Source organism: Mustela erminea, chromosome 20 (assembly GCF_009829155.1).
Source record: "Mustela erminea isolate mMusErm1 chromosome 20, mMusErm1.Pri, whole genome shotgun sequence".
Lineage (NCBI taxonomy): Eukaryota > Metazoa > Chordata > Mammalia > Carnivora > Mustelidae > Mustela > Mustela erminea.
In genome coordinates this window covers 32153985-32287813 of record NC_045633.1, presented here as the reverse complement: position 1 = coordinate 32287813, position 133829 = coordinate 32153985, and the positions used below count along the sequence as shown (strand labels likewise).

The 133829-nt window shown below is 55.9% G+C and overlaps 10 protein-coding genes and 1 long non-coding RNA gene across 22 annotated transcripts in view; 3 read left to right on the top strand and 8 right to left on the bottom strand.

Moving 5' to 3' along the window:
- Positions 1-10774, bottom strand: part of MUC17 (mucin 17, cell surface associated) — a gene marked incomplete at its 5' end in the record, with an annotated part of 17587 nt that extends 6813 nt beyond the window's left edge. The window contains 10 exons of the mRNA XM_032327375.1: positions 521-579; positions 958-1088; positions 1586-1774; positions 4537-4684; positions 5822-6911; positions 7062-7180; positions 7229-7642; positions 7877-8460; positions 9175-9516; positions 9547-10774. Of these exons, the coding sequence (XP_032183266.1) occupies positions 521-579; positions 958-1088; positions 1586-1774; positions 4537-4684; positions 5822-6911; positions 7062-7180; positions 7229-7642; positions 7877-8460; positions 9175-9516; positions 9547-10774 (4304 nt within the window). The remainder of the gene's footprint in view (positions 1-520; positions 580-957; positions 1089-1585; positions 1775-4536; positions 4685-5821; positions 6912-7061; positions 7181-7228; positions 7643-7876; positions 8461-9174; positions 9517-9546) is intronic.
- Positions 10775-16594: 5820 nt separating this feature from the next.
- LOC116580731 (mucin-22-like) lies at positions 16595-23478 on the bottom strand. Its single transcript, XM_032327373.1, has 13 exons — positions 23431-23478; positions 22500-22621; positions 22126-22381; positions 19951-20064; positions 19858-19864; positions 19398-19772; positions 18742-18748; positions 18064-18322; positions 17769-17821; positions 17509-17704; positions 17331-17383; positions 16837-17212; positions 16595-16654 (listed from the first exon to the last, which is right to left on the bottom strand). Exons 1-13 carry the CDS (start codon positions 23476-23478, stop codon positions 16595-16597), a joined length of 1926 nt encoding a protein of 641 aa, XP_032183264.1.
- A 5933-nt stretch (positions 23479-29411) lies between these two features.
- On the bottom strand, positions 29412-32016 carry LOC116580730 (mucin-22-like). Its single transcript, XM_032327372.1, has 6 exons — positions 31900-32016; positions 31767-31819; positions 30718-31648; positions 30059-30306; positions 29487-29866; positions 29412-29440 (listed from the first exon to the last, which is right to left on the bottom strand). Exons 1-6 carry the CDS (start codon positions 32014-32016, stop codon positions 29412-29414), a joined length of 1758 nt encoding a protein of 585 aa, XP_032183263.1.
- A 6982-nt stretch (positions 32017-38998) lies between these two features.
- LOC116580681 lies at positions 38999-42354 on the top strand. Its single transcript, XR_004281752.1, has 3 exons — positions 38999-39258; positions 39405-39506; positions 41238-42354. It is a non-coding gene; the product is annotated as an uncharacterized LOC116580681 (long non-coding RNA).
- Positions 42355-58998: 16644 nt separating this feature from the next.
- Positions 58999-63327, bottom strand: MUC3A (mucin 3A, cell surface associated; the record flags this gene model as incomplete). Its single annotated transcript, XM_032327371.1, is given in 8 exon segments — positions 58999-59571; positions 60112-60472; positions 60682-60838; positions 61204-61266; positions 61724-61869; positions 62473-62534; positions 62648-62759; positions 63086-63327. Coding segments are annotated over 8 exon segments (1239 nt in total), but the record flags the coding sequence as incomplete, so codon positions are not given.
- A 1453-nt stretch (positions 63328-64780) lies between these two features.
- On the bottom strand, positions 64781-67465 carry LOC116580728 (mucin-3A-like). Its single transcript, XM_032327370.1, has 3 exons — positions 66499-67465; positions 65265-65578; positions 64781-64995 (listed from the first exon to the last, which is right to left on the bottom strand). Exons 1-3 carry the CDS (start codon positions 66786-66788, stop codon positions 64781-64783), a joined length of 819 nt encoding a protein of 272 aa, XP_032183261.1. The 5' UTR covers positions 66789-67465.
- A 23436-nt stretch (positions 67466-90901) lies between these two features.
- On the top strand, positions 90902-96688 carry ACHE (acetylcholinesterase (Cartwright blood group)). 5 transcript variants are annotated; one of them, XM_032327228.1, is made up of 6 exons: positions 90902-91016; positions 92129-92357; positions 92657-93737; positions 94109-94593; positions 95294-95463; positions 95578-96339. In XM_032327228.1, exons 3-6 carry the CDS (start codon positions 92679-92681, stop codon positions 95703-95705), a joined length of 1842 nt encoding a protein of 613 aa, XP_032183119.1. In that variant the 5' UTR covers positions 90902-91016; positions 92129-92357; positions 92657-92678; the 3' UTR covers positions 95706-96339. The 5 variants fall into 5 exon arrangements, with proteins under 5 accessions (XP_032183119.1, XP_032183120.1, XP_032183117.1 ...); XM_032327229.1 differs by having other exon boundaries at positions 92654-93737; XM_032327226.1 differs by lacking the exon at positions 92129-92357.
- A 204-nt stretch (positions 96689-96892) lies between these two features.
- Positions 96893-97859, top strand: UFSP1 (UFM1 specific peptidase 1 (inactive)). Its single transcript, XM_032327235.1, has one exon. The coding sequence runs from the start codon at positions 97358-97360 to the stop codon at positions 97784-97786; it is 429 nt and encodes a 142-aa protein (XP_032183126.1). The 5' UTR covers positions 96893-97357; the 3' UTR covers positions 97787-97859.
- A 97-nt stretch (positions 97860-97956) lies between these two features.
- SRRT (serrate, RNA effector molecule) lies at positions 97957-110509 on the bottom strand. 5 transcript variants are annotated; one of them, XM_032327217.1, is made up of 20 exons: positions 110186-110509; positions 109767-109906; positions 105371-105499; positions 104974-105120; positions 104530-104718; positions 102521-102690; positions 102211-102395; positions 101927-102025; positions 101726-101843; positions 101374-101528; positions 100966-101027; positions 100775-100853; positions 100330-100518; positions 99831-100004; positions 99578-99731; positions 99108-99301; positions 98788-98944; positions 98494-98583; positions 98248-98374; positions 97957-98147 (listed from the first exon to the last, which is right to left on the bottom strand). In XM_032327217.1, the coding sequence occupies exons 2-20, from the start codon at positions 109886-109888 to the stop codon at positions 98072-98074; spliced, it is 2616 nt and encodes an 871-aa protein (XP_032183108.1). In that variant the 5' UTR covers positions 109889-109906; positions 110186-110509; the 3' UTR covers positions 97957-98071. The 5 variants fall into 5 exon arrangements, with proteins under 5 accessions (XP_032183108.1, XP_032183105.1, XP_032183107.1 ...); XM_032327214.1 differs by having other exon boundaries at positions 98494-98595; positions 101374-101531; positions 110186-110508; XM_032327216.1 differs by having other exon boundaries at positions 101374-101531; positions 110186-110508.
- Positions 110510-111358: 849 nt separating this feature from the next.
- TRIP6 (thyroid hormone receptor interactor 6) lies at positions 111359-115172 on the bottom strand. Its single transcript, XM_032327232.1, has 9 exons — positions 114718-115172; positions 114337-114464; positions 114129-114254; positions 113446-113823; positions 113041-113134; positions 112755-112924; positions 112094-112272; positions 111705-111825; positions 111359-111593 (listed from the first exon to the last, which is right to left on the bottom strand). The coding sequence occupies exons 1-9, from the start codon at positions 114824-114826 to the stop codon at positions 111462-111464; spliced, it is 1437 nt and encodes a 478-aa protein (XP_032183123.1). The 5' UTR covers positions 114827-115172; the 3' UTR covers positions 111359-111461.
- A 96-nt stretch (positions 115173-115268) lies between these two features.
- Positions 115269-124485, bottom strand: SLC12A9 (solute carrier family 12 member 9). 4 transcript variants are annotated; one of them, XM_032327211.1, is made up of 14 exons: positions 124342-124485; positions 123414-123614; positions 123048-123182; positions 122473-122604; positions 121803-122111; positions 121039-121146; positions 120801-120912; positions 120081-120238; positions 119867-119949; positions 119531-119655; positions 119201-119393; positions 118855-119029; positions 118497-118643; positions 115269-116569 (listed from the first exon to the last, which is right to left on the bottom strand). In XM_032327211.1, the coding sequence occupies exons 2-14, from the start codon at positions 123592-123594 to the stop codon at positions 115680-115682; spliced, it is 2748 nt and encodes a 915-aa protein (XP_032183102.1). In that variant the 5' UTR covers positions 123595-123614; positions 124342-124485; the 3' UTR covers positions 115269-115679. The 4 variants fall into 4 exon arrangements, with proteins under 4 accessions (XP_032183102.1, XP_032183103.1, XP_032183101.1 ...); XM_032327212.1 differs by having other exon boundaries at positions 124346-124485; XM_032327210.1 differs by lacking the exon at positions 124342-124485 and adding an exon at positions 124186-124335.
- Between the last annotated feature and the right edge of the window lie 9344 nt (positions 124486-133829).

Sequence of the window (133829 nt, the reverse complement as noted above, 5' to 3'; positions counted from 1 at the left end):
TGGGGTAGGTCTTAATCCAGTCTGAGTGGTGTCCTTGTAAGAAGAGGAAATTTGGGGTGGGGGGCGCCCGGCTGGATCAGTTGGAAAAGTGTGTGACTCTTGATCTCAGGTCATGAGTTCGAGCCCCATGCTGAGTGAAGAGATTGTCAAAAAAACAAAAACAACAACAACAAAAAAAACTTAAAAGAAAAAAGGAGAAGACGTGGAAATTCAATCACACAAAGACACACGAGGCACATGCTTGAATAGAAAAAAAGCTGTAAGGATCCAGCAAGAAGACGGTTGTCTACAGGCCAGAGAGAGACTCAGAAGAAACCCAACCCACCAAACACCTTGATCGTGAACTTCCAGCCTCCAGAACCATGAGAAATAAATTTCCAATGCTTGAGCCACCCAGTCTGGGGCATTTTGTTATGGGAGCCCTAGTCAGCTAACCTAGGGGCAGAGAACAGCCATCTTTGTGACTGTGACTGCTGCTTCCACTGCAAAGACTTTCTTCCCGGGAGCCCTGGATACTTACGTCAGCTTTGTGATGTTGACCCCTTGATACTCAGGGATTCCGGAATAAACTTTGTCCATCTGAAAGGCAAAGAGATCACCGTGTCAGCGCAGAGGTCCCAGCTTGGAGCCCGCCCGTCTTTCCCCAGGAGCTTGGGAAAGCAGACGGCGGGCGGACGTGCTGTGCCTCGCACTCCCTGTCCCACGGTGGCAGTGGCACACGGTGCCAGTGGGTCGGGCCCTCCTCAGGGACCAGCCTCGCCCCGAGGGCCCCCCACTGCCCTTTCATGGAACCTAGCGTTGTCTTCCCACGAGCTCTCGGCAAGCCCTGAGGAAAGGAGTGAGCTGAGAAACTCACAGACCTCTAACATGGGAATAGCCCTCACCGGCTTTCTTCACCTCCAGAGACGACTCCGGGAGAGCTGAGTGGCCCGCGGGGACCTGCATTCCCAGGCTCACCTCCTTTGTGAATATCGCACTGAAGTTCTGGAATTTTTCAGAATCCCGGTCTTCTAGATCTTTGGAGTACTCCATACTGGTCACTGTCACGGTCATTTCCATCTGGGCAGAGACAGTCTGCGGCGGAGAGTCTAAGGGGGTCGGACAGAAGCACCGCTTACTGAGGATGGAGCCCCCTCCTGCCCTTGAGCGCCCTCCCAAGGAGACCCACACCTCCAGCAATTCTGCCCTGGGCAGGGGAGTGGCCTGGGTCCAGCACCCACGACCCCCACTCAGGTCCCACCAGGGCGCCCCCGGAGGGTGGGGAGCACACAGCACTCCTCATGGCTTTGGGGTTGAGCCCAGGGGATCTCGGGTCCTACATTCTCCATGAGAATCCCACACACTTTTTGTTTTCTCCTCCATCACTCGCTCACTCGTCTCAAGTGTATTTTATGGTAAAATTCTGTATCAGGTTGTGTTTGGTTCCAAACCCATTCTTCTTGCTTTATTCATTTTTTTCACGTTTCAACTTTCTTACCATTGAGTAAAATGGTTGCCCCTGGAAGAGGCCATGTTCCTGGGCATGTAGAAGGACAGGAAGGGAGGCCCAGCGCCGGGGAGAGCGGGGCCCTGTGGTCTTACTCACTTATCTCAATGCTCGAGACCACCTCCTCGCACTTCGGCCCCTGGTAGAGGCTGGTGCACACACACTTGATTCCGTCCCAGGAGCCGCCATTATAGCACGTTGGGACCTTGGTCTGGCACTGGTCTCCTTGGAAGCCGCTGGGGCAAATACAGGCCTGCCCGTTCCATGTCCCTCCATTTAAGCAGGTCCCTGAAAGGGACAAGGCGCCGGTTACCCACACGTATTTGCACAACACTTCAGGCTCGCAACACATTCTCCCAAGCAACGCCTAGTCTGATACTCTCGTGAGACCCTGGGGTGGACGGCACAGTTAGTGCCATTCCCACTTTAGAGATGGGGCAAGTGAAGTGGAGAGAAGCTTAGACACCTGCCCGAGGGTCCGTGTGGAGACCAGACTTGACCTGGTCTTGGAGAATTTCTGTATGATTTCCTTTAGCCCCGGAAAGAAAGGGACAGGAAACCAAGTGTTGTCAGGAGTGAGGGACAACACAGTCAAGGCTGAGGAATAGAAAAGAAGAAACAGAAACTCGGAGTACCCAGAGGAGCTTGACCAGTCTGGATCCCAGCAAGCCTGAGAACGAGTACGTCGTCGTCTCTCCAACACCTGCTTCAGAAGAGCTCATACGGGAAACTGTTGGCCATCGTGACTATTCCTGATTCCTCTTTATTTTCTGGGATGTGGAGTTTGAGGGAGGAGGTGTAACCTCCCTCAACCTGCCTGGAAAAGTGACAGCTCTGCTCCCTTTGGCTTTTCCTTTTCTTTTTCTTTTTTTTTCTCTCTCTTTTAAAAAGATTTTATTTACTTATTTGCCAGAGAGAGAGCGAGCACAAGCAGGGGGCGGGACAGGCAGGGGGAGAAGCAGGTTCCCCGCTGAGCAAGGAGCCTGAGGCAGGACTCCATCTCAGGACTCAGGGATCATGACCTGAGCGAAGGCAGATGCTCAACTGGCTGAGCACCCCCACACATCCCTCCCTTTGGCTTTTCTTGAAAAGAGCTATACCTGCACTAACTAGTGTTCCAGGTGTGTTTGATCTAGGGAGCCACATGAGATAAGCACCTACTCTAGAAGACCAGCCCCACCTCGGCCTCCTGGTCTACTCCACTCCTCCCAGATACAGAGTGTGTGGGCCACACCCATGCCCCATGACCCGTCAGGTCACACAGCCTCTGGTGAACAGGCCTTTGATCCAAGACACTGAGGAAGAATGAAAGAGTCGAGTCAAGAGTGCCCTCCTGGTGACACGATAAAAATCCACGCATCCAAATCAGCCTCTCTCTCACTCTCTCTGCTGTGTGATACTGAAGATGTCCGGATCTTTTGTGCTCAGCGGCAAAAGCAACTACTGGGGTGTGTGACTTGTTGCCCAAGAGTCTACGGGGAAAGCCGACCTCCAGGGATTAAGAGGAAGACGGAGGGAGACTGTCCGCCCGCAGACAGGTGATCAGCACCAGCTGTGGACCTGGCGGTCACGCATTCACTACTGGACCCCCGTGGGACGTCCTAGGGATGCAAGGTCCAGACCTCCCCTCCGAGAACGCTCAGTACCTCCCCCTGACAACCAGAGAGTTCAACATGACGATGCCACACTGGAAAGACCAAAGAACGAAGCCACATAAAATAAAGGCCAGGAAAAGAATTCGCCAGAGGAAAAATGCCCAAAGTGCTGAGAAAATGCAGTAGCCAGATGCTGAAGAACTTCATCTTCCTTAATTCAAGACAGGATTGGAAAGTGCTCCAGACAGACACAGACCGTATCTCTCTGGGCATATCTGTGGTTCATCTAAACAAGTAAATGTCTTCAAGTGTTTTAACTAGTGTGTTTTTCTTAATGTATGGCAAAAATCCTCTCTCGCTCTGATAATAAATCTCACAAATACAAAAGAATATTCTATAATATATGTGGTATATTATATATTATATAATGAGAGTATGTTTTTTTAAAGATGTTATTTATTTATTTCACAAATAGAGATCACAAGTAGGCAGAGAGGCAGGCAGAGAGAGGAGGAAGCAGGCTCCCCGCTGAGCAGAGAGCCCGATGCGGGGCTCGATCCTAGGACCCTAGGATCATGACCCAAGCTGAAGGCAGAGGCTTTAACCCACTGAGCCACCCCATGACAGTATGTTTTAATGGTAGGTATGGACTGCGGCAGGTCTCATCCTACCCAGAGCAAAGAAGTTGAGTTGAAGCTATAGAGACAGAGATAGGGAGGCTTCAGGATATGAAAACACTCAAGGACACAGAGGAGATCTCAGAGCTGATAAAAGTGAAACTACGTGGCTTCTATAGTGCATGAACAGCAAATAAGAAAAAATAAGTGAATGACAGCAGAGAGATAGAGGTTAACAGCACAGGTGAGTACAACTGGCACACCCTCGTCCAAAAATAAAAACAAAACAAGACAAAAATAAAAGAAACTTAGGACTTTAGCATGAGCAAAATATATGAGAAAAACCCTTAAAAAGAAACAAAATTGAAATGAAGATAAAAATTCATGAGATATGGAATTTAAAACAGTGGGATAGAGTTTCCCAGAGTAAAAAAGAAAGAAATGGACTATGCACACACCTCACTGGGGACTGATGGGGTCCAGGTAAAGAGAGGTAAGCATGTTAAATGACAGAGAAAACCTAGCTCAAGAGACAAAGGGCACAACAGAGAAGACAGAGAAAGTGTGACAGCCCAGAAGACATCTGATCTCATGGTAAACAATTAATGGCAAAAGAAGAATATGAAGGGGAAAATTTGAGAACCCAAGCAGGAAACTGAAAAGAACGACAGCTGTAAGGGTAAAACAAGAGACTGTTTACGGGTAGTGGTTGCAGAAGATGTTGAAGTGTGGGTGCTTCTCATTGTACCAGTGGACGAGCTAGTGAATACAGTCGAGGTGACGGAGAATATAAGGCTGGAGGTGCTCCCATTAGAGGGAGTCGGAGTGGTGGGGGTACCTGCGGTGGTGGTGGTTCTTGTGGTGCTACTGGCAGTGGAAGTTGGATTGGTGGTGGTTCCTGATGTGGTGGTGGTTCCCGTGGTGCTACTGGCTGTCGGAGTCGGAGTGGTGGTGGTTCCTGTGGAGGTGGTGCTGGTGGTTTCTGTGGTGCTACTGGCAGTGGAAGTTGGAGTGGTGGTGGTTCCTGATGTGGTGGTGGTTCCCGTGGTGCTACTGGCAGTGGGAGTCGGAGTGGTGGTGGTTCCTGTGGCGGTGGTGGTTCCCGTGGTGCTACTGGCAGTGGGAGTCGGAGTGGTGGTGCTTCCTGTGGTGGAGGTGGCTCCCGTGGGGCTACTGGCAGTGGGAGTCGGAGTGGTGGTGGTTCCTGTGGTGGTGGTGGTTCCCGTGGTGCTACTGGCAGTGGGAGTCGGAGTGGTGGTGGTTCCTGTGGTGGTGGTGGTTCCCGTGCTGCTACTGGCAGTGGGAGTCGGAGTGGTGTTTGTTCCTGTGGTGGTGGTGGTTATCATGGTGCTACTAGCAGTGGTAGTCGGAGTAGTGTTGGTTCCTGATGTGGTGGTGGTTACCGTGGTGCTACTGGCAGTGGTAGTCGGAGTGGTGGTGGTTCCTGTGGTGGTGGTGGTTCCCGTGGTGCTACTGGTAGTGGGAGTCGGAGTGGTGGTGCTTCCGGTGGTGGTGGTGATTCCGGTGGTGCTACTGGCAGTGGGAGGCAGAGTGGTGGTGGTTCCTGTGGTGGTGGTGCTGGTGGTTTCTGTGGTGCTACTGGCAGTGGAAGTCGGAGTGGTGGTGGTTCCTGTGGTGGTGGTGGTTCCCGTGGTGCTACTGGCAGTGGGAGTCGGAGTGGTGGTGGTTCCTGTGGTGGTGGTGGTTCCCGTGCTGCTACTGGCTGTCAGAGTCGGAGTGGTGGTGGTTCCTGTGGTGGTGGTGCTGGTGGTTTCTGTGGTGCTACTGGCAGTGGGAGTCGGAGTGGTGGTTGTTCCTGATGTGGTGGTGGTTACCGTGGTGCTACCGGCAGTGGGAGTCGGAGTGGTGGTGGTTCCTGTGGTGGTGGTGGTTCCCGTGGTGCTACTGGCAGAGGGAGTCGGAGTGGTGGTGGTTCCTATGGCGGTGGTGGTTCCCGTGGTGCTAGTGGCAGTGGGAGTCGGAGTGGTGGTGCTTCTGGTGGTGGTGGTGGTTCCCGTGGTGCTACTGGCAGTGGGAGGCAGAGTGGTGGTCGTTCCTGTGGTGGTGGTGCTGGTGGTTTCTGTGGTGCTACTGGCAGTGGGAGTCGGAGTGGTGGTGGTTCCTGTGGTGGTGGGGCTGGTGGTTTCTGTGGTGCTACGGGCAGTGGGAGTCGGAGTGATGGTTGTTCCTGATGTGGTGGTGTTTACCGTGGTGCTACTGGCAGTGGTAGTCGGAGTGGTGGTGGTTCCTGTGGTGGTGGTGGTTCCTGTGGTGCTACTGGTAGTGAGAGTCGGAGTGGTGGTGCTTCCGGTGGTGGTGGTGGTTCCAGTGGTGCTACTGGCAGTGGGAGGCAGAGTGGTGGTGGTTCCTGTGGTGGTGGTGCTGGTGGTTTCTGTGGTGCTACTGGCAGTGGGAGTCGGAGTGGTGGTGGTTCCTGTGGTGGTGGTGGTTCCCGTAGTGCTAGTGGCAGTGGGAGTCGGAGTGGTGGTGCTTCCGGTGGTGCTGGTGGTTTCTGTGGTGCTACTGGCAGTGGGAGTTGAAGTGGTGGTGGTTCCTGTGGTGGTGGGGCTGGTGGTTTCAGTGGTGCTACTGGCAGTGGGAGTCGGAGTGATGGTTGTTCCTGATGTGGTGGTGTTTACCGTGGTGCTACTGGCAGTGGTAGTCGGAGTGGTGGTTGTTCCTGTGGTGGTGGTGGTTTCCGTGCTGCTACTGGCAGTGGGAGTCAGAGTGGTGGTGGTTCCTGTGGTGGTGGTGCTGGTGTTTTCTGCGGTGCTACTGGCCGTGGTGGTAGGAGTGGTGTTTGTTCCTGTGGTGGTGGTGGTTCCCGTGGTGCTACTGGCCGTGGGGGTCGGAGTGGTGGTGGTTCCTGTGGTGGTGGGGCTGGTGGTTTCTGTGGTGCTACTGGCAGTGGGAGTCGGAGTGATGGTTGTTCCTGATGTGGTGGTGTTTACCGTGGTGCTACTGGCAGTGGAAGTCGGAGTGGTGGTTGTTCCTGTGGTGGTGGTGGTTTCCGTGCTACTACTGGCAGTGGGAGTCAGAGTGGTGGTGGTTCCTGTGGTGGTGGTGCTGGTGGTTTCTGCGGTGCTACTGGCCGTGGTAGTAGGAGTGGTGGTGGTTCCTGTGGTGGTGGTGGTTCCCGTGGTGCTACTGGCAGTGGGGGTCGGAGTGGTGGTGGTTCCTGTGGTGGTGGTGGTTCCCGTGGTGCTACTGGCAGTGGGAATCGGAGTGGTGGTGGTTCCAGTTGTGATGGTTGTTCCCGTGGTGCTACTGGCAGTGGGAGATGGAGTGGTGGTGGTGCCTGTGGTGGTGGTGGTTCCTGTGGTGCTACTGGCAGTGGGAGTCGGAGTGATGGTTGTTCCTGATGTGGTGGTGGCTCCCGTGGTGCTGCTGGCAGTGGTAGTCGGAGTGGTGGTGATTCCAGTGGTCGTGGTGGTTCCCGTGGTGCTACTGGCAGTGGGAGTCAGAGTGGTGGTGATTTCTGATGTGGTGGTGGTTTCCGTGGTGCTACTGGCAGTGGGAGTCAGAGTGGTGGTGGTTCCTGTGGTCGTGGTGGTTCCCGTGGTGCTACTGGCAGTGGGAGTCAGAGTGGTGGTGCTTCCGGTGGAGGTGGTGGTTCCCGTGTTGCTACTGGCAGTGGGAGTCGGAGTCGTGGTGGTTCCTGTGGTGGTGGTGCTGGTGGTTCCCGTGGTGCTACTGGCAGTGGGAGTTGGAGTGGTGGTGCTTCCTGTGGTGGTGGTGGCTCCCGTGGTGCTGCTGGCAGTGGTAGTCGGAGTGGTGGTGATTCCAGTGGTCGTGGTGGTTCCCGTGGTGCTACTGGCAGCGGGAGTCAGAGTGGTGGTGCTTCCGGTGGAGGTGGTGGTTCCCGTGTTGCTACTGGCAGTGGGAGTCGGAGTGGTGGTGGTTCCTGTGGTCGTGGTGGTTCCCGTGGTGCTACTGGCTGTCGGAGTCGGAGTGGTGGTGGTTCCTGTGGTGGTGGTGGTTACCGTGGTGCTACTGGCAGTGGGAGTCGGAGTGGTGGTGGTTCCTGTGGTGGTGGTGGTTCCCGTGGTGCTACTGGCAGAGGGAGTCGGAGTGGTGGTGGTTCCAGTTGAGATGGTTGTTCCCGTGGTGCTACTGGCAGTGGGAGACGGAGTGCTGGTGGTTCCTGTGGTGGCGGTGGTTCCCGTGGTGCTACTGGCAGTGGGAGTCAGAGTGGTGGTGATTTCTGATGTGGTGGTGGTTTCCGTGGTGCTACTGGCAGTGGGAGTCGGAGTGGTGGTGGTTCCTGTGGTCGTGGTGGTTCCCGTGCTGCTACTGGCAGTGGGAGTCGGAGTGGTGGTGGTTCCTGTGGTGGTGGTGGTTCCCGTGGTGCTACTGGCAGAGGGAGTCGGAGTGGTGGTGTTTCCTGTGGTGGTCGTGGTTCCCGTGCTGCTACTGGCTGTCGGAGTCGGAGTCGTGGTGGTTCCTGTGGTGGTGGTGCTGGTGGTTTCTGTGGTGCTACTGGCCGTGGTAGTAGGAGTGGTGGTGCTTCCTGTGGTGATGGTGGCTCCCGTGGTGCTACTGGCATTGGGAGGCAGAGTGGTGGTGGTTCCTGTGGTGGTGGTGCTGGTGCTTTCTGTGGTTCTACTGGCAGTGGGAGTTGGAGTTGTGGTGGTTCCTGTGGTGGTGGGGCTGGTGGTGTCTGTGGTGCTACTGGCAGTGGGAGTCCGAGTGGTGGTTGTTCCTGTGGTGGTGGTGGTTCCCGTGGTGCTACTGGCAGAGGGAGTCGGAGTGATGGTGGTTCCTGTGGTGGTGGTGGTTCCCGTGGTGCTACTGGCAGTGGGAGTCGTAGTGGTGGTGGTTCCTGTGGTGGTGGTGCTGGTGGTTTCTGTGGTGCTACTGGCAGTGGGAGTCGGAGTGATGGTTGTTCCTGATGTGGTGGTGTTTACCGTGGTGCTACTGGCAGAGGGAGTCGGCGTGGTGGGGGTTCCTGTGGTGGTGGTGCTGGTGGTTTCTGTGGTGCTACCGGCAGTGGGAGTCGGAGTGGTGGTGGTGCCTGTGGTGGTGGCACTGATGGTTTCTGTGGTGCTACTGGCAGTGGGAGTCGGAGTGATGGTGGTTCCTGTGGTGGTGGTGGTTCCCGTGGTGCTACTGGCAGTGGGAGTCGGAGTGGTGGTGGTTCCTGTGGTGGTGGTGCTGATGGTTTCTGTGGTGCTACTGGCAGTGGGAGTCGGAGTGGTGGTGGTCTCTGATGTGGTGGTGGTTACCGTGGTGCTACTGGCAGTGGGAGTCAGAGTGGTGGTGCTTCCGGTGGAGGTGGTGGTTCCCGTGGTGCTACTGGCAGTGGGAGTCAGAGTGGTGGTGGTTCCTGTGGTCGTGGTGGTTCCCGTGGTGCTACTGGCAGTGGGAGTCGGAGTGGTGGTGGTCTCTGATGTGGTGGTGGTTACCGTGGTGCTACTGGCGGTGGTAGTCGGAGTGGTGGTGGTTCCTGTGGTGGTGGTGGTTCCCGTGCTGCGACTGGCTGTCGGAGTCAGAGTGTTGGTTGTTCCTGTGGTGGTGGTGGTTACCGTGGTGCTACTGGCAGTGGGAGTCGGAGTGGTGGTGGTTCCTGATGTGGTGTTGTTTACCGTGGTACTACTGGCAGTGGTAGTTGGAGTGGTGGTTGTTCCTGTGGTGGTGGTGGTTTCCGTGGTGCAACTGGCAGTGGTAGTTGGAGTGGTGGTTGTTCCTGTGGTGGTGGTGGTTTCCGTGGTGCAACTGGCAGTGGGAGTCAGAGTGGTGGTGGTTCCTGTGGTGGTGGTGCTGGTGGTTTCTGTGGTGCTACTGGCCGTGGTAGCAGGAGTGGTGGTGGTTCCTGTGGTGGTGGTGGTGGTGGTTCCCGTGGTGCTACTGGCAGTGGCATTCGGAGAGGTGGTGGTTCCTGTGGTGGTGGTGGTTGCCGTGGTGCTACTGGCAGTGGGAGTCGGAGTGGTGTTTGTTCCTGTGGTGGTGGTGGTTATCATGGTGCTACTAGCAGTGGTAGTCGGAGTAGTGTTGGTTCCTGATGTGGTGGTGGTTACCGTGGTGCTACTGGCAGTGGTAGTCGGAGTGGTGGTGGTTCCTGTGGTGGTGGTGGTTTCTGTTGTGCTACTGGCAGTAGGAGTCAGAGTGGTGGTGCTTCCAGTGGTGGTGATGGTTTCTGTGGTGCTATTGGCAGTGGGAGTCGGAGTAGCGGTGGTTCCTGATGTGTTGGTGGTTTTCGTGGTGCTACTGGCAGTGGGAGTCGGAGTGGTGGTGCTTCCGCTGGTGGTGGTGCTACTCGTGGTGCTACTGGCAGTGGGAGTCGGAGTGGTGGTGGTGCCTGTAGTTGTGGTGGTGGTGGTTTCTGTGGTGCTACTGGGTATGGGAGACGGAGTGGTGCTGGTTCCTGATGTGGTGGTTTTTACCGTGGTGCTACTGGCAGTGGTAGTCGGAGTGGTGGTTGTTCCTGTGGTGGTGGTGGTTTCCGTCGTGCTACTGGCAGTGGGAGTCAGAGTGGTGGTGGTTCCTGTGGTGATGGTGATGGTGGTTTCTGTGGTGCCACTGACCGTGGTAGTAGGAGTGGTGGTGGTGCCTGTGGTGGTGGTGGTGCCCATGGTGCTACTGGCAGTGGGTGTCGAAGTGGTGCTGGTTCCTGTGGTGGTGGTGGTTCCCGTGGTGCTACTGGCAGTGGGAGTCGGAGTGGCGGTGGTTCCTGATGTTGCGGTTTTTACCGTGGTGCTACTGGCCGTGGTAGTCGGAGTGGTGTTTGTTCCTGTGGTGGTGGTGGTTCCTGTGGTGCTACTGTCAGTGGGAGTCGGAGTGGTGGTGATTCCTGTGGTGGTGGTGCTGGTGGTGTCTGTGGTGCTACTGGCAGTGGGAGTCGGAGTGGTGGTGGTTCCTGCTGTGGTGGTGTTTACCGTGGTGCTACTGGCAGTGGTAGTCGGAACTGTGGTTGTTCCTGTGGTGGTGGTGGTTTCCGTGGTGCTACTAGCAGTGGGAGTCAGAGTGGTGGTGGTTCCTGTGGTGGTGGTGCTGGTGGTTTCTGTGGTACTACTGGCTGTGGAAGTAGGAGTGGTGGTGGTTCCTTTGGTGGTGGTGGTTCCCGTGGTGCTACTGGCAGTGGGAGTCGGAGTGGTGGTGGTTCCTGTGGTGGTGGTGGTTGCCGTGGTGCTCCTGGCGGTGAGGGTTGGGGTATTGGCGGTTCCGGTGGTGGTGGTGGTACCTGTGGTGCTAGTGGCAGTGGAGGTCACGGTTGTTGTTGCAGTTCCTGTGGTTCTACTGGTGATGGGTGTCGAGGTGGTGGTTGCGGTTTCCTTGGTGGTACTGGCGGTGGGTGTCGGGGTGGTGGCCGTTCCGGTGGTGGTGGCGATTTCCGTAGTGCTACTGGAGGTGGAGGTCGTGGTGGTGGCGTTTCCAGTGGCGGTGATTCCGGTGGTGCTACTGGCAGTGGTGGTCGGGGTGGTGTCGGTTCCCGTGGTCGTGGTGGTTCCCGTGGTGCTACTAGTGGTGGATGTAGTGGTGGTGGCGTTTCTGGTGGTGGCAGTTCCCGTGGTGCTACTGGCGGTGGAGGTCAGGGTTGTGGCGGTTTCGATGGTGGTGGCGGTTCCCGTGGTGCTTCTGGAGGTGGGGGTCGTGGTGGTGGCGTTTCCGGTTGCGGCGGTTCCCGTGGTGCGACTGGCGGTGGAGGTCAGTGTTGTGGCGGTTCCAGTGGTCATGGCAGTTCCTGTGGTGCTACTGGCAGTAGGGATCATGGCGGTAGTGGTGGTTCCGGTGGTGCTACTGGCCGTGGTGGTCGGGGTGGTGTCAGTTCCCGTGGTGCTACTGGTGGTGGGTGTAGTGGTGGTGGCGTTTCCAGTGGTGGTGGTTCCCGTAGTGCTACTGGAGGTAGGGGTCGTGGTGGTGGCGTTTCCGGTGGTGGCAGTTCCCGTGGTGCTACTGGCGGTGGAGGTCAGGGTTGTGGCGGTTTCGATGGTGGTGGCGGTTCCCGTGGTGCTTCTGGAGGTGGGGGTCGTGGTGGTGGCATTTCCGGTTGCGGCGGTTCCCGTGGTGCTACTGGCAGTGGAGGTCAGGGTTGTGGCGGTTCCAGTGGTCATGGCGGTTCCTGTGGTGCCACTGGCAGTAGGGCTCATGGCGGTGGTGGTTGTTCCGGTGGTGCTACTGGCCCTGGTGGTCGGAGTGGTGTCGGTTCCCGTGGTGCTACTGGTGGTGGATGTAGTGGTGGTGGCGTTTCCAGTGGTGGCGGTTCCCGTGGTGCTACTGGCGGTGGAGGTCCGGGTTGTGGCGGTTCCGATGGTGGTGGCGGTTCCCGTAGTGCTACTGGAGGTAGGGGTCGTGGTGGTGGCGTTTCCGGTGGTGGCAGTTCCCGTGGTCCTACTGGCGGTGGAGGTCAGTGTTGTGGCGGTTCCAGTGGTCATGGCGGTTCCTGTGGTGCCACTGGCAGTAGGGGTCATGGCGGTGGTGGTAGTTCCGGTGGTGCTACTGGCGGTGGTTGTCGGGGTGGTGGCGGTTCCCGTGGTGCTACTGGAGGTGGGGGTCGTGGTGGTGGCGTTTCCGGTGGTGGCGGTTCCCGTGGTGCTTCTGGCAGTGGAGGTCAGGGTTGTGGCGGTTTCGATGGTGCTGGCGGTTCCCGTGGTGCTTCTGGAGGTGGGGGTCGTGGTGGTGGCGTTTCCGGTGGTGGCAGTTCCCGTGGTGCTACTGGCGGTGGAGGTCAGGGTTGTGGCGGTTTCGATGGTGGTGGCGGTTCCCGTGGTGCTTCTGGAGGTGGGGGTCGTGGTGGTGGCGTTTCCGGTTGCTGCGGTTCCCGTGGTGCTACTGGCGGTGGAGGTCAGGGTTATGGCGGTTCCAGTGGTCATGGCGGTTCCTGTGGTGCTACTGGCAGTAGGGATCATGGCGGTGGTGGTGGTTCCGGTGGTGCTACTGGCCCTGGTGGTCGTGGTGGTGTCGGTTCCCGTGGTGCTACTGGTGGTGGGTGTAGTGGTGGTGGCGTTTCCGGTGGTGGCAGTTCCTGTGGTCCTACTGGCGGTGGAGGTCAGGGTTGTGGCGGTTTCGGTGGTGGTGGCGGTTCCCGTGGTGCTTCTGGAGGTGGGGGTCGTGGTGGTGGCGTTTCCGGTGGTGGCAGATCCCATGGTGCTACTGGCGGTGGAGGTCAGGGTTGTGGCTGTTTCGATGGTGGTGGCGGTTCCCGTGGTGCTTCTGGAGGTGGGGGTCGTGGTGGTGGCGTTTCCGGTTGCGGCGGTTCCCGTGGTGCTACTGGCGGTGGAGGTCCAGGTTGTGGCGGTTCCGATGGTGGTGGCGGTTCCCGTAGTGCTACTGGAGGTAGGGGTCGTGGTGGTGGCGTTTCCGGTGGTGGCAGTTCCTGTGGTCCTACTGGCGGTGGAGGTCAGGGTTGTGGCGGTTTCGATGGTGGTGGCGGTTCCCGTGGTGCTTCTGGAGGTGGGGGTCGTGGTGGTGGCATTTCCGGTGGTGGCAGTTCCCGTGGTGCTACTGGCGGTGGAGGTCAGTGTTGTGGCGGATCCAGTGGTCATGGCGGTTCCTGTGGTGCCACTGGCAGTAGGGGTCATGGCGGTGGTGGTGGTTCCGGTGGTGCTACTGGCGGTGGTGGTCGGGGTGGTGTCGGTTCCCGTGGTGGTACTGGTGGTGGGTGTAGCTGTGGTGGCGTTTCCGGTGGTGGCAGTTCCCGTGGTGCTACTGGCGGTGGAGGTCAGGGTTGTGGCAGTTCCCGTGGTCATGGCGGTTCCCGTGGTGCTACTGGTTCCTGTGGTGCCACTGGCAGTAGGGATCATGGCGGTGGTGGTGGTTCCGGTGGTGCTACTGGCGGTGGTTGTCGGGGTGGTGGCGGTTCCCGTGGTGCTACTGGAGGTGGGGGTCGTGGTGGTGGCGTTTCCGGTGGTGGCGGTTCCCGTGGTGCTTCTGGCAGTGGAGGTCAGGGTTGTGGCGGTTTCGATGGTGGTGGCGGTTCCCGTGGTGCTTCTGGAGGTGGGGGTCGTGATGGTGGCGTTTCCGGTGGTGGCAGTTCCCGTGGTGCTACTGGCGGTGGCGGTCAGGGTTGTGGCGGTTCCCGTGGTCATGGCGGTTCCCGTGGTACTACTGGTTCCTGTGGTGCACTGGCAGTAGGGATCATGGCGGTGGTGGTGGTTCCGGTGGTGCTACTGGCGGTGGTTGTCGGGGTGGTGGCGGTTCCCATGGTGCTACTGGAGGTGGGGGTCGTGGTGGTGGCGTTTCCGGTGGTGGCGGTTCCCGTGGTGCTTCTGGCAGTGGAGGTCAGGGTTGTGGCGGTTTCGATGGTGGTGGCGGTTCCCGTGGTGCTTCTGGAGGTGGGGGTCGTGGTGGTGGCGTTTCCGGTTGCTGCGGTTCCCGTGGTGCTACTGGCGGTGGAGGTCAGGGTTGTGGCGGTTCCAGTGGTCATGGCGGTTCCTGTGGTGCTACTGGCAGTAGGGATCATGGCGGTGGTGGTGTTTCCGGTGGTGCTACTGGCCCTGGTGGTCGTGGTGGTGTCGGTTCCCGTGGTGCTACTGGTGGTGGGTGTAGTGGTGGTGGCGTTTCCGGTGGTGGCGGTTCCTGTGGTCCTACTGGCGGTAAAGGTCACGGTTGTGGCGGTTTCGGTGGTGGTGGCGGTTCCCGTGGTGCTTCTGGAGGTGGGGGTCGTGATGGTGGCGTTTCCGGTGGTGGCAGTTCCCGTGGTGCTACTGGCGGTGGCGGTCAGGGTTGTGGCGGTTCCCGTGGTCATGGCGGTTCCCGTGGTACTACTGGTTCCTGTGGTGCCACTGGCAGTAGGGATCATGGCGGTGGTGGTGGTTCCGGTGGTGCTACTGGCGGTGGTTGTCGGGGTGGTGGCGGTTCCCATGGTGCTACTGGAGGTGGGGGTCGTGGTGGTGGCGTTTCCGGTGGTGGCGGTTCCCGTGGTGCTTCTGGCAGTGGAGGTCAGGGTTGTGGCGGTTTCGATGGTGGTGGCGGTTCCCGTGGTGCTTCTGGAGGTGGGGGTCGTGGTGGTGGCGTTTCCGGTTGCTGCGGTTCCCGTGGTGCTACTGGCGGTGGAGGTCAGGGTTGTGGCGGTTCCAGTGGTCATGGCGGTTCCTGTGGTGCTACTGGCAGTAGGGATCATGGCGGTGGTGGTGTTTCCGGTGGTGCTACTGGCCCTGGTGGTCGTGGTGGTGTCGGTTCCCGTGGTGCTACTGGTGGTGGGTGTAGTGGTGGTGGCGTTTCCGGTGGTGGCGGTTCCTGTGGTCCTACTGGCGGTAAAGGTCACGGTTGTGGCTGTTTCGATGGTGGTGGCGGTTCCCGTGGTGCTTCTGGAGGTGGGGGTCGTGGTGGTGGCGTTTCGGGTTGCGGCGGTTCCCGTGGTGCTACTGGCTGTGGAGGTCCGGGTTGTGGCGGTTCCGATGGTGGTGGCGGTTCCCGTAGTGCTACTGGAGGTAGGGGTCGTGGTGGTGGCGTTTCCGGTGGTGGCAGTTCCTGTGGTCCTACTGGCGGTGGAGGTCAGGGTTGTGGCGGTTTCGATGGTGGTGGCGGTTCCCTTGGTGCTTCTGGAGGTGGGGGTCGTGGTGGTGGCGTTTCCGGTTGCTGCGGTTCCCGTGGTGCTACTGGCGGTGGAGGTCAGTGTTGTGGCGGTTCCAGTGGTCAGGGCGGTTCCTGTGGTGCCACTGGCAGTAGGGATCATGGCGGTGGTGGTGGTTCCGGTGGTGTTACTGGCCGTGGTGGTCGGGGTGGTGTCGGTTCCCGTGGTGCTTCTGGAGGTGGGGGTTGTGGTGTTGGCATTTCCAGTGGTGGCGGTTCCCGTGGTGCTACTGGCGGTGGAGGTCCGGGTTGTGGCGGTTCCGATGGTGGTGGCGGTTCCCGTGGTGCTACTGGAGGTGGGCGTCGTGGTGGTGGCGTTTCCGGTGGTGGCAGTTCCTGTGGTCCTACTGGCGGTGGAGGTCAGGGTTGTGGCGGTTTCGGTGGTGGTGGCGGTTCCCGTGGTGCTTCTGGAGGTGGGGGTCGTGGTGGTGGCATTTCCGGTTGCTGCGGTTCTCGTGGTGCTACTGGCGGTGGAGGTCAGTGTTGTGGCGGTTCCAGTGGTCAGGGCGGTTCCTGTGGTGCCACTGGCAGTAGGGGTCATGGCGGTGGTGGTGGTTCCGGTGGTGCTACTGGCGGTGGTGGTCGGGGTGGTGTCGGTTCCCGTGGTGCTACTGGTGGTGGGTGTAGTGGTGGTGGCGTTTCCAGTGGTGGCGGTTCCCGTGGTGCTACTGGCGGTGGAGGTACGGGTTGTGGCGGTTCCGGTGGTGGTGGCGGTTCCCGTAGTGCTACTGGAGGTAGGGGTCGTGGTGGTGGCGTTTCCGGTGGTGGCAGTTCCTGTGGTCCTACTGGCGGTGGAGGTCAGGGTTGTGGCGGTTTCGGTGGTGGTGGCGGTTCCCGTGGTGCTTCTGGAGGAGGGGGTCGTGGTGGTGGCGTTTCCGGTGGTGGCAGTTCCCGTGGTGCTACTGGCGGTGGAGGTCAGGGTTGTGGCGGTTCCCGTGGTCATGGCGGTTCCCGTGGTGCTACTGGTTCCTGTGGTGCTACTGGCAGTAGGGATCATGGCGGTGGTGGTGGTTCCGGTGGTGCTACTGGCGGTGGTGGTCGGGGTGGTGTCGGTTCCCGTGGCGCTACTGGTGGTGGGTGTAGTGGTGGTGGCGTTTCCAGTGGTGGCGGTTCCCTTGGTGCTACTGGCGGTGGAGGTCAGGGTTGTGGCGGTTCCAGTGGTCATGGCGGTTTTTGTGGTGCCACTGGCAGTAGGGATCATGGCGGTGGTGGTGGTTCCGGTGGTGCTACTGGCCCTGGTGGTCGGGGCGGTGTCGGTTCCCGTGGTGCTACTGGTGGTGGATGTAGTGGTGGTGGCGTTTCCAGTGGTGGCGGTTCCCGTGGTGCTACTGGCGGTGGAGGTCAGGGTTGTGGCTGTTTCGATGGTGGTGGCGGTTCCCGTGGTGCTACTGGCGGTGGAGGTCCAGGTTGTGGCGGTTCCGATGGTGGTGGCGGTTCGCGTAGTGCTACTGGAGGTAGGGGTCGTGGTGGTGGCGTTTCCGGTGGTGGCAGTTCCCGTGGTGCTACTGGCGGTGGAGGTCAGGGTTGTGGCGGTTTCGATGGTGGTGGCAGTTCCCGTGGTCCTTCTGGAGGTGGGGGTCGTGGTGGTGGCGTTTCCGGTGGTGGCAGTTCCCGTGGTGCTACTGGCGGTGGAGGTCAGGGTTGTGGCGGTTCCAGTGGTCATGGCGGTTCCTGTGGTGCCACTGGCAGTAGGGCTCATGGCGGTGGTGGTGGTTCCGGTGGTGCTACTGGCGGTGGTGGTCGGGGTGGTGGCGGTTCCCATGGTGCTACTGGAGGTGGAGGTCGTGGTGGTGGCGTTTCCAGTGGTGGCAGTTCCTGTCGTGCTACTGGCAGTGGAGGTCAGGGTTGTGGCGGTTCTGGTGGTGGTCGCGGTTCCCGTGGTGCTTCTGGAGGTGGGGGTCGTGGTGGTGGCGTTTCCGGTGGTGGCAGTTCCCGTGGTGCTACTGGCGGTGGAGGTCAGGGTTGTGGCGGTTTCGATGGTGGTGGCGGTTTCCGTGGTACGTCTGGAGGTGGGGGTCATGGTGGTGGCGTTTCCGGTGGTGGCAGTTCCCGTGGTGCTACTGGCGGTGGAGGTCAGGATTGTGGCGGTTCCGATGGTGGTGGCGGTTCCCGTAGTGCTACTGGAGGTAGGGGTCGTGGTGGTGGCGTTTCCGGTGGTGGCAGTTCCTGTGGTCCTACTGGCGGTGGAGGTCAGGGTTGTGGCGGTTTCGATGGTGGTGGCGGTTCCCGTGGTGCTTCTGGAGGTGGGGGTCGTGGTGGTGGCATTTCCGGTGGTGGCAGTTCCCGTGGTGCTACTGGCGGTGGAGGTCAGGGTTGTGGCGGTTCCAGTGGTCATGGTGGTTCCTGTGGTGCTACTGGCAGTCGGGATCATGGCGGTGGTGGTGGTTCCGGTGGTGCTACTGGCCGTCGTGGTCGGGGTGGTGTCGGTTCCCGTGGTGCTACTGGTGGTTGGTGTAGTGGTGGTGGCGTTTCTGGTGGTGGCGGTTCCCTTGGTGCTACTGGTGGAGGAGGTCAGGGTTGTGGCGGTTCCGGTGGTGGTGGCTGTTCCCGTAGTGCTACTGGAGGTGGGGGTCGTGGTGGTGGCGTTTCCGGTGGTGGCAGTTCCTATGGTGCTACTGGCGATGGAGGTCAGCGTTGTGGCGGTTCCGGTGGTGGTGGCGGTTCCCGTGGTGCTTCTGGAGGTGGGGGTCGTGGTGGTGGCGTTTCCGGTGGTGGCAGTTCCCGTGGTGCTACTGGCGGTGTAGGTCAGGGTTGTGGCGGTTTCGATGGTGGTGGCAGTTCCCGTGGTCCTTCTGGAGGTGGGGGTCGTGGTGGTGGCGTTTCCGGTGGTGGCAGTTCCCGTGGTGCTACTGGCGGTGGAGGTCAGGGTTGTGGCGGTTCCAGTGGTCATGGCGGTTCCTGTGGTGCCACTGGCAGTAGGGCTCATGGCGGTGGTGGTGGTTCCGGTGGTGCTACTGGCGGTGGTGGTCGGGGTGGTGGCGGTTCCCATGGTGCTACTGGAGGTGGAGGTCGTGGTGGTGGCGTTTCCAGTGGTGGCAGTTCCTGTCGTGCTACTGGCAGTGGAGGTCAGGGTTGTGGCGGTTCTGGTGGTGGTCGCGGTTCCCGTGGTGCTTCTGGAGGTGGGGGTCGTGGTGGTGGCGTTTCCGGTGGTGGCAGTTCCCGTGGTGCTACTGGCAGTGGGAGTCGGAGTGGTGGTGCTTCCGGTGGTGGTGGTGATTCCGGTGGTGCTACTGGCAGTGGGAGGCAGAGTGGTGGTGGTTCCTGTGGTGGTGGTGCTGGTGGTTTCTGTGGTGCTACTGGCAGTGGAAGTCGGAGTGGTGGTGGTTCCTGTGGTGGTGGTGGTTCCCGTGGTGCTACTGGCAGTGGGAGTCGGAGTGGTGGTGGTTCCTGTGGTGGTGGTGGTTCCCGTGCTGCTACTGGCTGTCAGAGTCGGAGTGGTGGTGGTTCCTGTGGTGGTGGTGCTGGTGGTTTCTGTGGTGCTACTGGCAGTGGGAGTCGGAGTGGTGGTTGTTCCTGATGTGGTGGTGGTTACCGTGGTGCTACCGGCAGTGGGAGTCGGAGTGGTGGTGGTTCCTGTGGTGGTGGTGGTTCCCGTGGTGCTACTGGCAGAGGGAGTCGGAGTGGTGGTGGTTCCTATGGCGGTGGTGGTTCCCGTGGTGCTAGTGGCAGTGGGAGTCGGAGTGGTGGTGCTTCTGGTGGTGGTGGTGGTTCCCGTGGTGCTACTGGCAGTGGGAGGCAGAGTGGTGGTCGTTCCTGTGGTGGTGGTGCTGGTGGTTTCTGTGGTGCTACTGGCAGTGGGAGTCGGAGTGGTGGTGGTTCCTGTGGTGGTGGGGCTGGTGGTTTCTGTGGTGCTACGGGCAGTGGGAGTCGGAGTGATGGTTGTTCCTGATGTGGTGGTGTTTACCGTGGTGCTACTGGCAGTGGTAGTCGGAGTGGTGGTGGTTCCTGTGGTGGTGGTGGTTCCTGTGGTGCTACTGGTAGTGAGAGTCGGAGTGGTGGTGCTTCCGGTGGTGGTGGTGGTTCCAGTGGTGCTACTGGCAGTGGGAGGCAGAGTGGTGGTGGTTCCTGTGGTGGTGGTGCTGGTGGTTTCTGTGGTGCTACTGGCAGTGGGAGTCGGAGTGGTGGTGGTTCCTGTGGTGGTGGTGGTTCCCGTAGTGCTAGTGGCAGTGGGAGTCGGAGTGGTGGTGCTTCCGGTGGTGCTGGTGGTTTCTGTGGTGCTACTGGCAGTGGGAGTTGAAGTGGTGGTGGTTCCTGTGGTGGTGGGGCTGGTGGTTTCAGTGGTGCTACTGGCAGTGGGAGTCGGAGTGATGGTTGTTCCTGATGTGGTGGTGTTTACCGTGGTGCTACTGGCAGTGGTAGTCGGAGTGGTGGTTGTTCCTGTGGTGGTGGTGGTTTCCGTGCTGCTACTGGCAGTGGGAGTCAGAGTGGTGGTGGTTCCTGTGGTGGTGGTGCTGGTGTTTTCTGCGGTGCTACTGGCCGTGGTGGTAGGAGTGGTGTTTGTTCCTGTGGTGGTGGTGGTTCCCGTGGTGCTACTGGCCGTGGGGGTCGGAGTGGTGGTGGTTCCTGTGGTGGTGGGGCTGGTGGTTTCTGTGGTGCTACTGGCAGTGGGAGTCGGAGTGATGGTTGTTCCTGATGTGGTGGTGTTTACCGTGGTGCTACTGGCAGTGGAAGTCGGAGTGGTGGTTGTTCCTGTGGTGGTGGTGGTTTCCGTGCTACTACTGGCAGTGGGAGTCAGAGTGGTGGTGGTTCCTGTGGTGGTGGTGCTGGTGGTTTCTGCGGTGCTACTGGCCGTGGTAGTAGGAGTGGTGGTGGTTCCTGTGGTGGTGGTGGTTCCCGTGGTGCTACTGGCAGTGGGGGTCGGAGTGGTGGTGGTTCCTGTGGTGGTGGTGGTTCCCGTGGTGCTACTGGCAGTGGGAATCGGAGTGGTGGTGGTTCCAGTTGTGATGGTTGTTCCCGTGGTGCTACTGGCAGTGGGAGATGGAGTGGTGGTGGTGCCTGTGGTGGTGGTGGTTCCTGTGGTGCTACTGGCAGTGGGAGTCGGAGTGATGGTTGTTCCTGATGTGGTGGTGGCTCCCGTGGTGCTGCTGGCAGTGGTAGTCGGAGTGGTGGTGATTCCAGTGGTCGTGGTGGTTCCCGTGGTGCTACTGGCAGTGGGAGTCAGAGTGGTGGTGATTTCTGATGTGGTGGTGGTTTCCGTGGTGCTACTGGCAGTGGGAGTCAGAGTGGTGGTGGTTCCTGTGGTCGTGGTGGTTCCCGTGGTGCTACTGGCAGTGGGAGTCAGAGTGGTGGTGCTTCCGGTGGAGGTGGTGGTTCCCGTGTTGCTACTGGCAGTGGGAGTCGGAGTCGTGGTGGTTCCTGTGGTGGTGGTGCTGGTGGTTCCCGTGGTGCTACTGGCAGTGGGAGTTGGAGTGGTGGTGCTTCCTGTGGTGGTGGTGGCTCCCGTGGTGCTGCTGGCAGTGGTAGTCGGAGTGGTGGTGATTCCAGTGGTCGTGGTGGTTCCCGTGGTGCTACTGGCAGCGGGAGTCAGAGTGGTGGTGCTTCCGGTGGAGGTGGTGGTTCCCGTGTTGCTACTGGCAGTGGGAGTCGGAGTGGTGGTGGTTCCTGTGGTCGTGGTGGTTCCCGTGGTGCTACTGGCTGTCGGAGTCGGAGTGGTGGTGGTTCCTGTGGTGGTGGTGGTTACCGTGGTGCTACTGGCAGTGGGAGTCGGAGTGGTGGTGGTTCCTGTGGTGGTGGTGGTTCCCGTGGTGCTACTGGCAGAGGGAGTCGGAGTGGTGGTGGTTCCAGTTGAGATGGTTGTTCCCGTGGTGCTACTGGCAGTGGGAGACGGAGTGCTGGTGGTTCCTGTGGTGGCGGTGGTTCCCGTGGTGCTACTGGCAGTGGGAGTCAGAGTGGTGGTGATTTCTGATGTGGTGGTGGTTTCCGTGGTGCTACTGGCAGTGGGAGTCGGAGTGGTGGTGGTTCCTGTGGTCGTGGTGGTTCCCGTGCTGCTACTGGCAGTGGGAGTCGGAGTGGTGGTGGTTCCTGTGGTGGTGGTGGTTCCCGTGGTGCTACTGGCAGAGGGAGTCGGAGTGGTGGTGTTTCCTGTGGTGGTCGTGGTTCCCGTGCTGCTACTGGCTGTCGGAGTCGGAGTCGTGGTGGTTCCTGTGGTGGTGGTGCTGGTGGTTTCTGTGGTGCTACTGGCCGTGGTAGTAGGAGTGGTGGTGCTTCCTGTGGTGATGGTGGCTCCCGTGGTGCTACTGGCATTGGGAGGCAGAGTGGTGGTGGTTCCTGTGGTGGTGGTGCTGGTGCTTTCTGTGGTTCTACTGGCAGTGGGAGTTGGAGTTGTGGTGGTTCCTGTGGTGGTGGGGCTGGTGGTGTCTGTGGTGCTACTGGCAGTGGGAGTCCGAGTGGTGGTTGTTCCTGTGGTGGTGGTGGTTCCCGTGGTGCTACTGGCAGAGGGAGTCGGAGTGATGGTGGTTCCTGTGGTGGTGGTGGTTCCCGTGGTGCTACTGGCAGTGGGAGTCGTAGTGGTGGTGGTTCCTGTGGTGGTGGTGCTGGTGGTTTCTGTGGTGCTACTGGCAGTGGGAGTCGGAGTGATGGTTGTTCCTGATGTGGTGGTGTTTACCGTGGTGCTACTGGCAGAGGGAGTCGGCGTGGTGGGGGTTCCTGTGGTGGTGGTGCTGGTGGTTTCTGTGGTGCTACCGGCAGTGGGAGTCGGAGTGGTGGTGGTGCCTGTGGTGGTGGCACTGATGGTTTCTGTGGTGCTACTGGCAGTGGGAGTCGGAGTGATGGTGGTTCCTGTGGTGGTGGTGGTTCCCGTGGTGCTACTGGCAGTGGGAGTCGGAGTGGTGGTGGTTCCTGTGGTGGTGGTGCTGATGGTTTCTGTGGTGCTACTGGCAGTGGGAGTCGGAGTGGTGGTGGTCTCTGATGTGGTGGTGGTTACCGTGGTGCTACTGGCAGTGGGAGTCAGAGTGGTGGTGCTTCCGGTGGAGGTGGTGGTTCCCGTGGTGCTACTGGCAGTGGGAGTCAGAGTGGTGGTGGTTCCTGTGGTCGTGGTGGTTCCCGTGGTGCTACTGGCAGTGGGAGTCGGAGTGGTGGTGGTCTCTGATGTGGTGGTGGTTACCGTGGTGCTACTGGCGGTGGTAGTCGGAGTGGTGGTGGTTCCTGTGGTGGTGGTGGTTCCCGTGCTGCGACTGGCTGTCGGAGTCAGAGTGTTGGTTGTTCCTGTGGTGGTGGTGGTTACCGTGGTGCTACTGGCAGTGGGAGTCGGAGTGGTGGTGGTTCCTGATGTGGTGTTGTTTACCGTGGTACTACTGGCAGTGGTAGTTGGAGTGGTGGTTGTTCCTGTGGTGGTGGTGGTTTCCGTGGTGCAACTGGCAGTGGTAGTTGGAGTGGTGGTTGTTCCTGTGGTGGTGGTGGTTTCCGTGGTGCAACTGGCAGTGGGAGTCAGAGTGGTGGTGGTTCCTGTGGTGGTGGTGCTGGTGGTTTCTGTGGTGCTACTGGCCGTGGTAGCAGGAGTGGTGGTGGTTCCTGTGGTGGTGGTGGTGGTGGTTCCCGTGGTGCTACTGGCAGTGGCATTCGGAGAGGTGGTGGTTCCTGTGGTGGTGGTGGTTGCCGTGGTGCTACTGGCAGTGGGAGTCGGAGTGGTGTTTGTTCCTGTGGTGGTGGTGGTTATCATGGTGCTACTAGCAGTGGTAGTCGGAGTAGTGTTGGTTCCTGATGTGGTGGTGGTTACCGTGGTGCTACTGGCAGTGGTAGTCGGAGTGGTGGTGGTTCCTGTGGTGGTGGTGGTTTCTGTTGTGCTACTGGCAGTAGGAGTCAGAGTGGTGGTGCTTCCAGTGGTGGTGATGGTTTCTGTGGTGCTATTGGCAGTGGGAGTCGGAGTAGCGGTGGTTCCTGATGTGTTGGTGGTTTTCGTGGTGCTACTGGCAGTGGGAGTCGGAGTGGTGGTGCTTCCGCTGGTGGTGGTGCTACTCGTGGTGCTACTGGCAGTGGGAGTCGGAGTGGTGGTGGTGCCTGTAGTTGTGGTGGTGGTGGTTTCTGTGGTGCTACTGGGTATGGGAGACGGAGTGGTGCTGGTTCCTGATGTGGTGGTTTTTACCGTGGTGCTACTGGCAGTGGTAGTCGGAGTGGTGGTTGTTCCTGTGGTGGTGGTGGTTTCCGTCGTGCTACTGGCAGTGGGAGTCAGAGTGGTGGTGGTTCCTGTGGTGATGGTGATGGTGGTTTCTGTGGTGCCACTGACCGTGGTAGTAGGAGTGGTGGTGGTGCCTGTGGTGGTGGTGGTGCCCATGGTGCTACTGGCAGTGGGTGTCGAAGTGGTGCTGGTTCCTGTGGTGGTGGTGGTTCCCGTGGTGCTACTGGCAGTGGGAGTCGGAGTGGCGGTGGTTCCTGATGTTGCGGTTTTTACCGTGGTGCTACTGGCCGTGGTAGTCGGAGTGGTGTTTGTTCCTGTGGTGGTGGTGGTTCCTGTGGTGCTACTGTCAGTGGGAGTCGGAGTGGTGGTGATTCCTGTGGTGGTGGTGCTGGTGGTGTCTGTGGTGCTACTGGCAGTGGGAGTCGGAGTGGTGGTGGTTCCTGCTGTGGTGGTGTTTACCGTGGTGCTACTGGCAGTGGTAGTCGGAACTGTGGTTGTTCCTGTGGTGGTGGTGGTTTCCGTGGTGCTACTAGCAGTGGGAGTCAGAGTGGTGGTGGTTCCTGTGGTGGTGGTGCTGGTGGTTTCTGTGGTACTACTGGCTGTGGAAGTAGGAGTGGTGGTGGTTCCTTTGGTGGTGGTGGTTCCCGTGGTGCTACTGGCAGTGGGAGTCGGAGTGGTGGTGGTTCCTGTGGTGGTGGTGGTTGCCGTGGTGCTCCTGGCGGTGAGGGTTGGGGTATTGGCGGTTCCGGTGGTGGTGGTGGTACCTGTGGTGCTAGTGGCAGTGGAGGTCACGGTTGTTGTTGCAGTTCCTGTGGTTCTACTGGTGATGGGTGTCGAGGTGGTGGTTGCGGTTTCCTTGGTGGTACTGGCGGTGGGTGTCGGGGTGGTGGCCGTTCCGGTGGTGGTGGCGATTTCCGTAGTGCTACTGGAGGTGGAGGTCGTGGTGGTGGCGTTTCCAGTGGCGGTGATTCCGGTGGTGCTACTGGCAGTGGTGGTCGGGGTGGTGTCGGTTCCCGTGGTCGTGGTGGTTCCCGTGGTGCTACTAGTGGTGGATGTAGTGGTGGTGGCGTTTCTGGTGGTGGCAGTTCCCGTGGTGCTACTGGCGGTGGAGGTCAGGGTTGTGGCGGTTTCGATGGTGGTGGCGGTTCCCGTGGTGCTTCTGGAGGTGGGGGTCGTGGTGGTGGCGTTTCCGGTTGCGGCGGTTCCCGTGGTGCGACTGGCGGTGGAGGTCAGTGTTGTGGCGGTTCCAGTGGTCATGGCAGTTCCTGTGGTGCTACTGGCAGTAGGGATCATGGCGGTAGTGGTGGTTCCGGTGGTGCTACTGGCCGTGGTGGTCGGGGTGGTGTCAGTTCCCGTGGTGCTACTGGTGGTGGGTGTAGTGGTGGTGGCGTTTCCAGTGGTGGTGGTTCCCGTAGTGCTACTGGAGGTAGGGGTCGTGGTGGTGGCGTTTCCGGTGGTGGCAGTTCCCGTGGTGCTACTGGCGGTGGAGGTCAGGGTTGTGGCGGTTTCGATGGTGGTGGCGGTTCCCGTGGTGCTTCTGGAGGTGGGGGTCGTGGTGGTGGCATTTCCGGTTGCGGCGGTTCCCGTGGTGCTACTGGCAGTGGAGGTCAGGGTTGTGGCGGTTCCAGTGGTCATGGCGGTTCCTGTGGTGCCACTGGCAGTAGGGCTCATGGCGGTGGTGGTTGTTCCGGTGGTGCTACTGGCCCTGGTGGTCGGAGTGGTGTCGGTTCCCGTGGTGCTACTGGTGGTGGATGTAGTGGTGGTGGCGTTTCCAGTGGTGGCGGTTCCCGTGGTGCTACTGGCGGTGGAGGTCCGGGTTGTGGCGGTTCCGATGGTGGTGGCGGTTCCCGTAGTGCTACTGGAGGTAGGGGTCGTGGTGGTGGCGTTTCCGGTGGTGGCAGTTCCCGTGGTCCTACTGGCGGTGGAGGTCAGTGTTGTGGCGGTTCCAGTGGTCATGGCGGTTCCTGTGGTGCCACTGGCAGTAGGGGTCATGGCGGTGGTGGTAGTTCCGGTGGTGCTACTGGCGGTGGTTGTCGGGGTGGTGGCGGTTCCCGTGGTGCTACTGGAGGTGGGGGTCGTGGTGGTGGCGTTTCCGGTGGTGGCGGTTCCCGTGGTGCTTCTGGCAGTGGAGGTCAGGGTTGTGGCGGTTTCGATGGTGCTGGCGGTTCCCGTGGTGCTTCTGGAGGTGGGGGTCGTGGTGGTGGCGTTTCCGGTGGTGGCAGTTCCCGTGGTGCTACTGGCGGTGGAGGTCAGGGTTGTGGCGGTTTCGATGGTGGTGGCGGTTCCCGTGGTGCTTCTGGAGGTGGGGGTCGTGGTGGTGGCGTTTCCGGTTGCTGCGGTTCCCGTGGTGCTACTGGCGGTGGAGGTCAGGGTTATGGCGGTTCCAGTGGTCATGGCGGTTCCTGTGGTGCTACTGGCAGTAGGGATCATGGCGGTGGTGGTGGTTCCGGTGGTGCTACTGGCCCTGGTGGTCGTGGTGGTGTCGGTTCCCGTGGTGCTACTGGTGGTGGGTGTAGTGGTGGTGGCGTTTCCGGTGGTGGCAGTTCCTGTGGTCCTACTGGCGGTGGAGGTCAGGGTTGTGGCGGTTTCGGTGGTGGTGGCGGTTCCCGTGGTGCTTCTGGAGGTGGGGGTCGTGGTGGTGGCGTTTCCGGTGGTGGCAGATCCCATGGTGCTACTGGCGGTGGAGGTCAGGGTTGTGGCTGTTTCGATGGTGGTGGCGGTTCCCGTGGTGCTTCTGGAGGTGGGGGTCGTGGTGGTGGCGTTTCCGGTTGCGGCGGTTCCCGTGGTGCTACTGGCGGTGGAGGTCCAGGTTGTGGCGGTTCCGATGGTGGTGGCGGTTCCCGTAGTGCTACTGGAGGTAGGGGTCGTGGTGGTGGCGTTTCCGGTGGTGGCAGTTCCTGTGGTCCTACTGGCGGTGGAGGTCAGGGTTGTGGCGGTTTCGATGGTGGTGGCGGTTCCCGTGGTGCTTCTGGAGGTGGGGGTCGTGGTGGTGGCATTTCCGGTGGTGGCAGTTCCCGTGGTGCTACTGGCGGTGGAGGTCAGTGTTGTGGCGGATCCAGTGGTCATGGCGGTTCCTGTGGTGCCACTGGCAGTAGGGGTCATGGCGGTGGTGGTGGTTCCGGTGGTGCTACTGGCGGTGGTGGTCGGGGTGGTGTCGGTTCCCGTGGTGGTACTGGTGGTGGGTGTAGCTGTGGTGGCGTTTCCGGTGGTGGCAGTTCCCGTGGTGCTACTGGCGGTGGAGGTCAGGGTTGTGGCAGTTCCCGTGGTCATGGCGGTTCCCGTGGTGCTACTGGTTCCTGTGGTGCCACTGGCAGTAGGGATCATGGCGGTGGTGGTGGTTCCGGTGGTGCTACTGGCGGTGGTTGTCGGGGTGGTGGCGGTTCCCGTGGTGCTACTGGAGGTGGGGGTCGTGGTGGTGGCGTTTCCGGTGGTGGCGGTTCCCGTGGTGCTTCTGGCAGTGGAGGTCAGGGTTGTGGCGGTTTCGATGGTGGTGGCGGTTCCCGTGGTGCTTCTGGAGGTGGGGGTCGTGATGGTGGCGTTTCCGGTGGTGGCAGTTCCCGTGGTGCTACTGGCGGTGGCGGTCAGGGTTGTGGCGGTTCCCGTGGTCATGGCGGTTCCCGTGGTACTACTGGTTCCTGTGGTGCCACTGGCAGTAGGGATCATGGCGGTGGTGGTGGTTCCGGTGGTGCTACTGGCGGTGGTTGTCGGGGTGGTGGCGGTTCCCATGGTGCTACTGGAGGTGGGGGTCGTGGTGGTGGCGTTTCCGGTGGTGGCGGTTCCCGTGGTGCTTCTGGCAGTGGAGGTCAGGGTTGTGGCGGTTTCGATGGTGGTGGCGGTTCCCGTGGTGCTTCTGGAGGTGGGGGTCGTGGTGGTGGCGTTTCCGGTTGCTGCGGTTCCCGTGGTGCTACTGGCGGTGGAGGTCAGGGTTGTGGCGGTTCCAGTGGTCATGGCGGTTCCTGTGGTGCTACTGGCAGTAGGGATCATGGCGGTGGTGGTGTTTCCGGTGGTGCTACTGGCCCTGGTGGTCGTGGTGGTGTCGGTTCCCGTGGTGCTACTGGTGGTGGGTGTAGTGGTGGTGGCGTTTCCGGTGGTGGCGGTTCCTGTGGTCCTACTGGCGGTAAAGGTCACGGTTGTGGCGGTTTCGGTGGTGGTGGCGGTTCCCGTGGTGCTTCTGGAGGTGGGGGTCGTGATGGTGGCGTTTCCGGTGGTGGCAGTTCCCGTGGTGCTACTGGCGGTGGCGGTCAGGGTTGTGGCGGTTCCCGTGGTCATGGCGGTTCCCGTGGTACTACTGGTTCCTGTGGTGCCACTGGCAGTAGGGATCATGGCGGTGGTGGTGGTTCCGGTGGTGCTACTGGCGGTGGTTGTCGGGGTGGTGGCGGTTCCCATGGTGCTACTGGAGGTGGGGGTCGTGGTGGTGGCGTTTCCGGTGGTGGCGGTTCCCGTGGTGCTTCTGGCAGTGGAGGTCAGGGTTGTGGCGGTTTCGATGGTGGTGGCGGTTCCCGTGGTGCTTCTGGAGGTGGGGGTCGTGGTGGTGGCGTTTCCGGTTGCTGCGGTTCCCGTGGTGCTACTGGCGGTGGAGGTCAGGGTTGTGGCGGTTCCAGTGGTCATGGCGGTTCCTGTGGTGCTACTGGCAGTAGGGATCATGGCGGTGGTGGTGTTTCCGGTGGTGCTACTGGCCCTGGTGGTCGTGGTGGTGTCGGTTCCCGTGGTGCTACTGGTGGTGGGTGTAGTGGTGGTGGCGTTTCCGGTGGTGGCGGTTCCTGTGGTCCTACTGGCGGTAAAGGTCACGGTTGTGGCTGTTTCGATGGTGGTGGCGGTTCCCGTGGTGCTTCTGGAGGTGGGGGTCGTGGTGGTGGCGTTTCGGGTTGCGGCGGTTCCCGTGGTGCTACTGGCTGTGGAGGTCCGGGTTGTGGCGGTTCCGATGGTGGTGGCGGTTCCCGTAGTGCTACTGGAGGTAGGGGTCGTGGTGGTGGCGTTTCCGGTGGTGGCAGTTCCTGTGGTCCTACTGGCGGTGGAGGTCAGGGTTGTGGCGGTTTCGATGGTGGTGGCGGTTCCCTTGGTGCTTCTGGAGGTGGGGGTCGTGGTGGTGGCGTTTCCGGTTGCTGCGGTTCCCGTGGTGCTACTGGCGGTGGAGGTCAGTGTTGTGGCGGTTCCAGTGGTCAGGGCGGTTCCTGTGGTGCCACTGGCAGTAGGGATCATGGCGGTGGTGGTGGTTCCGGTGGTGTTACTGGCCGTGGTGGTCGGGGTGGTGTCGGTTCCCGTGGTGCTTCTGGAGGTGGGGGTTGTGGTGTTGGCATTTCCAGTGGTGGCGGTTCCCGTGGTGCTACTGGCGGTGGAGGTCCGGGTTGTGGCGGTTCCGATGGTGGTGGCGGTTCCCGTGGTGCTACTGGAGGTGGGCGTCGTGGTGGTGGCGTTTCCGGTGGTGGCAGTTCCTGTGGTCCTACTGGCGGTGGAGGTCAGGGTTGTGGCGGTTTCGGTGGTGGTGGCGGTTCCCGTGGTGCTTCTGGAGGTGGGGGTCGTGGTGGTGGCATTTCCGGTTGCTGCGGTTCTCGTGGTGCTACTGGCGGTGGAGGTCAGTGTTGTGGCGGTTCCAGTGGTCAGGGCGGTTCCTGTGGTGCCACTGGCAGTAGGGGTCATGGCGGTGGTGGTGGTTCCGGTGGTGCTACTGGCGGTGGTGGTCGGGGTGGTGTCGGTTCCCGTGGTGCTACTGGTGGTGGGTGTAGTGGTGGTGGCGTTTCCAGTGGTGGCGGTTCCCGTGGTGCTACTGGCGGTGGAGGTACGGGTTGTGGCGGTTCCGGTGGTGGTGGCGGTTCCCGTAGTGCTACTGGAGGTAGGGGTCGTGGTGGTGGCGTTTCCGGTGGTGGCAGTTCCTGTGGTCCTACTGGCGGTGGAGGTCAGGGTTGTGGCGGTTTCGGTGGTGGTGGCGGTTCCCGTGGTGCTTCTGGAGGAGGGGGTCGTGGTGGTGGCGTTTCCGGTGGTGGCAGTTCCCGTGGTGCTACTGGCGGTGGAGGTCAGGGTTGTGGCGGTTCCCGTGGTCATGGCGGTTCCCGTGGTGCTACTGGTTCCTGTGGTGCTACTGGCAGTAGGGATCATGGCGGTGGTGGTGGTTCCGGTGGTGCTACTGGCGGTGGTGGTCGGGGTGGTGTCGGTTCCCGTGGCGCTACTGGTGGTGGGTGTAGTGGTGGTGGCGTTTCCAGTGGTGGCGGTTCCCTTGGTGCTACTGGCGGTGGAGGTCAGGGTTGTGGCGGTTCCAGTGGTCATGGCGGTTTTTGTGGTGCCACTGGCAGTAGGGATCATGGCGGTGGTGGTGGTTCCGGTGGTGCTACTGGCCCTGGTGGTCGGGGCGGTGTCGGTTCCCGTGGTGCTACTGGTGGTGGATGTAGTGGTGGTGGCGTTTCCAGTGGTGGCGGTTCCCGTGGTGCTACTGGCGGTGGAGGTCAGGGTTGTGGCTGTTTCGATGGTGGTGGCGGTTCCCGTGGTGCTACTGGCGGTGGAGGTCCAGGTTGTGGCGGTTCCGATGGTGGTGGCGGTTCGCGTAGTGCTACTGGAGGTAGGGGTCGTGGTGGTGGCGTTTCCGGTGGTGGCAGTTCCCGTGGTGCTACTGGCGGTGGAGGTCAGGGTTGTGGCGGTTTCGATGGTGGTGGCAGTTCCCGTGGTCCTTCTGGAGGTGGGGGTCGTGGTGGTGGCGTTTCCGGTGGTGGCAGTTCCCGTGGTGCTACTGGCGGTGGAGGTCAGGGTTGTGGCGGTTCCAGTGGTCATGGCGGTTCCTGTGGTGCCACTGGCAGTAGGGCTCATGGCGGTGGTGGTGGTTCCGGTGGTGCTACTGGCGGTGGTGGTCGGGGTGGTGGCGGTTCCCATGGTGCTACTGGAGGTGGAGGTCGTGGTGGTGGCGTTTCCAGTGGTGGCAGTTCCTGTCGTGCTACTGGCAGTGGAGGTCAGGGTTGTGGCGGTTCTGGTGGTGGTCGCGGTTCCCGTGGTGCTTCTGGAGGTGGGGGTCGTGGTGGTGGCGTTTCCGGTGGTGGCAGTTCCCGTGGTGCTACTGGCGGTGGAGGTCAGGGTTGTGGCGGTTTCGATGGTGGTGGCGGTTTCCGTGGTACGTCTGGAGGTGGGGGTCATGGTGGTGGCGTTTCCGGTGGTGGCAGTTCCCGTGGTGCTACTGGCGGTGGAGGTCAGGATTGTGGCGGTTCCGATGGTGGTGGCGGTTCCCGTAGTGCTACTGGAGGTAGGGGTCGTGGTGGTGGCGTTTCCGGTGGTGGCAGTTCCTGTGGTCCTACTGGCGGTGGAGGTCAGGGTTGTGGCGGTTTCGATGGTGGTGGCGGTTCCCGTGGTGCTTCTGGAGGTGGGGGTCGTGGTGGTGGCATTTCCGGTGGTGGCAGTTCCCGTGGTGCTACTGGCGGTGGAGGTCAGGGTTGTGGCGGTTCCAGTGGTCATGGTGGTTCCTGTGGTGCTACTGGCAGTCGGGATCATGGCGGTGGTGGTGGTTCCGGTGGTGCTACTGGCCGTCGTGGTCGGGGTGGTGTCGGTTCCCGTGGTGCTACTGGTGGTTGGTGTAGTGGTGGTGGCGTTTCTGGTGGTGGCGGTTCCCTTGGTGCTACTGGTGGAGGAGGTCAGGGTTGTGGCGGTTCCGGTGGTGGTGGCTGTTCCCGTAGTGCTACTGGAGGTGGGGGTCGTGGTGGTGGCGTTTCCGGTGGTGGCAGTTCCTATGGTGCTACTGGCGATGGAGGTCAGCGTTGTGGCGGTTCCGGTGGTGGTGGCGGTTCCCGTGGTGCTTCTGGAGGTGGGGGTCGTGGTGGTGGCGTTTCCGGTGGTGGCAGTTCCCGTGGTGCTACTGGCGGTGTAGGTCAGGGTTGTGGCGGTTTCGATGGTGGTGGCAGTTCCCGTGGTCCTTCTGGAGGTGGGGGTCGTGGTGGTGGCGTTTCCGGTGGTGGCAGTTCCCGTGGTGCTACTGGCGGTGGAGGTCAGGGTTGTGGCGGTTCCAGTGGTCATGGCGGTTCCTGTGGTGCCACTGGCAGTAGGGCTCATGGCGGTGGTGGTGGTTCCGGTGGTGCTACTGGCGGTGGTGGTCGGGGTGGTGGCGGTTCCCATGGTGCTACTGGAGGTGGAGGTCGTGGTGGTGGCGTTTCCAGTGGTGGCAGTTCCTGTCGTGCTACTGGCAGTGGAGGTCAGGGTTGTGGCGGTTCTGGTGGTGGTCGCGGTTCCCGTGGTGCTTCTGGAGGTGGGGGTCGTGGTGGTGGCGTTTCCGGTGGTGGCAGTTCCCGTGGTGCTACTGGCGGTGGAGGTCAGGGTTGTGGCGGTTTCGATGGTGGTGGCGGTTTCCGTGGTACGTCTGGAGGTGGGGGTCATGGTGGTGGCGTTTCCGGTGGTGGCAGTTCCCGTGGTGCTACTGGCGGTGGAGGTCAGGATTGTGGCGGTTCCGATGGTGGTGGCGGTTCCCGTAGTGCTACTGGAGGTAGGGGTCGTGGTGGTGGCGTTTCCGGTGGTGGCAGTTCCTGTGGTCCTACTGGCGGTGGAGGTCAGGGTTGTGGCGGTTTCGATGGTGGTGGCGGTTCCCGTGGTGCTTCTGGAGGTGGGGGTCGTGGTGGTGGCATTTCCGGTGGTGGCAGTTCCCGTGGTGCTACTGGCGGTGGAGGTCAGGGTTGTGGCGGTTCCAGTGGTCATGGTGGTTCCTGTGGTGCTACTGGCAGTCGGGATCATGGCGGTGGTGGTGGTTCCGGTGGTGCTACTGGCCATCGTGGTCGGGGTGGTGTCGGTTCCCGTGGTGCTACTGGTGGTGGGTGTAGTGGTGGTGGCGTTTCTGGTGGTGGCGGTTCCCTTGGTGCTACTGGTGGAGGAGGTCAGGGTTGTGGCGGTTCCGGTGGTGGTGGCTGTTCCCGTAGTGCTACTGGAGGTGCGGGTTGTGGTGGTGGCGTTTCCGGTGGTGGCAGTTCCTATGGTGCTACTGGCGATGGAGGTCAGCGTTGTGGCGGTTTCGGTGGTGGTGGCGGTTCCCGTGGTGCTTCTGGAGGTGGGGTTTGTGGTGGTGGCGTTTCCAGTGGCGGTGGTTCCGGTGGTGCTACTGGCGGTGGTGGTCGGGGTGGTGTCGGTTCCCGAGGTCGTGGCGGTTCCCGCGGTGCTACTGGCGGTGGCGGTCAGGGTTGTGGCGGTTTCGGTGGTGGTGGTGGTTCCCGTGGTGCTACTGGTGGTGGGTGTAGTGGTGGGTGCGTTTCCAGTGGTGGCTGTTCCTGTGGTGCTACTGGCGGTGGAGGTCAGCGTTGTGGCGGTTTCAGTGGTGGTGGAGGTTCCTGTGGTGCTCGTGGCCTTCGCGGTTCCGGTGGTGGTGGCGGTTCCCGTGGTGCTACTGGAGGTGGGGGTCGTGGAGGTGGCGTTTCTGGTGGTGGCGGTTCCCGGGGTGCTCCTGGAGGTGGGATCATCATTCCCTTCAGCTTGTCTTTTTGTTTTAATCGTGTTTCCTCTGTCGTCTTTATAGGACCCATGGAATGAAAAGTCTAAGGTGTTGGTGGCCTCTGAGGCTTTTTCCATTCCTTTTGCATGAAGGTCCTCCCTCTCCGCCCTCCAGGGCTGCTGTGCCTCTCCTGTATCATTGATTTTTTCTATCTGCTTGCACTGAGGGTCCCGGGGGTTCTCCTGTGACTCACACCCTCCTCCATCCCATACAGCCTTGTGTCCTTGGAGACCTGAATGACAGAAAGGGTAATTAGTCTCCTTGTTCGATAACTTTCCTTCCCTTTTGAGATCCTTCCTTCTCTGAAACCTCTGTGACCCCCCCCACTCCAGCCCCGTCTCTTGTGGAATGCACCATCTTGCTTGTTTCAAGATCTTGAGGTCAGGCAAGACGTAGGGGTTGGGGGGATGGAATATTTTGAGACAAAGGGACATCATGTTGTAGAGCAGTAGGAAATGGAGTTTTTGCCCAATTCAGGAGTCAGATTTCAAGAAATTAAGTGTGTCCATGTGACTGAGCCCTTCCAATGGAATGTGAGCACAACTGAGCATACCACTTCCAGGCCAGCCCAGAAACTTCTCATCGTGGCCCTCATTACTCTTCTAGCTGGAGGCCAATCGGAAGGAGGCCCAAGAGAAGAGGAAGCCTCAGGAAGAAGGAACCTAGGTCCCTGAGTCACCACATGAAGGAATATTACTTGCCAACCACGAACATCTGCCTCATTTTATTAAATGAGCAAGAAAACAATCTTTTTTGGTTGTGCAGTTACACATTTGGGGCATATCTGTTATAGCAAATACAAAATATCCTAATAATATGAGAAAGAGCCTCATTTAAGCTCTAGGAACGGATATACTTGCTCTCATTATCTTTAAGAAATGTAAACGTTTTGTATTAAATAATGCTTCACCCTTGTGATTTAAGATATTTGTAATGTTCAAGAGAATTTGGCCTAAGGTGCCAACCCTGTAGTTTCAATTTGTAACATAATTGAGTGATTCATTTAGACTTGTCATTTTACATTAAAATCTCACTAAGACTATAAACAATACAAAAACATTTAAGAGAAGCTAATATCGGGACGCCTGGGTGGCTCAGTGGGTTAAGCCGCTGCCTTCGGCTCAGGTCATGATCTCAGGGTCCTGGGATTGAGTCCCGCATCGGGTTCTCTGCTCAGTGGGGAGCCTGCTTCCTCCTCTCTCTCTGCCTGCTGCTCTGACTGCTTGTGATCTCTCTCTGTCAAATAAATAAATAAAATCTTTAAAAAAAAAAAAGAAGCTAATATCTACTGTTGGGGTCAATTAACATGTTTAACATGTTAAAACATGTTAAACTCCTAGGGCCTGCCTGGGCCTACTTAGCCGTAGTGATTCCATGTTGCCTGTAGACATTTTGTTGTCTAATAAATGCCTCAACAGTTATTGGTATCAGTCCCAGGTAACTGTTGCTAAAACACACACCTAAAACAAGGCCATTTTGTTGTTTAATAAACGCCTCAACAGTTACTAGTATCGGTTCCAGGTAACCGTTACTAAAACACACAGGTAGGAGATATCCAATCAGACAAAGCCACATATGTAGATGTCTGCGATTGTGCCCTATAAAAACTAGCCTGTAAGACCAAGGGGCATCACTCTCTTCGGAGGTGGCCCTGGCCGGTCAGTCTGACTTCTAGTGCTTGGCATAGAATAAGGCTTTGCATAACTTTGTCTCAGTCTCGGTCCTTTGATAACGGACCCAACACTACCACACAGATAATTACAATGTATTAGACTTGAAAGTTTGGGGGGAGTTTTAAAAAAATCTATATTTAATGTACTACATTTGTGGAATTTCTTCAATACTTGGAAAGGTTTCCTTATTAATCGAACCATGAAAGACTTTCAATAGGAAAAGTGATGTATTCATTTTATAAGTGTAACTTGAAAGGTTGAAAAGTGATTTAATCGGCCAAGTATGTAAAATGATTACGCACCAATCAAAGGTCGTTCTCAAAGTGATACACTTCTGCTTCTGGCCAAGAAGGAGTGTCAGGGATTGGAGTTCACGCTCCTCCCTGAGAACACACCCAGCCCCCAGATCACCACATCACCATACAAGAGACGAAATGATGGCTGTCAGTACGAAGGATGTCAGGCAACAGAGGACAGCGGTTCCCGAGAGGCACACGAGGAAACCAACAGGGGGAGCCCTGTGATGGCCCAGGCTTGCTGACGGCAGAGGGCTTCCAGGCAGAGGGCCCGGAGGGACAACCAGCTGGAGCCCAGCCCATCTCCTGGGCTGAGGAGATGCACATCAGTGTCTTGAGAGACCAAAGCAGCTGGAGTTCACAGGACAGACTGACTGGGGAGGCAGACTTGCACAGAGGGGCCCCTGGATATCCGCCACGCGCAATACCGACCAGAGCGTGCTTAGGAAACAACTCCCCAAGATCCAGGAAGTGCCACTGGAAAAGATCAGAAGGAAGCTGACCAGGTTCTCATGTAGGGACACAGTGCTGTTCCCACCAGCCAAAGTGGAAAAACCTGTACTTCTCAGGGGATGGGACAGAGAACTCAGGAAGATCTTACTTCAGTCCCAGGAAATACAGCCCTACACACCATGTGTGTGCCTCTTGCTCTGTCCTCCCCACCCCAACGGCAAGCTGATTCCCATTTTGACCGGACATATTCAGGTGACATTTAGACATGCCAGACTCATTCAAAACAGAACAGCTGAGTTCTCTGCTAGATCCCTTGGAGCAAGCAGCCTTCTTCTATGGACTGTTGAAGCCCTTGAAGGGCACCGCTTCTCTCCCCCGCCCCATCACTTCCCACCTCTGCAGCATCACCCAGGCCTGCTGGTGTTCCCTGCAGAGCATATACCAGATGTGTCTACTTCCTTCCATGGCTCCTGAAGCCACTGGATCAGCGCTGCCGTGGACTCCCACCTGGCCTCCTGCCCCGTCTCAGCACTTCCCAGCCAGGCCTCCACGCTAAGGACTCCTACACGCTGACGCTAGAGGGTTCCTTTCATGACACACGTGTGGGGTTACTTCTGTGCTTTAACCCCCACTGTGGCCCCCTCCCCAGATCTGTATGGTGAAGTCCTAACCCCTAGGACCACAGAATGTTACATCTGGAATTAGGATTGTTGCCGATGTAATTACATAAGATGGGGTCACCCTGGAATAGAGTGGGCCCTCATCCAAAACGAGGGGTATCCTTCTAAGAAGGACCCGTGTCCACATTTTGAACACAGGGACATGCACACAGGGAGATCCCCGGTGAAGCATGAAAGCAGAAACGACGTGCTTGCGAGCCACGGAACCGCCAAGCTTGCCAGCAGCGACCAGATGCCAGAGGAGAGGCCTGGACAGATCCTTCCTTCCCCACCACCTTCAGAGGGAGCACGGTCCTGCTGACATCTTGGTTTTGGACTTCTGACCTCCAGACCCATAAGTCAGGATTTTCCCTGTTGTTTAAGCCACTCAGGTCGTGCTAATTTGCTGTGGTGGTCCAGGGAGCGAGACTCCTTCTGGTCACCTGTGGCTGCAGCTGTGGGTTCAAGGGGAGAGAAGTCCGTGGTGAAAACCCAGGAAGGCTTCTCGGAGGAGGCGGACCATGTTGATGGAGGGGAGGAGGAAGGTAGCCTCTAGACTCGCTCTGGAGGCTGACAGTGGGACAGGTGCTGAGGACGTGAGTGGACAAAACACTCAGGACAGGCAGTCGGGGAGAGGGCACGGGGAGAGGCCTGAGCACCCAGCACTGGACACATTTGTGCTGGCCGTGGGAGGGGAGAGGCACTTGCCACAGTTGGATGCAGGATGTTGTTTAGCTGATAAGCACTATATAACCAGAACGTGCTGGAAGGGGGGACCAGGTGGCCATGAGAGGGTGTGCCTGCCAGGAAGAGCCAGCTGAAGGCCACGAGGCTCTTCCTTGCGGTCCACACCCCACTCAGTCATCCCCAGCCCAGCAGCCTGAGAAGGGTTGCGGCACTGGGTCCCCGGAGAGGGCACACGGGAGAGTCAGGTGCTGCTCAAAGCTGACCAGAGCTTTACAGACCAGCTGATGCCAGATGCAGAATGGGGACCCCGGGATCCCAGAGAGCAGGAGCAGAGTCTGCAAGGCTCCATTTCACTGAGGGGGAGACTGAGGCTAGAGATGCAATGAACCACAGCTGTGCAGCCTGTGGGAGAGGCTGGGGGCAGGGAAGAGGAGGGAAAGAAGGCGGCAAAGAGAGGAAGAGGGAGGGGACAGGCGGGCCAGAAAGACGGAACTGAGCAGAAAGGGGCGGAGGAAGAGGGAGCTAGAAACATCTTCCCCAGCTAAGGCACATCACGGGGCCTCAAATGGCTTTGTTAGAGGGAAGTCACTAAGAATCTGGACAGCGTAGACAGTGCCTGGGAAGACGGTGTCACTCTTTTTTTTCTTTTTAATTCAATTAGCCAACATATAGCAGATCATTAGTTTTTGATGTAGTGTTCAAGGGTTCGTTAGTTACACAACCCCCAGTGCTCATGACGTCACGGGCCCTCCTTAACGCCCATCACCCAGGTACCCCCGTCCCCCTCCAGCAGCCCTCAGTGTGTTTCCCTAGCATCATCCCCTCCAGTTCCGTCACGTCAGTGTAAATGGTAGGTATTCATCCTTCTGAGGGTGTCGTTCCTGTAATTAATAAGGTGACAGCTCTGGGTGCTGTCACACTGGGAGTCTGTGCCAAGAGATGGCAGGGTTCAGGTCAGTGAACCAGCCCTTTAGACCGAGCCAAGCACTGCCCCACCCTGCCCCGGAATGTCACCCTCCTCATTTGGCCCATCAGCCCTCAGGCTGGTCCCCAGAGAAGGCCCTGCTCCTGTGGGGGCGGTGGAGGGGGGTCCAAAGAGGCCTCAGGCTCCGGGACTGCACTGCCAGGTACCTTCTCTGCTCCCACCTCTTTCTTCCGAAAAGAGCTGCCCAAATTCTGGGGCCGGGGGACCAGGAGCCCCCACTGCTCCCGGTGTAGGGAGCTCACGCAGGACAAGAGCCCAGGCTACGGCAGTCTGAATGCCATCTATCGGCCCAGAATCAGCCTCCCCGCTTTTGCCTCCAAGTCCCCTTCTCACCCCACCCGGACCATCCCAGGAGGACATCTCAAGGGAGGGAGAGCCTGAGGCCGGCAGTTTGGTTCCTGCCTTTTCCCCTTCCTCTTTCTCTGGGGGCAGGCGAGTGGCAGAGGGAACCTGTACAGGGTCTTCTCAGGACCCCCCATCAACCTCTGCCAACCTGAGCCCCGTCCCCATGGCCATGGAACCCGTACGGCATCCAACCCGTATCCTTTAGGGGAAGACCCTGAGGCCAGAGGTGAATGGAGCTGTCCCGTGGTGCACAGCTGTCTCAATGCAGGGTTGGAATCTGGGGCTCCCGAAACCCCATCTTGTACCCATCTGGCTACAGCAGTGGCCCCCTGCCTGGTTCTGGGAGGCCTGACATCCCTGGGACATCCTCAGGATGGGGTGACGCAGAAAAGGCTAGGATGTGAGAGCGGAGACTTCAGGCATTTGTCCTCATCATGACAACAAAACCTGGACATTTGGTGGGTTGGAGGGGCAAATCCACAGGGTTAGGACAGATCCCAACGTCGGCCAAGCATCTGCCATATGCCAGGGTCCCCGGCAAGTCTGAGCTCTTATCCTCTTCTTAGAGAGGAAGGAGGCTCCGAGAGACTAACTTGGAGGCACCCCAAAGTCTCAACTCTTCTCCCAAACGTAGTTGGGGAGAAAGGAGAGGGCAATGGGCATGAGGCTGAGCTCCAGGCAGAGGGTGCCCCCACCTGTGCCCCCCAGGAAGAAGCCCTCCTTTGGGCCTAGGCAGATCCAGGAGAGGAGGGGAGGCCGGGGTTCACTCACCATGGCCGGTAGCAGCTTGGTATGACAGGACGTGGAGGACGAGAAGCAGCAGGCAGAGCGTTAAGGCTGCCGGTCTTGACATCGGAGCTCGGAGGGCAGCGCCCTTGCGATCCACCCTTGGGAGAATGGGCAAAATGACTGTCAGCCAAGGAACCCCAGTAATAAATGAGCCCCAGAGCCCTTTGATCCCTGAGACACTGGCAGACTGGGGCCAGCCCACCTGAGTCAGTGTATGAGTTTCTCCCATGACGAGTGGGGGGGGGGGGGGGCATGGATTTTATTTCAGGCCAAAGGGCAGAGGGCGGGGAGCCCTTCCCTCTCCGGGCAGCACACGAGCCTATCAGCCGTCAGATTTTTCATCCTAACAGAGGGGCAGGCGCAGGGGCCGGAAGACCTGTGGAGGGAGACTGGGGCAGAAGAAGATGCCGGGCCTGAACCACAGAGGAGAAGGGCGCCCGTTGTTCAACTCCCAGTAAGGACACTCCTCCCTTCTCAAGCTCTCTTTACTGGCCCTGTGTGTACCCCACCAGGATGCAAATCATGGCCACACCTGGGCCAGTGCCCAGCTCTGGGATGGCTGCATCCTCAGATGTGCGGGTCCAGAGATCGATCTCTGAGTTCACAGGTGAGCACATGGCCAACCGGAGTGACCTTGCCCCCACCCAAGGTCAGCAAAGCCAAGCGCTCACTCCTTCGCCTTCTGTGGGCCGCCACGCCTCACTCCCGGGGACTGAGGCCCCCAAGGGCTGATCCCAGGCTCTTCTGCCACAGTGACCTCAGGCAGAGGTGGACCTGATCCTGCCCCGGCCTGGAGCAGAAAAGGGGGACCACGCTCCCTGCTCACCACGTGGTCACAGGAAGGGGCTGAGCGCGGTGAGTATCCCCTGTGCAGATCTGGTCTCCAATCCTGGCAGGAGTACTCTCCCCAGGAAGGGCCCCCTGGAGCCCCAGGTGGGGAGGCAGACCCCCCGCAGGGAGAGAAGGAAACTACTCACTGCTCTCTGCTTTAAGCTTTGCTCTTTTATGGGGAGGCAAATTCCAGAGTGGAGAGTCATTGGAGCAAACAAAGAAGCTGGGGTGTCTGGGCAGCCCTGGGGCTCCTGGACGGAGGGCAAGGAAGGAGCTGGGGGCCCACAGCAGGGGGCCGGGCCAAGTCCACCGGCTCTGCGCAGGACCACCTTGGGCCCTGATGCCTGTTTCCTTTTGAGCAGTGGGGGAGGTGGGCAAGTAGCACTGTGGTGGGCTCCGTCTGCCGCTGTCTTGTTGTCCAAATCTGGATTTGGGGCGGGGGCCCCGGCTCACTCCCCGCGCCGCTGTCACCACCCTGGGCCTCTGGATGTGGAGCTGGGGGTGGGAGATTGGAGGGGAGGCCAGCGGGCCCTTCAGTTACCTGTCCCTAGACCACGGGTGCCCACCCTCCCCAGGCAGCCCCGGGGTGGTGGGTGGCAGGGGTAGGACGAACGGCACAGCTCCTAGTGCGGATGGGCCCCCGAGTCGCGTCTGTGGTAGGGTCAACGTTCTCCAGGGAGGGCTGGAAGTGGCTGTAGATGTTTTCAAGGCTGATTGGGTCCCGCTTCAGATTCTCACCTGCAGAGAGAGGGGCCGGGCTCAGTGAGGCTGAGGGGAGGCTGGAGAGACACAGAGAGGGGCCTTTTCCCATAAAGGGACAGCTCTGAAGAGCGGTCCCGCATTTTCCCTGAAGTATCTCCACCCTCCTACCACTCATTTCCTGTGGCGGGACTCCGCAGCGCGCCCGCGCCCGGGGAGCTGGCCCAGTGTGACAAGAGGACAGGAGGGAACGGCAGCCCCCTGCTTTGCCTCAGGGTCAAAAGTCATGGCCCCAAGCAGGCGCCCTGGCGACCTGGGGGAGGGTAGAACAGGAGGAAGCCGCTGCTCTGGGGTCACCAGCACACGCTCCCTACAGCAACGGACCGAGAGAGGATGAGGCCAACAGACCAGGTCTCAGAGCAAGATTGGGACATGCAGAGCCCCCAGCAAGGGGAACCTTCCAGACAGTGGTACAGGCTGGCACGGAGGAGGGAAACTGAGCGTGGGCCACACGCAGGCAGGACGGATAGAGAGGAAAGGTGAGGCCTGGCAGCGGCTCTGTGGGGGCTTGTGGGTCAGGAGGCCGCGCAGTGGCTGGCAGAGCCTGGCGGCCACAGCCACGCTGGAGCTGGCCGTAGCATCTTCTAGGCCTTTCTCCACCCACCAGCTTGCCCCTGGTGAGAAGCACCTTCCCAGATGCCTGTGTTCTGGAAGCTGCCAGGAACATCTCCGTGCCACTCTTGGGCGAGACAAACCGTATTCCCGCCTGCCCACAGAAACACGGGGAACGGCTGGGAGCAGGGAGGTGGAGGAGGGGCTAGAGGGCCCTGACCCTTGGCTTCTAGAAAGGGCTATCACAGCCAAGCCCTAGGTCAGGGACGAGCCTGTCCCCAGAGCAGCAGCAGAAAACAAAACAGCGTCACCATGACCCAGCCTGCCCTTCCCTCAGTGGGCCTCCGTTCCCTTATCAATGAGCTGGGAGCACCAGACCCAGCCAGAGCCACTCCCTCTGACGGTCGGAGGGGCTGTGTCCATTGATTTTCCCCCACTTTACAGCTGGGACAGCGACACGGGACAGCTCATCCCCGGTGTCCTGGTGCAACAATGGGGCGCTGTGGCCGCCAAAGGGTTAACCCCAGGTACTGTCGTTAAAGAATCCAATCTCAGACCCCCAGGTTTTGGAGGCATTTCTCTGCGGAACAGATCAGATCCAATCAGCAGGCTGCCTTTTGCTGTTTCCTAGAGCTCAGTGGGGTTGGGTCGCCATCAGGCCCCCGAACGCGGAGCTGAAAGGGACAGAGCCTTGGCAGGTTCCAACTGTGGTCCCCCATCCCTGGGCCTGGCCCCAGAAGCTCACCTGTGCAGTCTTCTCTGGGACCAGCACAGGAAGACGGTGAGAACCGCCACCGTGACCACCAGCCGTGCTCCCACAGCCCCCACACTCCCGGACACCAGGCTCTTGCTGGTACTCAAGGCACAAGTCTCTCCCCAGTACCAGTGCATGCCTGAGGCCGGGCATCTGGGGACACACACGAGAGCAAGCCAGTCCACTAGCGTCCCTTATACCCAAAAGTCTCCCAAAAGAAAAAAATGAATGCCAAAGCATAGGAAACTGGCTCTCCCTTCCAGGGCAGGCACCAGTTAGGAGGGACCCAGGCAGGGAGGCTCCCCAGCACTTAAGGGGCAGCGAGGGGTGGGGGTCCCCTTACTACAGAGCAGGCTTCAGAGTCAGCGTTGGATGCCTCATCCCAGACCCTCGATGTCCACCCATCTAAGCTCTGGCTAGCACCTCCTGAACTTCGTGCCCAGCTATAGCTAGAGGTGCTATGCCCTAGCACTGTGCTAGGGTATCGAGAGGAAAAGGAAGCAGAGACAGATCTACAGATACAGATCTGGAAACCGGGGAACTAGAACTGTCTCGGGAAGGGGCTCGCTCAGTCCTAGGATGCCCACGTCTGTAAGCTGCACGTGCTTATAGCGGTGGGGGCGGAGGGGTGAAGGGACAGCCAGGTAGGAGAAAGAGGGACAGTGGGGGAGGAAGCCTGACCCCCTCTGCCTCCCCCTCCTCACCCCTGCTCCACGACTGTGGTGGAGAGTGCCGCCCTACCACCGGAGAGGGTGGGGGCTTCCAAGGGGCTGGACACTCACAGGCAGCGGGGGCCACGCGGTCGCAGCTGGCATTCACCCTCATGACAGTTCCGTCGCAACTTCGTCCCTGCGGTGGCCCAGACCAGCTTCCCGTCCAGTTCGTCCACATAGTAGAACTGGGCATAATCTCCTTCTGAGAGCCCGGCTCTGGGTTGTGGGGGAAGGGTGGGGAGCAAGCATCGGGCTGGTTGAAGCGCCCCCAGCCCCCATGCGACGCCCACACTCTGCCCCCGCAACGCCCAGCACTCCTCGGAGCCGCTTACCCTGCAGATCAAAGCCCTGCTCTGTCTTGTTCACGATGGTGGTGGCCTCCTCGTCATGGCACAGAGGTGACGCCGAGCATGGTGGAAAACATGAAACAGACACTGGCCTCTGCCCCGCCAGGGCTCGGCCCATCCCTAGATGCAGCCGGGTCTGTAAGCAGGCTTGGACCGGGGCTCTAGGGGATCACCTGAGGCCGAGACTGGGAACAGTTGCTGCGCCCGCTGCAGTCTGGAGAAGGCACCCAGGCCTGGCTTCCGGATCCCCACAGGGAGGCCTCTAGAGTTCCAGAAAAGGGGAGAGATGCAGGGCAGGGAGAGGCTGAGACCTCCCTCTGGGACCCCTCCCATCCTTTCCCTGCCACCATCAAGGGGTCCTGGGGCGGGCCCACCTCTGCCCGCTTCAGAATCACCAGAGAGCCTTTGGTCTCATTCAGAATCTTTTTTTTTTTTTCTTAAGATTTGATTTATTTATTTGACAGACAGAGATCACGAGTAGGCAGTGAGAGAGGAGGAAGCAGGCTCCCTGCTGAGCAGAGAGCCCAATGTGGGGCTCGATCCCAGGACCCTGGGATCATGACCTGAGCCGAAGGCAACGGCTTAACCCACTGAGCCACCCCGGCGCCCTCATTCATGATCTTGACCTTTATGACTTTAGTGAGGCTAGAACGAGGACGCGGGGATGCATCAGTCACCCTGGGTCACCCACCCTCCCAGAAAGTGGGGCCCACAAAGCAAGAGGGGTGTGACCCAGAGCTGTGTGACCCAGAGGCAGGACAGACTCGAAACTCTTCCCTCCACCAGTTAACATCCTAGAGGGAAGCTGCAGGGTCAAATGATCCGAACGTTCCAAAATACCAGTGATCGCAGTAAATGCCACTGGGGGAAGAGCATTTGTAAAAATGGAAGTCTTCTGGGTGAAGATGTGGAGAGACTGAACCCTTGGGCGCTGTGGGTGGGAATGGCAAAGGGCAGAGCCACCGTGGAAGACAGTACGGCAGCTCCCCCCAAAATTAAAGATAGAATTACCCTATGACCCAGCAATTCCACCTGTTGGTATCCACCCAAAAGGACAGACAGCAGGGATCTGGAGACATCGCTGTACACCCATGTTCCTTCATGATGCTTCGAGACAGCTAAAACGCGGAAGCAAATGACGTGAGTGTCCATGGATGGATGAATGGATGCACCAAATGTGGTACACGGTACAGTGCAACGCTATTCCGTCTTACAAAAGCAGCAAATTTTGACACGTACTACGATGTGCATGAACCTTGAGGACACCGTGCTAAGTGAAATAAGCCAGTCACAAACGGACAAATACTGTATTGAGTATTTACAGGAGTCCAAATACACAGCGCACAGAGACACAATGTGGAATGGGAGTTGTCCAGGTGGGTTGATGGGGGGACTTGAGAGCTATTGTCTAAAGGGTACAGAGCTTCGGTTTGGGAAGATGAGAAGGTTCTGGAGATGGACTGTGACGGTGTGATTGCAGTGGGAATGTACTTAATGCTACAGAACTGTACACTTAAAATGATTCATCCGATGGTTAATGGCAAATGTTACAGGTATTTTACCACAATAAAAAATATTTTAGGGGCGCCTGGGTGGCTCAGTGGGTTAAGCGTCTGCCTTGGGCTCAGGTCATGGTCTTGGGGTCCTGGGATCGAGTCCCGCATCAGGCTCTCTGCTCAGCAGGAAGCCTGCTTCCCCCTCTCTCTCTCTCTGCCTGCCTCTCTGCCTACTTGTGATCTCTGTCTGTCAAATAAATAAATAAAATCTTCAAGAAAAATTTTTAAGTTAAAATTTTTTAAATAGAGGCTGTTGGATTATATTTTGAAGACCAAATGAGCATGCTTTTAGAAATGAAGAAACATGAGGTCGTTTTAGAAATATAATATTCCAGGGACGCCTGGGTGGCTCAGTGGGTTAAGCCGCTGCCTTCGGCTCAGGTCATGATCTCAGGGTCCTGGGATCGAGTCCCGCATCGGGCTCTCTGCTCGGCAGGGAGCCTGCTTCCTGCTTCCTGCTCTCTCTCTGCCTACTTGGGATCTCTCTTTCTGTGTCAAATAAATAAAATCTAAAGAGAGAGAGAGAGAGAGAGAGAGAAATATAACATTCCAACCCAGAAGCTCCTTGTTAGACAACCAACGGAGCACTGAGAGATCTTAAGATAAGGTGCAACACCAGTCACAGCCATTGTGACAGAGAAGTCAGGAACAGGACACAGAAGGACAAAAACAACCAAAACCTTGTGCCACGGGTACTGGGCAGGGGTGAGGTAGAGGACGCTGAGCCACGGAGCCCCATGGGTCCTTGACAGGTTGGATCTCCCGCTTTCCCTGCTGGGACAAGACACCCTTCAGGCTCTCCTGCCACGCTTCTGTCTACTTCTTGCCACTCTCCTTTGGGGGCTCTGCTTCTCCTTCCTGTCCCCTAGATGCTGGGGCCTCCCATGAGTCTTTCCTGGGAAATGTTTGCCCCTGTGCTATGACCATTCCCAAGCCATCTGGTCTACTCCCAGGGCTTCCAGCATCTTCCGTCCAGGGAAACCAACACCAGTGTCTCTGCCGCAGACACTGTCTGCTACACGTTCTACCACACGTCGCTGCGTTCCTAGACCATTCGGTGTGGCCGGGCCCTGGGCACTTGAAACCACACCCCCCACCTATCATCATCTCTCCCATCCCCCACCTTCTTAACCTCCCTCGTACCAGCAAAGGGCACTCCACACCCCAGTGGCCCAGAAATCTGGTGTCATTCCTCCTTCTCTCCAAACACCCATCAAATCCCTAGGATCGTTGGTCTTGCTTTCTAAAGACCTTTCACACTGGACTACTTTTCTTCTGCACTGTCACCCCTCTGGTCCAGGTCACTAAGGTCTCCAGCCCCTGTCCGCCCACTCCCAGTCCGGCAGCCAGACTGAGCCGTCTCAAGTGCAAATCAGACACTTTCCCAGGTGAGCCAAACTACTGAGGTTTAAAGACTGAGTGACTTGGTACGGGTCATCTTTCTACCTCCTCTCCCAGCATGACCTCAAGCTGCCAGCTGTTCTGTATGTCCCTGGAATCCAGCCCCCTCTCTCACACCTCTAGGCTCCCTGTCAATTCCCTCCACCTCGCTTATTCCCCATCATGAATCAAACCTCAGCTTAGCTGTCATTTCTTCCAGAAAGATTTCCCCCTACCTCGCCCAGCTTGCATTCAACCTCTCCCCCGGCACCCTGTGGGTCTCTTACCATCAATTCTCACCATATCGCACAGCCATATTGCTGTGTTCTGCCACTCTTTGCTCCACGGAGACCAGGACCACGGTGTACCCTGTACCTAGCACAGGGCAGGCTTTCAGTACGAGCTTGTTCAAAGGATAAATGAATGACTAAAGGAACGGGCCGGGGGCCCCTCTGGGCCAGCTAGGTACTGATACTCATTCAAGACTGGAGAAGACAAGACAGCAGAGAGAGGGGGGCTTCCCACAGTCTATAAATCTGACCTTCCCCCATATACTCACAACAGTCTCCGTACAGAGACCAGAGTGGGGGAAGTTAACATGCCAGGTCCAGCTGCGAGGAAGGACTTGCATTACGAGTGGTATAGAAGGCATCTGGGGACTGTTGGATTTGATGCATCTGACTGTGGAGACAGTTGATTCCATAGTGAAGGATGTGGGTGTTTCCTGCTATCCACCCGTAGTGGGGAAAGTTTCACCTGAACTTGAAGGAGAAGCAGAACCGCGATCTCTTTGGAAAGTCTTGTCCAAAATCACTGTCGATATGGGCATATCGGCGGTGCCAGACAGAAGCCCCATCACTTAGACTTAAGGACGTATGTTGTGAGCATCTATGGTGGTAAAAAGGTGGCCAGAACCTGAAAAGGATGGAGAACGTCCTTCAAATTTGATAAAGGAAGTTTCAGGGGAAACAGGAGGTTTGGACAAGTCAGAAACACAGTATACACAACTGACTGCTCTGTGAGAATCAGTATGGCTAGTCCCAAGAGTAGACTTGGGTGTGAGAGGTCACTAGGGCTTGATGGGAACCCAGGACTGGTCTCGTCTGGGCTGCAGGAAGGGTGGAAAGATGTTGCTGTAGACGCTGGTGAGATTACTGTGTTCGAGGTGGATCCTGGAGCAAAGGTTGTGTGGTCATCACCGGAAGTGGCAAAAGGTTCAACAGACCGTGATGTGGACACGGAACTGCTATCCTCTTCGGTAACGGTGGCTACAGGTGAGTCTGTGGGTGTAGAGGAATCAGAGACAGTGCTGTGGTCTGTGGGTTTCTGGGTGATACCAGCGGCCGTTGTTCCTGAGACAGCTGGGCTGCGGGATGCCTCCCCGGGGCTCCACGGAGCCGCAGAACTCCCAGTGCCTGTGGCATGCGAAAGTAGGGATGACCCTGGGGGCTCAGATGATGCTGGCACGGTGGCAAGGAAGGTCACCTCCCCCGTGAGAGTTGAGTCCGCTTGGCCGGGGACCAGCATGGGGGTAGAGAGCTCACGGGGGCTCAATGCGGAGGCAGGACTCGCACCATCTGTGCTGTGGGAGGACTGGGTGGTGAACCTTGGTGAGGATGATGCTGAAGGGGCACCGTGGAGAGTGGACCTTGCAGCAAAGGACGCGGCTGTTCATCAGCCATTGGCCGGGGGACTCCAGGAGTCAGCGGTCCCTGACATGGGAGCAGAAATTCCATCTCCTCCGCTAACGGTGCCATCTGACATAACTGTAGGATCTGATGAATGAGGGGTGCCCAGATAAGCACTGGATCCCCCCAAGAGGCCCTTGGTTGTCTGTGCCGAGACAGAGAGGTCAGTAGACAGTAGGCCAGTACTTGAAGGGGGCCCAGCACTTCCGTCATCCTCGGTATGGGAGGTTCCAGAAGTAACAGTCGTTGGGGACATAATCACACACAGTTGGGGAGACAGAGAGCAAATCCGTGAAAGCTGTGGCGCTGCGTCCCGTGGTCAGGGAAGTAGTGGGAAATCCATCCTAGCGTAAGGGACTTGGAGAACCGGGAGTATAGGAAGACACTGTGTATTCAGGTGACTCTGAGATGCGTGAGGACTCCATAGCACTGGGGGAGGCTGATGGTCCCGACCCTGGAGAGGTGGCTACAGATTCAGTGGGACCTGATGGAGACCTGGGACTTCCATCATCCCTGGTATAAGCAAGCAGTTACCGCTGAGTCCAGGGACTGAAGGGAATCAGAGATGGGGCTGTGGTCTGTGGATTTCCAAGTGATCATAGTTGGTCCAGAACCAACGAGGCAGGTACAGAAGTCTCCAGGCCTCAATGCGGCTGCAGAACTCTCTAGGTCTGCCGTGTGGGAAGGCTCAGATGAAACGGGTGAAATCAGAGATGGTGGTAGAGGTGGTTATCGCCTCTGTGAGAGGTGTGGCCGTCTGTTCCCCATACGTGGTGAGCGTGTAGATTTCACCGGGGCTTGTCGGGGAAGCCGGACCTGCCTTGTCTGTGCTATGGGAACGGTATGTAGGAAATGTCAGTGAGGAAACCCCTGAGGTCCCATCCTGAGACAAAGATGGGGTCATCTGCCCATGATCACTGCGGGTGGGCAGAGTCCAGGGGCCCTAATGTGGAAGTGGGCATCCCACCCCCTGTGCTCAGGGCGCTGTCTGAGGGGATTGTAGGCTTGGTGCCTGCATACACAGTGGGTCCTTCTGTGAGGCCTGAGTCAGCAAGGGGGGTAGGTGGATGGCCAGGCCTTGAATGGAACGCACTTCTGTCTTCCCAGGGAGGGGAGGTAAAGGCTGATTTGGACAATTCAGGACTGGTTGTGAAGACAGAGGTCAGTTCAGTAAAAGCTGTCATGCTGTGACCAGTGTTGATGGTTGTGGTAGGAAATCCAGCAGGGCTCAAGGAATTAGAAGAAATTGTAAAATAAACCGAGACTATAGAATCTAGTGACTTTGCACCGTCAGAGGGGACAGTGGGTTCCACAGAAGGGGATGTGGCTGAATGGGTTGAGGGGGTCACTGGAAGTCGATGTGGACGCAGTCGGTAGAGGTCGTTCCACAGGACCCTGTGGGTTTAAAAAAAAAAAAATCAGACACTTGGGGCGCCTGGGTGGCTCAGTCATTAAGCAGCTGCCTTCAGCTCGGGTCATGGTCCCAGAGTCCTGGGATCGAGCCCCACACTGGGCTCCCAGCTCAGTGGGGAGCCTGCTTCTCTCTCCCACTCCTCCTGCTTGTGTTCCCTCTCTCACTGTCTCTCTCTGTCAAATAATAAATAAAAATCTTTTAAAAATATAAATAAATAAAAATATTTTAAAAATATAAATAAATGAATGAATAAAATCAGACATGATGCTGTGGTCTGTGAATCTGTCACTGAATTTAGTGACAATCTTTCCTGGATAGCTGGTCAACCTATGATACTAGAGCACAGCTTCTCCCTTCAGAGGTACTGGAAATATCAGAGGAAACTCTGTATTTGGACAATTTTCCAGCAACGCTCTAGTTTGTCTAGAGGGCAACGATCTAGCCTTCTGTCCCTTCTGGAATATACTACTTTGTCGCTAGATAAGGTTCTGGATGTGGCCTGAGATTTATGACTTGGATCGTTGGTTGTAAGGTTACAGATGCTGACAAATCCATATGGCCGCTCAGAAACACAGGTATGCCGCCCCAAACTGCCTGCCCCACCTTCCCTCAGCACTCTGGGACGTGTTTATTTACTTGGGCACTCTGGCATAAATCTGAAAGGACATTTGCACTCACGCAAATGATGCATGGACTTTTGTTCCCCACATTCTGTGATTTGCAGGCCACACAGTCACCTTGAGTCATCTGGCTGTTACTTAGTCCGACAAGAGTCTCTTTGCCATCTCTCAGGTGGGAGACGACGCCCACACACACTCTGGCCTAGCAGTTCTCACAGAGCCAGGAGGCCCAGGGGAGCTAAGGGACATTTCCGTGGATAATTCGCCCCCTGCGTGTTCTCTCCAGACACACTTACTGGAGAGCTAGCCACACCACCACCTCTACCCGGCCACCATCCTGTGGCCCAAGTGAGCTCCTCCTACTCCTCGGCCCCAGAGCCAACTCTACAGTCTACAGCTGTCGGAGGGGAAGAGTGCTGGGAAGGTGCCCTGCACCTGGAGGTCTCCTCCTGTCATCCCCTCGCCACTTAGAACATGGGATTGCATGTGTAGGACTCTATTCTCCTATGTAAGGTGGGACTTTAATCCTGGCTCCTCTTTTCAGCCGATGAGATGAAGATCAAAGATGAAAAGAATCTTTGTGACAACAGTGCCGTAAAGGTAGGGAGTACTAGGAATTCTACAGGATCGCACAAGGGGACTTCCTTGAAAGGGCAGGGCACACGGCTTCTTGTCCCTCCTGCCAGGACCCCAACCCTCCCCAAAGAGGCCTGGAGCCACCTCTTCCTCAGCTCTCATGAGGATGGACCTTTGCCACTGCCAGAAAGTACCACGGAGGCCTTCAGAGTAGAGTCACCCTCTGCCATTCCAGACGCTTCCCTTTTCACAAGGTCCTGACAGACAGTCCCAGGGAGAGACCAGGAGTTGGATAAGGACTGGAAACCAGGGTAAACAGGGAGTGGACAATGAGCCAAGGCAGATCATTCACACCAACAGTTCCAGATCTCTGGTTTGGCAGACCACCGTCGGTACATTGAAGGAACAACACTACCAAGTCACAGATCAATGAGCTCAGGTCAAAGGTGTAAAAGCCCCTAAGACTTTTGGGAATTCTACATTAATGAGAAAGACGGAAAAGATCGCTAGGCTGATTTTTTTAAGTCAGTAGACACGTTTGCTTCACCCAATCCTCTTGCCTCTGAATTCGGTTTTGTCTGATGGGGCATGGTGGGAGTAGAGGGGCTGAGCTGGGGAGGCTGCCAAGGCGGGGTGCATCCCTGAGTCATGGGTATGAGGAGGATCAGAGGGAGGCAGCGCTCGGGGGCTCTGGTCAACACGAAGCACAGGGTGGCAGGGCTCAGAGTAAAGCCAGGCCTGGCTATAGGACCTCAGAGCTGCCTACTCTTTTTTTTTTCCCCTTTCCCTTGAGTGGTGGGCCATTCTGCCCTCCTGGTCTCAGAGGGTGCCTCCTCCACTCACCTCTCTGAAGCCCTCTGTGTATCTTACCCAGGGGTGACCACAGTCCTCAGCCTCCCTACCTTCATGTGCCCATGGGAGAGCCACTTCTCAGCTCTGCCCCACCCCTGTCCTTGTAACTGCTGAGACCATACCGGGCCCTGGGATGGCTGACCACTCGGCCCTCTGCCCTTGCTGGGACTCCCAGCCCCTCCAGGGCAAGGTGGGGGTGGTCGAGGTCCACATGGCGGGACGTGGGAGCAACCCCAGAGGGTGGTGTGGGGAGGGAGGGAACATCCAGGAAGTAATATCTGAGCTGCCGTTCCCCCGTCTTTAAAAAAGCGGTTTTGTGGATTTAGGCATTATAAATTTTATTGGACTTTTAAACTCACAAAAGTAGACTGTTTATTTTGACAAGTCAAACAACAAGCGGACACAAAAAGGCAGTTTATGGTCGTGTGTCTAACTGAATCACAACGAATGAACAGGGGTGGGGACGGCTGGCACTGACTGGCCACCTATCAGCGTCCCATACGAGCCTTATCACAACTGTAACCCAGGGGCTCTGTGGGGACAGCCCACACAATCCCAACAGCCCCCTCCCCCACTCAGAGCAGAGTCTCCACGACCTCGGAGACCCAGAGCAGGTGCTCAGGGGGCACTTCTGAAGCAAATGAGTGAATGAGTAGTGAAAAGTCCCCCAGACTCTTTCCTAATGTTTCAATGTTACCCTGCAAGGCAGGCGTTACTGTTTCTGTCTCACACACACCCTGGAGTTCCCAGGGTAAACTCTCTCCAAGTTCAACCAGCTGGTAGGCTAGAATCCAAGAGGGTAGAGAGACAAGTGTTCTGTTTTAAACAGAACAAAAGAAGAGGCAGAAAATATTTGCATGTAACAAATCCTAGCTTATAAATGTAGTTTTTTGTGATGATGTCTCTAATCAGTCTTCAGGGATTTTTTTTTTTTAATTTGCTTCACTGTGTCTTGAGAAGCTGAGCTTTTAAAAGAAAAGCACAGCCATTCTCCAAGGAAAGAAACCCAAACGGTCAACAAGCCTGTAAGAGAAGTAAATAACCTTCACCAGTAAGCAAAGAAATTCAAAACAAAGCAAGATGCTACTGATCTTTACCTACCAAACTGCACCCCCCCAAAAGTAAATGACAATGATAGCAGGGGCTGGCTGGGGGCATTCGCACAGGATGCCCACGGACTGCACCCGGTATCAGATTTCCAAAGGAGAATTTGAAAACACGCGCCAGGGACCACGGGCAGACGCGTACCATTCTCAATGATCTCATTTCTAGACACTGATTCTAAAATAAAGCAACCTGCGGCAGACTTTTTTTTTTTAAGCTTTTATACAAGAATGTTTATTATGTCATTATTTATTATAACGAAAAATAGGCTAAAGGTGGCCAAGAATAGAAGAATAAGAAACTGATTAAAAGACTTAGGACTATGATCCTCCATAGAACGGAATACTGAACATAAACTAACCAGGGGCACGTGGGTGGCTCAGTCCGTTAGGCATCTGACTTTGGCTCAGATCATGACCTCAGGGGCCCAAGACCTGAGTCAGGCTCTATGCTCAGTGAGGAGTCAGCTTGAGATTCTCTCCCTCTGCCCTGACCACCACCACCCCTCCCCAGCTCAAGCATTCTCTTTCTCTCTCTAAAATAAATAAATAAATCTTCCTTAAAAAATACATTGCCCACTATGAAGCCATTAAAAAAAAACCCAAATCTTGCCATGTGCAACGACATGGACGGAACTAGAGGATATTATGCTAAGCGAAGTAAGTCAATCAGAGGAAGACAACTATCATACGCTCTCTCTGATATAAGGAATTTGAGAGTCAGGGCGGGGGGGGGGGCGGGAGTGTCCCTTAGGGGAAGGGAGGGGAAAAAAATGAAATAAGATGGGACCAGGGAGGGAAACAAACCATAAGAAACTCTTAATCTCAGGAAACAAACTGAGGGTTGCCAGGGAGTGGCAGGGTAGGGTTAGGGTGGCTGGGTGATGGACACTGGGGAGGGTATGTGCTCTGGTGAGTGCGGTGGAATGCGGTGGACTGATGATTCACAGACCTGCACCCCTGGGGCAAAGAATACACTATATGTTAATAAAAAAAAATACATTGCCCACAGAAAAAATCTAAATACGTATTCAGAAATAGAGAAAAATTTTCAGTGTTTCTCTGACCAGTAAGATTAAGTGAAATTTTCTTCCTTTTGTTTGCCTATACTTTCTCAATGTTTCTCAACAAAAATGTATCCGTGTTCTAATGTGTAAAACATACAAGCCACAAAAGCCAAAGGTTAGATGTAGCCCAAGCCTTAGAAAATGCAGGGAAAATCACTCACGGTAAATGATTCCCAAGCTAGGATTCCCCAAACCCTCGCCGTCAAAATGCTCAAGAAAAATGATATAGGGGAGCCTGGGTGGCTCAGTGGGTTGAGCCGCTGCCTTCGGCTCAGGTCATGATCTCAGGGTCCTGGTATCGAGCCCCACATCGGGCTCTCTGCTCAGCAGGGAGCCTGCTTCCTCCTCTCTCTCTCTCTCTCTGCCTGCCTCTCTGCCTGCTTGTGATCTCTGTCAAATAAATAAATAAAATCTTTAAAAAAAATGATCTAAAGGTGACTCTTGAATAACATAGGTTTGAATTGTGCGGGTCCGCTTGCATGCATATTTTTTTTCAGGACAGCACTGTAAATGTATCTTCTCTTATGATTTTTCTTAACCACACTGTGCTTTCTCTGGCTTACTTTTTTGTATAATACAGATGACAGCCAAAATATGTGTCAATTGACTGTTTATGTTCTTGGTAAGACTTCCTTCCGGTCAACAGTAAGGCTACGGGTAGATATGTTTTGGGGAAATCAAGAGTTATATGCAGATTTTCGACAGCACGGAGGTCAGCGCCCCTAACCCCTCTGCTGTTCAAGGGTCAACTGTATTTGCCTGTGTTATAGCCATGTACTCATCATCAAAGACAGAGGCTCTCTTGCCTAACAAGCCAAATTCCCTACTTTCCTGCCCTGATGATGGTTTTTACTGCTTCTTCACAAAACGTGTATTTAGAGTTTTTCTAAAATCTAAATTGGAGTGAGGCAGCCAGTTTGCTGGACAAGGCTTTCACTTGGTGGCATCCTTGGGGAAAAGCTCTAGAAAGCAAGTCTGAAGACGACCACTGCGAGATGAGGCTCTTTCCTCCTGCCACCTCCAAAACACATTTGTGCTTGTGGTGAACTCAGTCAGTGGGGTCCCCAGGAAAGGCCCAGAATGCTGGGGTGTCAGTGGGGCCCAAGAGCGCCTCCAAGTCATCGCACAACTGAAGGATCTAGTGTGTTCCATTTCTCCCTGGAAAATGGGGACCAATGATGCCTGCCATGACCACACTGTTCACTCTAGAATATTCTGTAAGAGAAGCAGTGTGGGGGCCACTGGGATGTGCTTCGGCCCCCCAGGCCCCCAGTGCACTTTCAGCCCTGCCACACAAGAGCTCAGTGGTGTGGGCCTGTCTCCTTTTCTGTAAGGCCATTTCCACCCGGGGGAGTGGCCACAGAGCTGACACCAGGCCAGGCCACCCTGGCTCTCTCCCTTTCCCCGCTGCACAGACCTATCAATATTCCAATTCTTTCCATAGTTATATACGACTTTTTCGGTTCAGAATTGATCTAAGGCCATTGAGTATCTATTAATACTTCCTTCTAGGGTGTCTGGGTGGCTCAGTCGGTTAGGCATCTGCCTCCAGCTCGGGTCATGATCCCAGGATCCTGGGCTCGAGCCCCATACTGGGGCTCCCTGTTGTTCCCCTTGCTTATGCTCTCTCTCTGTCAAATATATACATGAAATCTTTTTTAAAAAGAAAAGAAAGAATGAAAGAAGGAAAAAAGAGAAAAGAAAAGGAAAAGAAAAGAAATGAAATACTTCCTTCTGGCCCAACTCCTCAACAGCCACCAAACTGCAATGCCACCACCTCTCCCTGCGGCCTCCCCAAAAGGCAGGATGGTGGGGCGGGGTGGGGGGGGCCGGCTGAAGCAGACTCTGAGGCCCCGCCTTCTCTCCTCCATCATTGGCCCCTCTCAGAGCTCCAACACCTGCTTGGGTTCTAGTACTTCCTGTGCTGTTCCCATGGTTCCACACAGTAAACTTGACTATCAACTGATTTATTCAGCATTCTTCATCCAGAGTACCAAACACCTGCCCAGGAGGAGTCAGGCCTGCCGTGTTTGCTGAATGAGTAAGTTTATTACTTTCCGTGTAAAACAGCACTTCCTTTTAATTGCTCTAAATTTATACTCTGCAAGTTTCAAAGGTTGTCCCTTTGTCTATTGTGAACAAATCACTCTCGTCTTCACCACACTCTTCTTGATTTTGCGCTGGAGCCTTTTCCACTTCCGCCTCCCCCTTGCTCAGCCCCAAAGCTCTGAACCCTCGGGCCCCTGGACCAGCCCCTCCGGGGAAGACACTGCTACCCTGTCGCCCTGCCATCCTGAGAAGCTCCCCTCCCCCTCCCCACCCATGAACTCTTTAGAACTTAATGCACACGAAACAGGACACAGGCTCCAGTCCTTGTGCTCCAAGCCTGTGCCCTATTCACATCCACCCCCAAGCCCCAGGCCTGCAGGACTGTTGCACCCAGAAACTCCATGGTCCCCTCAAACGCAACAGGTCTCCCAGAAGGCCGCCATCAACCACCAGAAGGAAGTTCCTGCCCTACCACTCGTACATGGTCTAGGATGGTGTATCCTGGTGACCGCACAACCCATCATCAAGGAAAGTGGGGCTCCTGGCTAGAGCCACACACCAGGATGGCTCTCACGGCAACACAAGGGTCTGCCCTGGCAGGTCAATCCACCCCGCTCAGTCCACAGAGGTCCTCTGAGGTCTCCAAGCCTCCACCTGGATCTAATGCCTTGGTCTCCCAGGGGTGCTCCCTTACATGCCCCCTGACCTTTGGGGCATTCCTATAGGTCATCTCCCCAACACAGCCCTGCCCATGATCTCCTACCTCCTCAGGTTGGCATTCTTTCCCCCTACTGTTTGCTTGTCCAAAACCTCATCAGTCCTCACAGAATACCAAGACAAGAGTGTCAATTAGAAAGAAAATCACAGATGTCACCCGGGGTCCCTGAACCTTCATCTGAACCCCTCCCCGAAGACCCAGAATACAAACGGGGTGGGGGGGGCGTTGCAGAGGGCTGAGGTCCTCCAGTGCAGGGATGGGGCAGTTCAAACCTTCTGTCAAAGGGGGACATCATATTAATTATTTGCTGTGTGGCCACAGGTATGTCACTCACCCTCTCTGAACCTCAATCTCCTGTCTGCCTACATCTCCTTACACAGTGTGAGCTACCTGCTGTGAAATGAGTTTGTGAAAAGCACAGCCCTCTGTGGGTAGGAGGCGAGGAGCCCTCTGGGTACCATCAGACCTTCTGGAGTCTTCTAGAATGGCCCTACTTGCCTGATCTCTCCACTCCTGATAGATGCTTTCTGACTCTGGCATGCTAATGGGCTCACAGGTGTCAGTGTTCTTTTTCACAAAAATACCAAGCACCTTAGGAAGAGGGGTGTCTGCTTGTACTGGTGGTTCTGTCTAACTCACAGCGAGGCGCACGGTGCCAACACTCGGCTGTCGGTGGGGCCCTTCATCCCCATCATCACCAACCCCCTTCCCTCTCCCGTGACAGCCTGACCAGAGAGGGGCCCGGAGTCTGCCTGGGGACAGGAACAGGCTGGACCTCCCCAAGGCTGAACCCGGCCACAGCTTCCTAGTCTCTGTATTTGACCTTAAAGCTAAATTATCTAGAATTTCTTTCTTCATGCCCTAAGTCCACAGAGTTCCCCCACAGCCCCTCACCCTTTCCCATCAGCCCCTCCCGGGCTGCGCTGCTGGGCCTTGAACGTGTCTGGGTAGACAAGAAGGCGGTACGTGAGGGCAAGATGGTGGGCTCAGGTGGCACCTAAGGGCTTCATGACTGCAGTCTCAGAACTCCCTGCGTGGGTCATCTCACTGCCGCCCTGCAGGGCACCAAAACTCCCTTCCCCACCCTCCTGCCCCCTCAACCCCCTCCCCCATGACCCTATGGGGCCTTCAATTCAAGGGTCCCCTCTTCTACCGGGGACCTCGGTCTCACTCCCCTAGCACCCCTCACTCCAGCGACTGTCCTGCCCACACCTTCCCTCCGGTTTTTCCTGGTCTCCAGCGCTGGGGATGACAAAGTCAGCTCCGAGTGAGGGAACCCACAGGAAATCAGCTTGTAACTGGTTGCTTCCCAGAGAAATGGCCGTGACAGGTTCAACAAGAGGCTGCGTCTCCCCCTCAGCCTTTCAGCTGTTTCTAACCAGAGGGTTTCCCCAGGCACCCCTGAGCTCTCCCCATGTAAGAACAAAGCTGCTGGATGCCCGGTCCTTTCCTCCCCAGGCCAGGGCTGATAGCCCTTACGGTGCGCCTGTGAGGTGTGGAAAGACGGGCCTTCTGAGCAGATCCAGCCCTCCAGGGGGAAGGCAGGCAGAGGCCACCATCCAGGTGAGGAAAGAGTCCCTGCTCCTCCAAGGAGAAGGCTGGAGAGTGGGAGCTGGGGGACGCCAGCCCCTCTCAGCCCTGGGCCAGGGGCTTCGTGTAGGCCATCAACGGCACAACCACAGGCCATACCCCTTGCCCTGCTCCCACACATCTCCAGGCACCCCCAAAGTCAGAATGAGGTGTCCAGCTCCTTGACAGCCCCCTCCCCTGCAAAGGGAGTGGGGGAATAGAAGAAGGAGCCCTGCCTGAGGCTGGGACACAAGGGACCCCCAGGAGGGTCTGCCCCGGCCCCACTCACCCTGAGTCACTGTAGCAGGTGCCCAGAGCCAGAGACCCAGTGTCAGGAGACCCAGACCACCGGCATCTTCAGATAGGACACTGGCTGTCGGGTCTCCCCTCGTCAGGAGGGACCCAGAAATGAGAGCTCCCGGGAAGGGCTCGGCTATATAAAGGACCCCAGAGACATGTGCCTTGGGTGAGGGGTGCGGTGATGGGGCTGGGTGGATGTGTGTGGTCACCACCGGGAGCTGGCCAAAGGGCAGCCCGTCAACCCTCCCCTCTAACTCCACTAAAGCTGACCGCGCACAGCCAGGGTCCCCCCAACGGAAGCCAGAGCCATGGGTGCAGCGGGACAAGAGGGAGGGGACAGGAGGCTGGAGACGTGAGAGTGGGTGGTGGTTAGCTAGGGGCGGGGGCCCAGAAAATGCCAGGGAGCGGGTAACAACGAAGGGAGGGGGGACAGTCCTGGAGGGAGCAGCCAGCCACAGGCCGGGCTGAGTTAAGGACCCTGCACCCCCACCCCTGAAAGACCCCTCTTTCTCCCAGCCTTCCCTCCGCCTCAGCTACCTCGAGCTGACCCCTCGCAAATTTCCAGTGCCTTCCCCCAGGCTTGCTGCTGACCCAGAGGTTTCCCTGCCACCACTCGCTCCATAACAAAACGGCCCCAGTCTCTAGGAGGACAGTCATGGCCCTGTGGGCTTCCCACAGACCCCTTCCTTCCCTGCTGGGACACAGCGGTGCTCCCAGGCCCTCCCACACACCCTCTGGAAGCCCCTGTTCTCCAGGCAGAGATGCCATGAGATGAAGAGAAGCAACATCTCCTACAATAAATGTAGGGAGAACCGGAGGAGGAAGGCTGGGGACTTCTGGCCTCTGAGGTTACTGCGGGGGTGGGGGTGCGGCCAGAGAGGAAAGGGGCTCAGTAGGGAAGTTTGTAGGGAAGGTGAGGCAGTAGCGGACGGGGGAGAGACAATGAGGACAAAGGGCTGAGGGAGCTTCTCCACCCCACCCTGCTTCTGCTCCTGCTTGGGGCCCCGGAACATTGGAAGGCTGGGCCTTTGGGATGGAGAGGAAGGAATGGAACCCAGCAATGTGGGGACCGGGGCCTAGGAAGCACCAGTTGGGGGATTTGAGAGGCAGAGGACATCAATACCTGGCTGGGAATGGGGTGTGGAGGGAGGAGGGAGGATTTAAGACGGGGGCCCAGGGGTGCCTGGGTGGCTCAGTGGGTTGAGGCCTCTGCCTTCAGCCCAGGTCATGATCTCAGGGTCCTGGGATCGAGCCCCGCGTCGGGCTCTCTGCTCAGCAGGGAGCCTGCTTCCTCCCCTCTCTCTCTCTCTGCCTGCCTCTCTGCCTACTTGTGACCTCTGTCAAATGAATGAATAAAATCTTTAAAAAAAAAAAAAAAGACGGGGGCCCAGGGATGGGGCAGGTGGTAGGGATTTAGGGCTGAGATTATAAGGATGGGGGAGGGGACAAACTGGGGGAGACTTGGGGCTGGGTGCTGGGGTGGGAAGTGATTTAAGAAGCTCCTTATAGGGGGGAGATTTAATAGTGGGAGTGAGGATACAGCAAGGAGTTACATAAGGAGCAGGTAGGAGGATGGTTACAGGGGCAGCTGGGGAATGGGTGTCAGGATGAGCACAGGAGACCAGGGACTGAGGTCCGAGACCCCCCCAAAGGAAGTAGAGACGGGGATCTGCGAGAGACCACATAAGCACAAAGGCTGACACAGGAAGGTGCACGGGGACAGAGGTCTGACAGACAGGGTCTGGGTTTCACAGCAACCACACAAGGTATCGGGACTAGTATGCTCTACTCATCGTACAGGGTTCAGAGAAGTTATTGACTTGGCCAGATTCCCACAGTGCAAGAGCCTGGATTTGAATTGGTTGAAACTGGTGAAGTTTCACCCAGAGGGTCGGGCAGGTGGTCTGAGTTTGCTCCAGGAAACCAGGAGAGAGAGCTGCCCAAGTCCTCGAGCCATTCCCTGAAATGGATGCAGTTCAGAGGGTTTCTTCCCACGGTCTGGGGCAGGCTGGTGGGGGAAGGGCAGGGCTCACAGCAAGGACAAGGCCAACCTCGGGTCTCTGGATATGCACCTGCCACAGAATGTGTGTGTCAAAGAGGGAGTGAGAACCCAGAGCCACCCGGCCCAGGTTGGCTGGAAGGTCCCCGCCTCCTGGTCCTAGCCCAGACCCCTGCCCTAGCGGGTGGAGAGAGGGCATCAGGACCTGGATTCGGGAGAGTTCCTTACCCTCCCCCTTTGCCCCCTCACCCTAACACTGGTATCCACATTCTCCAAGGCCACCTGGACGTGTTCACCCTTGACTAGAGAGAGAGGCGAAAAGAGGAGGGGAGGAGACAACAGGTGGAAAGAGAGATTCCGAAGGGCGGGAAAGGTGGGGAAGGCAAGGCCTGGCATGGGGGCTCTTGTGCCCCAGTGTCTGCCCTACAGGAATGGCCGGCGCAAGACCTTCGCCTTTCTCAGGAGGTGCCCACGGAAGCGGAGACTCAAGCTTCCCCACACGAGGTATGCAAGGTACGTGTCTGCCCTGGGCAAGGGAGGACGCTGGGTCCTTCCCAGGCTCCAGAGGTGCCCAGGAAAGCCCCTGCCCCCTTCCCTAGGAGGCAGGACTCACCTGTCCACGGTCGTCCTCCGAGCCCAAGTTTGAAAAAGTCCCCATAGTGTCCTCATCCCAGATCTCGAACCATTTCTGTCGTCGCAGGACCTGAGTCGGGGCAACGCACCGCACCGTCCGAGCACGGCCGCCCCAGCTGGGACCCCTTTGCCGCGCTTCCCCGCACCTCTACGGTGCCCATCGGCCTCCAGCTTGGCCATCTCTCCGCGAGCGGGAGCGCGCGACGACGAAGAGGCCCAGGGACGCCAGCAGCAGCGGCAGCCGAGCTAAGTCCCCCACCAGGCGCCCGACCAGCGCCCTCCAAGCGACGGCCACCTCGCAGCGCGGGCGCGAGAGCCAGAGCGTGTCCGTGGAGAAGCAGCTGGAGCAGGAGGTCACAAGTCACAGACCCTCACACCTTCCGCCCCGGGTCCGCTCGCATCGACGTACGCCGGCGTGCGCCGACGTGTGCCCACGTGAGCCGACGTGGGCCGACATGGGCCGCGGTGGGCGGGACCACGAGGGACCGCCCAGCGGGAAGGCCTGGCGGGTTGTGGGCGGGGCTTCTCCTGCGCGTGCGCAGAGTCTCACCCGCCGGCAGGACCGCTCTTTTCCACGAGGCACTGGCCGCGCTGACAGTCGACGGCGCCCGAAGTACATTGGGTGACCCTGCCAAGGCGGTTCTCCTCCACCAAGGGGAAGTAGAAATCCCCATAGCCTTTGGCAGTGGCGTGGCGACAGATGGCTGGGTTGGGTAAAGGGTTGCAGAAAAACAGGAACCTCATCCACTCTACTCAGGGGCCTGGTCATAAATGGCTCCGAAAATGGGGGAAACAGCTTTTCCAAGGGCAAGGTGTCGTGGAGTAGATCCTAGGATTAGATGAGGGGAGGGCAGGCCCCCAAGACCCCCCACCCTCTCCCCACCTTCCCTGCTGGTCCTCCAGCAGGGGAAGCTCCTAACAAAGGCCAGGAAGGGCAGCCCTGCCTGGGGCCACATCACTCACCTCCCTGAAAGGTCTCCTCCTCCTTTCGAGGGAATTTCAAGAGGCAGATGTTCCTGGTGGGAGGGTCATGGCCTCCGGGGCCACGCAGCCCTTTGCCCATCCTTATCTTCCACGGTCAGCTCCTTCCTGGTGTTATTGTTCGCCTTGATGGAGTCAGGCTTAAAACACAGGGCTGAGGGGACACAGGCACAGGTGGAACTGTGTGGAACTGTGTTCCACAAGTGGAACACAGAGGGAGGTTAAAGGCTCAGGGACAGGTGATCAGAGCAGGGAAACCCAGGGAGGGGCAGAGAGGGCTCTGTCACTAAGGGGAGATGAGGAGGGGCCACAGGGAAGGCTCTTCTTGCCTCCTTCACCCCCCAACCTCCCCACATCCCCACCTTCCTCCACCCCCTGCCAAATAAGCAAGGGTCCTCAGCCGTCCTGAAAACTTGGAGCAGAACTGTCAAGGGGTCTTCCGCAGCACCCAGCCTCTGGCAGGCCCCTCCCTAGCCCCATTCTTGACCCAGTTGGCTATAAACCTACGCCCCCAATCTGCTGGAAGGACCCCAGGGCTGGCATCTGAGCCCAGAGGCTCCCATCACAGCTAGTAGCTCTGGCCCTGACCCCTCCCTCCAGCTCTGGCTCACTCCGGATATGCTGGCAGCTGTCTCCGTTATGGCTGACATTCTGGAGCTTCTCCTTCAGCACTGTCTTCACCTTCACATGCTCGCTCTCCAGCTGGAGGCTAAAGGGCAACTCCAGCGGGACCAAGTAGCTCACCACAATGCTGCCACTCCTGAGGGGATCAAGACGGTCAGGGGTCTTACAGGGTGCTCAGGCCTGGGGCATGTAAGTCTTTAGGAGGGCACCTCCAGGACCAACCACAAGTGTGCTGGTATTGGGAGGAAGGCAGAAGCCATGACTTGGAAATCCAGGAATATTATTCTCAGGAGCCACCAGCATCCCTGATTTAGTCAGCCCAGAAGGCAGGACAAGGAATGATTGACATGCCCTTGCCTTTCATTAAGCCATTACCAAACCAGGCCCCCCTGTGCTCTCTGCCTCACTCATGCTGACCCACTCAGGAGGCCAGGAGCCACTGTCCAGACACCATGCTTCCCACAGCCTTCATATGCACCTCCCTGTGTGTCCCATGTGATCTTTCCTTCCAATCTTGTTTAAAAAGGAGGGTGGCATCTCTACTACAGAGAAATAACCACAGAAAATGATTGGGGGGAAAAAATCCCCCATGAAGTGATTGGTTCCCCTATCTCCTTCCTCCACCTCTCTCTTTCTAAAATCTGATGATTTCAAAAGGAAAAGATGGCTTCTCCAGCTTTTCTTTGTGCCCCCTGCCCCCACCTAACACTGCCTCCACAGCCCCATAAGGGTCTCCTTCCTCAATGACAGGATCTACACATCCTTGAACCCCTTCCCATTTTGGTAAATCTTCTGCATCTGAAATGCCGAGATCCTTGGGATCTCACCTGAACCTTGTGACCTGTGCATACCCAGGGGCCCAAGCTCAGCTTCAGGGAAGGACTCTTAAGTTCCTTCCCTTTCCCTGTCACCTGATCCCAGAAGGTGTCACTGAAATCCTTATAGGCTGTGGAAGTGTTGTCACTGAGGTCTGGGGAGAACTCCTGGTCAACAGAGACCTCCATGCCCACTTCAGACTCCAGTCTACAGAACTGTAAGGCAATACATTTGCATTATTTCAACTGCTAAGTTTATGGTGATTTGTTACAGCAGCATTTAGAAGCTAATACAGCTTCTAGCAGCCCAGACCGGGAAGGAGACCACAGGAAGGTGTGTGATCCCAACCACCTCCTGGGGGTGATGGTAGAAAGGAGGCATGACATGGGGTAGAGGAAAGCATGGGAGAGAAGGCAGGGATGGAGCAAATAGGCAAAAGGACATGAGTGCTGACAGGCAAACCCTGTGGCTGGACCCAGGGAGAGTCAGTGGCATCTCCCAGGAGAAAGTGCAGAAGGCAGGGTCCTGGCAACTCACCCAGATTCACCTATTCCACCACAAACTCACAACGGGAGCTATAGAAGGTGCTAAGGCAGTGGCACTTGGGGCCATCCCTTTTACCCCCATGCTGGCTCCTGATATCCTGGAGCTCACAGTGGGGCTCAGAGAACCCCAAGGGCAAGTGGCAGAGACCTCGTATCCAGGTGCCACCATTGTCACAGCACAAGAAAAAAAAAAGGAAGTTCAGGATAGGGCTTGCCCTTGGTGACAGAGAAATTTATCAGAGGAGAGAGAAGAGGAAACAGGAAAGCAGGAGGCCCAACCTAGGACAGTGGTCCAAGTGAGTGGTGGTTGAAGTTGTTCTGGATGATGTAAGGATGATAGCACTCTGAGAGGTGACTGCTGGTGTTTCTGGAGTCTTGATCGTGGCTGGGGTGGGACAAGTCAACTTGATTGAAGTCAACATCACAGTTGGAAAGCTGCTGCTTGTTTTTGTGGTCAGTGGGAGGCTAGTGAATCCAGGCGTATGTGGGATGGTTACAGAATTGGTGCCTATCCGGTTTCCACTGGTGGGTCTTCGAGTGCTTGTCAAAACTGTGTGACTGGGGATAGTCCCAGTGCTGACAGAACTAGGAGCATCTGTTATGCTGTTAGTAGGATGAGTTTCCAGAACAGTAGAAGTGTCCATATGCATAGGAAACACAGTTTTCATACTGGTGAAACTAGGAGGTGGCCATCTCAGCAGTGGAAGTAAACACTGACATTGGGATGGTGGGCAGAGAAGAAACTTCACTACTTAGACCCATTCCTGCAAATGAAGTAGTGGGAGAGGCAGGTGCTATGGTAATGGATACAGATTCTGGACATGGGGCAGCAGAAGAAATAAAACAGTTGTTTCAGTAGCAAAGGTCTTCAGAGAAGATGTGGCTGAAGAAGTTCTTACAGTTTCCAATGAAAAAGGAGCATGGAAAGCAGTAGCAAAAGAGCCTATCTTTTCCACACCAGAGAGAAGTGAGGATGTAGAAAGAGAGTTAGGGGTGGTAGTGAGCATTGAATTTGCACTAGTGGAAAATAGAGAAGAGGACATTATTGTTGTGGTTATTGAAGAAGAGATAACAGTACCAAGAGAGTAGTTAGTGCATTTGTAGATGTACTCAGACTAGGGAAAGATGATGGAGAAACACAAGAAGTCCTGGGTGGTATTGTAGGGGTGGGTGTTGTTACCAACATTGTAGTCACAGTCATGGCTCTTTCTGGGGTAGAGGGAGTGGGAAGAGTGGCTGTGATGGAGGTAGACATTGAAGTGTTGGTGGAAGTGGTGATGTCAGTTGTGGCTGTGGTGACCACAGGGGTAGATGCAGCATTGGTACTAAGGATTGTAGTAATCAATGTGGATGAAAAAGGGTTTGCAGTCAAGGCGGAGACTGATTCTGTGGTTGGGGCAGGTGGAGAAGACAGACACATCCTCATGGCTGATGTGAAGGTATTGGTGGGGACTGGAGTAGAGGTGGTCAATGTCAGAGAATCAGCCATATTGGTGGGATGATTGATGATGTGGTTGCAAGAGGAGACGTAATCTCCATGGTGAGAGACAGCGTCCAGACATCCCCAGTATTAGTGTGGTTTTCCAGGGGTATGGGGCATGAGAAGGTGTGTATGCAGCAAGTGTAGTAGAGGTGGTCAGGGGTGTTGTGTGTGTATCAGTGGTAGTGGATGCTGGGGTGGGGTCAGCATTTGTGGGCCGCGTATTTGTGCCTGTTGCATATGAGGTGGTATTGGCTGTCTATGTGGTCCCAGTACTGCTGGAAGACATGGAAGGAGCCTACAGATGTAACTGGAGTGTTGGTGGCAAGGGTAGGATGTGGCGTGATGTGGGTACTTGGGAGCATGGGTGCCACAGCAGGCATTGTGGTCGAGGTTGTAATGACACTGGATGATAAGTCTGTATTTTGGACAGTGTCAGAGGGGGCAATATGATGGAAGCCATGATTGTGGAGGTGAGGTCAATAATGGTAGTCAGCAAACCAGTGGTGCCCCTGGATGTAGGGATGATGGTTGACAGTGTTGAGTTAGTCACACCTGTACTAACAGAGGATGAGTTTATGCTGGTGGTTAACCTCGGGACACCAGCGGTGGAGGGAGTTGGGGCCATTGCTGATGTAGTTGTGCTTCCTTTAGAGTAGATGTTTGAAGAAGTGACACCTGGGGTACTGTGTGGCATTGCGGCCGTGGGTGTTGTTACCACAATCATGGTGGTAGTTTCTGGAGTGGAGAAAGGGGGCAGAGAGGCTGTGTTCAGGGTGACAGTGGTTGAAACATTGGGGGGAGTGGTGATTTCAGTGGTGGCCATGGTGCCAGGACTCGTGGGAGATATAGGGGTGGATGTGTCATGGATTGTAGGGAGTGTAGTAATCAAGGTGGATGTAGGGGTAGTGTTTGTGCTCCAGGTGGAGACTGATTCTGTGTTTGGGGCAGGCAGAGAAGACAGACGCATCCTCATGGCCAATGTCAAGGTATTGTGGTGACTGGAAGAGAAGAGGCTGGTGTTGGAGAATTGACTATATTCCCGGGTGTGGTTAAGGATGTAATTGTGGGAGGAGAAGTCATCTCTGTCATGAGAGACACTGGGGAAATGTCTTTTGTAGGAATAAGTGTAGTTTTCTGGGGGGGTATGGCATGAGAAGGGGCGACGGCCATCTTGCCTGGGCAGGTAGCAGCTGCCGTGGAGGAGTGTGGTTCTGTGGCTGTGAAAGTTGTGTAAATATTGGTGGTGGTGGGTTCCAGAGTGGTTTCGGAGGCAGCAGATGTGGCGGAAACCATTGTGTTTGTTGGAGTGATGGATAATGGAGTTGGAAAAATCGAAGTAATTCCTGCTGTGAGAGTTTCTCTAGGGCTGTTACTCCCCAGAATAAGCTTTGTTTTCATCGAACTCGTTTTCAAAGTAATTGTTGGTGCACTGAGCATGGCCGTGGCTTCAGTAGGAGCAGATGTACTTCGTGTTGTAGGTGTTGTTAACGTATTTGTTGATGTGGGATCGTGAGTGGGGGCGGTTGCTGTTTTGAATGTACTGGTGGTGGGAGGAAACGAAGCTGTGGTTGTGATCGAGAAATTGGTGACGGGCGAAGAGTTGTTATTGGTTACGGTTGCTGAGATGTTCGTGGCAGTTAGAGAAAGGGTAATAGAGGCGGAAGTGATTACTGGGCTAAGAGGCCTGGGTGTGTGGCTGCTTGCTTGGGGTCAGGCGAGGCCTTTCTGTGATACCAGTTGTAGAGGATGGAGGTTGTGTGGGGGGCTGAGACAGAGAAGAGAGGAGGGCCACGGTTGGGTAAGTTTTCCCCCACAGTGCTGGTGGTAGCGGCGGGAGGGGAGGTCATGGCTGAGGTGAGTCTCTCCGTGGTGGTCAGGGTCGTGCAGGGGGTGGGCTAAGTGGTAGTGATGTTAAGGCTGGTGGGGGTGGGGGTTGATGCCCTTTGTGGTGCTCGTGTAGACAATGAGGGTGGGTGGGGTGGTTTTGACCTTGAGGACAAGCTTGGCCATTGGGATCGTTGAGGTGTTGGACTTGACTATAGTTTTGAGCAACGGCTCAGAAATAGGTTTAAAGTGGGGAGAGGTGGGGGGAGTTGGGAGTGGGTGCTCCCTACTGTTGGGAGCTGGAGGGGTCCTGTGGGGGCTGCTCAGTGGCCACCTTGCCTCACCTTTGGAGCGGGATTCATTTGCAGATCGCCTTGACACCATAAACACCACGTGGGTTATCCCCGGCCCCGCTTTCCAGATAGTATCACAGAAGGTAGGAAGTTCCACTGCTTACCCCTCCATCCGAGGCAGTTTGGGGAGAGGGCCTTTCAGGGTCTCAAGGGGACACCGACAGTCCTTGGCGCCCCCTTCTGAGTGGGGGCCTTCCAGCCCTCAGGATGGCTATGCCAAGCCTGCAGGTTCAGCCGAGGACCCTCCCTCCTCACCCCTTTCTCCACACATGCATGTTTCCCTTACCCTGCTCTTCCCTTACCCTTACTCTTCCTCTTCGCCACCTCCTACCCCGGATGCCCACCCTTTGGCTCTCCTCTGCCTTTCTCCCTATGCCACACTGCTGTCTGGGCTGACTCCCCCCTTCTGAAAGAGCCCAGCCAAGCCTGGGCTTGGGGCGCAGGGCAGGGAGCACATCACGGACCCTGGAGCCATTGGATCAGAGGGAGGAAAGCTGCGTAGAGAACAGCAAAGGGAAAACCAGAGACGGAGGCTCAGACTCTGTTGAGACAGGGAGAGAGGCTCATACTGACAGGCTGAGGGACAGGACAGAAAAGGAAACTTCCAGAAGGGGATAACTCAGAAGGTAGGCATGAGGGGTGCCCAGGTAGCTCAGTCAGTTAAGCGTCTGCCTTCAGCTCAGGTCATTCTCCCAGGGTCCTGGGATTGAGCCCCACACCAGGCTCCCTGCTCAACAGAGAGCCTGCTTCTCCCTCTCCCTCTGCTTATGTGCACTCGCTCTAGCTCTCTCTCTCTTTCTATGTCAAATCAATAAATAAAATCTTAAAAAAAAAAAAGTAGGCATGAGTTCCAAAGACCTTAAGGTTTAGCAGTGAGTGTTAACAAAAACAGACATATTTTCTATCCCCCATTCTGTTTTGCCCACTAGGGTAATTAGTTTACAAGCCTGAACCCTAAGAGTTCACTCCCTATGGAGCCCACTCCCTAAAGAGTGAGGGTCAGAGATCTCATCAGGCTGGGGTGAGTGGCAGAGAGACTCCTGCAGCCACGGCCTCCAAAAGCAGAAGTGCCCAGACCCCCTGCGCACTCACCATTGGCCTCCTCCTCACCTTGGACCCAGAACTCTTTGTTCTAGAGAGCTGGGATTTCATTTCCCAGCCTAGCTGGGTGTGTCAGGGAGGTGGGAAGAAGGGATGATGAAGATTCCTGGGTTGGAGCCCTTAGAGCCAGGAGGCGGCCCTGGAGGTAAGTGAGAGGGTGGTCCTCGGGCCTCTAAGTTGGGAAGGTGTAGGATTGGGGGTCAGGAACAGACAGCAGGAGGGAAGGGAAATACAGGGGAATTGTGGGATTCCAAAGGGACACGAGAGAGAAAGCCCTGAATGCATGCCGGGTGGTACACACCCACCCTTTGGGAGCCATCAGGATCTCCCAGGCCGGCCTTGCCAATGACAACTGTGCCCAGAAACATGGGCTGGGTGGGGGCAGGGAGAGGTAGAGGCAGAGCTATAGGAGGGAACTGGGACCAAAGGCAGAGATGCCCCAGAGGGAGGAGAGAACCCCAGGGGTAGAAGTGGAGGTGTCGTGGAGAGAGCGCCCCGGGAAGTAAAGGAAGAGTCCAGAGTGGACCAGAGCACCGGGGCTGATAGGGAGGGACAGAAGAGAAGTGAGGGCTCAGAACACCAAATCAAAGGGAAGAACGCTCCTCTGGAGAGAGGTTATGCCCACCCTCTCAGTGCACGCACCAACCCTTGCAACCTGCTTGGTCCAGCGCTAGATGAATCCAGCTTCCTTTCTCCTTAATGCCTCCCACACCAAAAGCTCTGAGGAATCCCTCCTCTGTCTCCCCGGGGGCCTCAGAGCCACTTCCCTACACACCCCTGCCCTAGAACATCAGGAGAGTCTCTGCAGCCCTTTTCCCACGGGCCCCCTTACCTCCGGCGCCCGTGGAGGCCCCGAGCATCCAGAGGAAGCCGAGGACCCTGGGAAGCCCTCTGCCCCCTTGCTCTTCCCTCCACCCTCCCTTTAGCATGACTGGGGCTGAGACCCCATAATCAAAGCCATGCGAGCAATGCAAAATTCAATCGGAGGTCATTTTCATATCTGTGGGCCACGTCCCAGAAAAGTTAATACAGACGGCCAGTGGAAGTAATCAAACAAAAGGATGTTTTGAGGGGCGCCTGGGTGGCTCAGTGGGTTAAGCCTCTGCCTCCGGCTCAGGTCATGATCTCAGGGTCCTGGAATCGAGCCCCGCATCAGGAATCTCGGCTCAGCGGGGAGTCTGCTTCCTCCTCTCTCTCTGCCTGCCTCTCTGCCTACTTGTGATTTCTCTCTCTGTGTCAAAGTAAGTAAATAAAATCTTAAAAAAAAAAAAAGAGTACCATAAAGGAAAGACTCTCAGAATGGCTTATTCAGTGAAACCAATAGACACAGTTTTGTTAAAATACACACATATGTATTTCCTATGTGTATTCCTATGAATACACACACAGACATAAACACACAGGTAAGTGCATTCAAAATTTGAAGGGGAAAAAAAAAAAAAAACAGCTCACCTACACCAGTAACAAGGGTAAGATTAATTCAGAGAAACAAGAAGGAGCTAGGGTTCAGAATGATAATCAGGGAACGTTAGCTCCATCTGTAGTTTTTACTTTTTACTTTGACAAAGATTCTCTCCTTGACCGAACTCTGACCAGGCTGCCCTGAGCCCTCTTCCCAACTAACCCTCATCTGTGGCCTATAAAGACTTGAACAATCACTAACACAGTTCTCAGAGCTCAAGGCCCCACCCCAGGTTGACCCCAGCCTCCCTTAAAGTGCCTGCCTGAGAGAACTCAAGACCACTGAAAGGATTTACTCTCTGTCCCAGTGAACACCCAAAGATAGGGCTTCTGTCTCCCAACCTTTGGGGAAGGGAAGAAGCCCAACTTTGATAAGCACCAGTTAGCAAACCCAGATGGGTTTCACATGGACCACATCCCCTCGCCTTCCTGTAACTGTTCACTCCCCCAGTCCCTGAGCCCCACTCCCTCGCTCTCCCTTAAATCACCCAGTGACCTCTGTGCAAACCAGAGTTCGGTTCGTGCTGGACTCTTACCTGTTGCAACAGTATGTTACTGATTAAAATATGTCCTTAACACTTTAACTAGGGTATGACTTTATCTTTGACAACTTAAAGATGGTGTTATGCTTTTGAAGCTAATGTAAAAGTAATTGAGAAGAGGCTTCTGGGGGCAGCTGGGTGGCTCATTTGGTTAAGCCTCCAACTTTATTTTTTTTTAAGATTTTTATCTATTTATTTGATAGACAGAGAGAGATCACAAGTAGGCAGAAGGCAGGCAGAGAGAGAGGGGGAAGCAGGCTCCCCGCTGAGAAGAGAGCCTGATGTGGGTCTCGATCCCAGGACCCTGAGATCATGACCTGAGCTGAAGGCAGAGGCTTAAACCACTGAACCACCCAGGCGCCCCTCCAACTTGATTTTGACTCAGGTCGTGATCTTGTGGTCCTAGGATCAAGCCCCGAATCTGGTGCCACTCAGTAGGGAGTCTGCTTAAGATTTTCTCTCTCTCTCTCTCCCTCCCACCCATGCTCTGTCCAGTCTAAAATAAATAAATAAATAAATAAATAGAGAGATAAATAAATAAATAAATCCTTGAGGAGGAGGAGAAGGAAAAGAAGGAGGAGGGAGAGGTGGAGGAGGAGGAGGAGGAGGAAGATTCTGGAGAGATAGTGGAGTAGGAACCAGGAATCCAGCTCCCCACCTAGACTATAACTGCAACTGCTCTAGCAAAATCTATCTGATGTAACATACTTCAATCCCTGATTATAGTTTCTGATCACAAAGGTTCAAACAAAGAGGCAAACAGCTGTTCTTACAAGCCCTTCCCCCTCCATTTGAAATGAATTCCAGGGGATTTAAAAGGTTAAGCTCCTTTTTCCTCCCCTTCAGTGTTTGCTTTTCCCCCTTTGAGAGTTGCATGTTAAAGACCAGGACATTCGAACATGACTGTATATGTGGGAAATTTTGGAAAGTGACTGAGCATGCTCAGGGAAAGGATTAGAACAGACCTAAGAAGACCTTAGTTTACACCTTGTGTCCATATTCAGCCACAGACACTCTACAATAACCAACAAAAACAATAACTGAAAACTGTGGGGAAGGAGGAGAATCTGAGTTCCAGAGTTACCACATTATTAGAGTCAAATGTTCTGTGTCAAAAAAAAAACAGGGGCGCCTGGGTGGCTCAGTGGGTTAAGCCTCTGCCTTCAGCTCAGATCATGGTCTCAGGCTCCTGGGATCGAGCCCCGCATCGGGCTCTCTGCTCAGTGGGGAGCCTGCTTCCCTTTCTCTCTCTCTGCCTGCCTCTCTGCCTACTTGTGATCTCTGTCAAATAAAAATAAAATCTTTTAAAAAACAACAACAACAAATAAAACAACATCAACAAAAAACAAACAAACAAACAACAACCACACAAGGCATACAAAGGAATAGGAAGGTATGGTCCATTCAAAGAAAAAAGAATTAAATAGAAACATCCCTGAAGAAGACCTAATAGAAGATATACTGGACAAAGATTCTAAAACAACTGGTTTAAGGATATTCAAAGAACAAAAGGAAGATATGGAGAGAGTAAAAAAATGATGCATAAGCAAAATGAAAAATATCAATAAAGACATGGAAAAACGAAAAAGAAATTGAAAAGAAAGAGCTGTAAAGCACAACTGAAATGAGAAATCCATTAGAGGGATTCAAAGGCATATCTGAGCAGGCAGAAGAAAGAACCAACAAACTTGAAGACAGGACCATGGATTATTAAATCGGTCAAATGGGAAGAAAGACTGGGAAAAAAAGATTGAAGAAAAGTGGATGGTGAGGCTGGCTGCCCAGGAATGTGAACATACACATGGGGTACTGTGGGCTGCTGCCCCAGAAAGTGGCATCTACCATGGAAGCCCCATTCAGCCAAGAAATGGATTTCATATGTGACTTCAGACCAGAAGGGGACATCAGCTCTAGCCCACGTTGACACAGTTGGGTGGTGCTTCTGTTGCAGGTGAACTGAAGCGTGCACGGGGCCCATAGAGCTTGGAGGCAGAGGTAGGTGTGGGAAGGACTAGAGTCCAGCGGGGAATATTTGAAGGCAGAAGTCAAAGTGCCATTCGCCACAACTGGGGGTTTCTCTTTATAGAAAAGAATACAAAATTATGAATATAAAATTAGATATGATAATCCCTAAGGCCTTAGAGTCTTTGAGAGGGGAACCCCATAAATTATCCTCTTCCTGGGAGGCCCAAGACTCAGGAGGTTTCGGGGGGCTGCTGCAAAGTGGAAAGGCAGTTGGCCAGGCCCTCTGGGAGCTCCCTGAGCCTCTGTGCCTCTCACATCTCGTGGAGGAACACATCTCTGGGATCCTCCACTTTGATCAGTTGCAAAATAGTAAAGAGTTTGTTTTTGGAAAGATCTGTTCTTGTTTTTCAGAAAAGTCTCCTTGGGGCTGGAGCTATGTGGTCAAGCACCAGTGTTGGCCAAGATTCTGGAAATAAAGCATGAAAAGCCAGTTACCATGTCAAGGATACAGACGAGAATGGACCCCTGTTGTAAGGGGTCACCAGGCTCCTGGGGAGATGGATCCCAATCCAACATCAGGTTCCCTGATTCCTCCCCATCCCCCCATTTCAATTTCTTTCCCCTCTCCTGCACAAACTTGTTTCTACTGCACCCAATAGGCTTCTCCTACCTTCTGGTCTTGGTTTGGTATTGGTCTTGGTCTGGTCTTGGTCTTCTGAACTGTTTCCCACACTAGGACAGCCCTGTCTTCCTCCCATTCTCTTTCTCTCAACCTGTAAAAATCCTACCCATTCTTTTTTTTAAGATTTTATTTATTTATTTGACAGAGAGAGAGATCACAAGTAGGAAGAGAGGCAGGCAAGGGGGTGGGGGAAGCAGACTCCCTGCTGAGCAGAGAGCCCTATGCGGGGCTCAATCCCAGGACACTGAGATCATGAGATCGTGACCTGAGCTGAAGGCAGAGGCTTAACCCACTGAGCCACCCAGGCACCCCAATCCTTCCCATTCTTAACGGCTTTGCTTCTTTTCTCCAACAGGAAGCCATGTGTGATCACTAAGCGACCTCTCCCACTCTTGAAATGTCCTGGTATTTACGCTGACATCTCTCCCATGGCACTCAGTTATCATTTGGTAGAAGGTATTAGTCATTTGAATGCCTGCCCAGAAGTGGAGGGGAAGATGACAATGGTGCACCCTGAGCTGGGGCAGTGGCCACTTTCCCCCTGAGCTAGCAGAACCCCACCTAACAGAGGAGATGGTTGATCTAAAACAGCCAGGTCCTCTTGCTGCTTTGGGGGGAAGCCTCATCCCCATGCCAGGCTCCATCCAGCATGAGAAAGCTGGAAAGGAAGGAACACAGCAGCAAGCACCTTAGTCCCCTGTACCACTGTGAGACACTGGAGCTGGGAAACCTACACTCGAGACCCAGAGGTGGTTCCAGAAATGAATATAGCCCCAGCCAGAGTTTGAGATGAACAAGAAGCCTGCTGGGGAGTGGGGAGACTGGGGGCTGAGGATGGTGAGGAGAGGCTCATCATCAGTGACACCCACCATTTGACCCATTCCCACCACCCACACCTCACCCCCCAGGCCAGGTGACATTAAAGTATAGTTCATGGAAGTATAGTTCATGAGGGGTACTGGTCTCTCTCCAAGAGTCCACTATTGTCACAGGTACTCCGGGGGCAACGTCAACTCAGGAAAATACAGGCTGGGACCGTCCTTCAAAAGCCAAGGTTTAAGGACAAAGTGTAAAGATAAGACCAAGTACAGGTCACCCCTTTACTGCTCATGAGTGAGTCAAGTTTTCTGGAAAGGTTAGGACAAGTGCGCTCACCGTCCCCTCCACTGTGTCATAATCTGAATTGTGATAGCAGTTATCATGGATGGTGTCAGGTAGTAGGAGTAAAGGTGCTGACTAGAGTTGTCTCTGAAGTCATGATAAGGTGGCGGGGGGGAGGGGACATCGACTTGCATGATGGCAGATGAAAACCTGATACTTGGTTTTATGACAAGTGGGAGCCAGTAATGGTTGGCCTATTAGTGAGGAGAGATCAGGCAATGCTGAACTACACAATCTTTAAGACACGGTGGCTTGCCACAGCAGACCTTTCTTCCCACCCATCTACCTGCCCATCCCAACATCTGTGCTGTTCATTCAGGGACCCAGGCTGACGGAGCTGCCCCTGTGTGAGACACTGCCAGCCTCACAGTGGTGGGAAAGGACAGATGGCAAAACCATGAGCTGCCTCTTAGAGCTCCTTTCCAGACATGATGTCGCATACCTTCCACCCTCAAGCAAGTCGCTTCGGTGCCCTGAGTTTGAGGGACAAGAATGTAAAATCCTTCATCAGGGAGAGGAACCACACATCTGGCGCCAAGCCTGCTGTCAGTGGCATGGGGAAATATAATCCACCCCAGGGAGGGAAAACAAACATGTTGAACAAAAATACAACCTACCACGGCTAGGATCCTAGCAGTAGCTATGGTTTATGTTAATCAGGAGCCATCAGTGGGGCGCCGGGTGGCTCAGTCAGTTAAGCATCTGACTCTTGATTTTGGCTCAGTTTATGATCTCAGGGTCCTGAGACTGAGCCCTGCTTCAGGCTCCATGCTGGGTGTGGAGCCTGCTCAAGATTCTCTCTCTCTCTCTCTCCCTCTCCCTCTGTCCCTCCCCCAACCTCTGTCCTTCTCTTAAAAAAAATTTTTTTTTAGGGGCTCAGTGGGTTAAAGCCTCTGCCTTCACCTCGGGTCATGATCTCAGGGTCCTGGGATCGAGCCCCACATCGGGCTCTCTGCTCAGCGGGGAGCCTGCTTCCCCCTCTCTCTCTGACTGCCTTCTGCCTCCTTGTGATCTCTGTCTGTCAAATAAATGAATAAAATCTTTAAAAAAAATTTTTTTTTTTAATTTTAAAAAAGAGCCATCAGTGACATTGGTAGACATGATCAAACCCTTGGAGAACTTTTCTTTTTTTTTTTTAAGATTTTATTTATTTGAGAGAGAGAGAACGAGAGCTAGTGAGAGAGAGAGAGAGAACAAGTCGGGGGAGGGTCAGAGGGAGAGCAAGAAGTAGGATCCTGGCTGAGCAGGGAGCCCAACGCGGGGCTCCATCCCAGGACCCCAAGATCATGACCTGAGCCAAAGGCAGATGCTTAACCGAATGAGCCACCCAGGCGTCCCCCTGGCCCCCCATGGGCCTTTGTGGGCTTCTCAGAGCTCTGCTAATGGAGATGATAGAATTACGGGTGTTTGGTGGGCTCAATCCAGTGATTAAGGTTATGGGAGAACCACCCATAGTGAAGGAGAGGGAAGTCCTATAAGGGAGAAACTAAACACCGCAGTTATGTTTGAAACGTGGGGAGAGGGAGGGTCCTCCCAGAACAGAGGAGATCTGACAAAGTGCTCACAGACGCACAGGAAGCGAATACTGTCAATGGGAAGGAGGCACTCTCAACACCGGGTCCTGTGCCAACACAGGAAGTGGTGTGGGAAGCAAAGACCTTAGCACCTGGCGGCATTTCCAGGCACTTAGCAGAAGAGATAAGGCAGCAATGGAAAGAACTGTAATACTGGTGGGAGCTGGTAGAAAAGGATCTTCCACATCTTGAAATAGGGTAATATTGAGGATAACAATCCATTCACAGAAAAATATATACAGTTTGGGGCACCTGGATGGCTCAGAGGGTTGGGCCTCTGCCTTCGGCTTGGGTCATGATCCCAGGGTTGTGGGATCGAGCCCCACATCGGGCTCTCTGCTCAGTGGGGAGCCTGCTTCCCCCTCTCTCTCTGCCTGCCTCTCTGCCTACTTGTAATCTCTGTCAAATAAATAAATAAAATCTTAAAAAAAATACATATATATATATATATATATGTATATATATATATATATATATGCAGTTTGACTCCGAAAGGCTAATATAAACAATATTTTTATTAGGAGTTCATACAGGTATAGAAATGCTCTGAAGAATATAAAAGTAAGCATTAATAGGGGCGCCTGGGTGGTTCAGTCGGTTAAGCATCTGCCATCAGCTCAGGCCATGATCCCAGGGTCCTGGGATCGAGCCCCACATCAGGCTCCCTGGTCAGCGGGGAGTCTGCTTCTCCCTCTCCCACTCCCCCTGCTTGGCCTCTCCCTCTTGCTCTCTCTCTCTGTCAAATAAGTAAGTAGAAAATTTTTTAAAAAGTAACCATTAAGGGGTGCCTGGGTGGCTCAGTGGGTTAAGCCTCTGCCTTCGGCTCAGGTCATGGTCTCAGGGTCCTGGGATCGAGCCCCACATCAGGCTCTCTGCTCAGCGGGGAGCCTGCTTCCTCCTCTTTCTCTGTCTGCCTCTCTGCTTACTTGTGATCTCTGTCTGTCAAATAAATAAATAAGTCTTAAAAAAAAGTAACCATTAATATAAAATACAGGAAGTTATCATGGAGGGAAGAGGCATATACAATCAGTGAGAATCATGTAGGGAGTTCTTAAAGGATGTAATGTTCAATTTCCTGAGCTGGACAGTCGGTACATGTACTTTTACTTTCTTTTATTCTTTTATTACCATTCTTTATCATGTTCTTTTATTATTTTATTATTCTTTTATTCTTTTTTCTTTTATTCTTATATTATTCTTTCATTCTTATTCTTTTTTTTAAGATTTTATTTATTCATTTGACAGAGAGAGAGAGATCACAAGTAGGCAGGGAAGCAGGCAGAGAGAGAGAGGAAAGCAGGCTCCCCGCCGAGCAGAGAGCCCGATGCGGGGCTGGATCCCAGGACCCTGAGATCATGACCTGAGCTGAAGGCAGAGGCTTAACCCACTGAGCCACCCAGGCGGCCCTCATTCTTTTTCTTTTATTATTATTCTTTAATTGTGTGTGTGTGTGTGTGTGTGTGTGTGTGTGTGTGTGTGTGTGAGACACTTTCCTTATCCATTAATGGACACAGGTGGTTTCCATGTCTTGGTTACTGTAAATACTGCTGCAGGGAACATGGAGTACAGGTACCTTTTTTTTTTTTTAAGATTTTATTTATTTATTTGACAGACACAGAGCACAAGTAGTCAGAGAGGCAGGCAGAGAGAGAGGAAGGGAAGCAGGCTCCCCGCTAGGAAGGGAGCCCGATGTGGGGCTCTATCCTAGGACCCTGGGATCATGACCTGAGCAGAGGCTTTAACCCACTGAGCCACCCAGGCGCCCCAGAGTTAAGGTACATTTTCAAGTTGGTGTTTACTGCTTCCTCTGATAAATCCCCAGATTTATCAGATTGCTGGGATTGCTGGATCATTGGTCAGTTCTATTTTTAATTTTTTGAGGAACCTCCGTACTGTTTCCTTAGTGACTGTACCAATTTGCATTCCCACCAGCAGTGCACAAGGGTCCCTCTTTCTCCACCTCCTTGCCAACCCTTGCTACTTCTTGTCTTTTTGAGGACAGCCGTTCTAACAGGTGTGAGGTGAAATCTCCTTGTGGTTTTGTTTTGCATTTCCCTGATGATGAATGGCATTGAGCATCTTTTCATGTACTCGGCGGTCAACTGTATATCTGTAATGTGTTTATGATATAGGGATATGATGGGCAAATGTTTTTCAATATATTTTTTGAAACTTCTGTTTCCATGTGAAATTTATTCCACATGAAAATTTCCCATGAATCCCATGCGCTCTCTCTCTCTCTCTCTCTCTCTCTCCTTGTTTGTTTTATGCATGCAGAGTGAGTCCTAGAATAAAACCAAGTGATTTAGCCCACACTACTCAGCAAACTAAGATCACAAAGTGGCATTTCAGTTCTGTTTTTAACTTTCTTATTGGCAATTTTACTTGATCACCCTTGCCATAATCTAGTTTCTGTAAATTCATCACAGGCTGTATGATTTAAAGCAAACACTCGGCTTGAGAAAAGAAAGTACGGGGAGGGAGGGAGGGAGCTAGAGCCAGCTTATAATATGACTTAATAAGCTGCTGTTTCTTATCCTAAGGAGGACAAAGATCGTAATAAACTTAAGCATGGGATTTATCCCCTTAGGAGAAATGCTCACATTAAGTTAGAGAAATGGAAGTTATGATAGGATTAAAAAAAAAAAAACCTCAGGGCGCCTGGGTGGCTCAGTGGGTTAAGCCTCTGCCTTCAGCTCAGGTCATGATCTCAGGGTGCTGCTCTGCTCAGCAGGGAGTCTGCTCTCACCCCGCCTGCCTCTCTGCCTACTTATGATCTCTGTCTCGGTCAAATAAATAAATAAATAAATAAAATCTTTAAAAATATACATATATATTAAAAAAAATTCAAGGAGGGTTGCCTGGGTGGCGACCCTGGCGACCCTGGTGGGTTAAAGTCTCTGCCTTCGGCTCGGGTCATGATCCCAGGGTCCTGGGATCAAGCCCCGCATCGGGCTCTCTGCCTGCTTCCTCCTCTCTCTCTGCCTGCCTCTCTGCCTACTTGTGATCTCTGCCTGTCAAATAAATAAATAAAATCTTTAAAACAAAAAATTCAAGGAAAGCTTATGCAAACATTTCTCAGAGAATTGATTTCTAAAGATTGGACATAAGGAAGTCACACCAGGATTTTTCTGATGGCTCAACAAAGTGATATCAAACCCGGGAAACTGAAACTTACCATTCTCCGACATCATTTCTCTCTGATCCAGTTTTCTTTCTAGAGTCAGGTGTATCGGGAAGTTCTGTTAACACAAGCCTACCCACCATGGTCAGCCCAGGAACAGCTGTTGTTTTCTGTAAGTACAGAGGGTGCCATTAGTTCAACAGAATACTGCATTGTGAACACTCACCCAAACCATGACTGAAGCTCTGAACCAAGCTAATGGCACTGAACGCTTTGCCGAGGCCATAAACAGCCCCTCAGTTTTTACTCCCTATGAATTACAGTCTTGCTGCTTCCAAAGTCAGCTTGGGTTTAGTTTGGTCTGTTTTCTGGTTGGAAAAATTACTTCCGTAAAGCTCAGGTTTTCTCCTAGCATTGTTTGTTTAAGAAATTGATGGAGGCACCTGGCTGGCTCAGTCCCTAGAGGATGTAACTCTTGATCTTGGGGTTGCGGGTCCAATCCCCAACACTGGGTATAGAGACTACTTAAAAGTAAGATTTTTTAGGGGCGCCTGGGTGGCTCAGTGGGTAAAGCCGCTGCCTTCAGCTCAGGTCGTGATCTCAGGGTCCCGGGATAGAGTCCCGCATCAGGCTCTCTGCTCGGCAGGGAGCCTGCTTCCTCCTCTCTCTCTCTGCCTGCCTCTCTGCCTACTTGTGATCTCTCTCTGTCAAATAAATAAATAAATAATCTTTTTTAAAAAATAAGATTTTTTAAAGATTTTATGTATTTATTTAACAGAGAGAGAGCAAGCACAAGCAGAGAGAGTGGAAGAGGAAAAAACAGGCTCCCCAGTGAGCAGGCGGCCCGATGCAGGACTCGATCCCAGGACTCCAAGATCATGACGTGAGCCAAAGGAAGTTGCTTAACCAACTGAACCACCCAGGTGCCCCTTAAAAATTAAGATCTTAAAAAATAAAAGAAGGGGCACCTGGTGGCTCAGTGGGTTAAGACTCTGCCTTCGGCTTGGGTCATGGTCCCAGGATCCTGGGATCGAGCCTCATATCAGGCTCTCTGCTCCCCCAGGGAGCCTGCTTCCTCCTCTCTCTTTGCCTGCCTCTCTGCCTACTTGTGATCTCTGTCTGTCAAATAAATAAATAAAATCTTTTTTAAAAAATAAATAAATAAAACAAGAATAAATTAATGTACGATTCATCTTTTGGCTTTGGAGAACCTCAGTTCTTGCTGAGTTTGGTTTTCTTGGGGTTCTTTTCAACCCTGGTATCTAGATCAACCTCCAACTTGAACCATGTTGGTAAATACTTTTGACCCCCAGATCTCTGGAATGTTTTAAAAAGCCAAACTGGTTTTTCTGTGTTGGTCATCTTAAAAAGTATGCTTAGCAGGGTTGTTTTCTTTTTTAATTTAATTTTGTTTTTTCAGTGTTCCAAGATTTATTGTTCATGCACCACACCTAGTGCTCCATGCAATCCTTGCCCTCCACAATACCCACCACCGGACTCACCCATCCCCCCACACACCTCCTTCCAAAACCCTCAGTTTGTTTCTCAGAGTCCAGAGTCTCTATGGTTCATATCCCCCTCCTATTTCCCACAATTCACTTTTCCTTTCCTTCTCCTAATGTTGTCCATGTCATTCCTTATGCTCCACGAGTAAGTGAAACCATATGATAGTTGACTTTCTCTGGTTGACTTATTTCACTCAGCTACAATCTCCTCCAGTTCTGTCCATATTGATACAAAAGTTGGGTATTCATTCTTTCTGAAGGAGGCATAATATTCCATTGTATATATGGACCATATCTTCTTTATCCATTCATCCATTGAAGGGCATCTTGGTTCTTTCCACCGTTTGGCGACCGTGGCCATTGCTGCTATGAACATTGGGGTACAGATGGCCCTTCTTTTCACTGCATCTGTATCTTTGGGGTAAATATCCAATAGTGCAATTGCAGGGTCGTAGGGTAGCTCTATTTTTAACCTCTTTTTTTTTTAAGGCAGAATCAGACCTTTATTTTTTTTTAAAGATTTTATTTATTTATTTGACAGACAGAGAGAGAAATCGCAGTAGGCAGAGAGTCAGGCAGAGAGAGAGAGGAAGCAGGCTCTCCGCTGAGCAGAGAGCCCAATGTGGGACTCAATCCCAGGACCCTGAGATCATGACCTGAGCTGAAGGCAGAAGCTTAACCCACTGAGCCACCCAGGCGCCCTATTTTTAACTTCTTAAGGAATCTCCAAAGTGTTTTCCAAAGAGTCTCCAAAGTGTTTTTCCAAAGTGTCAAAGTGGTTGCACCAACTTGCATTCCCACCAACAGTGTAAGCAGTTTTATTTATTACAATAAAACTTAATTAAAATACTACTAAGTACTATTCTTAAACTGCAATCTTAAGTATCTATAGCATGTGGTCTTACTGAATTTGTTAAAGTGTGTATTTTATTTTAAAGTAAAATCTAAGATAAAATATATACTATACATATAGAGATTTAGAAAACTGAGTTTCTGGGGCACAATGTTGGGTCACTAACTGTTCTGGGTAACATTTACATAACATTTTTCTTTCCTAGAAACTGCTTTTACAACATAGTTCTACTTTTATGGTGTGAATGAATGCATATTTTTAAAAAATATTACCAGGCCCAGTACTATTCTTATACTTTATACTACAGGGAATTTAGCCCAATGGATTTTAAATAAAACATTGTTGACTGGACTATTATAGCAAATCCTTTTTTTCTCAAGCTCACATGGACCATTCACCAAGATAAACCACATGGTGAGCCATAAAACACATGTTAACAGATTTAAATAGAAATCGTAAATGTCTGCTCTCAGACCAAAATGCAATTAAACTGGAACTCAATAACAGAAAGATAACTGGGGAAAAAATCCCAACATATGTGAAGATTTAACCACATACTTCTAAACAACACACAGGTTAGGTAAGAAATCTCAAGAGAAATTTTAAAATATGCTCAACTAATGGAAATGAAAACACAGCTCATCAGAAGTTGTTGGATAGACAGAAGCAGTGCTTAGAGGGAAATATATAGCATCAAATCCATATCTAAGAAAATAAAGCTCCAAAATCAAAAAGTTCAGACATCTTACAACTTGAACATCTTGGGAATATGGCAGAGCAGACAACATTCTCTGATCTTAAGGCAATAAATCTGGAAATTAAATTAAAAACCCATTAAAGGGGCGCCTGGGTGGCTCAGTGGGTTAAGACTGAGCTTCGGCTCAGGTCATGATCTCAGGGTCTTGGGATCGAGTCCCGTATCGGGCTCTCTGCTCGGAGGGAGCCTGCTTCCTCCTCTCTCTCTGCCTGCCTCTCTGTCTACTTGTGATTTCTCTCTGTCAAATGGATAAATAAAATCTTAAAAAAAAAATTTAAAAACCCATTAAAAATAAATCTTATCACCTAGAATTTTAAAACACTTTCTTAAAAACTCTTTGGACAAAGTGGAGGTATAAACCCAAATTACAGAGCAACTAGAAAACAGAAATACTGAGTAGAATGCACAAAATTCTATGGGATACAGCTAAAGCAACAGTCAGAGGAAAATTCATAGCATGTAAGTAATTACATCAATAAATTAAAAATGAAATGAATTAAATATCCAACTCAGAAAAATGGAGATGCCCAAACTCACTCATAATAAGAGAAGTACAAATTAAACCTATACTGAAATACCATTCTTTGGGGAAAAAGAAGGAGAAAGAGGAAGAAGAGGGGAGAGAGAAAAAAACCTAACAGGCTGTGTTGGCAAGACTATAGGGAACTTGTAACTTTCTTTGCCGGAGCAACACAAATCTAGGAATTTATCCCAGGATCCACTCACAGCATTGCAGAAGGATTTATGTATAAAGTTTGGAATAGCGAGTGAACTGAAAGCAATTTAAATATCCCTTAGTGCAGGGCAAATTAAGCTGAGCAACGTCCATGCAATGTAAAGCGCCCAGCTTTTCATTAAAAAGGAGGGAAACAGGGGCACCTGGGTGGCTCCGTCGGTGTAGCCTCTGACTCTTGATTTCGGCTCAGGTCTTGACCTCCAGGTCATGAGATCAAGCTGGGCAAATGGCTCTACCCTCAGCTTGGGATTCTCTCCCTCTGCACCCCCGCCCCTGCCCTCTCTCTTTCTCTCTCTCTCTCTCAAACAAATAAATAAAATATATTTTTTTTAAGGTGGGAAACAGGGCACCTGAGTGGCTGAGTTGGTTGAGCATCTGCCTACCACTCGGGATCCTGGGATTGAGCCCCGCATCAGGTTCCCCACTCGGGGGAAGTCAGCTTCTCTCTCTCCCACTCCAGCCCCCACCCCTGCTCATAGTCTCTCTCCCTCTCACTCTCAAATAAATAGATGAAATCTTTTAATTTTTTTTTAAAAGGAGGAAAACAAGAAAGAATAAAGAAGTCTATGTAGCAATGTGGAACTATTCCTCCGTTACATTGTTTGGTTAAAAGAAAATGTCAAGGTACAGAAAGAGAAGATGCTACAATTTCTGTGAAAATTGGGGGGTAGGGGAGCAGAAGAATATCTATTGCCAGTAATCACAATGCACAGCCAATAGTTACTCCCGTCTCTAGGGATGAAAACTGGGTGTCTGGGGCAAGGGTAAGAAGGGGACTTTGTACTTTATGCCTTTTGAATTAACAGTTCAAATAAATAAAATTTAATTTCAAGAGAAATCCCCCAGCCAGGAAATAACTTCTCTCTCTTCTGAAATCCTTCAGCTCTTATTTCTGGACATGGCGTTGGCCAACACTGCAGGCATTGTGGGGGGTGCCCAGCAGGGGAAGGGAGCTACAGTATCACAGCTGAACTAAAGGGGGGGGGTCTTTTTTTTTTTAAGATATATTCATTTATTTGACAGAGAGAGAGAGAGATCACAAGTAGGCAGAGAGGCAGGCAGAGAGAGAGGGGGAAGCAGGCTCCCTGCTGAGCAGAGAGCACCATGTGGGGCTCGATCCCAGGACCCTGAGATCATAACCTTAGTTGAAGGCACCCAGGCGTCCCTAAAGGGGGGGGGGGTCTCGTCCTAAATCCAAAGAGCCCCAGATGCTTCAAGCTAATCCATCTCCCTGCCCATGGCCCAAACCCACCCTCCCACAGTCTCAGCCCCTCCCCTGGCCTGATAGAAGTTACACGTGCTGCCCTACCCCTGCTACTGGGACGGAGCCCTGCCTCTTGGCCCTGCCAGCCCCCCCCTTCCTCACAGAAAGCTAGATGCTCCCCACTTCCCCTGTGGCTTCTCCAGAGTATCCCCGCTCCCCACCAAGTACCGGCTGCCAGGGAGAGAAGAAGAGATACCCAGCAGCCCGTCTCACAATTGAAAGACGTGCCTATGTGGGGCACCTGGCTGGCTCAGTAGGTAAAGTCGGCGACTCCTAATCTCCGCATCGTGAGTTTGAGCACCATGCTGGGTATAGAGCTTATGTTAAAAAAAAAAGGAGGAAAAAAAAAAAGGTGCACCTGTGCCTGAGAACCAGGGGCTTCCTCCTCAGGCCAGGGCGGAAGAGGGCAGCTGGGTGAGGGAGATGACAAAGGACACATAAGGAAAGAGGGGAGAGTTGGGGAGATGGGGGCGTGGAAGGGGCTACAGTGTTGTCCCCTCATAGACAAACTCCTGCCACTTCGCTCCAACCCCAGGTTCCCTGTGGATTTCATGCTCCCCACCCCCACCAGCCCTCCAGCCTACAGAGAAGGACCTAGGGGATGGCGTGCCTTTCCCCCCTTCAGTCTCGATCATGAAAATCATGGAGCCCCAGGAAATGGAGTGGTCTGGGCGGAAGGAAGAGTTTCCAGAAGCGGCCCCTGACTGCCCCAGGCTGTGGACCCGGGACAGAACAGGGAGCCTCAGGAGGCACTAAGTTCCTCTGGCCATGGTGGAGCCTGGGCATTCCACACCCCTGGGCTCTGGCCTGGCTCGGGAGGGCCATATTTCGCCCGTCGGGAGAGGTCTCTGGCTATGGGAGTCAGGTGGAGGTGTGAGGTCCCAAACGGGGAGGAGGAAGGGCGCCTGGAGACCGCAGAGACGGTCACACATCCTTCTTTGCCCCCAGAGCTGGGTGTTCTGCACCTGCTCTCTTCATTCAAAATGCTGGGGCGATGCCCAGGGCCTCCGGACCAGACCCGGTTGAGGCCCGAGAGGATGGAGGGACAGAAAGGCGGTAGGGGAGACTGGGAGGCAGAGGCGAAGCTGTCCAGGAAGCACAGGACACCTGCCCCCACACATTCTCTTGTCTCGGAATCTAAGGGTTAATTTTCTGGAAGTCACAGAAAAAAAGGCGAGTGACTCCAAGGCATGGCAACGCGGTCACAGGTCAGAGTTCTCATCCAGGGCCGCCGCTTCGCAGCGGAGGAGGAAGTAAGCAAAAACGTAACTTTGCTGTGCGTCAGTTTCGTTTTCCCGACTGTTACATCACGAGGATGAGAAAACCGGGGCACCCACCCCACCACAAGGCTGGAGCCAGAATTCCGCGGGATGATACTTAGCAAAGCGTTCAGGCCAGCGACTGCTAAGCCACAAGCCGCCAGAAACGCTACTGTGGACCTGACACGGGGTCGCGGCTCCTTGCCAACAGCACTCTGGCGTCCCCAACGGTGTGGCTATTCACCTCGGGGCTCCCCCTGTCCACAAGACCGCTGGCCATACAGTCAACCTTGCAGCCAGCCTGCACGGTCCCCAGGCAAGGTGGGGGAATCCCAGACACGCCAGGCCCACCTCTGCCCCACGTGTGTGTCTGAGGCTTCCTGTCCCCGTAACCACAGCCAGGTTCATCCAAGGGCAACCTCCGCTTCGGGATGGCTCTCCCTGGCCGGCTGATACCTACGGGGCAGCCGGGAGCGGCTGGCAATGTTTTCAGGAGCTCCCTGGGTGTCAAACATAGAGAGTACCTAGTGCGACCTCACCAGCTGCTTCTGAGAAAGTCACCCAGCATGTGCCGCTAACATTTCAAACACAGCCAGCACCGGTGTTGGCTGATGCCTGTGCGGAAATAGGATTGGAACAGGCTTGTGGGTCAGCACACCAGAGACCCTGTCAGGGGGGGTGCTGAGTTCTCTTCCAGGATCCTGGGTTCCTTTGAGGTTCTGACATGTGGGCAGCTAAATGGTAAACACGGGACTGAAGGCGTCCCCGGTGAATTACAGCACACATCTCCCAACTTTTGGACCATTACAGCTCTTGGGCAGAGATCCACCCCAGAATCATGTAATTAATCAACCTGGGAGCACAAGGGTCTGACACCCCCACTCACCCTCTCCCCAGCCAGAGAGGGCATGAGGATAAGCCAAAGGATGTTGGACGAACTGCATGGGGGATACTGCAAACCAGTTCCGTATTTAACAGAATGGTGAAAAAATGAGCCTATGCAGGGACGCCTGGGTGGTTCAGTCGGTGAAGCGTCGGCCTTTGGCTCAGGTCATGATCCCAGGGTCCCGGGATCGAGTCCCACATCGGGCTCCCTGCTCAGCGAAGAGCCTTCTTCCCCCTCTGCCTTCAGCTCCCTCTGCTTGTGCGCTCTCGCTCTCTCTCGCTCTGTCTGACAAATAAATATAATAAAATCTTTCCCCCAAAATGAATCTATCCAGAAACAAGCTAAAAGTTGTGCGAAATGCTCAAAACTAGCAAAACAAAACAAAAAAAACAAAAACCAAGGTACAAATAGGATGGACGGGGGATTCCAAGAGCAGGAATCAGGCATAAGGAGGTAACTTGATCAAGTGTGAATTTTAGCCCAACCTGCAGAAGGGGTCAGAGGACGGGGAAGTGAGTGTCTTGCATGGCTCATGCTTCCAACTCATGCTTTCAACGACCCCACCAAATGGGGATAGGGACAGTGGCTTCGCCAGGTGCCCTCCAGCCTTAAGTGTGGGGCATCCCTTGAGGACATCTGGTGCCAATGTCCCTGCCTTGTTCTGCACGCGGGGAAGGTGGGAGGACCCAGGTCGGGGCGGTGAGCCTCCAGAGCCGGACCGTCCCCTCTTTGGGACCCCTATGCTGCCCTCGCCCCCACCCCAGCGTGCTCAGCGGTTCGCCGCCTTGGCCGCCCCTCCTCCAGCAGCTCGCGAGACGCTCAGCGCCACCCACGGCAGCAGCGCCAGCCGCAGAGCCGCGGCCCCGCCAGGCCTCTGCCCAGCGCCCTCCAGCGGATGGCCCGAGAAACTGCGTTCCCGTGGAGAAGCCGCTAGAGCAGGGGGGTCACAGGTCACAAAAACCTGCAGGGTGTGGTGGTGTTCATGAGAAAAAGCGCGCGGGGGGAGTCGTCCCGGAGTTGAGACGTTTTAGAAGCGTGTTTCAGTCCTTGCACTAACAGAGGCAAAGGAAGGCACCACGGGATTTGACAAAGGATGGCTGTCCCCCAGTAGCTGCTCCCTTTCCTCCCTATTAGAACAGCCAAATTTTAGGTGAGCACACAGTCTTCCAGAACAAAAACTACATCTCTGAACCTCGGGCATGGCCAGCTATGACCTCAGTATTAAATTCTGGCCAAAGCAATATAAACCAAAGTGCTATATGATTTCCAAGAAATGTCCTTAAAGGGAGAAGTGATTTTTGGGGGGGCGCCAGGGTGGCTCAGTGGGTTAAAGCCTCTGCCTTCGGCTCAGGTCATGATTCCAGGGTACTGGGATCGAGCCCCACTTTGGGCTTTCTGCTCTGCGGGAGCCTGCTTCTTCCTCTTTCTCTCTCTCTGCCTGCCTTTCTGCCTACTTGCGATCTCTGTCAAATAAATAAATAACATCTAAAAAAAATTGTTTAACCCTTAAAAATTTTAAAAAGAAAAGGGGGGGGGAGTGATCTTCATCAGTCCTTCCTCCTGCTGGCTGGCTGGAATGCAGATGTGATGACCGAAGCACAAGCAGCCATATTACCCCATGTGGTGGAAGCTACATGCTGAGGATGGTTAAGTAACAAAATTCTGTGCAAAGGAACCTGGTCCCTGACGTTAAGGGTGCTCTCTCCATCCTGTGTGGTCTACTCCTGGGTCTCTTTTATGTAAGTGAGAAATATATTTCCATTATATTTCATTCACACCACTATTGTTTGGTTTTCCATCTCACATAACTGAACTGAATCCTAACCAATAAACAGAGGAGATAAAAATCCTCTTTGTTGGCAGAAGTGGGGGCAAGGATGTGCTAGAAGTAGTGGTCCCTTGTATTAACAAAAGTTAGGGAGAAGCTCAAGGTAAAAAGAGGATTGTTACTGAAATTTCTAACCATTTCTAAGAACAGGCTCAAATCCTTGACTGTCTCCAGAGTGGGTCCCTGTTAGTTCTTCTATCTGCTGGCTGCCCACAGCAACTTCTTCTGATCCACACACTTTCAGGGGGTCAGTTTAGACTGAATGTGGGGATACCAAGTCCAGCATAGATCAGACTACCCTCTTGAGACTGCCCTAATGACTTGCTAAAACTGCAGAGTTCAAGGACTCCACCCAACACCGGCGGGATCAATCCCTCTAGTGGTCCTATGTGTTCTGACATACACTCAAGTCTGATCCACCATTTTACTCGTGGGGAAATTGAGGCCCAGGAAAGGAGTGGAACTCTCCAGAAATCTCCCTGACAGCAGAGCACTGGGCAAGAACCTAATAATCAGCACCACCAGTCCAAGGTTTACTCCAATGCCCTGCGAATCCTCCGTCCTGGTCCCTTGTTATTCAAAGATTGCCTGAGATCGGACACAATCCGCACGGTCTCCTCCATCTTCACAAACCTGGGACAAACAGCAGGCTGAGGGATATCCCTGTGGCCCCTGAGAACATCTTTCCAATCTGCTTGCACTGCAGAGCTCTGGCCGCACCTGCTAGGCAGGAACAGACCTTGCATACCCTGGGCCTCCATGCAGACTTGCAGATTCAGCTGACTGGCCATTCAGCTGACCCCTCCCTGAGCCAGGGCCTGGGGGAGCACCTCAGGGGCTCCCCAGGAGCAGAACACGCTCCTGGGATCCCAACCTCCCCTCTACCAGACCTGCCACATGCCCTCCCCTGTGCGCCATACCCTGGCCCTCTCCCTGTGCGCCATACCCTGCCCTCCCCATGCCTGGGGGATGGCAAGCATGGTGTTGACATAAATGGCTGCTTTTGTCACTTCGTGCCCCAGATTCTCAAGCATCCTCCGACACTGCTTTCCCCTCCTTCTCCTGCTGGCTGAACTTCCATAACCCACTCCTGTCCCTGGAAAGAATCAAGCTCTGACTGACTTCACAATACTGCTTTGCCCTTACCTCCCATGGATATCCCTCAGGTACTAACCCGAGGATGCCATGCCCAAGGAGGCAGGAACTGCCTTTGTCCTTGCTCTCAACTCCAGCCCCAGCAGACACATCGGCGCACCGTTTCCCTTTGACAAAATCTACTGACCCCCACCCAGCTGAATACAAGGTCTTTTCCCCTGGGAAATTACAGCCCATCCTGGGTGCCTTGTCCTTGACTCAAAGGCAGATCCAGTGTGAACTCAGCATTGGCCCCTCCAAGGAGGAGCTGGGCCAGCTCCCACAACATACCTTTCACCTTCTAAGCCACGTAAGGGATCACTGGTTGATAACTGTCTGGGCTATAAGCCGTCCCTGTCCTCCCTAGGAGCTCATGATTTAAAAAATCAGGTGAGACAACCGCGTGCTACAGCGCGTTTTGGAAAGTGACAAGGAGACAAACCCCCATCACGATCAGGGCCTTTTGCGGGCCCCAGATCCCTACTGCCTCAGGCCTGGAGAAAGCCTCTGGGGCTTCATCACAGTTTGTTTTCACCGTTCTCATAATTCATAATGACCACACTCCGAAACCTGCCCCAGGGCCTTCTCTCCCGCAGCAACAGCGACTGCCCATTTTTCTGTCCCCTACCCAAACCCACAGGCCGCATGCCTGCTCTTAAGGGAGTGGAACTGGGGACGTGATCTGATCAGTGGGGAGCTCTCAATCAGCGGGGCCAGGACGTTGAAAGGCGGATGCAAGGAACCTCGGTGTCCACGCGGGGCATTTGGAGAGCCTGAAGAGCGAAGGGAGGACAGCGGAAACGGTGGGAACGGAACAGACCGTGCCTGGTTCATCTCCGCACGCCCGGCTCTATCCCAGGCTCCGAGGCCCGAAGCGGCTCCCTTCAGCGCCACCTGGCGGCCGTCGCGCGCGAGCGGACCGCGGACCCAGCGCGGGTTCCCCGCCTGCGGGGGCCGGTTCCCGCGGGACGGACGGGCTTGGGGGAGGGGGCGCCCAGCTTGGAGAGCCGGGACCGCGCGGCCCGGGGCGGGGAACGTCTCTGGATTCGGGCGGACCCCACGACCCCCGCCAGGCCCTGAGAAGACCCGGAGACGCCGGCCCCTAGCTGCCGCAGACAGGCAGTCGCGGGCCGGAGCGCTGCGGGACGCTGGGCGCCCGAGTCAACGTGCGCGCACCCGCGTGCCACGCGCCGCATCCCGCACCAACGCGCGCGCGCACGCACGCCCCGACGCTTGCCCGCGCCGGCCGGTCTCCCACGCAGCGGGTGGTGGGCACCGGAGCCCAGTGCTGGGGAGTGGGAGGCCTTTCCGAGGGGCGCACTCCCGCGGACACACCGCTGCACGCTTTTTCCACCCTCACCTCGGGAGTGGGGACGCCGCCGCGGCCGCACTGTTCCCATGGGTGACCCCCTGGAGGGCGGGTCGTGGGGTCCGTGCGGCCCAGGCCCTTCCGAGCAGGCTGGGGGCTCCCGGGCCAGGCCGCTCCCACCTGCCGGCCGTGGCGGCCAATGAGAGCCTGGTCTGGTGATGTCATGCCCCGACCGGACCCTGGTGACGAAAGTCCCAGGTCACCCGTCAGGGAACCAGAGCAAACCCACCCGCGGGGGTTCCGGAAGTTTCCACTGCGGCAGCAGAGTGCGGCCTCGCCCCACAGCCTCGCGCGTGCCACTACGTTTTGCCTTCTGGGGTGTCCCCGAGTCACCTCTCCCTTGCCCCGGGGGTCTTCTTCCGTGGGGCCCCCCTTCATTTCCACTCGTGATCTCATGTTCTCATCTTCATTCCCACAGGTGTGCCCTCATCCCCCAGGAGTGTCCCACGTCACCTTTTCTCCGCCAGTACCACCCCGGACCCCTAAGGGGGGTCCTCAGCCACACTTTCACGTGCGGGTCCTCCCATGCCACCCCCGTTGTGTCGTGGCCAAGGATGTTCATTTATTCGACTCCCAGTCCCGACCGAGGCTGTCAGTGTGTCCGAGTGTGTGTCCGTCCGTCTGTGACTGTCGGTCACCGTTTGTCTGGAGCTGTCACTGGCTGCGACTGTCCGTCTACGTGTCTGTCTCCGCGGCTTCTGTCCGTCTGTCACTATGGGTGTCTGCTCCGCCGCTGCAGGTCTTTCCGTCGTGTCACTATGTGTCTGTCCGTCTGTCGGCGTCTGGCACTGGAGTCCGTCCGGGGCCCCCGGGGTCTCTGGGTCTCGCCTCCGAGGGAGGGAGAGGGAGGGGAGGTGGCAGCCCGGGAAGGCGGGGAGGGGCGGGGGCGGAGACAGTGGGCGGGGGCGGGGGCGGGCGGGGGCGCCGTGCGGCCCGGAGGGGGTGTGTGCGGGGGGCCGGAGGCGGCGGCTGTCAGAGTCGGCTCAGCCAGCGCCGGGGAACATCGGCCGCCTCCAGCTCCCGGCGCGGCCCGGCCCGGCCCGGCTCGGCCGCCTCAGGTGAGTCTCCCGCCCCGGCCGGGACTCTCCCCCGGCCCGCGGCCCATTCCGCGTCCGGGAAAATGTGCGCTCCCGGAGGGATCCAGGCCCCCCAAGCGGGACGCCCACCGCGCCCCCGGGCCTGCCCAGCGACGCCCCCCGCCGCCCCACACTCATCCTTAACTCTTCCCTCGCCGCCGCATACTTACGGTCGTCCGCGCGGGAGCCCGCACCCCGGAGGGCCGGCCGCCGCCTCTGCTCTCGAATTCCTGGGGGGACCCCCGAGCGCCCCTTCCCCCGCCCGCCCCCAAGTGTGGGGCCACTGGAAGACGCCCCCTCCTTGGGGCGGAACCCGAGCTGCGCATGTTGCTGGCGCCGGGCTGACTACCCCCCACACCCAGATCCCGCAACCCCAGCGCCCCTGCGCAGCGCTCAGCCGAAGCCCCCTCCGAGGCCCAGGCGTCCCCCTCCCACGGGGACTCCGTCTCTATTTGGGGAAAGGGGAGGCTCAGCGGAAGCCCCGAGTTATAATTAGCCCCACTCGGGTTTCCTAGTTAATCCCCAGCACCACCACCACCACCCCAGCCTCAGGGCGGCGGGGGTTGGCTGGGTGAGAGGTGACCGCCGCGAGAGGGGGGAGTTCCGACCCGGGGAATTTTGATCCCTTGGCTGGAGATGCCGGAACCAGAGCAGCTGCTGCCCCAAAATAGCGCCCTCGCCCCTGCAGCCGGGGATCTCCGGAGCTCCGAGAACACAGGCGTCCCGGTTCGCCCTTCAGACCCCTCCGCATTGCCCGCGAGCCTCCAGACCCCCGCCCCGAGTTCCCGGCTCTCGGACTCCCGGGGCGGGGAGCGCCGTTCTTTTCTCGGTCTCTACTGCCCCCCACTGGCGGCAGCGTGCCCCGTAGCATCGGATGGATGGGGGACTCCAGTCCTGGGGGACCGGGGCTGGCGACCCTGATCGCTGAGGCTAGGCGAGACGAGTGCGCAGCTGACCGGCACCCACGGGTACCAGCGCCCCGTGCCAGACAGTGGATGAGGAGGGGCAGGGCAGGGTGGGACAGGGTGTGGAGTAAGCAGGATTTGGGGTACCCTGAGACCTGTAGCTCCCACAGACTTGAATGCCCAACCCAGCCCCCAGGGCCCCCCTGCCCCCCCCCCCCCGACCCTGGCCAACTCAAGAGAGCCAGCGCCTTCACGCCACCACCACCACCACCACCACCGCAAGCCTCCCCATCAGCGCCTCCCGTCAGTGAGGGCCCCGCCCCTGTCTGGTGGCCTGTGTGTGGATTGCGGCCTCTGGTGCGGGTGCCTGCCCTGCTCCGGCTGGGCCCAACGCAGTCCACCCAGCTAGGGGAAGGAGGTGAGGGTGGTGGGCGCTCAGTGGGGCAAGAGAAGGGATAGCCTGGCAGGCCTCATCTCTGTTGCCTCCGTTGGTCTGTCTGGGTGTCGTGTGTATGCCCGATCTCTGTCCCCTCTTGCTTCTCTCTGTCTGCCTGTGTCCTTGTCTTGGCCTGACTCCCTCCTTCTGTTTCTCTCCAGTCTCCCAACCTGCCCCACCTCCTCTGCAGCTCCACGATAACCCCTGGGCAAGAGTGTTACCTAATCTCCTCCTCCTGGCAGCCTCAGACCTTCACCCTCTGCCTTTCTGTCTCCCAGCAGACGCCTGCCTGGCCTGGCAGCCATGAGGCCCCCCTGGTGTCCCCTGCACACGCCCTCCCTGGCTTCCCCAATCCTGCTCCTCCTCCTGTTCCTCCTGGGAGGAAGGGCAGAGGCTGAGGACCCGGAGCTGCTGGTGACTGTGCGTGGGGGCCGGCTGCGGGGCATCCGCCTAATGGCCCCTGGGGGCCCTGTCTCCGCTTTTCTGGGCATCCCCTTCGCAGAGCCACCTGTGGGCCCCCGTCGCTTTCTGCCACCGGAGCCCAAGCGGCCCTGGCCGGGGGTGCTGGACGCCACAGCCTTCCAAAGTGTCTGCTACCAATATGTGGACACCTTGTACCCCGGCTTCGAGGGCACCGAGATGTGGAACCCCAACCGTGAGCTGAGTGAGGACTGCCTCTACCTCAATGTGTGGACACCATACCCCCGGCCTGCGTCCCCCACCCCTGTCCTCGTCTGGATCTACGGGGGTGGCTTCTACAGCGGGGCCTCCTCCCTGGACGTGTATGACGGCCGCTTCCTGGCCCAGGCTGAGGGGACCGTGCTGGTGTCCATGAACTACCGGGTGGGAGCCTTTGGCTTCTTGGCCCTGCCAGGGAGCCGGGAGGCCCCAGGCAACGTGGGTCTACTGGATCAGAGGCTGGCATTGCAGTGGGTGCAAGAGAACGTGGCCGCCTTCGGGGGCGACCCAACGTCAGTGACTCTGTTTGGGGAAAGTGCCGGCGCCGCCTCGGTGGGCATGCACTTGCTGTCCCCTCCTAGCCGGGGCCTTTTCCACAGGGCTGTGCTGCAGAGCGGTGCGCCCAACGGCCCCTGGGCCACGGTGGGCGTGGGAGAGGCGCGCCGCAGGGCCACACTGCTGGCCCGCCTCGTAGGCTGTCCCCCAGGGGGTGCTGGTGGCAATGACACAGAGCTGGTTGCCTGCCTGAGGACAAGGCCCGCTCAGGACCTCGTAGACCACGAGTGGCACGTGCTGCCTCAGGAAAGTGTCTTCCGCTTCTCTTTCGTGCCTGTGGTGGATGGAAACTTCCTCAGTGACACACCCGAGGCCCTCATCAATGCTGGAGACTTCCACGGTCTGCAGGTGACTAGTGGCTGGAAGGGTTGGAGCTGGTTCCTCTAGGCCTGTCCTCCCACCCACCCCCAGCCCCCGGGCCCCTGGGGACCCAGGCATGAAGGCTCCTCAAGATCCAATTCCCAAAGGCCTGGGCTTCTGGCCCCATGGCCACCCCCCTCCTCCCTGAGAGCTCAGATCCTGGGGTGGTCAGTGGGGCAGAGAGAAAAGGAAACATGGGTATATTTTCTCTTTCTCTCTGTCCCTTCCCCAACTTCCTACTCTTTTCCTCCATGGTTCTGGGGTCTATAACTATTGATCTCTCTGGCTCTTTGTCCATCTGTTTCTGTCTGCCTGTCTGTCTGTGCCCCCCCCCCCATCCCTCCATCCTGTCCCTTCAGGTGCTGGTGGGTGTGGTGAAGGATGAGGGCTCCTATTTTCTGGTTTACGGGGCCCCAGGCTTCAGCAAAGACAACGAATCTCTCATCAGCCGGGCCCAGTTCCTGGCCGGGGTGCGGGTCGGGGTCCCCCAGGCGAGTGACCTAGCTGCCGAGGCTGTGGTCCTGCATTACACAGACTGGCTGCACCCTGAGGACCCAGCGCGCCTGAGAGAAGCCATGAGTGATGTCGTGGGAGACCATAACGTCGTGTGCCCCGTGGCCCAGCTGGCTGGGCGACTGGCTGCCCAGGGGGCTCGGGTCTATGCCTACATCTTTGAACACCGCGCCTCTACGCTCTCCTGGCCCCTTTGGATGGGGGTGCCCCATGGCTACGAGATCGAGTTCATCTTTGGACTCCCTCTGGAACCCTCGCTAAACTATACGGCCGAGGAGAGAACCTTTGCCCAGCGACTGATGAGATACTGGGCCAACTTCGCCCGCACAGGGTCAGCAGTACTGAGGGGAGGAGGGCCCCCAGGAGCCAGAGAAGCAAGAGAAGGGGACAGGGAGAGAGGCAGAGGCGGACAGACTGGGACAGACCGAAAGAGCAGGTCCAGTAGCGCCCAGGAGAGTGGGGAGGGAAGCGTGGAGAAGAGAGACAGGAAGACAAAGAAGTTACCGTAGGACTTAGGAGCTAGAACTATAGACCGCTGGGTTCAGGTGGGCCAGCGATACATTCACATGGATGTGTAGTAGCATTTGACTGCCCATGTATATGTAGTCACACACCGGTTTACCTGTCCGAAGAAGGGGACCACAACTCCGACATCACATGGGTGTTGTCAAAAGCAAAAACAAGATGTTTGTAGAGCTAGGGCTGAGCCGGCTTACACAGTAAGGGCTCATAAATCCTAGCGATGTTTTAAATGGGAGAAACAAAGACAAAGATGGGGCAGTAAAGCTGAGGGAAAGGCAGAAAGAGGGAGGGCAGGAGGAAAGGGATGGCTCTAGCTGATGGGGGATCCGGGAGACCAGAGAGAAGGGTTAAAGAGGTGGTGGGAAGGAGGGGATGTGTTCTCCAGGGAGCCAAAGAGGGCTCGGGTCAGGGGGCAGCCTGCCTCCTCCTGCTCTCCATCGCCAGTCCACAGTCCCTAGGGCGGGCGGGGCAGGCTTGCCTGAGGCTGAGCCTTCCCTTTCCTTCCGAAGGGACCCCAATGACCCCCGGGACCCCAAAGTCCCGCAGTGGCCACCGTACACGGCGGGAGCGCAGCAGTACGTGAGCCTGAACCTGCGGCCGCTGGAGGTGCGCCGGGGGCTGCGCGCCCAGGCCTGCGCCTTCTGGAACCGCTTCCTCCCCAAGTTGCTCAGCGCCACCGGTATGCAGGGGCCAGCGGACAGGGGCTGGGCGGAGGAGGGCAGAAAAGGGGCGCGAAAAGAGAGAGGGGAGTGGGAGCCGGCCGGGTGTAACCCCTCTCTTCTCCCCCCACCAGCCTCGAAGGCTCCCAGCACCTGCTCAGGCCCCGCCCATGGGGAGGCTGCCCCGAGGCCCAGGCCCGGCCTTCCCCTGCCCCTCCTTCTCCTCCTCTTCCTCCACCTCTCCCGGCTCCTGCGGTTGTGACCACGGCCACTTACCCACCCCCCGCCCCGGCCTCAGGGGGCCCCTCCTCTAATGAGTGGTCGGACAGTGGGGAAGGGCCCCACTCAGGGATCTCCGACCCAGTGCACCCTCCCTCCTCAAACCGACACTCAGACCGGCCAGGGCTGGGATGGGGTGGTGACCTATGACCCGTCTCAGGGACCCACACGCCTTTGTTGTCTAAATGGAAATGAAAACGCCAATTTTCTTTTTTTACAAAATAATTTGGAGCCGAAGCCTGGTGTCGGGGGCAGAGGGAGGGCCGGGCGCTAGACAGCACCCCCTAGTGGGGCTATAACAGTCAACCATTTCTGTCTCTTCTCTTTTCCCCACCAACCTACGGATCCTCCCTCTTCTGATCCTTTCTGTCCCACTGTCTTCCGGTCATTTTCTCCTCCCCCACCCCTTCCTTCCCGCCATCCTGCTCTGGCCCCTCCTCCACTCCCATCCGTCCTCTGGTCTTCTGTCTTTCGCATATTCTCCTGATCCTATTTCCACTGTCCTGCGTGCCCCCCTGCATTCTCCTTGTATTCTGCACTCACGCCCCCCCCCACCATGTACGTTCCCTGACCTTCCCCTTGTCCTCCTCCTCCAACCCACTTGCCGGGCGCCCTGGCCGCAGACACACTGGACGAGGCGGAGCGCCAGTGGAAGGCCGAGTTCCACCGCTGGAGCTCCTACATGGTGCACTGGAAGAACCAGTTTGACCATTACAGCAAGCAGGATCGCTGCTCAGACCTGTGACCCAGACGGGACCCCCACGTCTCCCCGCCCTGCTCGCCCCGCCCGGCCCACTAGCTGTATATACTTATTTAAGGGCTGGGATATAATACGGAGGAGCCCTAGACCCTGCCCCCCTCCCCGAGTATCCCCGGAGGCTCCCCGTCCTCTGCATGTCTCGGGCCGAGCCCCTCCCCCGCGGTGCCTTCGCCCCTCTGGGCTGCCAATAAACTGTTACAGCCACAGCAGTGTGCGCGACTAGGGAGCGGGGAGCGGGCCTCAAACACCGGGGCTGAGTAGACAGAGCGGAGCGGGTGTGACAGGCACCCCAACTTGCAGACCTCAGTAGCGGGGCGGAGCGTGCCGGCTCCCACCACGCTACCCGGCCGCGCCCGCCGCCCCGCGCCCCGCCTCAGGAGGCGGGGCTCGCGCCTGCGCAGTAGCGACGGCTGCGCGGCGGTGCATTGTGGGAGCCCTGCGGGTGGCGCTTTCCCCGCAGCTGCCGCTCGGGACTCTGCGCTGCGGGAGACCGGCGAGAACGTCCCCGAGAGCCCGCGCGCCGGTCCTGCCGGCGGCTAGCTCAAGACCCAGGTCTGAGAGGAAGCGCTGGAGCCGGAGTTCCGTCCGCGCCATCAGGACGCGTCTGCCCGACCTCGGCCCCCGCCGCCCGCCGCCCGCCGCCCGCCCTGGAGCCGCTGAAGGACGTCCACCTGGGCCTGGCCCCGCCCACCCGCGGCCCCGCTCGCCTGGCCCTGCTCTCGGGCCACTACCTTTACTATCACTACGGCTGCGATGGCCTGGACGACCGGGGCTGGGGCTGCGGCTACCGCACTCTGCAGACGCTGTGCTCGTGGCCAGAGGGCCGGCCCGCGGGCGTGCCCGGACTGACCGCCGTGCAGGCGGCTCTGGAGGACATGGGTGACAAGCCCCCCGGGTTCCGGGGCTCCCGGAGCTGGATTGGTTGTGTAGAAGCCAGCCTCTGCCTCGACCACTTCGGAGGGCCCCAGGGACGCCTGTGTCACGTACCCCGTGGAGCAGGGCTTCAGGGGGAACTAGAGAGGCTTTACTCCCACTTCGCTGGGGGCGGGGGGCCTGTAATGGTTGGGGGGGATGCAGATGCCCGGTCCAAGGCCTTACTGGGAGTCTGCCTGGGTCCAGGCACAGAAGCCTATGTTCTGGTATTGGACCCTCACTTCTGGGGTGCTCCGAAAAATCCCAGTGAACTACAAGCAGCTGGGTGGGTAGGATGGAAAGAGGTAGGCACAGCCTTTGACAGCAACTCCTTCTACAACCTGTGTTTGACCAGCTGCAACTCCCAGAAGCAGCAGCACACCCTGGACTGAGGCTCAGGTCCCAGAATGGAGACTATCTCTGGACCCAAACATACCTAAATAAACCCTTTACTCCAAGGCAAAAGCTGCCTGGGTCTTTGGAGTCACTAAAATGGTGCAGCTCAGCTAATTATGGCCCCAGCCAATCTTTGGGAGAATTTGGGGAGGTACATAATAAATAATCACTATGGAAGTGCTTTTATTGGCAGTAGGGCTGAACGTACAAAAAAAATTATCAGCTGGATAGGACCAGGCATTCACAATTCTAGACGAGGCCAGGAGTGAGCAGTAGAGGGCTCAGAAGAAGTCCACATCATCTGGAGCGTCCAGGTCACGGTATTCCACAATGGCCCGTGGGTCTCCTCGGACCATCCTGCGAGATACGGAAGAGGTAAGGTAGGAGGACAGCTGAGGGTCCCTGAAAGGGAGCTTGAAGATGGCAAGAAAGCTTGGACTTCTTAGCTCATTCTCACCTGTTCCGAGGCTTTCCGGGATAACCTCCTTGGCCTCGGAAGGCATCATAGTTCCCTCGGCCAGCACCATAGGGGGCGTGAGGGTATGGAGGCCCTCCCGTGGGGACCGCAGGGCGGACAGCACCAGCTACACAGGAGATTGGGGTTGAGTTGAAAATCTGTGACCTCAACTATACCTTGGTTTAGCTTCCTTTCTCCCAGACCCTCGCAGCCACTAAGCCCTTTCAAGTCTTCCCCTATACTTACCTCCATAGCCCAAGATGGGGGGCCGGGGCTGACCATAGGGCATCAGGCCCTGGGGAGTCTGGTGTGGGTAGGGGAGTCCCGGCGTCAGGCCTGGGGGGAGTACAACATGGACAGGAACATGAATTACTGCGGGAGGGGGGAGGGGGATGGGAGGTGGGGAAAGACAACTGGCTTTTAGGAATACTGCCTGAGTGGAAAAGAATGTTTTCAGAGGATCATAGGATAAAGAGAACCAGGAGTCCTTGATAGTCAAGGGAGAGGGAATGTGGCAGACCCTCATGGATCGTATCTTACTCTGGGCAGGGCCAGGTGGCTGAGCCGGCTTGATCTCCGGCAGAGCCGGGCGCTTGGCATCAGTGAGAAAGTTGTTAAAAAATGCAACCTCCTTCTTCACTTCCTCAATCTTCTCTGCATGCTTGTTGAAGATATGTTTGCGTACAAACTCAGGGCCCTGGGTAAAGAGAGACTGGATCAGAACAGAGCAAGCAATGTGGAAGGATAATCGACCTCCCCGCCCCCCAGTTCCAGAGCCAATTCCTCCCTAGGCCAGAGGCGGCTTCCTGGCTCACCCCCTTCCGCCCACAGTTCTAACACAGCTCCCTACCATCCCAGACCTTGAATTTCTTGCCACTGAGAGGGCATAGCCACTTATCCTTGCCCAGTTCCTGGGTGTTAGAGGTGACAAACTTCTCCACTTCCTGCTCGGGGTCTTTGCGCCCCATCTTCTGAGCCTCTTCCTCAGAAAGAGATTCCCGCACACTCAGCAGCGGAGTCAGCTTCTCCTCAAATGTCTTCTGCCACTCTAGCACTGTGGTTTGGGAACAGGGACAACAGCGAGCTGGAGAAGGGAGCCAGAAGCAAGGAAGGGACGAGGGGCGCCTGGCTGGCTCAGGGTATGTGGCTCTTGATCTCAGGGGTCCTGAGTTTGAGCCCCACGTTGGACAGAAAGATTATTTTAAAATATTTAAAGAGGGAGGGAAAAAAAATGAGAGGCTGGGAAGGCACTGCTCCCAGAACACATCTACGACCAGAGGCAGCTGAGAAAGGGAAACCAAAGGGGACTCGGGAGTGGCTGGGAGCCCACCTTCTCCGTGACTGATGCGGTTGGGAGGCATGGGCCCCCGAACATGGATGATGCCACAGCGGTTGGGCATCTCATCCTCATTGGGGTACTCGCAAGTGTTGTAATAATCCAGGGAATGCACAATGCGCAAATAGAGAAGGAGTTTGTCCAAAACCTGAGAGAAATCAAAACCCGTTGAGTTCACCATGCTCTCCTGGGCCCTCTGCTGCCCCAAGCCAGGAAGGACCCCTTGCCCGCCTGCCCTAGCTGGCACCTTGATCAGTTTTTCATCCCGCTCCACGTTGATCTCTGCCGGGTTCCCTTCCTTAGGGGGCTCCTCAGGGGGAGCCCCCCCACTGCTCCCCAGCAGCTCCTCCTCCTCCGCACTCACTTCCTCAATCAGATAGTCAGTGATGTTCTTCAAGATTGGGTTCTGGGAGGGCAGACTCTGGGAAGGAGGAAGAAGAAGGGCAAGTGAGATGACAAGAGAAAACTCTGAGGCAGACAGATAGTCCCAGCAGCTCCTCATCTGAAGCAGAAAGGAATCCAGGGTTCCCCTGGCCTGTTACCACTGCTTCGTTATTTGTCTTTTCCTTACTTATTCTCTCTCAGCCAATACATCATCACTATGCCAGTCTGTTCTAGTGGAAGCTGGACATGCTGCCCAGATAGGCTGAGAACAGGGGATTAACGCTACAGACAAGACCAGAGATGCCCACTGCAGAAGACATGGTATGGGCTGCTTCTGGAGAAGTTTCACGGGAGTCACTGACTGTTGGCAGAGGAGGTGTCCCAGGCTCCGAGGCCCAGAGCTGGGTCCTGTCATCCAGCGTATGTATCAGCTTGGCGGCCAGCTTGATGTCGTTGCGCACTATCTGCTTGTGCTGGGTAATGCCGTTGATGTTGCGGACTCGGCGAGTCAGGTCTCTGTTCACACCAGGGCTCAGCTCACACTCCCGGAGCTAGAGGGAGCCAACACAAAGCTCACCAACACTTGCCCAGGAAGCAGCAGCTCCAGGAACTGGCCTACTGACAGGACCAGCGACTGGACCATGAGCTCCCCGAGAACAGGGACCAGGAGCGTCTTACTCACAGACACCGGTATACGCTTAATGTGAGCAGACTGGACGGTTGGGGAGGCGGGGCAGAATGAATGAATCAAAGACCAAAGGAATCAGAGATTGTGTGCAGCAGAGAGAGCCCATTCCCAGCACTTACTCGGATATTCTGCAGGTTCCAACAGATCTCTTTGATGTTAACGCTGCGGTCAAAGGTCACCCAGCCACGACGGAAAAACCTGCAGAAGGAAAGGTCAGCATAACCCTGGGGTGGAAGGGATCCTGGCCATCAGCCTCCCCCTGTGCCGTATCTCCAGTGTATCCAGGGTCACTCTCCTCCCCACGCCTCACCTCCTCTCCGGCTGGGGCTCTGACAGCGCCACACGCATAAAGCCTGGGTATCTTTTACAAAGCTGGAAAAACAGAGGAACAGAAACCCCACTGAGTGATTCAATGTTTCACTTCTTCCTCCAATCCCCCTGTCCTCAGAACCCTGGGACTGCCTTGACTCTTTCCTCAGGTTAGGAAACACCAATAAAGGGCTTAAGAGTAATGGCACTTAAAGGCAAATGGGGCGATCGGGGCCAGTCCACAAAAGGCATGGGCCCACGAGAAGGAGCTTCCCTGTTGGAGAAACGGGGTATACATCAGAAGTAGAGCCACAGTACCTTCTCCCCGCCTCACCAGCTCCCCGACCCTGCCACCAAAGAGGGAGCCCGGGTGCCATTCCTGCCCCCATGACCGCTCTTCCCCACTCACAGAAATGATCTCTGCCCGCGAGATGTTGGGTGCAATGTTGCGCATGAAGAGGGAGCAAGTCTTATGGAGGGGCCGAGGTTTACATTCCAACCCAGGAGTGTCCTTAGGCTTCTCCCTTTCTTCTTCTTTGGGCTTCTCCTTCTCCTTGAGTGCCTCTTCTGGGCAGAAAGTGGTGGCGATTGGTGATTTTTTTATTGTTGATTTTGGAGGGGAAGACGGAGAAGCAGTCACACTCCCACCTCCACACCCTCATCTCCCAAAAGGGCCGCCCCTGATCAATTTCACCCACTCCCACCTCCCCTACCCCTATTCAGGAGAAGAGAATGGACTAGAAGCAGAAAATAAAACCCACCAGCCTCCTCCTTCTCTTCCTCAGCTTGGCCACTCTCCGACTCCGACTCCGACTCGGACACACTGCCTTCGTCAAAGCTGTCGTCACCACTGTGCTTCCTGTTCCGCTTCTTGCTACTCTGTGAGCCACGGCAGGAGGGTGGGGAGTCAGGTAACCAGGCCCCTGGGCCCGACACCGATCCCGCGGCAAGAGATACCCTACCTTTTTGGCATCTTTCTCAGAGTCGTCTTTCTTCTCTTCCTTGTCCCCATCACCCTCAGATTTCTTAGTTTTGTCATCGTTGGAGCTGTCGTTCTCAGCCTGCAGGTAAAGACAATCCCAGGCATGTCCATCTCCCCTGCAACCTTGATCAGAATGCCGGCCCCTCCCTAGCCCTCCGCCTGTCCTGGACCCATCACACAGCCCTCCGGGACCCCGACCACTGAAGCTGCTCCGTCACCCTCCCCAGGCGCTCACAGGCAGCACCCAGCAAGCCCCGCACGGACCTGTTTGCCGTCTTCTTTCTTGTCATCCTTCTCACTGGCCTTGCGCTCTCCGTCCCCCAGGCCCGGTCCGGCCCGACCTTCTTCTTTCTTGCTGGGCTCCCCAGGCTTTCCTGCCTGCTCCTCCTCCTCCTCCTGCTCCAGGATGCGCAGATCATTCTCTGTCCCTCCTTCCATCTTAATCACCGCTACCAACAAAGGGAGCAGAGGTCACAGTGGCCCTGGCCTTTAGCCTCTGGCTCATCAACTAACTTCTGTTGCCCAACCAAGACCTTGGTCACCACACATCCTCCTCCCCTCCCAGTCCACACACCTGCATCCAGCATCTTGACAATGGCATCAGCTTTGTCTATGTCCAGGAGAAGACTATCAAACCAGCCACTCTCCATGAGGGACAGGAACACCCTCAGTCGGTTCTGCAGGGCCCCCCGGGCCTCCTGCCGACGCTTCCCCACCTCATCTGGGTGGTACTTAGACCGAAACCTGGGAAGAAGTAGGGAGGGAAGAGACAAAATAGTCACTGGATGCCACGACCAGGACATGGGGAGGGGCCCAGGCAAGTCAGGGCTTAGCCCCCATCCTCTCACACCCACAAAAAAGCAGAAAGACTGGGGAGAGGGGTGCACTAGAACCACCCAATACCCCCAAAAGGAACCAGAGGTTATGCTCTGAGAAGATCTGGGGGACAGCCAGGAACTAAGAGCTCTGGATTTGGGAAAAGCAATGACTACAGGGGGAGGCCAGGGTTAGAGAGGCAGAATGATTGCCCTGAGTCTCTGGGAAACGCTAAGTTAAAGAAGTGTAGTTTCCCAAAGCTTCCAAGAGGAAGGCTAAGCAGCAGGCCCCAAAGAACCTCCCTCTCCTTGCCAACCCCCAGCTAAAATCATTACAGGATGGCTCCCACCAACTCCCTCCATCCCTAGGTGGAAGACAGAGGGAAACCTGAAATGCACCAGATAGGAAAAGCCAAAAAAGGCAGAAAAGCTTTCTCCCCGCCTGGGAAGAAAAGCAGATGGTGGAGGGACAGGGAAAGACCAAAGGGAGAAACTGAAGTGCCCTTATAACGTCAGGTACTGCCCACAGGGAGAGAGAGAGGAGAGGGGTAGAGGATTAGGATGGAGCATGGAAAGAAAACATTTAAAATAGGACCTTGAGGGGGGAGAAAAAGAAAAAACAGAAGAAATGAGGAGTATGAGAAAAAGCAGAAAGCGAAAGTGTGAAGAAGTCCTAGAAATCGAAAACAAAGGGAAAAAACTGAAGGCCAGAGAAACTGGGAAAAAAAAAATGGGAAACAAGTGGTTAGGCGAGGAGCAAGGACAGGGATGGAGAAAGAATGAAAAGTACCAGAGAATGAGACCAAGGCACAGAGAAAGAAGAAAGAGGGACAGTGACAGACAAAACAGAACCACAAGTTGAGCGTGAGAGGAAAGGAAAGCCGCAGGCATCACCTCCAGGATCTTTACCTTGGCCGCTTGGTCAAACAGAGCTCAAGATTTAACTAGCCGCGCCCAGGGCCCATGCTGGCAGGTGGGCCACCGGCTGGCTCCTGGCTGGGGCGTCCCGGCCCAGATGCCCCACCCCCGCGGGGCTCCGCGGTGGGGGCCCTGACTGACTAGCTGCCTGAGCAATCACATTCAGCTAAACCGCTGCATTGTGCACAGCAGTGCCCTGCCTGTCTGCCTGGCCGGGGCAGCGCAGCTCAGCCCAGGGGGCTCATGTATGGGCTGGGTATGGTGGGGGTGGAGGTGGGTTTGCTCCGAGCTCCGTCGATGAGCGGGTGTAGTTCCCAGTTCTGGCTCTTTTCAAGGAGGAGGAGCAGAAAGAGGATGAGGAGGAGGAGGAGCAGGAAGGGGGGAAAAGATGGTTGATTAAAATTAAAACATCCACAAAAGGAAAAAAATTAAAACTCTTTTTCTGTCAAACGACCCTGAGATCTGTGCTTTTTCTTGTCTGGATTCACTCGTTGCTTTTGGGAGAACAGCACAGCCACACCGGGTCCCGGCGATCAGGGACGACAATGACCCCATACCAGCGAGTGGGAAGCAGTCTGTCTGCTGCCCCAAGGGAACAGGTGGCTCTGGCCAGCTGCCTGGAGGTGTCCCACTCACTGAGGACAGAGGGGAAGCGAGGTGGGGTGGGAGGCCGTGGCAGACGCTGAAGTGAGGAGGAGAACCCATCAGCCAGTGCTGTTGTACTTCCCATCCCCCACCCCCAGGAAGTTCTGGATTGGGGAGAAGGGCAAGAGGACAGGGCTGCAGGCTCCGCTGGCGGGGCCAGGGGAAACATGCTAGGGAACAGAGAGGACGAAGACGGGGCACTCACCACTCCTCATCTTTATGAGCCAAAAAGAAATCCTGCATCTGCTGCCTTCGGAAATCCAACTTATAGTCATTGTAACGCTTCACAGCCTCCGTCTCATCCACAGAGTCATCCAATGACAGGAGAAACTCCTTGAAGGTCTTCATCACCGGTGGTGGCACACCCAGGTCAATCTCTGCGATGCTGCCCAGCCTGGGGGGGGCCCGGTCAGGAAGTCTTGGTTGCGGGGGAGAGGGTGGGGGGGATGGGGGGGCCAGGGTAGCCAGCTGCCCCCTTCCTTTGCCCACCACGGACACCACCCCAGGCACCGACTGCTACCACCCCCACAGGCACCCCTCTGTCCCTAACCCGCTTCCTGGCTCCAGCCACGGTCCTTGGCAACCCCAATCCGTCCCCCAATCCTAACATCTCCCTTCTCCCAAGAACCCCGGAACCCCAGGTCTTTACCTGGCCTGGATAGGCAGAACATGGTGCTGCATGATGTGGACGTCTGGGTGGCCCCAGGGCTGAGGGGGGCCGTAGGTAGGGCCCCCACCCCCCCCAGCATAGGGCATCTCATAGCCACTGTGGTATGGGTCAGAGCTGTGCTCATCCCTGAGGGTGGGGGACACAAAAGTCAGACAGAGAAGGGAATCATGTCTCCAGAGCACGAAGGAGGATGGGACAGAGGAAGGGGCATATGGAATGTGGTCTCTCACCCAAGGGTTTAGGGGATAAGAAAGATGGGTTTATAAGAAGTCTGAGAAAAGGAAACGATAAAGTCCTCAGTGAGGTGAAGAACACAGCCGGGGCCAAGTGGAACTGAGGCTGAGGAGAGAAGCCAGAGAAACCGTTGCCACCTCACCAGTCTCGCCTCATGCGCTTCTGCGGGGGGCTGAGCTCGTGGCGGGGAGGAGAGAAGCGCTCTCGCCGGTTGCGGTCATAATCCCGATATTCACCCCGACTGCGCCGCTCCCGGCCACGGTCCCACTCTCTGGCGATAAGAACGAGCAACGGTATTAGGACACAGCCAGACATGCTCCTGGACAGGCCCTTCCTATCCCGAAACACACGACTAAAAGCCCACAATTATGAAACTATTCTCTAAACAAAAAAGAAAGACTCAGTGATGCCCACTGCCATCATTTCTGCCATTACCCTCAAGCGGACGGCTCTCCAAGCTTGTTTCGCTTCTCCGGTTTCCGTGGGAGCAGGGATATCAACCATTACCAGGTCCGCAACTTATCAAGTGTCTCCCTCACAGCTCACGCAACCTATTGGCTTGCTAATCTTCTGCCTCAGAGCCTAGCAAAGCTGTCCTCTACCCTGCCCCGTCCGTGTGCCCTGACCTTGGTCATTTCCCCTGTAACTGCAGCCTCTGGTGACCCAATCTCTGGTCCCTCCCACTTCTCTCCTGTCAAAGCGATCAGGGATCTTTCTCAAACATAAATGCAATCATGCCATACCCTTCCTTGCTACATGCCAGTACACCACACCGTTCAAAACCTTGGTTCCTGCTGTCATTGCAGTCTCTCCACCAGTTACCAGCCACCTCCATCCCAACCTTAACCAAATAGACATGCTTTGCCCTGGCCCAGGGGTTTTCAAACGTTTGGTCTAGGGACTGCTCCCCACACACTCTAAAATTACTGCAGGACACCTGGGTGGCTCAGCCGGTTAAGCATCTGCCTTCAGCTCAGGTCATGATCCCAGGGTACTGGGATCCGGCCCCACGTCATCAGGCTCCCTGCTCGGCGGGGAATCTGCTTCTCCCTCTGTACCCCACCATGCATGCACACGCTCGCGTGCTCTCTCTCAAATAAAATCTTTAAAATAAATAAATAAATGTTTTAAATAAAATTACAGTTTAAAGAGCTTTCTTTATGTGGATGACATCAATACTGTACTCGAAACAGGAACAATATCTATTAATTATGCAGTTATAAATCAACATAAATTACATTTTTATGAAAAACAGCTATTTTCAAAAAAAATTTTTTTTTAATAAGCAAAGTGCCACTTGGGGGCACCTGGGTGGCTCAGTGGGTTGAGCCTCTGCCTTCGGCTCAGGTCATGATCTCAGGGTCCTGGGATCAAGCCCTGCATCGGGCTCTCTGCTAGGTGGGGAGCCTGCTTCCTCCTCTCTCTCTGCCTGCCTCTCTGCCTACCTGGGATCTCTGTCAAACAAATAAATAAAATATTTAAATAAATAAGTAAATAAATAAAATCTTTAAAAAAAAAAGAAAGAAAGAAAGAAAGAAAAGTGCCATTCGGGTGCCTGGGTGGCTCAGTTGGTTAAACGCCTGCCTTAGGCTCAGATCGTGATCTTAAGAGTCCTGAGATCCAGCCTCACTTCAAGCTCCCTGCTCAGCTGGGAGCCTGCTTCTCCCTCTCCCACTCCCCCTGCTTTCACGCACACGCTCTCTCACGCTCTCTTTCTCAAATAAATAAATTAAATCCTTAAAAAAAGGAAGAAAGAAAAGTGCCATTGTTTTTGCATTTAACAAATCTTTTCAAGGCCTGGCTTAATACGGACAGCTGAATTCTCATATTTACTTTTTTTTCAAAGATCTTGTTTATTCATTTGAGAGAGAGAAACTGAGAAAGCGATATAGATAGAGTAGGAGTGGGGGGAGGGGGGTGCCGGGAGAGCAGAGGGAAAGGGAGAAGCAGACTCCCAGCTGAGCAGGGAGCCCTACATGGGTCCAGATTCCAGCACTCTGGGATCTGGGATGGTCGTGACCTGAGCTGAAGGCAGATGCCTAACTGAGCCACCCAGGCACCCGCCCCCATATTTACTTCTACATTCAATCTATTGTAGTATGTTGTTTTAATTTGTTAAAAAACATGAAGAAAATCTAGCCTCACAGATGCATAGTTGGAAAACGAAATACTCTGGGGTGCCTGGGTGGCTCAATGGGTTAAACCTCTGCCTTTGATTTGATCTCAGTGTCCTGGGATCAAGCCCCACATCGGGCTCTCTGCTCAGCAGGCAGCCTGCTTCCCCCGCTCTCTGCCTACTTGTGATCTCTCTCTGTCAAACAAATAAATAAAATCTTTAAAAAGAAAGAAAATGAAATACCTGAATAAATAGTCTTTTCAAGTAACTGAAACTATACTTTGATACTACCCAAAACTTAACAAGAGAGTTTTTTTTAATTTATTTATTCATTTACTTATTTATTTATAGATTTTATTTATTTGACACAGAGAGAGAGATCACAAGTAGGCAGAGAGGCAGGGGGAAGCAGGCTCCCTGCTGAGCAGAGAGCCCGATGTAGGGCTCCATCCCAGGACCCTGAGATCACGACCTGAGCTGCAGGAAGAGGCTTTAACCCACCGAGCCACCCAGGCACCCCAAAACTGGCTTTTTAAAAAAATGTTTGGTGCCACTGCCTCGATTTGCACTAAGACAAAAGCAGTTTTCCCAATGCTACAGCACCAACAATGCAAACAGCAATACAGTGAAAACGACAATCCTACCCTAAAGTTGCTATAAAAATACTTCTAACACCACAAATCCCTGGGGTCTGTGGGCCCGATTTTGAAAACTGCTACTTTATTATCATCTTTTTAGAGGAGGACAGAGGCAGCGGTAGAGGGAGAGAGAATCTTAAGCAGGCTCCTTGCCCAGCCAGGAGTCCAGCACGGGGACCATCTCCACACTGTGAGATCATGACCTGGGCCGAAATCAATAGTCTGACGCTTAACCGAATGAACCCTCCCAGGCACCCCTGAGAACCACAACTTTATTTTTTTTAAGATTTTATTAAAAAAGAAAGAAAATGATTTTATTTATTTATGAGAGAGAGAGAGATAGTGAGAGAAGGAACACAAGCACAGGGGAGCTGGAGAGGGAGAAGCAGGCTCCCTGGCGAGCAGGGAGCCCACATGGGGCTCAATCCCAGGACACTGGGATCATGACCTGAGCCAAAGGCACAAGCTTAACCACTGAGCCACCTAGGCGCCCCAAGAACTACTTAAAAACAAACAAACAAACAAACAAGAACTAGAACATGGGCTCTTTTCTGCACACAATTTTATGTCCCCAAGTCCAAACTGTTGACCCCACCTGTGCCTGGGGAATTCCCATTCATCTCTCCAAGTCTTGCTAAGTGTCACTTTCCTGGGCTCTCTCCGACATGATCACCTCCAACACGACTCCCCTACTTGAGATCTGCTCCTTCAACTCTTTACCATCTTGATGACGATCCCTCGTACATACTCAACTGCAGCACACCCAAGGCCATTTTGCCCTCCACTCTGGGCCCCAGACTATAGATTATTTAATCACAGTAACTACTTCTTGGCCCTTCTCAGAATTCGGAACACCTCTGACTTTCTTCTTCCTTACAAAACAGAAGGGGAGAAAAAGCACCACATGGTCTCCCCACTGAAGAAATACACTGACTACAGACTGGAAGCTTCCCTGACCTCGTTTTTCAAAATACCACTGAATGAATAAATGCTACGCCAGTAAGTCACCTCAAAGCCCGCCCCCCCCCAGGTTTTGTGATATCCTTTACATTAAAAAAAAAAAATCAGGCACCTGGGTGGCTCAGTGGGTTAAGCCGCTGCCTTCGGCTCAGGTCATGATCTCAGATGTCGGATCAAGTCCCGCATCAGGCTCTCTGCTCAGCAGGGAACCTGCTTCCCCCTCTCTCTCTCTGCCTGCCTCTCTGTCTACTTGTGATCTCTCTCTGTCAAATAAATAAATAAAATCTTTAAAAAAAAAAATCGTTTCTCTTAATTAGTTTATCAGAAACGATGTCAGATTTCCCTCAATGAAAAAACCTTAAAAATATTTAACTCAAGGGCATCCCAGAACGCGAATGACTAGCTGAGTTAGCCTAACCCTCACTGCCCCAGAGAACTCTTTCTGATTTTAGGGAAGAAACTGAACCACATTCTGCCAGGGAACAGGTCTGGTCTGACAAGCCCTCCAGTCCAGTCAACTCTAAAACATCACTTTCTTTGAATCCACCTGTTTCAGGGGTAACTTACAAACAATGAGACTCACGCATCTTAAAGTACATGCATAAATGTTACTTCCTCCTACTCAAACTAGTGGACGTTTCAAAAATCGAGCGGGGGAAAAAAAAAATCTCTGGCCAACCTCGAATGGGTTGACCGACCCGAAACGGTCGAGTATAAGCGACTTCATGGGGTTCGCCCTATAAAATAGTAATAAAGGCAATGCAATGAGGGCGGAGGGCCACAGAATGAGGCAGGGGGACAAAGCTGGGGCAAAGAGGTCTTACCGGTCATTCCAATCGTCCCCTCGACGTCTTTCATCTCTTTCCCGGGAACGGTCATAGTCGCTGCGCTCTCTTCTGAACTTGTCCCTGCGCCTTCGGTCATACTCGTCATCGCTGTCACCCATGGCGCGGTCTGAGGGGGCCTGGAGCCCAGACAGGGGGGGTCAGGGTGCAGAACAATGACGAGGAGAGGAAAGGCTCCAGAGCCGCTCCGGAGCTGCACGCTCGCCTCCCTCCACAAAAGCCGGCCTTCCGCTGTCCGCTCCATCCTACGCCCTCTCCCCGCGCAGGTGGACTGCTCCAACACTCTACGGGCCCCGGGGTGGGGGTGGGGGCGAGTCTCCCTGCCCACGCCCGCCGGCCGCCCGAACCCGTTCCCGCCCGCGGCATCCCCGGCTCCTCAGGCCCCGCCCCTCCCCCACCTGGGAGCGGTCGCGGCCGTTAGCCTCGCGTTCCCGCGGGCGAGTTTTCCGGGAGACCTGGGCCCGCCTCCTGCTTCGGGCGCGCGACGAGGATGGCGCGGACGATGAGAGGGAGACGCGGGGCTCTTAACGAGAGGGCCAAGGAGACGAAGAGAAAGTGGGACAGCCGGGAATGGGCGGTCGGCGCGCGCCGCTCCCGCTGGGCCCGCGTCACCAACGGAACGGAGCCCCAGCCACAAACTACACCCCCGCGGCCTGAGCTGGAACTTAAAACACACAGCGAGACGCTGGGAGCGCCCGGGGATGATGGGAAGGGGCGGGGATCCGGAAGTCTCGCGCGCTTTCCGGAGCGAGAACTGCGCGGACGGCCGGAGTTACGGGAGCCGAGGTGGTCCAAACGAGGCCTCGGGAGGGCGGTTGGGGTTTCTGGGCTTGAAGGAGACCTTCTTCTGGCCGAGGTCTAAGGTTGCCCTACCTCGGATGTGTCCGGGGCCTGAACCAGTTCGTGTCCAGTTGTTGACCCCCCGACTCTGCTCGGGGAGCCTCCTGCCCTCATGCGGGGCTGTTTCCCCTTATTCTGGCGCAAGGCGCGGAGTTGGGGAGTGCAGGCCTTTAGCACCATTTTAAAGCATCTCCCACCATTTTGTGCTGCGCCAGAGAGCCCGGCTTTATTGCCGGCTCGGAATTTACCACCTGCAAACCCCTACTACTGCTGTTCTGCCACAGAGGCCCCCCAACTTGTAGGCAAAGCCGGCAGACCTGTCTTCTCCCCAACCAGTACTTGGCCTGGTTATAGGTTGAGGTCTTGATCGACAGACGCCGTCTAAATGCACCACCAACCCCGCAGATAACGCCAAGTGCCTGTCCGGGGAGCGGAGTGGAAAGGCTTCATAGGGCATGCTGCAGCCTCACTCCAAGTACGGAGACGTGGGGTGTCTTTACATCAAGTAACTACGTCTGCGAGAGTGCCTAGTGGCGTTGCAAAAAACTAGGTCTAAGAAGACCCAGCCAGGTTCTGATCTTGGCCATCGGGGAACGTGCAATCTGATGGCTTCTCCTACAAAAAGGCAGACACTCGCAGCAGGTGTGCTTGCATTAGGCTGCTGTGAGAATCAGATGAGACAATACACTTCAAAGTGATTTTGGAAACTCTTGAGGAATTATTATTTCACGATCGGAGGAAGAGGAGACAGCGTTTGGTGACAAAGTTGTAAAGGCCGATGTCAGGGAGGGTGGCTGATGGGAAGGGGGAGTGTTATAATGCTTCTGGAAAGACTCAGCAGTCAGTGGTGACGGTGGCCGAGAGCTCCTGGATGCGCCAGGCACTGCACGCCTTGCACAAGATGTGCCCGTCCAATGGGTAGCAGCCCTGACACTCGCCCTCGGAGGACAGCAGCAGCCCACACTCCTGTGAAGAGAGAAGGAACAGCTTTCTACCAGGCCCGGAGCTCTGGGTTCCACACACCCAGCACCCAGGACCCCCAAGAACCTCCCCTTCCCCTTGCCCAGGCCCCCTGACCTCGCACTTGTAACAGCCAATGTGAAAACTGCGATCCAGAGCAACGATTCGTACGGTCTCCTCCTGACCTGGCTCCGGCATGATGGCCCCACCACACACCGAGCATCGTGGGGCAAACTTCCTGCGGGGAGGGGGGAAGGGAACCAACAAGGTTGTTAAGTCCCTGAGCTGGAGGGGACTAACCACAGAAACCAGAGAGGGTCGGATACTCGAGGGAACAGAAGAGGTCCGAGGTATGGTATTGGATCTTAGAAGAGAGAGAGACGGGTAACAAGAAAGAAACAAAGCCAGGGGTGGGAAACTGGAGAGGCTGGGACTGGGGCATGAAGGAGGAATGAAGATGGGGAGGGTCAACCATCCCGAGACAAAGATGGGAGATGCGGCCTGACCTGTGGAAGTCCTCGATGCAATGGATCTGGCTGGTGGCATCCACGGTGAAAGGGATGCCATCAAGGCCACGGTGGCACACCACACAGGTGAAGCAGCTGGGATGGTAGGCCTTCCCCATAGCCCGCAGGATCCGGTCCAAGATGGGTTGGGAGCACGTGGAGCACTTCTCCAGGGTGGCCTGTTAGAAAGAAGGGTGGGAAGTTCGGGGCTGAGGCCGCCCAGGCCAGGCAGGCACCTTGCCGGGCCACCCATCTGTTTTCGTAGCTCCCTGCAAGGGATTCAGGGAAAAGCGGCCTTGAACAGATCTGAGTGTAAGTCCCAGCACCGCGGCTTCCTGGAGAAGTGATTTTTGTCTTTGAGCTTCGGTTTCCTTCCGTAGGAATGGCTGCTCCGTCGGGGGGTAGTGGTGTGGGAATTTAACATACACCCCCTTAACTCTAAAATAAACGTCTCACGTTTGTAAAGGAGTCTTGTCCTTTCCCTCCAGCAGCCAGTGATTTTGCTACTTTCCTCCCTTTCCTATCGGTTTCGTCCCCCGGCTTTGAGCTCCGTTCCTCTTCGGGGCTTGGACATCTAGTCCCCACCTTAGATGGAAGCCCCCCACGTCCTGCTGCTGCTGACTCCAGCCCCCAACCCCCAGCCCCCAGCACACCTACTCACCACGTAACAGCTCTCACAGTATGCCCTCCTCTCCACAGCATAGAAATGCTGGCCCCGAAGCTGGGCCCGGCACGTGGAGCACACAAAGCAGCCAACGTGAAAGACGCGGTCCAGGGCCACAACGCCAGCCCCGTCCCCAACCACGTCTTCTCCGCAGCCGCCACAGCGCCCTGGGGACAAGGAGGGACAGGGTCCCTCAGCGTAGATCAGAAAGGTGGACTGGCGGTCCTTCTGACTCTCCAGTCCCCTGTCCCCCGCTCTTCCCAGCTCCGGTCCGCCCACTCACCGAAGTACTCCCCAGTGGGAGGGTGGTTCATGTCGTGCACCAGCTTCTTGGTCAGCCTCTCGAGCTCCTCCTCAGGAGGCTGGCTCAGGGGGACCTGTGAGGGGGGTACCAGGGGTTCAGCCCTCCCTCGAGCTCCCTATGCTGTCAGACTCACTGAGGGGACCAGGCAATAACACCCAAAAGCTCATCTGAAGAGGTCTCAGCCCAGGGCCCCAGGGGCGCACCCCTAGGAGCCAAGGTACAGCTCCCGCTCCTCCCTCTTGTGTCTCCTGACCAGCACCACACCCCTGGGGGATCCAGAGCACCAACACCCCTGGCCTCCGACCACCAGGACATGAAACACCACCCCCACTGCACCCAATCAGTGTCTGTGAGGACCCCCAAATCCCAGTACCCAGGGCTTACCTGGGGCCCGTACCCGCCTCCTCTTGCTCCTCCTGTAGCCTCCTCTTTAACTCCCGGCCCTGGCTCCCGGTGGCTCCTATAGCCAGCCCCCCAGACTTCACCTCGGCCTGGGAGAGGAAAGTGGGGGCCCGGGAGGGCCCCAGAGGCCTGAGAGGCCCCCCGCCTGGGAGGGCCACAGCCTCTCACTGGTTGTGCCACCTTCACTTGCACAGGGAAGGCAGGGCCAGCGGGGGTGCTGGCTGTGGCATAGGAGGCCGGAGTGGGGCCCCCGTAGGGAGACGCTGAGAGCTCTTGGGGAGGAATAGGAACACCCCCTCCATTCGGCTTCAGGGAGCCTGAGCCCGTGCGGTAGGCATGGGCCTGAGGAGGCTCATAAGCCTGGGGAGAAACACAGACCAGGAGTGAGCAGACCCGTTCCAGGACACACATCTGTAGGAACCCCCCACCCCGTGTGGGTGTGACCCCAAGGCAAGAGCTGGGCTTTGACAAGGGCCCACGTTCAAGAGGCTGATGAGCAAGAAGCCTTGGTGGCCCAGCTTCTTCCATGCTCCCGTATGCATCACTCACACTTGGAGGGGGAGGAGGTTGAGGGGGGCTAGGCTGAAAATCTAGAGAAGGGACCAGGCTGGGGAATGTGGAGGAGGGCAGGAGACAAGGAGCAGGGGCGGGATGGGGGGGGTCACCTGCCGGTCTGGCCGTCGTGGAACATGACCACGACCTCCATCCAGCTCAGCCAGCATGCTGGTCAGCGAATCTATCTCGGCATCCAGACTCCCTGGACGCAAGGCCCCCCTATCCGGGGGGAGCCCCTGGGGATGAAGCAAAAGCAGGGAGAATTCAAATCACTTGCCCCAGTGCCCCCACCTTCCACCCCCCCATTCCAGTTCTCACCTGTGAGCGCTGGGGTGCTCCATGGCACCCCACCCAGGCGAGCCCCCGATCATCCGGTCCCCCGGGGGCCTGGTAACACTGCTCAGATGGGAGGGGGCAAAAATTGACCCTGGGGTGGGGCTGAAGTGCTGGGGTGAGGGAAGAGAGAGCCAAGGTGGAGACAGAGAAGGAGAGAAGGGTGACACGTGTGGAGGCTGCCCTCTTGGGTCCCTCTTCCTCCCTCCCCCACACACCTGGGGTCCGAGAACATAGCAGGAGGAGCAGGAAGCCGGAAGGGCTTCAGGGAGGGGGCGGCAGGGACAGGCGGGAGGCAGGAGGCAGAAGACAGAGGTGAGCGCGGAATGGCCAGTGGCCTCCTCGGCGGCACCGGCGCTGTCTTACCTGCTCCATGGGCTGGCGGCGGCCCCGGGGCGCCTCGGGGGAGTGCTCTCCCCTGAGGGGTTCTTGCAGGCTCCAGCTGCCTTGGGGGCAGCCAGGTGGGCCCCGACATGGCCTGGAACAGGGGACTCCAGATAGCAGTCAGGCCCCGTGCCTCTGGTCTTGACCGCTTCTTCCGTCCCACACCTCGTTTGGAACTCCAGGAAAGAAACTTTTTCTGGCCTTTTTTTTCCCCCCTTCCTCCCCAATTTTGGGGACAGCCACGCCCCCGGTGACGTCACCGCATTCCTGGGGGAGGGTCACGTGGCCCCTAGGCCCTAAACCGCCGTCCCTCCCCCAGTCAGCCCCCTCCTGCCGAGCAGGGAGGGCCTTCCACGGCCGCCTCCGTTTCCACCCGTCCCCCCCAGACTGGCGCCCCAAGTCCTGCACAAGGCCACCTCGCCGCTGGGACGCTCCAGTGCGGCTCTTTCCCACACTCCCCCATATAGATCTCTCCCTCTCCCCGCCCTACCTTCACCGCCCCCACCCACCCACAGCAGTGCTCCGCCAGCCTGTAGTGTTTTGGTCTTTTATTCACGATCAGCGGTTAGAAAAATAAAACAGAACAAAAACATCACAACCTCAAGGGGTCTGCGAGTCTGTTGGGCTAGGGGAGACTGAGGTAGCCAAGAGTCAAAGCAGAGACCCAGCCTCCATCAAGGCACCGGTGAAGGAAGGGAGGCCAGTGGGGAGGGCTGCTGGCTTCCACCCCCAGCGTGGTGGGGACGGGACAGCTGCCTGCATTAGTGCACGAGAGCCCCTCTCCCAGGGACAGAAGGATGCCCAGCCCAGGATCCCCTAGTCCTTCCACCGGGCTCCACGCCCCGCATGTGGAACGGGCGGGAGGCTGCCGGCCCTTCCCTTCCACATCCACGAATCAAAGTGGGTCCCTAGAGCCGGGCACCCTCTGCTTCAGGCCCCGGGCGTCAGAGATCAGTGCAAGTGACGGGGGTGACGCCATGAATGAGCAGCGTGGGGCCCAGATCCCGGGTCAGAGTCTCCAGCAGCGCCAGGTAGCGAGGGTAGCGGGCAGGATCGGCCGGCGGCCGAGGCAGGTACAGGAAAGTGAGGGCCGTGGCAGGCCCACCCTCGCCATCCCCACCCTCGGGGCCCCCGGGCCCTCCTCCCCGGCTGCGCCCCTGCTGGGCCCGAACCAGGGCGTTGGCACTGCACGCCAGGGCCTCTGCCTCGGCGTCCCCCCGCCTGCCGTTCACAAAATCCCCCTCCTCCTCCTCCTCAGGCTCCCCAGACCCAGCCCCCTCGCCCCACACCACCTCCTGCACTTCGGCCCTGATCCTCAGCTGGCTCAGCAGTGCCCGGAGCCGCCCCTCCGCCGCCCCGGGGGCCTCTCGGGGCCCCAGGCACAAGAAGATCCGGAGCCGGGCGCTATGCCAAGCAGGCACCATGCCCAAGATGGTCGCCATCTGCAGCAAGAAAAGGCCACACACGTCCACGTAGCCGGGCCCCCCCCGGGGCCGCAGCAGGTTGAGGGGCCACACGTCCACGTGATGCGGCGGCGAGGTGCCCCCCGACCCCCGGCTCAGCCGCTCGGGGGGCAGCGCCCCGCAGGCCCGGGCCAGAACCACATTCTTGTTCATCTTGAGGGCGTCTGCCACCGTGGCCACGTAGTCCTGGGGACTCAGAGCCCGGGGGCTCCCGGGAGCCCGGGGTGGAGGAAACAGGGTGCTCAGGGCTGGGGACCCGCCCTCCAGGGTGCCATCAGCAGCCTCAGAGAAAGCCGGGTCAGTCAGGAAGTGGTCCTGGGGTGCAGCATCATCGTAGAAACCCAGGACCAACGTGTTGGGCTTCATGCCACCTGGGGGGAGAGAGGGGGAGGTTGGGAGGGAACGGATAGGAGTCACACTCGCGGCTGAGTTCACCCCACGCTAACACGCACCCGTCAGCGACACACGTCAGCCATCAGGTATGGCGTTGGCTCTGCGCTCAGGCTTTCCCCACGACATTATGCACGTTTGCATAATGACTTTTCGTTTTCCCAAATGCTTTTGCATGCGTTTATTTGTTGCATCTGCATGACTCATCTCCCCCCCCCCACGTAAATCCAAGGCGAAGTTCGCCTCAGGAGTGATTCTTCTGAACTAATGAGCACTTCCGGTCCACGGCAATTCGGATGCCTCCGCTCCAAGCTCGTGATGGGAGAGGAGGGTCTGACTTCATGGGGCCGACCAGACCCCCTGAGTAGGCAACAGTCAAGGTCGTGGCCTCGGTCCCCAGGGAGACAGCACCCCAGCCTCTGCTGGGGGAGGAAGGGAACTGGCCTGATCTACCGACCACTCATGATGGCGAGGCCCCACCTGCTCTCCGGGGAAGAAACAGGTACCCTCTGCACACTTACTCAGAGCTAGTCCTGCTAAAAACACTTTGTGTTTTAACTCCTCTCGTGCTTGAAGCAACACTATGAAGTAGGGACTCCTTACTCACCCCTTTCACAGACAAGCAACCCGAGGCACAGAGAAGTGAAGTCACTTGCCCCAAGGCTCACAGTCAGGAGATCTCCTGACTGATCTCCGGGGTCCGCAGGTGATCACAAGGTACCCAGCACCAGAGCCTAATCTCTGAGCCTCTGACCTGTGTGTGTGTGTGAGTGAGTGTGTGTGTGTGTGTGTGTGTGTGTCCTGGTTTTTAAATTTTTGAAGAACCATGGCGAAACTGGATACCCCTCCCCCCCACCACCACCGCCCACTTTAACGGGGCTGATTTTACAGAAAGACTCTCAGATCTTGTCTAAGGCTTCTTTCTCGTGAACCAGGTTGCTGAAAATCCACCCATAAATCCAGGTCTGCACTCCAGGAGGAGTTTTTCCAGTTCAGAGTTAATCCTTTCCCTTCATTTGAATCGTTTTCCACAGCATCCATGTGGTAGAAAGCAGTGATCTCCCGGCACGGTTTCCCCCCACAAAGGGTGGGGCTGAGGGGACACCAGGCTCTCTAATAACGCTTGACGACAGCCCAGAAGCACCTGTGCCGGCATGAACTCCAGCCGATCTTGCAAGTGGAACCCGTCACCCCTTCCTGAGCATTGCCCAGAGCTCTGATTTACCCTGAACAGGATATTGTCCAACACTTGAACCTTAGCCAGAGCTCAATGGAGAAGGGAGTGCGTACGCACTCAGGGAAGGGACTGACACCCGCCTGGCATTGAGAAAGGAGGTGGCAGCTCAGCCCGGGTTTGCAAGAAGCCAGGATGCAAGGCTGGAGGCCTCGGCACCAAGGCAGGGTAGCAAAGCAGGAGGGAATCTTCCACACCCTCTGCATCCTCTGCGGTCTCTGGAGGCCAATGTCACACCACCCCTTCCTCCTCCGCCCCTTCCAAGCCCCAGCTGAGATACCATCTTGTCCCCAGCCACATCAGTGCATACCATCTTGAAATCAGATAGCTAGAAACCATCTGCCCTAGATTTGAGCAGCCCCCCAGCCTCAAATCATTCTCCCATTGTCCCCAGACACACAACATGGTCTTCAGAGCCTGTGCCCTAATGTTGGGGGTCAAAGAAAAAACAAAACAAAACACGATCAGTGGCACTCATCTTCAGTCCTTAAGCATTTCCTTGGGACTTTCATGTCCTCCGTTATCTTTAAACTTGAACACTGTGTCTTATCTGCACTAGACCCTGAGTTCTTTTCAGAGTTTGCAGTTTGTGGTTTACTCTCTGGCGGACGGTAACAGAGATTGAAAGAGGCCGCAGAGGGGTTGTCGAGGGGACCCAGGGAGGAGTAGCTCACCAAGGCCAGAGATCCGAAGCAGATGCTGAGCCCCCTGGCGCACGGAGGGCGAGAGGGTGAGGTCCACAAAGGCCTTCACTTGGGCTCTGTCCACCAGGCTCAGCCATGCCCCATACTGGGGCTGCACAGGGTCAGAGGGCAGGCAGTCTGCAGAGAAGGGAGGAGGCAGATGTGGGCCAAACCCACGTACTTTTCTCCAGGAATCCAAATACCAAATGGGCCAAAGAGAAAGGTCTTGGCAGGGCTCTGGCTGGTTGGAAGCATCATCAGAGAAGAAGCATGAGGCCTCTGGACCCAAAAAACACAAAGAGGCAAGAGGGAGAAGGAAGCTGGGGAGGGAACGAGGCGGGCAACTCACCAAGGTCTCCCAGGGTGACGTGGCCCAGGACATAGAGGCCCCCCTTCTTGAGCTGGTTGGCCAGCCGCAGCAGAGGCAGGGCGCCCCGGGGGTTCCCCACCAGGAGCAGCAGCTGGGGCCGCCAGAACTTCACGTGATCCTTCCGGACGTCCAGCCGGAGCAGGTACTTCCGCACCTGGGGCCGGGGGTAAGGTGCAGAGAGGCAGGGCTCCAACGGGCAGCCCCCACTGACCACCTCTCGGACAGGAACCCCGACTCCAGCCACGGCCAAAGGGGGCTTACTTGGTGGGGGGCGTTTCCCAGACTGCCTCCTCCCCTCCCCACCCTCCCCTGAGCCCCCACCAACCTGGTGGAAAAGCAAGGCCTGGCTGACGTAGCCCCAGCTGCTGGGGCCTCCCCGAGCTGTGAGCAGGGCAGAAAGCAGCCCCATGAGAAGCAGGGAGCCACCGGCGGCCCCGGGGCTGATGAGGAACATCATGAGCAGGCAGGAGGCCACGCCCAGCAAGCAGGTGTGCCAGGAGAACAGGCTGAAGGTGGGGCTGGGGGCGGGGGAGAGAGAGAGGGTGCTCGGGGCCTGCCGCTGCACTCCATCTCCAACCTCAGCACCCCCCACCCCCGCCCCGGACTGAGCCCTCCCACTCTTCCCTCTTCAACTCTGGGCACCCGGGAATCTCACCGGAAGTTGGGGGCCGAGGCCCACTCCAAGCTCAGGCAGGACAGGTCCACTGCAGCGTAGGCCACCAAGTAGAAGACAGTGACCACAGCAGCCAGTGTATTCAGCTTCCCAGCCAAGAGCACCAGCTAGACAAGGACCCAGAGGCTGGGCGGTCGTGCATGACCACCCCCCCACCCCCCACCCCGGCCCTCCACCCCACCCCACCGGGCTAAAGGCCAACCCGTCCTGCCTCTGTCGATCCCTCTTCCAGCCCAAGCCCAAGCCCCTCCTGGTCCTGGAAGCAGAACCAGGAGGGCCTTAGGGGAAGGGGAGGGACAGCTTGAAAGGAAGGCTTACCTGCACTAGGCCCCAAGAATAGAGCACAGCCCCCCAGGGGTTCCCTGTTCGGGACACAACCTTGGCCGGCGCCAAGATGACTCCTGTGCAACCAGAAATGCAACAGACACATCAGCCTGGGCCAAGTGGCAACTGAGAAAGACTGTTGTGGGGTGGCGGGGTCGGGGCGGGGAGTGGAGACACAGAACCAGGCAAGGAGCAGGGGACGGCGCACCAAAGAGGTCATCCTGAGCCAGAGCGTGCAGGATGCGGGAGGCCCCGATGAGCGAGCTCATGGAGGCTGAGAGCGACGTGGCGTAGATACCGACCAGCACCAGTGGGGGCCACAGGCTGATGGCCCGAAAGAACCCGTAGTCCTCCTGCAGCAGGGTCCTGGGTGGGGGAGGGAGAGGAGAGGGCAGATCACGCAGGGGCCCCCACCCCAGGGCCTGGGGGAGATGAGCGCTCTGACTCTGCAGGAGGTGAGGAGCTGGGGTTCCCAGCCCCAAACTCAAAGCCCATTGTAATGCATCATGTGTGCCCAGAGGGGAAAGACAGGGCATTCTCCGGTTATCATCTGGGTTGCTTCGGGTTTCATCACATGGTAGACATTCCTAACAGTATCTGTACAAGAACCCAAATATTTATGGAAATACAAATTGATTAGAAAGCCATCCCCCACCCCCAAACCAAGCACTACAGGAGTCCCAGGGACACAGCAAATGCCGGCTATAGGCTGGCAACCGGCATTTAGCTAGCTGTCCCCCCTATCCGTGGCGGCAGCAGAGCCTTCTCTCTCCCGGTGGGAGGAACAGTCTTGGTTTTCCCTACACCCCGACAATGGGGGGTACCTGCCCCCCAGCCTGTGCCGTCCTGGGTGATCCAAGTGTGGCAGCCTTGTGCCACCACCCCGCTCCACCCCCTCAAAGGCCAGGCTGGCCCCCTCCCCAGGCACCTGTCACAGGTGAAGCCGGAGAGGAAGAAAAGCAGAGTGTAGATGAAGAAGGTGTAGGCGACAGCGACAATGGTGCCCAGAGGAATGGCCCGGCTGGGGTCCTTCAGCTCCCCTGTTGGGAGAGGAGGAGAAAGACAGAGGTCAGCCCTCCCCACGCCCTACATCCCGGAGCCCTCAGCACTCCCACAGGGGCCCAGGGTGGCTGCCCACAGGGGGCAGGGGGCAGAGGCTCCCCCACCTGACATGTTGGCTCCGGCCATGATGCCCGTGCAGCCATTAAAAAGGACAGCAAAGACGCTGGCGAAGGTCATCATGGCCCCCGTGGTGTAGTCCTTGGCGTAGCCAGCTAAGGGATGGTTCCGAGGGAGGAGACAGCGTCTGTACCCCTCACAGGGATCCAGGCATTTTGGCCCTGCCACCCTCTCCCCACATGCCCGCAATCCCTGTGCCTCCCCCCCCCACCCTCCCCAAGACCCCAGCCCTGACCCGCCACAGGCCCTGGCTCAGCGGGCCCCCTCACCTCCTCCCCCCAACCCCATTCTCCTTCCTCCCTCCAGGCCTTCACCCTTGCTCCTTCCTGAGACACCTTCCCTCTGGCTCCTACCCAAAATCCCCAACCCACCCCCGGCCACCTCCAGCTCTACCTGCCCCCCGCCACCGCAACCCCCACTCAGGCTCCCCTCCTCCCACTCCTCGCCTGACTCTCATCCACTTGCATCATTTTCGGTCTTACTGTGCGATGTAATTGTTTCCTGAATGTCCATTTTATCTCTCCAACCAAATAAAGTTCCTCTAAGGCAGGAACTGTCTCGTGGTCATGCTGGCGCCCCACTGGGCCAGACACGCGAGCCAGATCTTAAATGACCTGCACTGTTCAGAGATCTGACCTCCGCCCCCTGATTCTCCCTGATGTCTGTTCTTTCCCAGGGATTCCAAAAGCCCGGCTCCCACACAGGCTTACCCCTTGCCCGGAGAACCCTGTCACCCCTGTGCCCAGCTCACCACCCAAGTTGGCCTTCAGGGTGCTGCTGTTGAAGCCAGTGAAGTGGCCGACCTGGGGCGGCAGGGAGGAGCCATTGGGGCCGGGCCGAGGGGTCAGGGGGATGCTCCTGGGCCCCACAGCCACAAAGCTGACCAGCACCGAGGCCAAGGATCCAGACACCAGCAGGAATGTGAGAAAGGAGGCGCGGGCATAGAGGCCCGCCCCCAGGGTACAGACCCCACCCACAAGGCCCAGCAGCAGGGAACCATAGAGCAGGCTCCAGCCATAGCCCTGGGGCAAGACCTGAAGCCCACTGGGCTTCGTGGAGTCTACAAAGAAGAAGAAAGAGAGTTAGAGGACCAGACCCCTAGGAGGGATCCCAACCACGAATCAGAGCAGGAACAAATCCCCTCTTTGCCCCCACTGTCCTCAAAGGCTATCTTTCTCATTCCCCTACTCAACTGTCCTCTAGTATCCTACCCCTCCCTGCTGGGGAGCAGCTATCTTGCTAGGGGTGTGAGTCTGGGCTTCCCCAACTAGAGGGTAAGCTGCCTGTGGGCCAGGACCATCTCTCAGATGACCCCAGAAGGCGGGAAACACAGGAGGTGCTCAAGAAAGCCAAGCTAATGGAGCACGTCGCCCCCAGAATCCCCAACCCCGCAAACCCGCAGAGCCGCCTGGAGCACAGACCAGCCCCGAAGACATCGAGCACGGCCTCCACCAGCCCCAGCAGGGAGACGGCACAGCCACAGACGTTAGCCAGGTAGAACATGAGGCCGATGCTGCCCCCAACCTCAGGCCCCAGGGTCCGGCTGATCATGACTAAATGTGGAAGGTGAGCGTTAAGGGAAAAGAGAGTGAAACGGAGCAGGAGAAAGGGTCGGGGCACAAAGCACTCTGCAGCCTTGTCTCCCTGCACACACCAGAACCATCCCCGGTTGTCAAGCTGGCCTGGCACAGCCACTCCCAAGCCACGTGGCTTTACACAAGTCACTAATACTCTTGAGCTCCCAGTTCCTCATTCGTAAAATGAACGATTGAATTGATGAGACTGTTGGGAGAACCAAGATGACAGCTGAGAAGCACCTGGCGGACAGGAGACCAGCACTGACAGACATGTCAAGCCATGTTGGTCACCTTTCCCATATGGGCTTGCCTGCTGAACGTTCAGTTAGAACCTGCCTCCCTCCTGCCTGGCCCCAGCCCCACCTCTGCCCTACCAGGCAGAAAAGCCCAGACCCCAGTCCACCAATGTTTGAGGATACAGTAGGCGCCGCCCCCCCGCACAGCTCCGTTGGTGGCGATGGCACAGACAGAGAGGACGGTGAGCGCCAGGATAAAGTAGGCGACCAGGAGCATGGCCAAAGCCTGTAGCAGCCCAGCATGGCCCACCACGAACCCTGGGTTGGGAGTGGCAAAGCAGGTCAGAGGGTGGCTCATGTACTCCCACACCACACTGGTCCTCAGCATCAGTCACCTGCTGGGGCAGAGCTGAACACAAGGCCACAGGAAGCCCTCTCCCCAAGCCCTTCATCCACCCGCTTCTCCCAGGACCCTTCCCCCACCTCACCCCAGTCTCACCCCTCCCCCACCCCACTGCACCCCTGAGGAAGCCCCACCACCCCACTCACCAATCCTCAAAAAAACAACTATACTGAACATGGACAGGACTGTGGGCACCACCACACCAAGGAAGGTGGAGAGCTTCCGGGCAGATGCCCCTCCAGGACCCCCGGCCCCATTGGCAGAGAAGGCAACCCCCTCATCTCCCAGGAGCCGGTAGGCCAGCAGAGGAGAGTTCTCGCTGGCCATGCCAGAGTGCGTTATGAGGCCTGCAAAAGACAGTTTGCTTAATGGAAAGTAGCTCCACAGAGCCCCTCAAAAACACCTGGAAACTTCCCCAAAAGGGAAGACTGCAAAAACTCACCAGCAACTCAGAGTTCCTGAGGGGCAGACTGGTCCTTGCCACTTCCAGGGACAATGGCAGACACTGCACCCTTAGCATTTGGGTACCAAGTCCCCTCCCAGCTCCTGGGGACCCCCCCGCCCCCATATCCCTGAGACTAAGGATGGCAATGGCTCTGGGAAGAGGCAAAGGTACTCTCCCTTTTCAACTAGCAGCGCAAGAGGAAACAAATCCCCCAAAAAGGGAAGTGAGTTCCGGGCAGGAAGCCCTCCTCGCCCCCTCCTCCGATGTCCTGAGCTGTCCCCCTCCCAACTCCCCCAAGCAGTCACCTCATCCGTGGCTACAAGAATTTCCGAATCTTCCAAAGCCCCGCCCTCCATCAATCCTCCCTCCCAACCCATATCAGACCAGCTCCTTTCCCCCAGCCTCCCCAGATTCCTCCCACCCACACAAGGCGCCTTCCAATCTCCACCAACCCAAACACACCCCTCGACTACCAAAACAAAGACACAGGCCAGCAACACAAGGTGGGTCCTCCTCCCCCCACCGGTTCCTGCCCACTTTCTCCCCGGGCGGGTTGGAGGGGGCCGAGATCCGCTTCTCTCCGGCCAGGCGCATTCCCACAGCCCGGGTGCGGCAGGGCGCTCACTCACCCACCCGGAGGACGCAGCCGGCCGGGGGCGATCCCCGACAGCCGGAGGGGGGTCTGCTACCGGCCGAGGGGGCGCGGGTGCCGGAAAAGCCAGCTGCGGCTACCGGGATGCCAGGCCGGGAGCCCGCCCCCCCAGCCCACGCGCCCCATTGGTCCCCGGGCTCAGCCCCGCCCCGTGGGCGCGCCCAGGAAGCCCCGCCCCTTTCGGGCTCCCGGGACCCGCGCGGCTCCGGCTCCCACTCCACGTGCGCCCGGGATGCTGCTCTAGGTCGTCCCTGAGGGCATGGTGTAGGCCACGGCTCCAAAGGCGCCCATCCGCCCCTAAGCAAACAAGCGCCTGCTTTTACGGGCGGACCCCAATCCGAGCTCACGGAGGCGCCCAGAGGAGCCACCACTGAAAGGGGCGTGCAGTGACCGCGGAAGGTAACTGCAGGTGGGCGGAGCCGTGACACCTGGCCCAGGTGCGTCGCCGGGAACGCAGGGCCACGTCGCTCGGCGCCTTCCGGAGTCCCATTCGTCCAGCTTCTCGAATCCCGGGAATGTCTCTGGGGTACCGGCCTCGGCCCTCACCCCCGCGGAGGCCCGCCCCTCACGGCCGGTACATCCCACCGGCTGCGCTCTCCGCGTCAGCCATCGGAGGGAGCCATCGGCCGCTGATCCCGGTGAGCCCCGGCTGCACAGGCCACCGTCTGTCCACAACGTCCTCCTGCTGCTTTCCTACCGGCCTTTGCGGTGTTGTCCCCTCCAGCAGAGATGACAGGACTTGTGAACCTCCGGGAGATGGGATTTCCGCCTCCTCCCCACCCCGCCTCCTCACTCTGCACGGGTACCATCAACATTAGCACAACCTGGCAACGTTTTCTCATCTGTAAAATGGGGATTAACCAGAACCCTGCATAAGGTTGCTACGGGAGGGTTCAATGAACCAACCGGCACCTGAAAACAGTGCCTAAACGTACAGTAAGTTATCTGCATAGGTCATATAATGCATCAGCACTCTGTAAGGTAGATGCTTCGTTAAGAAACAAGCTGGGAGAGCTTCCGTAATCAGTTTCTAATCTTGATATAGTCCTTTGTGGCTACGCTGTCACTTGAGCCTCAGGAAATGAACACCGCTGTTACTGCCATAGTCTTTGGCTGTCAATTATCTGCACACATTCCCCTAGGAGAGGAACGGGCTCAAAGCAGCCCAAATGTGGCATTGTCAGGGAGAGGTCTCATGAACAGCTGAACTGTGGCATTTTCAGAAGTCATCAAGGCTGCCCACGACGGAGTTTGGTTCGTGGCTCTTTCCCACACCATCCTGTCACAGTTTTTGATGATTTCAATATCCATACTGATGAGATTTCCAACACCCTGGTGTGGCAGTTGCTTGAACTCCACAGATCGACACGGATCGGTGCAGTTCTCACCCTCCGCAGTAGCCAGTGGTTATGCCCAGACTTTGTCCTCGCTGGAAAATGACCGCAGCCCCTCGTCCTTTCTGTTCCCCTTCTCTGGTATGCCCGCCAAGGAAAAAATTAATCTGACACTGGTTAAAATGGTAAGGAAGACTTTATTCAGGACTTTTGTGATTGGTGTTAAAACTATCACAATAGGGGAGAGAGATGGGATTCCTCTCCAAATACAGCAAAGGCAGCTGGGGATTTATAGCCAACAGGCAGAATGAGGGAGTTGGTGATGGGTAATTACCAGGAGGAAACACCAAGACTAAGAGGATTCTAACTAAACAGAACTTGGGATTCTTGCTGAAGGCAGGCCAGGGTGATCAGATATCAAGGGCAAGAAGATTCTGCCTAATCTGGGCTAGGCAGGCCCAGCAAGGATGAGGGCCAAGGTCAAGGCCAACTCCAAAGAGGGCTCAGAGAAGCCCAACTGAAGTTTGGTCAAGGAAAGGTGCCTTGACCCCAACAACCCTCCACCTCACCAGAGTCCAATCCATAGATCTTGCCCTCCACTCACTTCCCATCCTACCCAGCTTAAAGTTCATGGTCAGTGAAAAGCACTCCTTTGTCCCTCTCTCTCTTTATTAACCTCCTGGCAAAACCACAGCCCTGCTAGGTGCAACTCCTGGTCTACCCTGAGCCTGCCCAGAGCAGCTGAATATGGCTGAAGGAAACACCCAACTATGGGAGCTCCTCTCAAATTCATAACCATGAACCTCAAGTGGGCCCTGAAACTGCCCAGCATTCCAACAAGATTTCTCTGGTCTGTTCACTCTCCTGTACTTTTCATGATTTTGGGGTCCTGGGATCGAGCCCCGCTCAGCTGGGAATCTGTTCTCCTGTACTTCACTATCCTTACCCTTAATCTTTACTCCTGTACTTCACTATCCTTACCCCTCTGTTCAATCCTTTCTGCTTCCTGTCCTGTTCTTACTCTCAGCTCACTATCTCACTTCCCAATTCAGTGAGAAAAGAGACGCCAACAGAGGAGACTAAAAGCTCCTATCCTCCCACCATGCTTTGCGGTGCCTTCCTCGTATTAGGGCTGAATTGACCATGCTCCCGGCTAAGGTCAACCTGCCACTACTTCCCATTTCATCATCTTTTCTTTTTGGCTGGTCATTACCATTAGTATATAAATATGCTTCCCCCCCCCCCTTATCTTAAAAAGAAAAAAAAAGATCTTTTGAATACACTATACTACTGCTTCACTTCTTTGTTTTTGAGAGCACTGCATGTGTACAAGCCGGGGGGTGGGGAAGGGGAGAGAGAGAGATAGAATGAATCTTACTCTGGCTTTATGTGGGCTCCATGTGGAGCTGCTGGGCTCGATCTCACAATCCTGAGATCATAACCTGAGCTGAAATCAAAGAGTTGGATTCTTAACCGACTGAGCCACCCAGGCACCCCTCTTTGTAGTTCTTTCTAGCAAAACTTTTTTAAGACTCATTTATTTCTTTTTCGTAAAGATTTATTTGACAGAGAGAGATCACAAGTAGGCAGAGAGGCAGAGAGAGAGAAGGGGAAGCAGGCTCCCTGCTGAGCAGAGAGCCCGATGATGTGGGGCTCGATCCCAGGACCCTGAGATCATGACCTGAGCCGAAGGCAGAGGCTTTAACCCACTGAGCCACCCAGGCGCCCCTCTTTGTAGTTCTTTCTAGCAAAACTTTTTTAAGATTTTATTTATTTATTTATTTGAGAGAGTGAGCGAGAGAGACTACAAGTCGGGGGGAGGGGAGAAGAGGGAGAACAGATTCCCAGCTGAGCGGGGCTCGATCCCAGGACCCCAAAATCATGACCTGAGCTGAAGTCAGATGCTTAACCAGCTGAGCCCCCCAGCATTTTTAAACAAAAAACTATTTTTTGGTGAAGAGATGCACACGGTTTTTAAACAAAACGGTATTATAGACTTAACAGACTACAGTAGAACATACACATGACTATTATGTGCACTGGGAACCAAAAATTGACTTGACAGGAATCACTGCAATATTCACTTCATTGTGGTGGTCCGGAACCAAACCTATAATACCTCGAGGTATGCCTCTGCTTGATTCCTACCTCACGTGTCTTCTAGACCACAGTCATGGATTTCCTCCTGCTCATTCTCTTTTGCTTCCTCATCTTTCATCTTAACTCTGAAACACTCCCTAGATGTTGGAGAAACAGCCAAGATGCCACTGTGGACTGGAGGCTCCAAGGAAGACGGAGAGCTCAGTCCTCAGATTTCTTTTCACCATTTACACCCATTCCCTCGGTGATCTCTTCCAATCTCATGGTCTTTTTTTTTTAAGATTTTTATTTATTTATTTTGACAGACAAAGATCACAAGTAGGCAGAGAGGCAGACAGAGAGAGGAGGAAGCAGGCTCCCTGCAGAGCACAGAGCCCGATGCAGGGCTCGCATGACCCGAGCTGAAGGCAGAGGCTTTTACCCACTGAGCCACCCAAGTGCCCCCAATCTCATGGTCTTAAACGCCATCTCTATGATGGTGCCCCAAGGGGGTACCTCCAGCGCAGATCTGAGCTCCACACGGTATGTCCAACAATATATGAACAACTCTGCTTGGACTTCAAATAGGCAGCTCAAGCTTGGTATGCCCAAAATCAAATGCCTAAACTTACTCCCACAACCTACTACTTTTGTGGTCTTCCCACCTTTCCATTCCCTTAGATAAAAAACCTTGGAGTTATGCTTGATATTATCTTCTCTCACATCCACATCCAAACCAATTAGCAATTCCTTTTGCCCCTACTTTTAAAGACTTTTTTTTAAATTTATTTATTTGACAGAGAGAGATCACAAGTAGGGAGAGAGGCAGGCAGAGAGAGAGGAGGAAGCAGGCTCCCTGCTGAGCAGAGAGCCCGATGTGGGACTCGATCCCAGGACCCCGAGATCATGACCTGAGCCGAAGGCAGCGGCTTAACCCACTGAGCCACCCAGGCGCCCCGCCCCTACTTTTAAAATATAACCGGTGGGGTGGCTCAGTGGGTTAAGCCCCTGCCTTCGGCTCAGGTCATGATCTCAGGGTCCTGGGATCGAGTCCCACATCGGGCTCTCTGCTCAGCGGGGAGCCTGCTTCCTTCTCTCTCTCTCTCTCTGCCTGCCTCTCAGTGTACTTGTAATTTCTCTCTGTCAAATAAATAAATAAAATCTTTAAAAAAAATAAAATAAAATAAAATAAAATATAACCGGTATCCAAACACATCTTATCACCTTAGTCCAAGCCACCATCATGTCTTACCTGCATTATGGCAACAGCCCCCTAACTGGTTTCCTGCTTCTATTCTTGCCCCTGTTGTCTGTGAGTCTTTTCTCAACAGAGTAGTTAGAAGGATGCTATTAAAGGGTTCCTGTCTGGCTCAGTCTGTAGAGCATGTGACTCGTGATCTCAGGGTTGTAAGTTTGAGCCCCAAGTTAGGTGCGACATTACTTAAAAATAAAACCTTTGGGCACCTATGTGGCTCAGTTGGTCAAGCAATCAACTCTTGATTTCAGCTCAGGTCATGATCTCGGGATTGGGGATCAACCCCGCATCGGGGCTCCACAGTGGGTATGGAGCCTGCTTGGGGTTCTCTCTGCCCCTCCCCACTTCTCCCTCTCCAAAAAATAAGTAATAAAAAGAAATAATAATTTATTTATTTAAGATTTTTACTTATTTATTTGACAGACACAAGGAGAGAGGGAACACAAGCAGGCAGAGTGGGAGAGGGAGAAGCAAGCTTCCCAAGGAGAAGGGAGCTGGATGCAGGGCTCAGCCCTAGGACCCTGGCATCATGACCTGAGCCAGAGGCAGACACCTAACGACTGAACCACCCAGGCGCCCCTAAGATGAAATCTTTTTTTAAAAAAATGATGCTATTAAAGCAAGAATCAGTTCATGATCCTTGTCTTTTTAAAACTCTCCAACCCCAAGCAGTTTCCCATTTTCCCCACTGTAAAAGCCAAAAGCCTTCATGATTAGGATAACCACACTTACCTCATGATTCCTCATCTACGGTCCCACTACAGTACGCCTGTTGCCTGAGTTCAATGTTAACAAGGTCCCCTGTGCTCAGAAGTGACCCAGGGTGCTCTCTGTGTCACATGGCCACTCAACCCACCCACCCCCCAAGTTCTACCCAATAGGCAAAGCACCCTCACCTCTCCCCATTTCCTTGCCCCAGCCTCCAAGAACGCGCTATGGCCCAGAAGCCTTGAGCTTCCTTTGTCTTCTGGGCGCAGGTACCGACTTCTTTGCGACATCTCCTCCACCAGTCCCATTTAAATTGAACCACAGCCTCCACCCCACGCCCCTTCCCTATTCTTTTTTCTCCATAGCACTACCACCACCTATGTCGTGCACTTGTCTGGTTCCCTGACTACCTAGTCGCAATTGAAAGTTAAACTCCACGAAACAGGAACTTCTGCCAGAAGCTTCGCAGCCGCAATACAGACCCGGGCACGGGCGGGGGCGGGGCGGGAAGGGCGGGCGGCGGGGCGGGAGGGGCGGGGGGGTGCTCCTCACGTGACTGCAGCGCCCACCCCCACCCCCACCCCGACCCTCCTGCTGGGAAGGGAAGATGGCTGAGCCCAGGGTGGCCTCAGAGAGAGAGGGCAACCAACGAGAGGGCGCCTGCCCGCTAGAGCGTCTGCGCCTCGCCTGGGTCTGCGGTTGCGTGCTGGGAAGGCGCGAATTCTGGGGCTACGTGCGGGTCCTCCTCCCCACCATTTTTTTTATGGAGAAAGGAATTAGCTCATCCTCAGAGTCGTTTGATGTGACCTGCCTGCTGCTTCACCGCCGCTTGCGATCCCCGGCATCCGAGGCGTGTAGGACGAGGTTCTGGGATTCAGGATACGGGGTTTTGTCCCCTGATGCTGCCTCCTGGGTCAACCTGTGAAATGACCTCAAAGTGTCAGTCCAGCCTCCAGTTCTGGGCACCCCCCCGAACACATCCGAACTGTCCCTTGGGCACAAGGACGTCCAATCCAGCCCGCAGGTGCCCCACTCCCGATTTCTGGCCTGAAATGAGAATTCCCGGGGGATCCACCCTCCCCACCCCTGCTGTGAGCTCCCCAGGATTAAGTCTGGTGAATCCGGACCCCCTCCCCCAGGCCCCTGGGGCAGATGAGCCCTTGGCCACCGCCCCTGCAATTTCCTGCAGACCCAGCAAACAAAAGGCTCGGGAAGAGAGGCGAGGCTGAGCTGGGCGCCCTTCCTGCAGGAACAGCTGATGGAGCAAAATGGTCCAGGAGGGAGCGGAGGGGAGGGATGAAATTCCAGGATTCCTGGAGGACCAGAGTAGGAGGCCAGACTCCTGGATTCCACGGAGGGAAGGATTCCAGCCGATTGGATGTGGAGGCCCCAGGCAGGACATCTAGTTTGCTGGGCTCTGCCAGATCCCATCTAAGCTGGTGGGGTTGATGTCAACTTTTGGGAATGGAGGGGGTGGGGGGACACGAGTTCAGGTGAGCTCTCAGGCCCATAGGCTGGAGTAGTGGGGGCTGGGAAAAGCCTGAAGCCCTGCGTCATCTCCTCTGGGGCCCAGCCTACCTCCCCCTGGCCCGACCTGCTACCCTCTGAGCTGGCCCCACCCAGGCTGGCTTCCTGCTCCTCCTGAGGCACAAAGCTTTTTCTGCTTCAACTCCATGAACCAGCCCTGCGGGGTCTTCTGGTCCCTTCTGGACCCTGGTAGTCTAGACCCCAGCCAGGAATAGTCCTTCTGTTCCCTCCTAGAGCCAAGGCCCCTGCCCCCAGTCCTGTCAAGGACACAATGGTAAGGGAAGGGCCACATCCAGTTGGGGGGGGGGGATGCTGGCATGGGGGGGGGGGGCTTGGCCTCATATCCTGTCAGGCTGCCAAGGGAAGAGAGGAAACAAAAGACTTCCCCCTGCTGGGACAATGAGCCACCGATACCTCTTCTCCCCTACTCCCACTCCACCACCGCCTCCCCTTTAGCTCTGTCTTCAACCCCTCACTCTCCCTTCTCTCCTTGCCCTCTGGTAGCCTTGGCTTCTGCTGTGAGCGCTGCTGGTCCCCTTCCCACCTCCCTATTAAGCTTGCTTCCAGTCCTAGCTGTTTCAGTGCCCTGCAATTCCGTCTCTTCTGTTTTCAGCCCAAGATTTGGGGCTGGGTGGGCCAAGTTCTAGGGCACGTAAATCACCCCGCTTTCAAGTTAGGGACTACACAAGAGAAAGGGGCCAAAGCCAAGGAAAGGAAATGCCCTTTGGCTGGCCTGGGTGAGAGAGGGAGGAAAAGGGCGTGCAGTGTCCTACAGGTCCTCGGGGGTGGGGCTGAAAGGCCTGGCTGTATCCTGAGTGCCACAGTAAAGTCAGCCAGCCGGCTGATGACTGGCTGAGTGCACTGGACGGGCCACCGGACAGGGAGTTTTGCTTGAGGATTCTCACTCCCTCCCTATGTCCCTCCTCACTCTCGCGCGCATGCACACTCGCTCTCTCAAATCTTTTTTTTTTTTTTTTAAGATTTTATTCATTTATTTGGCAGAGCTCACAAGTAGACAGAGAGGCAGGCAGAGAGAGAGAGAGAGGGAAGCAGGCTCCCTGCTGAGCAGAGAGCCCAATGCGGGACTCGATCCCAGAACCCCGAGATCATGACCTGAGCCGAAGGCAGCGGCTTAACCCACTGAGCCACCCAGGCGTCCCTCTCAAATCTTTTAAAACATGAATAAAGTGGATGTCAGAATAATGCCCGTCCTTCCTTCCTAACAAAGCTCTTTTTTTTTTTTTTAAAGATTTTATTTTGGGGCACCTGGGTGACTCAGTGGGTTAAAGCCTCTGCCTTCAGCTCAGGTCATGATCTCAGGGTCCTGAGATGGAGCCCAGCATCAGGCTCCCTGCTCAGCAGGGAGCCTGCTTCCCCCTCTCTCTCTCTGCCTGCCTCTCTGACTACTTAAATCCTTAAAAAACAAAAAATTATTTTATGTATTAGAGCGCAAGAGAGAGCATGAGCAGGAGGAGGGCCAGAGGGAGCAGGAGAAGCAGACTCCCCACTGATCAAGGAGCCGGATACGGGGCTTGATCCCAGGACCCTGAGATCATGACCTGAGCCTAAGGCAGCCGCTTAACCAACTGAGCCACCAGTTGCCCTTCTAACAAAGTTCTTATGATGAATTAAATATGATAATGTTCGCTTTTAAAAACAAATGCATACATAAATAAATAAAAGGTAAAGTGTAAGACTTTCCTCAGCCTTTCCAATCTATAGTCTACTCCAACCCCCGCCCATGGGGCAGCCTCCATCACCAACATACGCCAGTAATTTCTTTATCTCCAGCCAGAAAGCTACCTCTGAGCTCTGGACCAGTTAAGCTCAGTTCCGGTTGCCTGCATATCTTCTTCCCCTGTGGCCCCTGGTACTCTTGCTCCTACCTAGCCGCCCAGGTCTGAAACTGGCATCGTGCTTGATTTCAGTCTCCCCCACTCCCATGACTAGGTTCAAAGACCTTCCTGCTCTAGGTGCTCGAGAACACTTCTGTCCTTTCGAGTTCTCACTGTCTTTTGGTTTCTCTGCCTTCAGTCTTGATCCCTTTCAGCCTTTTCTCTAAAGTGATACAAGTGGGATCCTTCTGTACAAATCTGATGGGGTTGCCTAAAAACCCTTCAGTCATTCCCAAGATGTGCAGGACAAGCCCGCACTCCCGAAATGTCCTATGATGACAGAGGCTGTCTTGCTTACCTCTTCAGCTCGTCCACTGTCACTCTCCTAGCAATCTACACCCTGGTGTCCCAAACTCTGGCAGCTCAGGGACAATCTCACCATGTCCACACTTTTTTTTTTTTTTTCCCTAAAGATTTTATTTATTTGACAGAGAGAGAGACAGCAAATGAAGGAACACAAGCATAGGGAGTGGGAGAGGGAGAAGCAGGCTTCCTGCTGAGCAGGGAGCCCAATGTGGGGCTCAATTCTGGGACCCTGGGATCATGACCTGAGCCGAAAGCAGACGCTTAATGACTGAGCCACCCAGGCACCTCAACCACCATGTCCACACTCTTGTGTTTGCTGTTCCTTCTGCCTTTTTTTTTTTTTTTAAATAGAGAGAGGGTT

Coding starts and splice junctions, on each gene's coding strand:
- SLC12A9 (XM_032327210.1), bottom strand. CDS start 124,306: ATGCGCCTGGCCGGAGAGAAGCGGATCTCGGCCCCCTCCAACCCGCCC. Junction 120,913..121,038: donor GGCCGGAGCCAACATGTCAG/GTGGGGGAGCCT, acceptor CTCTCCCAACAG/GGGAGCTGAAGGACCCCAGC. Junction 118,644..118,854: donor CGTCACCCTGGGAGACCTTG/GTGAGTTGCCCG, acceptor CCTTCTCTGCAG/ACTGCCTGCCCTCTGACCCT.
- TRIP6 (XM_032327232.1), bottom strand. CDS start 114,826: ATGTCGGGGCCCACCTGGCTGCCCCCAAGGCAGCTGGAGCCTGCAAGA. Junction 113,135..113,445: donor GAGGCGGGTACGGGCCCCAG/GTAAGCCCTGGG, acceptor CCCCCCTCACAG/GTCCCCCTGAGCCAGCCTCC. Junction 112,273..112,754: donor ACTGTGAGAGCTGTTACGTG/GTGAGTAGGTGT, acceptor TCTTTCTAACAG/GCCACCCTGGAGAAGTGCTC.
- LOC116580730 (XM_032327372.1), bottom strand. CDS start 32,016: ATGATCCCGACTGCCAGTAGCACCACAGGAACCACCATGACCACTGGA. Junction 31,820..31,899: donor CCACCGGAAATGCCACCACC/ACGACCCCCACC, acceptor CACCGCCAGTAG/GACCACAGGAACTGCCACCA. Junction 31,649..31,766: donor CACCACGACCCCTACCTCCA/GTAGCACTACGG, acceptor CCCCACCTCCAG/ACGTACCACGGAAACCGCCA.
- ACHE (XM_032327226.1), top strand. CDS start 92,679: ATGAGGCCCCCCTGGTGTCCCCTGCACACGCCCTCCCTGGCTTCCCCA. Junction 93,738..94,108: donor GAGACTTCCACGGTCTGCAG/GTGACTAGTGGC, acceptor CTGTCCCTTCAG/GTGCTGGTGGGTGTGGTGAA. Junction 94,594..95,293: donor GCCAACTTCGCCCGCACAGG/GTCAGCAGTACT, acceptor TTCCTTCCGAAG/GGACCCCAATGACCCCCGGG.
- UFSP1 (XM_032327235.1), top strand. CDS start 97,358: ATGGGTGACAAGCCCCCCGGGTTCCGGGGCTCCCGGAGCTGGATTGGT.
- LOC116580731 (XM_032327373.1), bottom strand. CDS start 23,478: ATGGGCACCACCACCACCACAGGCACCACCACCACTCCTACTACCACG. Junction 22,622..23,430: donor CCACCACTCCTACTACCACG/GTCAGTGGCACC, acceptor TCCCACTGCCAG/TTGCACCACGGAAACCACCA. Junction 17,213..17,330: donor CACCACGACCCCTACCTCCA/GTAGCACTACGG, acceptor CCCCACCTCCAG/ACGTACCACGGAAACCGCCA.
- LOC116580728 (XM_032327370.1), bottom strand. CDS start 66,788: ATGGTGTCAAGGCGATCTGCAAATGAATCCCGCTCCAAAGGTGAGGCA. Junction 65,579..66,498: donor ATCAACCCCCACCCCCACCA/GCCTTAACATCA, acceptor CTTCTCTTCCAG/TCACCACAATACCTTGACAT. Junction 64,996..65,264: donor CACGGCCGCAATGCCACACA/GTACCCCAGGTG, acceptor TCCAAAATACAG/ACTTATCATCCAGTGTCATT.
- SRRT (XM_032327214.1), bottom strand. CDS start 109,888: ATGGGTGACAGCGATGACGAGTATGACCGAAGGCGCAGGGACAAGTTC. Junction 104,719..104,973: donor GTTCTGCCTATCCAGGCCAG/GTAAAGACCTGG, acceptor GGCCCCCCCCAG/GCTGGGCAGCATCGCAGAGA. Junction 102,026..102,210: donor AGAAAGAAGACGGCAAACAG/GTCCGTGCGGGG, acceptor CTTTACCTGCAG/GCTGAGAACGACAGCTCCAA.